This window comes from Olea europaea, chromosome 18 (assembly GCF_002742605.1).
Source record: "Olea europaea var. sylvestris chromosome 18, O_europaea_v1, whole genome shotgun sequence".
NCBI lineage: Eukaryota > Viridiplantae > Streptophyta > Magnoliopsida > Lamiales > Oleaceae > Olea > Olea europaea.
The window spans coordinates 27,646,723-27,790,901 of record NC_036254.1 but is presented as its reverse complement, the minus strand read 5'-3'; the positions used below and the strand labels follow the sequence as shown (position 1 = coordinate 27,790,901).

Genomic DNA, 144,179 nt, shown 5'->3' with positions numbered 1-144,179 from the left:
ACTATTTCCCTGTGGGGCCAAATAATCATCATAATAATTAACTGCACTTTATGTGATATCAATTATATCACCAAATAAGTCCTTAATCTTAAGTTATAATAGCATGTCAAAACCTCAAATGACATCTATAAACCATATATATATATATATATATATATATATATATAGTCAAAGGTATGTTCAATGTTCAGTGCAATTATAATTAATATAACTAATTAATGAATTTCAACTAATTTATATGGCACAATGACTGCTTTGAAATTGATTCCATTAAAGAATTACATGACCATGTTGAAGTAACACAATTAAGGCAGAACCCAAGCAATTACATTACACTATATTACAATTATTTCTCCATATAGAAACAGAAGGTCAAACGACATCAATTCAAATTTTTACTTCAAGACATGATGTGAAAAGGAATGAATAAATATTGCACATAATCCATATGCATTTCAAGTACCCATTAATTTTACAAATCCATTAGAAAACTAATTATTTAACATCATGATTGCCAATTAAGAAATCAATTATTTATAAAACAGGGCACCTTTGAACTTCAAATAATAGTTCAAATAATATAGGTTAAAACACATACCAACTTGGTAAAATATTAATCCGCCTCCATAAATTATTAGTACTGTAGCAAGTAAATGGATTAGCGCTAATTAAAAAAATACGAAACTGCACATCTACTCCGTAGTTATAGCAACAGATTCTTTATGCATGTCACTGAAAATACATACACAAAAATTCTAATATTTTAATAGAGGCAATCATTGCTGCCATTTGAACACAATTGATCAATAGCTTGCAAATATTTAATTATGAATTTAAACATGCTATGGCATTCTGCTTCAGGTAAAAGGCACCGTCGCCATCATCCAGTGATGGCTTTGTCTTGGAAAGTAGAAATTAATTGTATTCACAACACATATACGTAGCAATAGCATACATATTAATATGCAACGGATTTAATACTTATTCAAATAGAAAAATCTGAATAACAAGCATAGAGGATGGCTTTGATACCACATATAAGAAATTAAAATGTGTACCTCCAGCCATGTTTGCAATAGAAACGAGCCTTTAAGGCACCAAAAGGTCTTCCAGCCAATATCCACTTTATAACCCTTCAACTTGATGGAAATAAACTCAGAACTTTCAATTTTTAGAGAGAAAATTCTGCAGGGATTTTGTACAGGTTTGGCTAGGAACCCTTTGTCATATATATAGACAATCACCAAACAACTTCCATCCATCATGGAATTGGGTAGTTTTTTCTTGTAATAACTTCCCTCCTTTAACCAAATGGGAAGTTATCTTGGCAGTCAATTAATCCACAATTTAAATTTAAAATGTATTTAATTTTACATTGATCATGTAGGCTACAAACGGTTTACAAAAGCACCATTTGAAGAACGCTAAGATGAAGCCTAGAACATTTGGAATCTGTATGGACAAAGTAAAATAGATATTACCAGCAAAAATTAACGAACATGACGTGTAATAGATGTGCTTTAACGGGATTAGGAAATGCCAAACCCCGTCTAGAAAGGGTGTGTGCAAACTTACAGCAATGTTATAATCCTTGAGTAGTAGACCGTAGAAGAACCATATAACGGCACTAATTGTGAGAAGAAAATGAAAGAAGAAATGGCATGTATTTAACGCTCTTGGTTTGTATAACTTGCTTCTGAAAAGAAATTAAGTAAATTATTGAATTTATTATAACGTATTGGAAATATGGAAAAAAAAAAAATGCTTACTACAATGCATAATGGGGGCAACAATACACACAAAGAGAATACTAGACAAATCCATCCAACAATATGGCACATTTCGAAGCTTTTATCCCAAGTTGATTGGTGAGAATGATTAGACCAAACCCACAAACTATGATAGCACAATTAAGTTTATCGTTTGTATCTATATTTACAAAAAAGTACGAGCAAATAATTAGGTATATAAACTTATTATCTCCTTAACCATTTAAATTTTTAGACAAGATGGTTCAACAAAACATCACTAATTATATATTCCCTTACCTTCTTTGGTGCATAGAAAATGTAGAAGCAAATGTGTGCAGTTTCAATGAAACATCCGACACAATTACGGTGATAAGAAATATGGTGTTATCGGACTCGAGAAATGGACAGTACATCCACGACATGGAAATAAAGAGAGCAACTGCGTGAGGAACTGATTAGAATCGTTCACTTGATTATTTCTTATAAATTTAATAGAAAGTTGGACTGCAGTGATGAATAATTAAGATCGTGTGGTTAATAATTTAAATCGAATAACATTTTAAATCAGACATGTTTTTGACTTAAGTAAAAATAAAAATAAAAATAACACTTACAACTGGGATAGGACCATGAAGGATATGATATTTTACCTATAAAAACATGGGAAAACTCGTTATAATACTTAGAAGAAAATGTAAATTTGAATAGATTAACTTGTAACGATCATATATATAACATTGTATTGTATGTGCATATGTTAATAAAAGACTTAACATACTATTGCATGTAGTTGATTTTGTTGTCATACATGTTATTGATTGAATATGATGATTGCCAAAACCATTAAAAATAAGTATAGCAGTCCATTTCCTAGTACACAAAGTAGTGTCACTAATGTCATTTCAAGGAGGATTTTGAGCAACACAATGGTGTGAAGAAAAAGAAATTAAGGAAAGCAATTAATTAGTACACTTTTTCATAGAAAATGTAAAAAGTTATTAAAATATTGTCCAGTTCAGCAAATGTAAAAAGTGTGTTAAAAGCGTTTGGTTCTTTAATTTTATACGAATCAATCCCAAAATATTCTCCAATTCAGCAATAAACCAATCCATAAAGTGCAAGTGATCAATTATTTTATGCCACTTGGAGACAAGTATAGAGCGAGGCCCATTCTTTTACTCTTAATTTGAAGATTAAGGCCAGTATTATTGTGATGAAAGAATTAAATTAGTCAAACAGTTTCAATGACAGGGATTATATACACTGCACGAGTTGGCAATTTTTGATTGGCAACTTTTTGTTTTACATTTTTTTAACTGCAAACGAAATTTCGCCAAGTGCATATGTATCAATGATCCTATTCCTGTAGCAGGCTTGGTGATGAAAAATGAAGATATGCTTGAGTATGCTTATCTCGTCTTTTTGGTTTATGTCGTATCTGGATGAGTTTTGTTTCCAAACGGTAAGTGCTGACGTGAGTTTGTTAATCATTGCATTAGGTATTTTATTTATTTAAAGATAGTACATGCTTGGTACGAATTAAAATTTAAGATTTAATCTAAGTAAAAATTATCAATTAAGTTTAATCACAAATTTTATGGGATTAATAACTTTTCAATCACACATTTCACAAACTTTTATTAAAATATACTAAACATCTGATTTTATTCCTATCAAACAAGTGATATGTTTTTTCACTTATAAGTCGAATTTATTCTATAAAGGTCTATCATGTGTATTATTGTTAAAAATTTGTGGCAATATCCAGGGTTGGGCGAACCAAACCGCTAAAAATCAACATACCTAGTTGGGGTTGATTTTTAAGTTCAATTGGGTGGTTGAAAAATCAAATTTGAGATCTTGTTGGGTTAGGTTTTGAGTTATGAATTAAAACTCAATTTAACCTAACCCCTAAGATGCAAAAACAACACAATAGTGGAGAAAAGAGAATGATTTAGAATATACAAACATCTCAATTTTATTATTATTATTATTATTATTATTATTATTATTATTATTATTATTATTATTATTGACTGATACAAATACTATGTACAAATACAAAATAATTTGACTATATATTAAAAATTAGGGACGTGATCATGAAATAAATAAATTCTTTAAAATTATAAAAAGAAAAAGCTCCATAGTTTCAGACATATTTATAAATTAATTTTTAGAAAGAATTCCTTATATTTGTTAAAAATAATGGAGATTTTTAGTAATTTCAAACTTATAAATTGTTTAAATTCAACAAAAAGTAACAAGATCCAACGTGAATTAGGCCCAAGCCCAAATCAATTAAGAGGACCCAAACCAAATTGACCTAAGTTTGATCGATTTGGGTTGGATTGGTTCAAACTAATAATTGAGTTTGAATGGTTTGATTTTAGATCAAATTGATCATATTGGATTGGGCTTGGATTGAATAAAAAATCAACCAAACTCAACCTACGTCGAGCCCTAGTAACAACTCATAAACTTACATAAGTCCTGTTTGACTTCATATTCTTTCAAAAAAATACATTTTTAAATAATGATTTGACATCATTTCAATCACGCGTTTTTAATAAAATAATATTATACGCAAATTCAAATTTTCTTTTTATTTTTTAATCACACGTTTTCCATCAATACACTATTCAAAAATATTTTCTTATGAAAATAATGTGACTCAAACAAGAGCATATTTTGTGTAGTTTTGATAAATAACGATACTTGGCTAGGGTCAGTGACAATGATGGAGGTGACAGAATGGTGTGGTAGGCAGTGATTGGATGTTGTGTTTTTTCTTTAAACTGTCCAATTATACATTGACACGTGCCCTATGAATCTGTCATTGAGCCTGTCACGTAATAAGATGGAGTTTTGATAAACTTAACCATCTAATTATTTAGTTTTTCCAACTGTCATATACTCACATCTAAATTCAGGCCGATTTCAACTCTAATCGGACCCATACCACTATCTATTTCTTCAAATTCAAGATCTTTTCTAATGTCGTGCAGCATGTGGTAACTGATAACCGTGTTACTTTACTTTACACTAGCGTCTTCGTTCAATTTTTTTTAGTATGTGGGTCACTAGTCACTACGTACCCTTTTGAAGTTCATATAAACTAAGTGGGAACTCAAATAGATTTAATTGAAAACTCGTGGAAAATATTATGCTTCTATTTAGTGGGGAGTAAAATCAATTTTTAAATAAATTTTGATAAAAAAAAACTACGAAATGTTTGGTTGAAAAGTTGTGTGTCCATAGAATGTATAGTTAAAATTAATTGTTGGCATTAACTTAAATAAAAATTTTGATTTGAATCAACACTAAACAAGGGCTATATGTCTAAACTTTACTTGTGACTAAATTGAGAACTACAAGCGAACGAACTATTTTCTAGTATTTATGTAAGAAGATTTTCCATTTTTGTCTTTATGATAAAATTAATTAACAAGGAATTAAAAGTGAAAACGATGTATACATAACTAAATAAATTCATTATTTTAAAAAGTATAAAATGTGATTGATCGGATATGACAAACATAATTGGATCTAAGCAAAACCTATACATAAAAAAATTTAAAGCGTGGTCAGGCAAGAATTCAATCTTCGAGCATAGACTCGCCTTGTCGCACTTTGTATGACACTGCATAAATGGAGGTAATTGTTAGTTAATTAAGCACAACCATCCCTTAATTGTTCTTAAGATTTCATGCTTTGTAGAAGAAAAAAAAATTTGTGTACAAATTAATAAGAAGGGCATAGAGTGGATTCCATATGCATATCGTTTTGTCCATGAAAATTTCCTAATTATTTCTACTTCTTCCAAACTAATCCAAATGATTATATATATTTATTTCCACTCATAGTGGCTCCAAAAAGATGCGCTATCCCAGATGTTTTGAAGCTTGTAGCGAGCAGGTTGTTGGGACAGATTGGTTAGTATTTTTTTGAATAAATCGAGAGAAAAAGAGAGTATAAAAAGAAAAATAAAATAAAATTCAGGCATTGCATGTTCTCAACATTTGTGTTAAGTGATGGCCAATGTTCATAAATTTAAAAAACGAGAGTTGAGAGAAGAAAAAATGTGTTTATAGTAGCAATCTTTATAACAAAGAATGTTCAAATCCGTATAAAGATATCAAAATTCATCTTGATATGGGGGTTAGATTGTTCAAAATTGGTTAATGTAATTTGGCCTAATATTAATGGATAATAGCCACTTGATTCAAAAAATTAAATCCTATACTTCATAATGAAGTTGGTACAAATTAAGTTATTTACCATATCTACCCCAAATAGCACTTTAACACCTAAAACACTTATCTAACCAATTAGACTATCGGTGAGAGACATCGGTTTTGAAGAAAACAAACAAACTTTGCGCATGAACAAATGTGTTGAATATATAATTATAGTTAAATAATATTTTCTTATAACATTCAATCTTTTAAATGAGGAATTCGACAAGATAAATTTGTGTAGCAAAATTTTTTTTCGAGACCAGAAGAACAAGCCTTGCATGGTAAATAAAAAAATGGGATGTCAAATTGTAACTCCTGCAAATTTGTTAATCTAATTCAGCAAATCTTCTGCTTGGGCCTTCGAATAATTTTGCAAAGTGTGCTTTTAAGCAGTGGGTAGGAAATTTTAATATTGAGAAGATAATAATAATATTGCGTTGGTTAGTGCATCTCTAATCATCATAATAATCACTATTTAGGCTAAACTAGATTGTACTATACAAGCTATTAACTTTTAGGCTCTTTTTCTTTTTCATAATACCTGGCCGTGAAATGAAATATACAAAGTATCACTTTAACATAGGATTTTTGAATGTGAAGCAACGATTAAAATATCTCCATTTTAACCTTTGTTTCCTTATTTATCATTTAAAATTAAAACTCAAAAATAAAAGTCGGAGAGGGAGTCCCGTTCCCTATCGGCTCCTTAATTCTTTGACGGAACATGGACGAGATATTTTGCCATCCTTATTATTTAACTACAAGTTGAAATTGATAATAAATGAGTTAGCTCCAACTTTGCAGTTCGTGTACAAGCCTGCGTTCTCGACCTTTTAAAATTAATATTTGCAATTTGACCTTGAGGATCGCAATTGGTTCCATGGTGAAGTGGTTAGCACTCTGGACTTTGAATCCATCGACTTGGGTTCTCCTGGTGGGACCCTTTTTTTTTTTTGGTCGGACCAGTCCGAAGTGAGCCCAATATTGCATCAAACAATAGCCAAACTAACATGAACTGACCCCAAAAAAAAAGAAAATTTGGAAGTATACATAATAGGGAACAATATTTACAAATACCCTTAATGTTGTGAAATTAGACATTGATAAGTATAAAATAAATTAGAGAATGACATAAAAATTGGGAGAAGATATCTAATTTCACCTGTTTTAAAAGTTTCCTTTTACAAGTTTTATTTATAGGCTAAAATCACCCATAAGTTACAACATAAAATCTTAACTTATGTAACTTACAAGAATTGTAAACATGGATTAAATTCATAGGGTAAATAATATTTGGAACATTATATAATTTGGAACACCTGAAATAAAGGTTGAGGGTCATGGGTACCATTCAATGCTTGTAATATTGGATTTAGTAAGGAGGTTATATGCATCCACACACTAGAATATGTATAACACTCTTCTTGGATGTCTATTCATAAAGAATATAGCTCATTAGGATTTTAAAAGGAAAAACCATGGAAAAAATCCTAGCAATCAATGTATTTTTGGAAAATAGTCAATAAAAAGATGAATTTTATAAAAATTTGGCAAAAGTTTTGATGTGTCCTGCTACTTGAATCGGGTCGAACACGTTCTACTCCTCGAGTGGATGAGTTTGGTATATTTGGAAGTCAAAAACTATTTTTTGGATGAATGAAAAACTAGTGATTGAAGTAGGGTTGATAAACATGGTTTTTGAAATTATGAAACGAAAATTCAAAAACATAAACGGCAGCTCGAGTGGCCACCTCGAGCACAACGAGCGGTCGATGAACCTGTGCAACTTTTCGTGAACAAATTAACTTTTGGATTGTGTCTTTCCGGTTGCAACCATTCAACTTCCATAAATTAGATCCGTCTATAATAGTTTCATTTACTCCAATTATATGTAATCATTGCATACATTAACATCAAATCTATAGCAAAATTTCTACATCAAATTTGTCCTTCATTCTCATACAAAAAATGGGTATAAAACATTGTTCGGTTTGACGTTTCTTGTGATTCAAAGTGCTGATATCACAAGAATTAATTGTTGTATCTTTGAAGACAATTGTCAATCCACCGTCGACAGCAGTGTAGGGCAAATTCACCTTAACAACAAAGAGTTCAACTCCTGTTTCGATCTTTTGCACTCCATTCTTTTGATTTAGTATTCTTTCGTGTTTTATTTCAATTCCGGGAAAGGTTTATATTATTATTATTTCGAGTAATAAAGAAATCACCTTATCACTATTTTATAACATGTACATGTTGCAATTGACTGTCATGTAAATATAGTAACAGTTAAACCTCTAAATGTGCCCAAATTATTTTGGCTTTAAGGGAATAATAAAAGTCGAGTCGTCTATCCCAATGATTGCAGCTATGATTACTTGAAAATTGTTCAATAAGTATTATATGACTTGTCGTCACTTAGTAATAAAGTCAAGATTTTTTATAAAATTAAGCGCTTCATGTCTTTTACTTTCTATTAGCAAAATTTGTATCAATTTACTCTAAAAAATATGATATTCGGAAAGAAAGTAAAGTGGAGTTTTCGTTTTGTGGACCCCTTTGAAATATTATATAAGAGTAGGTGAGCTTACAAGATCGCATTTGGTTTACTAGAATCACTTTTTAAGTTATTAATTCTATTTTTGGTATAAAGTCAAGATTTTTGATATATGACTATCAACGAGTGTGTGATCATCCAAAATACAACACGATTCAGCTGTTTCACTTCTTTTCTTTTCATCTCTCGAAAAGCTAATTTAATTGAAGGGTAGTTTTTCCTAGTTTCTTCAATTTTTTACGCTATTTAGAACTAATGGAAGCTTACTCATTTATGGTTTCAGGTTGGCTTGTTGATAATCCTAGTGCAGGCTGTGGACGTTAAGATTGTAAGTGTTATGCTCTAGATCCAATCGATTTAAGTTGTAAATGCTTTTAATATGTTTAATGCATTTGATTTTGGCGAGATCTATTATTTATTTAAATTAATTTTGTGATAAATAATATTAAATAATAGAATCCGAAGATCCAATCTTAGGTGATCTGTTAATCACAAGGAGTTGTGATTGTGATATACAAATTACATATAATTGGATCTTGAATAAACCGTGGTCGTAAGTAATAACGAGATACGGATATCGTTAATACAATTAGACCATCACGTGTGGCATTTCTTACTTGTGAAGTAAGTAGTTGATCTCACGAGTTAAAGTGTGGTGACACTTAAATGAACACGTGGATGTTTTGTTATAGAATAAAACATTGGAGACCCGCTAAGAGATTCCACATGGATAACTATGTAAGTGTCATTGAATAATCTCTAACGTTCGGTAGTGGAATTGGTCCTTTGACTTGAGGTCGTCATGGTACCTTATATGAGGACAGTCATACTTTGACGGTGTTGGATGTTGCTCTGAAAAAGGCCGCTAATACGACATCGTTCAGGTACATCAAGAATCGTATAAAGGTTGTGATTGATCAATAAAGGATTCGTCACTCTTAGATAGTAGGAGATTATGATCTGCGTTTCATTCAATTAAGTCGATGATGAAATCCTTGACCAAGGTGTACTCATAAGTCGAAAATGAGTTTTCGATTTATATTGACTTAATAGTGAAGTGAAAGATATGATCGATGATCGAGACTGACACAATTCCATATCTCGTAATTGATCGGATCATATTGACGAAGGGATTATAGTTTCACGGTAAACAAACGAATTTGATTTTGTCATACCACGTGACATTTTCCGTCATATGTATTGCCCTGACACATTGCTAGATGTCAATCAGGGATGGCGAGTGTGAATTGACGATAAATTAAAAGGGTGTTTTAATTTATCAATTTTGATTAGATCAAAATAATATTTCACGTCGTTAGGCATCGTGGTCGGGAACCTAATGGGTCGCACATAAAAGAGAATTGGAAGATTGCAAATTGCTAATTGATTAATTTAACAATCGTTGGATAAATTAATTAATTGGATTTGTTATTTATATTCCCAAATTAATTAATTGGATTAATTAATTCACGGACTGTGTTTAATTAATTGGATTAATTAACTATTGGACCGGATCGGACCGAGTCCGTTTGGGTTTATATAAATACATAGTTAGGGTTTGAGGTCCACAAGATTTTCATTATTCTTGCTGGCACAAGAGAAAAACCCTAGCAGTTGCAGTCTATTCTCTGTGTAGATTTCATTGGAGGCTGGATAATTGGACAGCTGTGGGAGGCAGATTCAAGCTGCTGGAAAGGAATAACGTGAAGGAGTTTGCAAATTAAAAGAAAATGTATATTTCTTATCACAGTTTTTATCTAAATACAAAGTTGAATTCTGAATGGGAATTGAAATTTATTAAATTATGCTGTGCATGTTTAAGTAAATTCCCAAACAGAGATCATACTTCACAATAGATGCGACAATTTAGTTCACAGAATATCCTGTAGTGTATATAGGATGTATCAGATTGTTCTCTTGTTTTCTATTCTGAATAAGTTTAGGGAAACAATCCTAGTTTGTTCCTCATATTGTCTTAATACTGACATCGTGTGTGAAATTATAAAATTATTGCAGTTGATAATTGATAATTTATGTTTTCTTATGACTTATAGTTACTTTCTTTGTATTCTGTGCCGCTTCCTCTGAGTTTATTGATGTGTGAAACAGATAAAAGCAGCTGTCTATCGTCTGAGCAAAAGTAGCAGATGCAACTATATATAGAAATGTTTGAGCGAAAATATGGGATAGAACAATATACAGAAATGTTGGTTACACCAAGTCATGATCTGATAGATATATTGTTGAAAATATGTTGTTCAAAATCAATAAACTCGTGCGTGGAATAGAATGAACAAAATCGGAACATAAAACTAAAATCGGAGGCCCAAGATGAATGCCATGTGACCGCATAGCAATATGGCCATGTGGTCGCATGGTCACAACCCGAAACTGGAGAGGCCAATTTGAAGAACTCCATGCGACCTTCCATGCGGTCGCATGGTACAACGAATTAACCGTTGGACAGTTTTTTGGCAATTTTCGGTTGGTTTGTTGGCGGCTTTTCACTTCTTTTTGGCACCACTTCATGAAGCTATGTTCCATAGCTATAAATTGGTGGCTTGTGATCATTAGAATAATAAGAAAAACACTTGAAAACATTGTGATCAATATATTCATTCCACAAAGAAGAAATCAAAGTCTTCTTCATCCATATTCATATTCCCTTTGTGTTCTTCAAGTTTTGAAGAATTTATATAAGTGCTTAAGTATTAATTCTCTACAAGGCTTGATTACTCCTACAAACCATTTGCTGCAAAACCCTTTAAGCACCAAAATTATATACGAGAGGGGGCAAATATCATTTGAGGACAGCGATATAATGTCGTGTTTGAGCTTTCATATTTATTTAGATTTTTTTCCCATTATTTTCATCTTCTTGAATTTCCATTTCTCGATTTCTTCTTCAAACCCCGGTGTGAATTAACATACATGTATCATAATCCTTTATTGAACAAGTCTTTACACTGGAAGACACTAAGCCCCTGATTGACAATCACTATTTGGAAAAAACAATGTTTTAAATAGTGATTTTTAGGAAAATATATGGTTAAAAAGTAGTTAAATTTTTTTGAGTTTAGTTGCAAAATATTTTCGTGTGTGGAATTGTGATTGAAAATGAGTATATAGAAAAAAGATTTTTCAATAATGGCTTTCAAATAGGGGCTAAATGTGGTTGTTATGGTCTAATTTATTATAGGTATACCACATTCTCTATGGGATTATCGTTTATTCGTATAAGGTTCAAATTGAGGAAATGGTCTCAGAAGGACAAAATTTGAGTGAGAACATGGAGAAGTGCATCATTTTTCAAAATTTTGTAGACAAATTTTTTTTCTTATTCCTATTACATCATTGTTCCCTTCTCCCTCAACCTTATTTTGCAATTCCCTATCTAGCTTTGTGTTTCCGATCCTATGCAATATATGATAGTACGAAAGCGTACAAAAGGATATATAATAAAGCTATAGGTACAGGTCAACTTAACATAACTATTACAGGAATTCAAAACAAATTTGACGTGGTAGTGTAAAATAAGAAAAACATAAAAAAAAAATGAAAAAAAATGAATAATTGGGATAACAAAAGAGGGAATCCATTTCCCCAAAATGCCAAAATGGAGAAACCCACTACTTCGTAGTCCACATCTTGGGTCGACATCCTACTGACTGGCCCAATAAACCTGGATCAGTTTTTTAAGTTTTTTTCCCATGCATTTGAGCTATTTGGTTGCTAGAAACTTTGTAAGTTTCTTTAATTTCTTTTCACTAAAATTTCAGAGGTGCAAGCGAAAGCATCGATTCTACAACATCCCAGACCAGAAATCTTGACAAAATGATGAAAAGGCTATAGATTATTTTTATCTATTTGGTTACAATTTTGTTGTAAAACATCAAAAGAATGGTCTTTTTTATTGTCTAAAAAACCATATATTTGGTTGCCGTTTTCTCTAAAACATCAAAAGAAGGCTATCTTTTTCTATAATAAAAAGATTTTATAACATTTTCTTACTATATTTTTTGCAATCTTAGTTTGTTGTTATGTAAATCTTTCAATATTTAGTATAAAGTGGTCATGGATCCTGTGAGTCAGTTTAATTATCATTTCATTTAGAAATGTAAAATTATTGTTGGCTGCAGGTAGAGTAGTTAATAATATGTCTCATTGTCATATCACTACTATATTAAAAGAGGGGATGGGGTGTGTACCGTTCATTTGTGCACGCTTGTTTTCACACTTCGTTTTTGTGCACTGTTGATGATATGATTTTTCTATAGTGCTAGTCACAGTTGTTGAAAATTCACTAGAAGCCACAATTGTTGACTGGCTTTCTGTTCAACTTTAATTAATTGTGGCTTGCTTTCTTCTCAACTTTAATTGAACGTACTCTCAATTACAATATTAAATAGTCATAGCCTATAATCATTGAGTTATTTCACAGAGATCTGGTTTTCAATCGATTCCTCCTCCTTCTTCGCATGAGTCTTCACTTCCCCTTTCTCAGCTCTTGTATTTCGAATGATTTCCAGAAATAAAACATCAATTCTAGTTTTCCAAGATTCAGCCTCATAGGAAACTTGGCTCGATGCCTCAAAGGAACATTTCCTGTTTGTTGTTGTGCTTGTGACGTGATTCAAGAATCAAGCTTGAAGACGACGAGTTCGAGATAAGACCCATTGAGAATCGAAGGCGGACCGATGACGCGATCAAGTGCAAAGCAAGTGAAACAAGCGATGGAATTGCTCGTTCAAGAAACCATTGATGGAACGATGTTTGGGACGTAAAACGAGGTAACTTTCATGTTCGGATCAAGAGCCGAATCAAATTGGATCAACTCAATACAAGCTGACGAAAACGAAGGCAAACTGGTCTACCATGCGACCGCATAGTAGAATGGGGCTTGCGATCGCATACGGTGTGGCAGGGCCAATGCGGTCATAGTTCAAGTGAACTATGTGATTGCATAGGTTTACACTATGCGGTCGCATAGTGTTATTTTGAGGACAAAATTTCATTTTCCGTGTTTTTTCCATATTTTGTTAGAATTTTATTTCTAGTCAAATTCTTATGATATTAGACGGTTATTTTCGAGATTCTACTAGATTATTAGTATTTTATTCCTTTTTTACTTCTATTCTAGGATTTAGTATAAATAAAAGTTTATTTCTTCATTGTAAAAAAATGGACATTATTTGGCGAATTAATTGAAAGGCTGATTGCTTTCATTCCTTGTTCTTAATTGAACTCTCTGAACTTATCAAGAACTATTCTTGTGACGTTCTACAAATCGAGTACGGGTCTTGGATTGTGTAATCAAGGGGTCCTTCAAACAATGTTCTTGCTAGGTTTGTTGGTTCATTAATTTAAGGTTCAATCTTCAAACCTTTTATTTGGCTTTTTTGGGGTTTTGGAACAATCTAGTTGTGGGTTTCGTAACCAACACTGCTATGAGGTTCGCATTAGTTGGTATCAGAGCACAGGCTCTGATTAACAGGTTATATCTTTTGTTTTTCTTTGTTGAGTCTAGTTTTCTAGTTTTTCGTGTTTTTTTTGTTAATTTTCTTTCTTCGTTCTTCGGTTCTTGTTAATTTGAGTCTTAGTTCTCATTTTTCTTGTTCATCTTATCTTTCTTCTTTGTTTGAGTCATCGTTAAATCGTTGGTAATTTAATTCGTTGTTTTAGTTAAAAAAAGGAGCTCGTTACTGTTCACGTCAAAAAAAAAATCGACAAAAAAAAAGAAAAAAGAAAATATTGTTCATTCCATACAGGAAAAAAATTGTTATTGTTTCATTCCATACAGGAAAAAAATTGTTATTGTTCTTTTATTGGTACTCTACTACCAACAAGTTATTTCTTTTAAAATTCCTTTCGAGTCACATTAGTTTCTCCTCAGTCAATCATGTTTGAGTCAATTCCATTAAATTTTCTTTTAGTCCTTTTTGTTTCACAATCCTTGGTTCACATTCGGTTGGGAATTCCACGGGTTTAAAATTCTTCGAGTTCACTTTGTTCTTTGAAGTACTTGGAAGAAAGTACTGAGTGGTAAAAGACGGAGTTGTGGGATTAATAGAGGGAAAAAGACATATTGTGTGATTTTCGAGTGAATATTGTTGAGGCAGATAAAATTCTAGTTTTAGGATGTCTAAACGAGAAGATTCCAATTCAAGTCGACACAAAAATCATAATAGTACAATGAATGATTTGATATAGCAATTTGAAAGTGCGTTTGGAGATGTAAGGGATAGGTTAGATTAGCACGAAGCTTGGAGGATAAAATAAGAAGCTGGGATGACTAGGTTGGATACATTGATGGCCAATCTTAGTAGGGGACAACCAGTAGAGGTGTTGAATGCTAGGGGACCGGGTAGGCGAAAACCTAGAAGGGTAAGACATGAGGAATATGATAGTGATATGAATAAGTATGAGGCTAATGACGTTGATTTGAGGCGGATAAGGAATGGAAGCGATATGTTTGAAAGATGGGGCAAGAATAATAATGGAGATGAGATGGATGGAAACATGGGTAATATCAAGATGACCATTCTATAATTTAAAGGAGAAGTGATCCGAAGGCATATTTGGAGCGGGAGAGAAAGGTTGAGTTGATTTTCTAGTGTTATAACTACTCGGAGGAGAATAAGGTGAAGTTAGCGGTTTTAGAATTCATTGATTATGCAATAACTTGGTGAGATCAGGTGGTTACTTCACAACGTAGGTGTGTGGGAAGGCCGATTAGTACTTGGGAGGAGTTGAAGACTTGGATGAGAAAACGATTTGCTCCTAGCCACTATTGTAGGGAGATCCATCAGAAATTGCAAAGCTTGTATCGAGGGTCGAAGAGTGTGGAGGATTACCACAAGGAGATGAGATACTCATGATTAGGGCAAATACGGTTGAGGATCGGGAAGCTACCATGACACGGTTCTTGAATGGGTTAAAAAAGGAAATTGCTAATGTAGTGGAGTTGCAGCATTATGTGGAGTTAGAAGATATGTTGCATGTAGCCATGAAGGTGGAGAGACGATTGAAGATAAAGGGAATAGCTAGGCAACTGTTAGGTACTTCGGGTTCTAATTCATCTTGGAAACCGAGGTGGGATAATAACAAGGGTGATAGGGCTGTACCTAAAGGTAGGAATGATTGGCAAAAGGAGAAAGATGAAGGTGTTAGCAGAGCAATACCAAAAACGGAGTCACAACCATCAAGGAGACGAGACATCTAGTGTTTTAGATGCTTGGGGTCGAGGCACATCGTTTTTCAATGCCTGAACAAAAGGGCAATGGTGTTGTGAGACAATGAAGAGGTGGTGAGCAAAGTGAAGGTGAATATGATGACATGCTGGCGTTGGAGGAGGTTAGTGAAGAAGAAAAGTTTGAAGGTGCTGTTGGGGATCTTTTAGTTGCGAGGCGAGCTCTTACTACTCACATCAAGGCGGATGACTCAAAGCTACAATGAGAGAACATCTTCCATACTCGATGCCATGTCAACGATACGGTATTTAGTGTAATTATTGATGGTGGAAGTTGCATAAATGTTGCTAGCATAGCACTTGTAGAGATATTAAATTTAACACTGTTGGGGCACCTTAGGCCATATAAATTGCAATGATTAAACGAAAGTGGAGAAGTTAGGGTTAATCGAATGGTGTTAATTAATCTCTCAATTAGAAGTTATTGGGATGAGGTAGTGTGTTATGTAGTACCAAAGCAAGCGAGATATATTTTGTTGGGGAGACTTTGGCAATATATTAGGAAAACAATACACGATGGGTACAAGAATCGTTACAGTTTCTTCAAGGACGGGAGGACCATTAACCTTGTGCCATTAACACTGGCGCAAGTATATGAGGACCAAATCAAGTTGAAGAGTGAGGAAGAGAGAAGGGTAAAAGAGCTAGAGAAGAAGACAGAAAACAGTGAGATTGTGAGTAAGAGAGAAAATAGTGAGGTGGCTACTAGAGAGAAAAAGAGAGAGGAGCTACAAAAGAGAAAAGAAAGAGAGTCTTTCGAGAAAAAAGAGAAGTTACAAGCGAATTTCTTTGCAAAAATGAGTGATTTGAAGAGAGCCATGGTTGAAAGAAAAGAAATGATTTTGTTGCTGTATAAAGAAACACTCCTCAAATTTGAGGAAACTAACCCACCCCTCCCTAGTTTGGGTAAGTCTTTATTGTAGGAATTCGATGACATATTTTCGGAGGACATGACTAGTGGGTTACCACCCATTCGAGGTATTGAACACCAGATTGACTTTATACTTGAAGCTGTCATTCCAAATCGACCAGCTTACTGAAGCAACCCCTAGGAGACAAAGGAACTTTAGAGGCATGTAGAGGAGTTGATGAGCAAGGTTTATGTACGAGAGCATGAGTCCATGTGCAGTACCAGTATTGCTTGTGCCAAAGAAAGATGGGTCATGGAGAATGTGCTTGGATTGCAGAGCCATCAATAACATAACGGTAAAGTATCATCACCCAATCTCTCGATTAGATGACATGTTGGATGAATTGTATGGTGCATGTATTTTTAGCAAAATTGATCTTAGATGGCAGTTTTAATGCAGGAAAGGAGACCAATAGCCTATTTCAGTGAAAAGCTGAGTGGAGCTGCATTGAATTACCCAACATATGACAAATAGTTGTACTCTCTTGTTCGGGAGTTGGAGACATGGCAACACTACTCGTGGCCAAAGGAGTTTGTTGTTCACATCGATCATGAATTATTGAAACACTTGCGGAGTCAAGGAAAGTTGAACAAAAGGCATGCTAGATGGATGGAGTTCATTGAGACATTTTTGTATGTCATCGAGCACAAGCAAGATAAAGAAAATGTAGTAGTAGATGCGTTATCTCGAAGGTATGCCTTAATAACTTCTTTAAATGCTAGATTGCTTTGTTTTGAACATATTAAGAGCATGTATGAAACCGATTTAGATTTTTTCGATATTTACAAATCTTGTGAAAAGGTGGCTGTTGATAAGTTCTTTAGGCATGAGGGTTATTTATTTCGAGAAAATAAGTTATGTGTTCCTAATTGTTCAATAGGAGATTTGTTAGTGAGAGAAGCACATAGTGGTGGACTGATGTGACATTTTGGGGTACACAAGACTTTGGAAATGTTAGGGGAACATTTCTATTGGCCTAAGATGAAGGTTAATGTTCGGAGAATTTGTAGTCGATGCATAACGTGTAAAAGGGCTAAGTCTAAAGTTTTACTTCAAGGATTATACACACCATTACCTACACCTAGTGAACCATGGGTTGACATTTCAATGGATTTTGTTTTGGGTTTACCTAGGACTAAGAAATGAAGGGATTCAATTTTTGTGGTGGTAGATAGGTTCAGTAAAATGGTGCACTTTATACCATGTCACAAAACCGATGATGCCGATTTGTTCTTTAAAGAGGTTGTGCGTTTGCATGGGGTTCCAAAGAGTATAGTTTCAGATAGGGACGTGAAGTTCTTAAGTTATTTTTGGAGAGTTTTGTGGGGGTAAGTTAAGAACGAAATTGTTATTTCCACAACTTGTCACCCACAAATCGATGGGCAGACTGAGGTAGTCAATAGGACTATGATTCAACTCTTGCCCACAGTGATCAATAAGAACTTGAAAAATTGGGAGGAGTGTTTACCTTTTGTCGAGTTTGCTTATAATCGTGCTATTCATTCTACTACTTCATTTTCACATTTTGAAGTTGTTTATGGTTTTAATCCGCTAATCCCTTTGGATTTAATTCCGTTATCTGTAAATGAGCGTAGCAGTATAGATGGACAAAGAAAAGCAGAGTTGGTAAAATCACTCCACAAAAAGGTAAAATTGCAAATTGGAAACAAAAAACAGGCTCATTGTATCGCAGACAAACAATGGCAGAAAGCATGTGACATTCGACCCAAGAGATTGGGTTTGGGTGTATTTCAGAAAAGAACACTTTTTCAGAACAAAGGAAGTCAAAGTTGCAACCACGGGGGGATGGTCCATTTCAAGTCATTGAAAGGATCAACGACAATTCATATAAGTTTGACCTACCAGGTGAGTATAATGTTTCAGCAACTTTTAATGTGTTTGATCTCTCTCTCTCTTTGATGCAGGTGTAGATTCGAGGATGAATCCTTTTGAAGAGAGAGAGGATGATATGATCTAAGAATCAAGTTTGAAGACGGCAGTTCGAGAGGAGATCCGTTGAAAATTGAAGGCGGACCGATGACGTAATCAAGGGCAAAACAAGTGAAACAAGCGATGGGATTGCTCGTTCAAGAAACCAATGTGGAACGATGTTCAGACGCAAAACGAGGTAACTTTCATGTTCGGTTCAAGAGCCGAATCAAATTGGATCAACTCAATACAAGCCGACGAAAACAGAGGCAAATTGGTCTACCATGCGACCGCATAGTAGGATAGGGCTTGCGGTCGCATACGGTGTGGCAGGGCCAATGTGGTCATAGTTTAAGTGAACTATGCGACTGCATAGGCTTACACTATGCGAGGACAAAATTTCCTTTTCCGCATTTTTTCCATATTTTGTTAGAATTTTATTCCTAGTCAAATTCTAATGATATTGGACGGTTATTTTCGAGATTCTACTAGATTATTAGTATTTTATTCCTTTTTTACTTCTATTCTAGGATTTAGTACAAATAGAAGTTTATTTCTTCATTGTAAAAAAAGAGACATTATTTGGCGAATTAATTGAAAGGCTGATTGCTTTCATTCCTTGTTCTTAATTGAACTCTCTGAACTTATCAAGAACTCTTCTTGTGGCGTTCTACAAATCGAGTGCAGGTCTTGGATTATGTAATCAAGGGGTCCTTCAAGCAATGTTCTTGCTGGGTTTGTTGGTTCATTAATTTAAGGTTCAATCTCCAAACCTTTTATTTGACTTTTCTGGGGTTTTAGAACAATCTAGTTGTGGGTTCGTAGTCAACGCTGCTACAGGATTTGCATCAGCTTGCAATGACTAATGTAATCCATTTGCATCCTGCATCTGCCCCATCAAGGTAAGGTTTACCAAGATGGTATTTCGGTAGCCCTGGTCAAACTTTAGCGATAAACCTTGGCAAAGTTTTGTTCCAGAGTTAGTGATTATGCAGGCGATTGAAATATTTTCTTCCTCCATTATTTTTAGCTTTAAGATTGTGTCAACATGTCATTCTGATGGAAAGACTTGTGCATAACCATTGGAATACTGAGGCCTAATTCTAGGATTTGTATTCAATAGATTCATTTTTTCAGGGAGCTATATTTAACAATGAAAAAATGTTATTTTTATTGTCATTGTTTTGAAGAACTGCCAGTTAAATTTCTGTCCGTTGAATGTATATTGAGCACCAAAGCTTGTCCAGGCTCAGTTTCTTCCAACTATTATCACCACAACCCGACAACAACGACCCAAGACAATAACCAAGCTTCCACTTCCAGTTGCCAATGAGATAGTTCACTTAGGAGACCACAAATGTGCACCATATCTCATGTATTATCAGTACTATAGGTAGAAAATCAAAAGAAGGCTTAAGAGTAGAAGAAAATACAGTTGACCGAATCACACAGAGAGAGGCAAGGACGGGTTCTTCACAAAGAGAAAAGGAGACCCATTTTATTAAGTAAAAATGGCCCAAGTATGGTAAGTATAGCTAGGTTAATTATTGAGTCAAAGTAAGGCCCAATAAGTAAGTAAATGAGCTCACAAGTAATCAGCGGATGGGGTCACGAGTAACACTAAAATATTTAGATTGTTTCGCATGACCCAATTAACCTTTGGATCGTATCGTCTCGATTGTGGTGTTATATTATAGTTCAGTCATTTGGCTAAGCCGACTGAATATTAAAATCGAATAACATCATAGCTCGAGGGAGGTCGTTTGACAACAAATTTCCTAACACAGTCAAATTTATTTGTCACCAAATTAAGTTTTCGATTTTCAATTTCATGTCATTTGACGATTTAATTCTGAATTTCCTCTTTCACTTTGTTTAGTATTAAACTTATGAAAATTAATGTATTGTGCCTTTTTTCTCTAATTTTTATATGATTGTAACTTAATTTTATATCCGTCATTTTTCCTTTACTTAGCACAGCTCTGAGTTTTATTAATCTCATGATTCATGATAGATTGTTCATTTAAACTATTCAGAATCTGTGAAAAATATCTCATGATGACTCCATGTGATGATGGAATATGAGAAATGCTCGGATATAGATTACTATAACTATATCTAAAAGTTTACATAAATGGATTAATTTTGTGTTAGTGTAAACATTTTATGTCAAAGTGAGAATAATAAAAAAAAAATATCAAATTACCAGCGATGTTTCTCACTACGTTACTCTTTAGTTATGGCTGTTGATAAGTGTATTTTATACACTTATTTGGGGCCCTAAAATAGCAAAATTTGATAGTTCTTCTGACAAATTATATTTTAAATTATTTTGTTTTATGTTTAACAGGTAAATTTTATGAATGAAAAGGGAATTGAAGGAAAGAAGCAAAAAAGGTGAAAATGGCAAAATCCAAAATATGAGGGCTAAATTAGCCATTGGATGCAAATTTTGGAGATCAAAATATCATACTTTGGAACGTGAAGGACTTGAATTGAATCAAGTAATACATGGGTTGCAACAAATTAATTGGGCTGCTAGGTTTTATCTTTTTATATCTATAGATATATATGCTACATCCGACAGAGGGAAAAAAAAAAAAAGAGAGAAGCATCCCATTAATCTTTAAATGCACTCACAGAAGGAGAGAAGGAATCGAGATTCTACTGGGAGAAATTGGTGTGCTACAATTGAATTTGATATATATACATACCACAGAAAGCACCAGCTAGAGGCATAGAATTGGAGTCCCTTTTTCTCTTTAGTCAAACATCGCGGCTGCATACTAAAATTGGGAGGTTAGAATTTAATATTCAAGGCAGCCAATATACACGTGCAGAGAAGAGAAAAATTTGGCCAGCTAGCTGCTATAATATAATTAAATACACACAATAATTGGAGCAGCTCTGGGGCTAGAATTGAATTGCGGAATTAACAACGAAAGGGGGCAACTTTGGACACACATGGACGTTGGGCGGTGGTGCTGGGGTTGAAAACCAAGGAATTAATATATACAAGCAGAGATTGTAGAATTGTTTTCAAAGCTTACGCAATAATTTGTGCAAGTAATTACGTTTCATCGATTTATTGGTGATGTCCTTCCACCTTCATTTGTTTAATTTCGACATTATGCTAGGCTAAATTTTTATTGTTAGGATGTGATGAACTCTTGTTATGAATTTTTAGTTATAATTAGATTGACGTTAAATTTGTTTGAATTCTTGGATGTTTATTACGGTTTAGTTTGCTTTTCAATTACTTGACCATTAATTGAATTGTTTGTGAATTTTGTTATCATCGAGAGAGGTAATATGATCATTAGCACATAGTAATAAATATTGTGAGGCTCGATAGAGGATCGAGATATACCTGTTTGCTTCACATAGTTTTTATAAATGTTCTAACTCGTTTAATGCTTTCTTGCACGTTTTTATTTTTCATAGAGATATAGGAAAATCACGTGTAGGATAAGATTTAATTGCTATCGAGAGAGCCTTTTAAATAAAATAGGAACATTAACCAACAAGCACGATTTCAAATTTTCAGTTTAAATTGTCGAACTAAAATGGAATAGCAAGGGGGATTCCACATCTTAGCAATACTTCTCGCAAATTTGATAAACTTTTACTTTGCTTTCTATTTAATTGACATATTTAATAGTGTTCGTTACAATTTGACCTTGCTATTCAATTAAGGGAATTATTAGCTTTAACTCGATCAAACATATAGTTCGTGAGTTCGACACTTTACACACCACTTTATTACTTGTTCACGATCATGTTCACTTGTGGGTAATCAAACGATCAATTCTTTGGCGCCGTTGCTGGGGACTATTGTTTTTGACTACTTTTAGTTAATTTTAACTTTAATTTGAAATTTTTTCTATTTTTAGTTTATTTCATTAATTTAGAAAATTTTTACGATGATTCTTGTTTTCTTTTTCAAGACTTTGTATGCGAAGTTCAAGAACTAGTAATCTTGCTCAATTTGACCCAGAAATCGAACGAACATTCAACTTTCGAAGAAGACAACAACTTGAAACACACCAAAAACAAAAAGAGGAAGACATGGCAAACGAAAATCCGAATCAAATAGCCATCGGAGCTAATAGCACAACCGACGTAGCTGCAACCAATGAAAATGCAAGGCTCATGGGAGAGTATATGGTTCTACCAATAGTGGAAAGCCAGTCCAGTATCGTATATCCGGCGTTTGGTCAAGCAAACTTCCACCTGAGAACAGATGTCATCAACATGTTCCAAAATGCGCTACAATTTTTTGGGAAAGCTACAGAGAATCCCAATGCTCATATATCAAGATTTCTGGACATGTGTGCAACAATTGAGTATCCGGGAGTTTAAAATGAAGCAATTAGACTAAGGCTCTTCCTTACACATTGAGGGACTTAGCAAGGGAATGGTTAGACACTTGCCCACCACAGAGCATCACAACATGGAACCAATTGATTCAGAAATTTCTTAGCAAATATTTTCCACCGAAAATTATTGCAAAACTAAGGGATGAGATCACTGCTTTTTAGCAAATTGACTCTGAATGCTATTCAGAGGCTTGGGAACAATACAAGGGTTTACTTCGCCAATGCCCACAACACGGATTGCAAAAGTGACTTCAAGTGCAATACTTCTACATTAGTTTGAACTCGATTAGCAGGGCTAATGTAGACTCTGTGTGCGATGGTTCTATCACAAAAATAACCGCGGACCAGGTCTACCAAATCATGGAGGATTTGGCATTTACCAGTGCACTTTGGCCTACTGAAAAAATGAGTGGAAAGAAAGCTGCTGGGGATATTCGAAGTTGATTTAGTAACAGCACTTTCAGCGCAACTGGCATCATTAGTACAAAAGGTAGATCAGATGAGTGCAGCCCAGACAGTGGAACAGAAATGCAAACATTGTGGAGGGAACCACGAGAGTGTTGATTGTAACGTAGGATCTCATTTTGCTCAAACAGTAGAAGGTGTGAACTACACTCAGAATTTTCAAAGGTAACAACACAATCCATATCCTAACACATATTACTCAGGCTGGAGAAATCACCCAAGTTTTCAATGGAGTAATAATCAAGGAGCTCCAGATCGCGCCACAGCAGACCGCACTACCCGAATTTCAGCAGAATGAGAAAAAGTCTTCACTAGAAGATCTTGTGACTAAGTTAGCAGAAATATCCACTCAACACATGTAGAGAACGGATAAGATCTTGCAAGTTTAGGGTGCTGCCATAAAAAAAAATTGGAGAATCAAGTGGGACAAATAGCCAATGCACTTTCAGAGAGACTACCGGGAACATTACCTAGTGACATTGAAACAAATCCCAAGGAGCACTACAAGGCTATAACTACTCGTAGTGGGGTACAACTACCTGAAATAAATGTGAAAAGGCCGGTTGAAACACAAGAGAAGGTACCTACTAGGGTTGAGAAGCCTTTGGAAGAATCTACACTGAACAAAGAACAAGAAGAAGTACCAGAGGATCCAAAGGTTAAGGAACCCGCTCCTACCAAAAAAATGGTTCAACCACTCCCATTCTCACATAGGCTACAGAACCATAAGCTGGACAAGCAATTTTCAAAGTTTCTTGAGGTATTCAAAAAGCTGCAGATCAATATACCATTTGTGGATGCACTTGCACAAATGCCTAGCTATGCGAAATTTATGAAAGAAATACTCACAAATAAAAAAAAGCTCGAGGATTTGGGACAGTGATGCTGAATGAAGAATGCAGTGCCATCTTATAGAATAAGCTACCACCTAAACTAAAGGACTCAAAGAGTTTTACTATCCCTTGCACTATTGGTAATATGAAATTTGATAAAGTTTTCTATGATTTAGGTGCTAGTATTAACCTCATTCAGGAAATTAAACTTAGGGGAGGCGAAGGCAACATCGATCTCATTGCAGTTGACAGATAGGTCCATAAAATTTTCTAGGGAAATTATTGAAGACATATTGGTCAAGGTCAATAAATTTATTTATCCTACGGATTTCGTCATTCTAGATATGGCTGAAGAGGATAAAGACGTGCCATTGATATTGGGAAGACCGTTCCTTGCAACGTGTAGAGAGTTAATAGATGTTCAGAAGGGACAACTGATGTTGCGATTAAATGATGAGCAGGTAACATTCAACGTTTTCAGCGCTATCAAATATCCTATAGAATCAGATAGCTGTTTACGCATTGATATGGTGGATTTAATTGTGGAAGAGACTTTCATTCTTGAGCATCCTCAAGACCACTTGGAGAATATTCTTGAACACTCACGAGGTAAAAAATCAACAGTTGAAGAGATAAGTCAGATCGCATACATTATGGAACCTGCTCCACCCATCAGGAGAAGACAAGACAGTTTGAGGAACTTGGTTCAAGACCAAGTAAACCACTACCTTCTGTTCAGAAAGCACCAATTCTTAAGCTCAAGCAAATGCAAACACATCTGAGGTATGCATATTTAGGAGAGTTGTCTATACTCCCTGTGACTATTGCAAACGAGATGACAGAGTTAGAAGAGTAGATATTGTAACGCCCCAAATTCTAGCGACCCGAAATGTTATGAAACATGAATTTTATTAAAGTGCTTGAAGCAAATAAATTTTAATATAACAAGAAATTCAGTAAAATTGAAACAACATTTAATAAAGTTATAAAATTTAATAAAAATATGCGGAACGTTTTGGAATCATATCAATAAAAATAGTTCTCACAAATAATAAGATTAGGACTAATTGAAAATTATGACGTTACTCACAATTGAGTCTAAATTTAAAAACAAAATAATCAAATGTTATTAAATATTCTAGTGTTCCTAAAAATTAAAGTACTTCATAATGAAGATTCATTGGTCCAATTGCATATCCATCCACTGCCGTCCAGCATACTAATTTTTACCTGAAAATTGTAAATAAAGAAGGATGTGTATAACAAATTATACTCAATGAGATGCTTGCTACTCCACATTCAAATCAAACGTGAAATTATGTATAAATTCTCTTACCAACATAACATGAGAATTATCACACCATGACAAATTATAATTCAAGCAAGTGCTGCAAAATAATGTGAAGGCAAAATTGTGCCTTAAAATGTATCATGATTTTTCCCGAAGAAGCCCTGAACTGAAGTAATTAAATCCATACATAATAACGTATTTGAAAGCTATGGAAAAACCACTAATAGCACTGAGCACATCACCTTACGTAATGAATCTTGTATTATAATATGCACTTGGAAAGCAAATTGTGAGAATTTGTTTGCTGAGATTTTTCTCTTGGTTGCTTGTGAAATTGAATAAAATATAGTAGACTGCTTTGGGTATAAAGCGTTAGTAATATAGAGGAAAATTTAGAGAGGAAGAGAATAAAGTATGGTAGAATGCTTTAGGTATAATGCCATATATATAGTAGACTAAAATACGGGGCAGAGACCGAAGAGTAGTCAAGCTAAGATTGGAATTCTAAAATTTCCGTCCACTTTTTCTAGAAATTGGTTTGGACTCCTAGACTCCTATATAATTTGATTGGAGATTGACTATTTGTTTTGATAAGTTCCAAATCCAATACAATTTTAATAAGGAGACCCAATGACTGCATATCCTGTCAACACGTGGAAAAGTAAGGCGAATTGGTCTCCTAATTGCATATATTATACTTGTTTTATTCTAACACAACACACAACTTAAACAAATAACTAATTTATCTCCTACCTTTGATTAAATCAAAATAAATGACTGAAAGTTTCCATGCCAATCTATACGACTTAACTAGTTTAATTAATTAGAGTCCTAATTATTCTAATACTAAAATTATTAGGAAACTTTATCATAATCCGAATCCTACATGATTAAGAACAATAGTTTCTATCCTAATTAAAGTAGATTAGCATTAAAAAGGAATTTAATAGTTTCTGGAAAATTATTATGATTACATTTTAATCAATTATCTTTAAATTTCATAATTATCAATACTTAACATATATTATTCCTAGTGGCCGAGAATTGTAAACTGTATGCATAGTAATTAAATTAGAATTTTATTTATACCTTGATTCTTCCATTGGTTCCATCTTAATTCAACTTATCCAAAATATCATTTTCTTAATCCTAATATATATAATTAATTATTATCTATCAAAGGAGTCCAATATTGATATAGTAATTTAGTCCATGTTGTAACTAATATTATTAACTAAGTAGTTTTCTTAATTGGCTATAACTCGAGTTTAACTTGACCAAATTAATTTTTTCTTGAGTCCATTATTCACCATTTATTACGAGCTTCAAAATGAGCCCAATATTGATAGGGTAATTCTTACTCCTTCAACAGTTAACTATTTGGCCCATTTAATAAAAGAATATTTTTGATATTTATTTTCACTTCGATCCCTCAACTATAAAGATATCCACATAGATCCAAATTAACTATAGAGGTAGCCAATTAACTTGCTTAAGGACTTAACTAAACATTGCATTCCTATTAAATGGCAAATAAATTATATGAAAAACTAAAAAAATTTCGGGATTTTACAACCTACCCTCCTTAACATAATTTCGTCCTCAAAATACCTTATGTTAGTTGAAATGTTCGGGATACTTGATTTTCATCTCATCTTCCTTTTCCCAAGTTGCTTCTTGCACTCCATGATTACGCCATAGGACCTTGATTAAAGGAATTTTCCTGTTCCTCAGTTCATGAATCTTTCTCTCTAATACCCTCAATGGCATTTCTTCATAGGTTAAATCATGTTGTACATCTAAATTTTGATGGTTGATCACTTGACTAGGATCGATCTTGTAAGTATTTTCGCAACATTGATACATGAAAAACATTATGTACTGCTGAGAGTTCTAGTGGTAGTGCCGATCTGTATGCAAAATCTCCAATTCTCTTTGATATATCAAATGGTCCAATGAATCTGGGTCTCAATTTTTCCTTCTTTCCAAACCTAAGTACTCCCTTCATTGGAGCTACTTTTAAAAATACTTTGTCACCGATTTGGATTTCGAGATCTTTTCTCCTTCTATCAGCATAGCTTTTCTGCCTATCCTGAGCAGCCTTAATTCTATCTCGAATCTTATCCACATCTTGTACTGTTTGATCAACGATCTCGAGTCCTAGGATCCTTCTTTTTCCAACCTCATCCCAATAGATGGGTAATCTGCACTTCCTACCATATAATGCCTCATAAGGTGCCATGCCTATAGTTGCTTGAAAACTATTGTTATAGGCAGACTCTACTAAAGGCAAGTGTGTTTCCCAGCTGCCACCGAGATCTAGTACACACGCTCTTAACATATCTTTGAGTGTCTGAATTGTCCTTTCAGATTGTCCATCAGTCTGTGGGTGATATGCAGTACTAAATTTCAATTTTGTCCCCATAGTGTTTTGTAGACTTTTCCAAAATTTTGATGTGAACCTCGGGTCTCTATCTGAAATAATAGAAACGGGGACCCCATGTAACCTGAATATTTCTTTAACATAAACTTGTGCATATTGTTCCATAGTGAATGTCATCTTAACTAGAAGTAAGTGGGCCGACTTTGTAAGACAATCCACTATTACCCAGATAGCACTGTTTCCTTTAGCTGATCTCGGAAATCCTACCACGAAATCCATGGTAATGTGTTCCCATTTTCACTCCGGTATATCTAGTGGTCTAAGCAACCCTAAAGGTCTTTGATGTTCTACTTTCACTTGTTGACAAACCATACATTTACTTACAAAAATTCCTATTCCTCTTTTCATGTTTCTCCACCAAAATGTATTTCGAAGGTTCGATACATTTTCGTACCGCCTGGATGTGCTGTATAAGGGGTGAAGTGTGCTTCTTCAAGAATTTCTTTCCTTATACCCTCATCTTTAGGAACACATAATCTGCCATTATACATAAGTACCTTATCCTTAGTTATTGCAAATCCCTTTCGCTTATCTATCCCAACTTCAGCCATAATTTTACACAAAAATGGGTCATTCTTTTGGGCTTCTCTAATCCGTTCTCTAAGAGTGGGTTGAACCATTAGAGCTACAACAATTGCTTTCTGTACTGAAGGTACAACAACCTCCAGCCTCAATTTATCAAATTATTTAATTAACTAGTCTTGAGTGGTTGGAATTGTCAACTTACCAGCTACTTTTCTACTAAGAGCATCAGCAACTACATTGGCTTTACCTGGGTGGTAAAGAATGGTGCAATCATAGTCTTTGACCAATTCTAGCCATCTTCTTTATCTCATATTTAACATCTTTTGAGTAAAGAAGTATTTGAGACTCTTGTGATCCCTCTATATTTCACATTTTCCACCATAGAGGTAGTGACGCCATATCTTTAGAGCGTGGACTATTGCTGCAAGTTCTAAGTCATGTGTTGGATAATTCTGCTCATATGGTTTTAATTGTCTAGAGGCATAGGCGATGACTTTTCCATGTTGCATCAACACACATCCCAATCCTTGTTTAGAAGCATCACTGTATATAACAAAACCTTCTGAACCGTCTGGTATTGTCAATAATGGTGCTGAAACCAATCTTTGTTTCAATTCTTGAAAACTACTTTCGAACTTATCCGACCATTGGAACTTTACTCCCTTTCTAGTTAATTGTGTCAATGGACCAGCTATCTTAGAAAATCCTTCAATAAATCTTCGGTAATAGCTAGCTAGACCCAAGAAACTACGAACTTCACCTACATTTGTTGGCCTAGACCAATTTTTTATGGCTTCAACTTTAGCTGGGTCTACCTCAATTCCTTGAGCAGTAACCACATGACCAAGGAAGTCAATACGATCCAGCCAGAATTCACATTTTTTGAATTTGGCGTACAACTTCTCCTTTTGAAGAGTATTCAGTACCACTCTCAACTGTCCTTCATGTTGTTGCTTATCCTTTGAGTATACCAATATACCATCAATGAAGACTATAAAGAATCGATCTAGATATGGATGAAAAACTCGGTTCATCAAGTCTATAAACACAGCTGGTGCGTTGGTTAAACCAAATGGCATCACCGTAAACTCATAGTGCCCATACTGTGTTCTAAACGCTGTTTTAGGAATATCATAGTCCTTTATCTTGAGTTGGTAATAACCTGATCTCAAATCTATTTTTGAGAACACCTTTGCACCCTTCAATTGATCAAAAAGATCCTCTATCCTTGGGAGTGGATATTTGTTCTTTATAGTCAAATGATTAATTTCTCTATAATCAATACACATTCTCGTTGACCCATCTTTCTTTTTAACAAACAATACCGGCGCTCCCCATGGGGATACACTAGGCTGGATGAAACCCTTATCCAATAATTCCTGTAGTTGTATCTTCAACTCCTGTAATTCTTTTGGTGCCATCTTGTAAGGAGTCTTAGATATTGGTGCTGCCCCAGGGGTTAAGTTAATAGTGAACTCTACTGGTCTATTTGGTGGTATATCGGGTAAATCTTCAGGAAAAACATCCACGAACTCATTAACCACCGGTACATCTTCTATTTTTCGTTCAGTTTGAGGCTTACTAATAATATTTAATAAAAATCCTTAACATGTATTCTTTCTCAACATCTTTTCTACTTTCATTGCAGACACCAATTGGGATAGAGTCCCGATTCTTGTTCCAAAGAATCAAAATTCTTCTTCTCCAGGTTTTTGAAATAAAACTTCCTTCTTACGGCATAAGATGGTTGCATAATTTCTACCCAACCCGTCCATACCCAAAATTACATCAAAGTCTTTCATTCTCAAAAGGTACAAATCAGCCTATAATACTTTTCCTTCGATCTCTAACTTAACATCTTTAACCATTTGATTGGTATTAATCACTTCACCTGATGGTGTACTAACTTCTAAAATGTTATTCATTTTTACGAATTCATTCGCAATCTTATCCATGAATATTGTAGAAATAAATGAATGAGTGGATCCAGAATCCATAAGGACAATAGCAGGTACGTTAGATATTGGTAACATACTTGTTATTACGTCTATGTTCTGATCCTCCTTTTCTCCTGTCAAAGCAAATACTCTGGCCTTTCCCTTCTTAAGCTGATCACATTCTCTCTTCTTCTCTGGACATTCTCTAAGGAAATGACCACTCTTACCACAACTGTAGCATACTCCCTTTCCCTGAAGACATTCACCCAAGTGTCGCTTGTTGCGATTGGAGCATTGAGGAAAAGTTTTATTTGAGTCTAACCCAACCTTTCTTTTCTTATTCTGATTCCTGCCTTTCTCCTTATCATGACCTTGCCACTTTCTCTTTATAGAAGACTCGGTGCTAGGTTGGGTTTTCTTTTCCAGTCATAAACCATTAGAGATTGCCTGTGCTCGACGTACAACCTTCGCATAAGTAGTATACTGCTGGGCTACCATGATTCCCTTAATCTCTGGCCTTAACCCCATTTCAAACCTCTTAGCCTTTGTCAGCTCAGTGTTTACCATATGCGGTGCATACCTAGAAAGTTGTTCAAATTTTCTTTCATACTTCCCAAGTGGCAAATTTCCTTGCGTTAGCGGGAGAAATTCTACCTCCTTTTGATCCTTCAGTGACTGGGGAAAATATTTACCCATCAACGACTCCTTGAACTGGTTCCAAGTGAGGTTACGTTGTTGTTCTATAGTTCTAGTATGCATTTCTGACTCCCACCAATGTCCAGCATCATCAGTCAACATAAACTTCGCACAAGAAGCCTTTTGAGCATCGTTGCAGTTCATGTGCTCGAAGATCCCTTCAAGTCTTCTTAGCCACTCCTCAGTCGCAAAAGAGTCACCTTTACCGTCAAAGGATGGGGGTTTAAAACGACAAAACTGTTCAACAATCGAGCTCATGGTATTGGCAACTCCTGTTGCATTATGAGGTGCTGCTTGAGCCTACTGCCTGCCCAAGTCTTGCACTGCCCTTAGTAAATTCCTGAACATTGTAGCTTGATCTTGTTGTCGTCGTGCCATTTCCTTGAAGTAAAAGTAATTTATCTTAAGAGCTGCTCAACCATACTACACTCTTCCTAACGGTCTTTCTATATTTAGTCATGTCTTTCGTGTATGTCATGCTGAGGCCAAGTGTTATGCATTAAGGTTTTAGTCATATGAAAATTATTTTACTAATCAATCCTACACAAAATAATCATATGCTTAATTAATATTCTCCTTTGAAATAAAATGACATGCATGGAAAAACTCATGAGATTATGCAATTAATTAGTATGCACTGAAATATAAATGGCAATATCAATAAAAATATTCTTCATCTTGCATACCTTAAAAATATTGGACAGTGGTAGATTGATGAGTATTGGATTCCACGGATCTCGTAACTTATAAATTTTTGTAAAATTGTTTTTTTTTCTTGGTATAAAAGTTTCTCAAATGAAAGAATTTTCTAAAAATTTGAAGTGGGTTCAAAAAATTGTTTTTCATCTTATTGATTCGAATAACGAGCAACTAAAAAGGCTTCCAGGTGAGGAGGGGCGTCACACAAGTGGACCGCTTAAATCCCAAGCTTGCTTTAGACAGTTTAGGTCTTTTTGACAAAACCTCTTAGTTTTACGAATACTCAAACCAAGAAAACTCACACAATGAATTCCCAAAAAAAAAAAAATTAAATATATATAGTTTTTTTTCTTGAAATTAAAATTTTGAAAAAAAAATCAACAGGAAAGTAAACCTTTGCTCTGATACCAAGCTGTAACGCCCCAAATTCTAGCAACCCGAAACGTTACGAAACATGAATTTTATTAAAGTGCTTGAAGCAAATAAATTTTAATATAACAAGAAATTCAGTAAAATTGAAACAACATTTAATAAAGTTATTAAATTTAATAAAAATATGTGCAACATTTTGGAATCATATCAATAAAAATAGTTCTAACAAATAATAAGATTAGGACTAATTGAAAATTATGACGTTACTCACAATTGAGTCTAAATTTAAAAACAAAATAATCAAATGTTATTAAATATTCTAGTGTTCCTAAAAATTAAAGTACTGCATGACGAAGATCCATTGGTCCAATTGCATATCCATTCACCGCCATCCAGCATACTAATTTTTATCTGAAAATTGTAAATAAAGAGGGATGAGTATAACGAATTATACTCAATGAAATGCTTGCTACTCCATATTCAAATCAAACGTGAAATTATGTATAAATTCTCTTACCAACATAACATGAGAATTGTCACAGCATGACAAATGATAATTCAAGCAAGCGCTGCAAAATAATGTGAAGGCTAAATTGTGCCTTAAAATGTATCATGATTTCTCCCGAAGGAGCCCTGAACTGAAGTAATTAAATCCATACATAACAACGTATTTGAAAGATGTGGAAAAACCACTAATAGCACTGAGCACCTCACCTTACGTAATGAATCTTGTATTATAATATGCACTTGGAAAGCAAATTGTGGGAACTTGTTTGCTGAGATTTTTCTCTTGGTTGCTTGTGAAATTGAATAAAATGTAGTAGACTGCTTTGGGTATAAAGCCTTAGTAATATAGAGGAAACTTTAGTGAGAAAGAGAATAAAGTATGGTAGAATGCTTTAGGTATAATGTCATATATATAGTAGACTAAAATACGGGGTAGGGACCGTAGGGTAGTCAGGCTAAGATTGGAATTCTAAAATTTCCGTCCACTTTTCCTAGAAATTGGTTTGGACTCCTAGACTCTTATATAATTTGATTGGAGATTGACTATTTGTTTTGATAAGTTCCAAATCCAATACAATTTTAATAAGGAGACCCAATGACTGCATATCCTGTCAACACGTGGAAAAGTAAGGCGAATTGGTCTCCTAATTGCATATATTATACTTGTTTTATTCTAACACAACACACAACTTAAACAAATAACTAATTTATCTCCTAGCTTTGATTAAATCAAAATAAATGACTGAAAGTTTCCATGCCAATCTATACGACTTGACTAGTTTAATTAATTAGAGTCCTAATTATTCTAATACTAAAATTATTGGGAAACTTTATCATAATCCGAATCCTACATGATTAAGAACAATAGTTTCTATCCTAATTAAAGTAGATTAGCATTAAAAAGGAATTTAATAGTTTCTGGAAAATTATTATGATTACGTTTTAATCAATTATCTTTAAATTTCATAATTATCAATACTTATCATATATTATTCCTAGTGGCCGAGAATTGTAAACTGTATGCATAGTAATTAAATTAGAATTTCATTTATACCTTGATTCTTCCATTGATTCCATCTTAATTCAACTTATCCAAAATATCATTTTCTTAATCCTAATATATATAATTAATTATTATCTATCAAAGGAGTCCAATATTTATATAGTAATTTAGTCCATATTGTAACTAATATTATTAACTAAGTAGTTTTCTTAATTGGCTATAACTCGAGTTTAACTTGACCAAATTAATTTTTTCTTGAGTCCATAATTCGCCATTTATTACGAGCTTAAAAATGAGCCCAATATTGATAGGATAATTCTAACTCCTTCAATAGTTAACTATTTGGCCCATTTAATAAAAGTATAATTTTGATATTTATTTTCACTTAGATCCCTCAACTATAAAGATATCCACATAGATCCAAATTAACTATAGAGTTAGCCAATTAACTTGCGTAACGACTTAACTAAACATTGCATTCCTATTAAATGGAAAATAAATTATATGAAAAACTAAAAAAATTTCGGGATTTTACAGAGATTACTAAGGGTCTTGAGGGAACACAAAACAGCCATTGGGTGATCTATAGCAGACATTAGAGGAATCAGTTCGTCGATATGTATGCACAAAATCTTGATGGAAGAAGAGTTTAAGCCAACAGCGGAAAATCAACACAGATTGAACCCCACCATGAAGGACGTTGTGTGAGCAGAGATATTGAAACTCCTTGATGCAGGCATCATTTATCCGATTTCTGATAGCAAGTGGGTTAGTCCAATCCATGTTGTTCCAAAGAAAGAGGTATTACAGTGGTAAAGAGTGAGAATAATGAGTTGATACCGACAAGACCAATCGTGGGATAGAGAATATTATAGACTACAGAAAACTGAACAATGCAACTAGAAAGGATCACTTTCCTTTGCCCTTTATCGATCAGATGTTGGAGAGACTAGCTGGAAATTCACACTACTGTTTCTTGGATGGGTACTCAGGTTACAATCAGATTGCAGTAGCTCCAGAAGATCAGGATAAGACTATATTTACATGCCCTTATGGTACTTTTGCATACAGATGGATGCCATTCGGGTTGTGTAATGCCCCTGCCACTTTTCAACGATGCATGATGGCAATTTTTTCAGATATGGTGGAGAAAATTATTGAAGTCTTCATGGAAGACTTTTCAGTGTTTGGTTTATTATTTGAAAATTGCCTCTCAAATTTAGGAATGGTCTTATAGCATTGTGAGGAAACGAATTTGGTGCTAAATTGGGAGAAGTGTCACTTTATGGTACATGAAGGAATAGTACTTGGGCACAAGATTTCAACAAATGGTATCAAAGTGGATAAAGCAAAGATTCGGGTGATAGAGAAGCTTCCTCCACCAACTTCAGTTAAGGGAGTACGTAGCTTCCTCGGTCATACAGGGTTCTACAGGAGGTTTATTAAGGACTTCTCTAAAATCACAAAGCCGCTCTGTAACTTGCTTGAAAAGGACACACCATTCAACTTTTCTAAAGAGTTTTTGACAAGCTTCAACACTCTGAAGGAAAAGTTAATTTCTGCATCGGTTATAGCTACACCAGATTGGGACCTTCCATTCGAGTTGATGTGCGATGCTATTGATAATGCAGTGGAGGCAGTATTGGGTCAAAGAAAAAATAAAATTCTCCATGTTATCTACTACGCAAGTAAGACTTTGACAGAGGCACGACTGAATTATGCAACCACAGAAAAGCAGCTATTGGCCATTGTGTTTGCCTTCGATAAATTCAGATTATATCTTATGAGACATAAGGTTATTTCTACACAGATCATGCGGCCCTGAAATATTTAATGTCTAAGAAGGATGTGAAGCCCAGGTTGATTCGGTGGATACTTCTCCTTTAAGAGTTTGATTTGGAGATTTGAGATAAAAAGGGGTGTGAAATGTGGTAGCAGACCATCTTTCTAGACTCGAACAAGCAGAACAGAAAGACGAAGGTGATATAAAGGATTTTTTCCCAGATGAGCGTATCTTTGCAGTTGACAGTGGGCCATGGAATGCAGACATGTTAAACTACTTGGCTTGTAATGTGCTTCCTCCTGAGTTTACACACTACCAAAGGAAGAAGTTCTTTTCAGAGATGAAGTATTATCATTGGGAAGATCCCATCTTATATAGGAGGGGTGCTGATCAAATCATTCGATGGCGGGTACCAAATGAAGAGGTTTCTAAAATTCTAGGGCGTTACCACTCTTCTGCTTATGCTGGGCATTTTGGGTATTCTAAGACAGCAGCAAAGGTTTTACAATTAGGGTTTTATTGGCCTTCACTATTTAAGGATGCACATGAATATGTAAAACACTATGATCAATGCCAACGTACAGGGACAATCTCCAAAAAGAATGAGATGCTTTTAAATTTGATTCTAGAAGTGGAGCTCTTTGATGTTTAGGGGATCGATTTTATGGAACCATTTCCTTCTTCTTATAAAAATCAGTATGTGTTGGTGGCAGTTGACTATGTATCGAAATGGGTAGAAGCAGTAGCAGCACCAACTAATGATGCTCGAGTGGTTGTGAATTTTTTGAAGAAGAACATATTATTGTGCTTTAGTACTCCTCGAACTATCATCAACGATAGCGGTAAACATTTCTGCAACAGGCTTTTCGAATCAATATTAGCAAAATATGGGGGTGAAACATCGAGTTGCTATACCTTATCACCCCCAAACAAGTGGCCAGGTAGAAGTGTTAAATAGGGAGCTAAAGACAATTCTCGAGAAGATAGTGAATAGCTCAAGAACTGATTGGTCACGAAAACTTGATGATGCATTGTGGGCATATAGAACTGCCTACAAAACACCAATAGGCATGTCACCATATCGCCTTGTATTTGGAAAAGCCTGTCACCTTCCAGTGGAATTGAAGCATCGACCATACTGGGCAGTAAAGCAGTTAAACATGGACCTGACAGTAGCTAAAGATAAGAGGATGCTACAGTTGAATGAGTTGGATGAATTTCGGATGGATGCCTATGAGAATGCAAAACTTTACAAGGAAAGGACAAAGAAACTGCATGATAAGTACATCCAGAGGCGTAAGTTCACTCCAGGTAAAAAAGTACTGTTGTTCAATTCTAGGTTGAAACTTTTTCCAGGGAAATTGCATTCTAGATGGTTTGGACCATTCACAGTTATTCAAGTCTTTCCACATGGGGTAGTTGAAGCGACTTATGAGACAAAAAGAACCTTCAAAGTAAATGGGTAGCGGTTGAAAGCATATTAGGGTGGTGACTTTGATAAAGAGAAGTCACTCATCCAACTTCATGATCGATTTGATAGTTTAGCTAAAGACTATACATTAAGTGCTGATTGCGAGACAACCTAACTTCTAACCCTTTTATTTATTCTGCTTTCTGCATCACATAACATATATATTTATCTTGATTACTAGGTTGCATTAGATTTAGGCGTGTTTTAATTTGTAGGGTATCACCATCCTTAATACTCCCCTTAGGCCATTTAATTTATTGTTGGTATTTTGAGCGTTTGGGCTAAGTAACACATGTTTTAGGTTATTTGAATTTTATTGTTTGATTTGAATTGCTATATGCAGGAACATGACGTTGCGGAACACTCAAACCAACATAAACCAAGGGAAAAGCATACTAGAAAATTTATCTAGTCGTCACACATAGGGCCTCATATATTCAACAAAAAATTTGTAGAGTACCTTCTTCCTTTTCTTCCCTACCCCTTTATGTGCTTATTTATACTTTATGACATTGAGGACAATGTCGATTTTAAGTTTGGGGGTAAAAAAAAAATTAATTTTTGTTTTTCGTATGTTTTTTTTTTATGTTTTTGTGTGTTTGTTTTAGCTAGAAAAAAAGAAAAAATTAAAAATAAAAAAAAAATCTTTTTTATTCAGTTGTGTGCTTGTGTGGATTAGATAGTCTAGGTCAACAATGATGATTAAATTTGAGATTTAGTTTTGGTTTACCGGATTTCTATGGGCTCGTTGCATCACTCTCCATCTTCTCCTCCATTCATGCCCGAGGTAGAATTCCTTCAATCTGTAGAGATGAGATTAAACCCATGAGTTGAAAAACTCAATAGGTGTCAGGTGCATTCGTGATCAAGCTATATATTTCAAAATATTAACTTTATAACTTTTCAAACATGCCGTACCCGGAGGCACCATTTGATATGAAGGGGTATGCCGTACCTGAGGGCACCATTTGACATACGAACATTTCTTCAACATAGAGGGGTATGTCGTACCGGAGTACCATTTGACATACAACCATTAACATAGAGGGATATGCCGTACCGGAGTACCATTTGACATACAAATATTAACATGAATCGAAACTTATAACTTAACACGATTAAACACATTGCACCTCTACCTACCTTGATTGATGCTTTTGAAACTTTGAAAACTTGGATTGAAAACTTCGATGAAACTTGGACGTTGAAAGAAATGCACTCCTTGGATGTTTGAAAACCGTTGAGAATTGATGCTTGAAGACACTCCTTGATAGCACCCAAAACTTCTATGAAAAATGCTTGAAAACACTTCTTAAACTTCTAGGAAAAATAGTTTTCCTCCCTCTCTTTTTCTCTCTTGGAAACTCTTTCTTTAGTATGTAAAAGCTCTTTCTTTTGGTGTGAGAAAAAAATGAGTGAAATAAGGTCTCTATTTATAGGTAAATATCCCATAACTTAAAGCAAATGAAGGGTCAAATTTCATTTAAGAGAGAAAACATGGGTGCCATTTAAGTTTGAGGTTCAATGCTTCAATTTAGTGGGGTTTTTATTACCAAAAATGTGGGTGGCCCTTTGAGAAAATAATTGATGAAAATAAATATTTAAATTCTATAGAAAAATGAGAATTTTTCATTTCAGGCAGTTTCGGTCGACCGGTTGTAGTCCGGTTGACATTGCACAGCTTTCAGTGTTTCTATCATAACTTCTTCTCCTGATATCTGATTGAGGTAATTCAAAGTGCGTTAGAAAGCTAACTCAAAGAGCTACAACTTTTATTTAAATATCATTTTCCAAATTGAGCGTTTCCTATGTCGAAAATGGGTCTCAAATGAGACTAAAAATCTGAAGTATACTTTAGTCATCTAATATTCATGTATTAGTGCCACTAAGGTGTCTAGAATTATTTGGGGTTCTACATCCCCCACACCTTAATTAAAATTTCGTCCTCAAAATTTACCTTCTGATTGGGCAAATAGTGTTGGATACTTGTCTTTGGCTTCTTCTTCTTTTTCCCAAGTGACTTCTTCTACCCCGTGATGATTCCACTGTATCTTAACCAGCTGAATCTCTTTATTCCTTAGTTTATGCACTTTTCGATTCAATATCTTGATTGGTAGTTCCTCGTATGAAAAATCTTTTTGTACCTCCAAGGTTTGATAACTCACTACATGATTAGGATCATGTACATACTTCTTTATCATTGATATATGGAACACATTGTGCACTGCCAATAATTCAGGTGGCAAAGCTAATCGGTAAGCCACATTTCCGACTCTATCAAGTATCTCGAAAGGTCCGATATACCGGGGTTGTAGCTTGCCTTTCTTTCCAAATCTAAGTACACCTTTCGTCGGAGCTACTTTCAGAAACACTTTATCCCCAACTTGAAATTCTAAATCCTTCCGCCTTGTATTTGCATAGCTCTTTTATCGATCCTGTGCTGCCTTTATTCTTGCACGGATCTTATCGATTACCTCGACCGTCCTTTCAACTATTTCTCGTCCTAAAATTCTATTCTCTCCTACTTCATCCCAATGAACAGGGGATCTACATCTTCTACCATAGAGAGCTTTGTATGGTGCCATTCCAATAGTTGCTTGGAAACTGTTATTATAAGCGAACTCTACTAGAGGTAAGTATGACTCCCAATTACCTCCTAGATCCAAAACACATGTTCTCAGCATGTTTTCCAAAGTTTGGATGGTCCTTTCAGACTGACCATCGGACTGAGGGTGATATGCTGTACTAAAGTTCAGCTTCGTTCCCATAGCTCCTTGTAGACTTTTCCAAAATTTGGACGTGAACCTTGGGTCTCTGTCAGACACAATGGATACAGGTACACCGCGTAATCTCACAACCTCTTTAATGTACAACTGTGCCAATTGGTCTAAACTGAATGTCATTTTCACTGGAAGAAAATGAGCTCACTTATTTAGTCGATCCACTACTACCCATATAACATTATTTCCTCTTGTTGACTTCGGGAATCCAACCACAAAGTCCATCGTGATATTTTCCCATTTCCATCCAGGTATATCTAGTGGATTTAACAATCCAGCTGGTTTTTGGTGTTCTGCCTTAACCTGTTGACATACCATGCACTTCTGCACGTACAGCCCTATACTTCTTTTCATATTTCTCCACCAAAATGTATCTCGAAGATCTCGATACATTTTCATACCACTGGGATGTGCGGTGTACGGGGTGGAATAAGCTTCTTTCAATATCTCCTTTCTCAAGGTTTCATCCTTAGGTACGCAAATTCTTCCTCTAAATATCAGTGCCTGATCCTCAGCTATTCTAAAGTCCTTTTTCTTATCGATACCAACTTCATTCTTAATCTTCTGCAAAAATGAGTCTTTATTTTGTGCTTCTATAATTCGATCTCTAAGAGTAGGTCGAATTATTAAAGCTGCTAGACGAGCAGTGACTTGTCCTGGTGTGGTAACCACTTCGATCTGCAACTTTTCCAAGTCCTTGACTAACTCCACTTGAGAGGTGGGTAGTGACGTCAATTGTCCCATTGATTTTCTACTTAGAGCATCGGCCACAACATTAGCCTTACCCGGATGGTAGTGAATAGTGCAGTCGTAGTCGTTCACCAATTCCAACCATCGTCTTTGTCGCATATTCAATTCCTTCTGTGTGAAGAAATACTTGAGACTTTTATGATCTGTGTAGATATCACACTTCTGTCCATACAAGTAGTGTCACCATATCTTCAAAGCGTATACTACCGCTGCAAGTTCTAAATCATGCGTCGGGTAGTTCTGCTCATGTTTCTTCAATTGTCTTGAAGCATAGGCTATCACTTTTCTATTTTGCATTAGTACACATCCCAATCCTCACTTGGATGCGTCGCTGTATATAACAAACCCTTCCGTACCTTCAGGTATTGTTAATACAAGTGCTGATATCAGCTTCTGCTTAAGTTCTTGGAAACTTTGTTCGTATTTTTCTGTCCATTGGAATTTTACTCCCTTCCTTGTAAGCTGCGTCATTGGTCCAGCTATTTTGGAGAATCCTTCTATGAATCTCCTATAATATCCAACCAATCCTAGAAAACTCCATACTTCGCCAGCATTTGTTGGTGTTTTCCAGTTGGTTACTGCTTCTACTTTTGCCGGATCTACTTCAATCCCTTGGACAGTAACTACATGTCCAAGAAATCTAACTCGTTCAAGCCAAAACTCGCACTTCTTGAATTTGGCATACAACTTCTCCTTGCGTAATACCTCTAAGGCTATTCTCAAGTGCTCTTCATGTTGCTCCTTACTCTAGGAATATATCAGAATGTCATCGATGAAAACTATTGCAAACTTATCCAAGTATTGATGAAACACTCAATTCATCTGGTCCATGAACACTATAGGTGCATTGGTTAGCCCAAACGGCATCATCGTAAACTCGTAGTGTCCATATTGAGTTCTAAAAGCTGTCTTAGGTATATCCTTTGTCTCTACTTTCAGTTGATGGTATCTCGATCGTAAGTCGATCTTGGAAAATACCTTAGCTCCTTTCAGTTGATCTAATAGATCTTCGATCCTCGGAAGTGGGTACTTATTCTTGATGGTTAATCGATTTATCTCTCTATAATTGATACACATCCTCATGCTTTCATCTTTCTTCTTTACAAACAACACCGGCACACCCCATGGAGATACGCTTGGTCGTATAAAGCCCATATCTAGGAGTTCTTGCAACTGCTTCTTTAATTCTTGTAGTTCCTTTGGGGCCATTCGGTAGGAAGCCTTAGATACTGGTGCCGCCCCGGGAATTAGGTCTATGGTGAATTTCACTTGTCTATCGGGTAGAATACAAGATAGATCTTCTGGAAACACATCTACGAATTCCCGTACTACTAGTACATCTTCAACCCTTATCGTCTCTTGTTTCCCTTCTGAGATACTTACTAGATATCCTTGACATGTTTCTTTTCTCAACATCTTCTCAGTTTGTAAAGCCGATACTAGTCGAATAAGGAGTTTCGTCTTCATTCCAAGGAACGAAAATGATTCCTCTCCTAGTTTCTGAAATGATACTTCCATTTCCTTACATCGGATGGTGGCGTAATTACAACCTAACCAATCCATGCCTAGTATTACATCAAAATCCTTCATTTCTATCATGTATAGGTTCGCTTCCATTAGTTTTCCCTCAACTTCGATACTTACTGACTTGGCTATTCTATCAGTATTCAAAGGGTTTCCCGAAGGAATACTAACTTCTAATGTACCTTTCGACTTATCACAGGTAATACTAGATTTAGCCATAAAAGTTGTTGAAGCAAAGGAGTGTGTAGCTCCTGAATCAAACAATACATAAGCACGGATCTTCTTTGGTGGAGCTTCATCTTCGGAGGAGTCTTCCGCCTCAGGTCCGGACTCTATGTCCATCTCAACCTGTGGCTCAGGATCATTCTCTAAATCATCCTTGGGTTCTTCTTCGGGATCTTCTTCCTCAGCCAAAGGTTCCTCGTCAGGCTCCTCATGGATTACATCATCCCACAAATCAATCAGGGCATGGCAATACCTCTCAAACTCGAACAGGTTTGGGTTGCCTTCTAACATTTCATCTCTAACTGTGACTCCCATATTTCCCCATTGAGGTGGGAGGGAGTGTATGAGGTTATTTATGGCCTCAATATGTGTGATCTCCATACCAGCATTAACCGCCGTCATGCATCTCTCATAGATGTCATACACATGTTCGCTAAGCGGTCAGGTCGGATCAGTTACATAGTTTTCATAGGAATGAATAGCAATTCTACAGTTCAATGCTTCTCTATATGCCCTAGCCGTTCTACAAGCCATATCTGTTGCATTTTTACATACATCATTCTTTTTCTTTGCTTAAAGAAAACATGCAAATATTTAAACTTTCATATCATGTAATTCCCTTTAAGCCCTTAGCTTTTGCCCAAATCCATTACATATCTTTAAATAACACATCTCTAAATCATATCAAAGCATCATAACATAAACATAATCATTAACTTTAAACATGAACATACCCGGGCCATAGGATGAGATTGATGGATGGATGCACGATGCCATGGAATACCTTAAACTTTTCATTTTTCTTTTGTTTTTTTTTAAAAAAAAAAACATACTTGGTCTACAAAACCGGCTAAACCTTGCTCTGATACCACGCTGTAACGCCCCAACCCCTAGTGGACCGGAACGCTACTTACTTTACTTAGCTTAACCGGTGGTTTAGGAACAAGTGTATACGTTTTAGTGGAAGCTTACATCTTCGGATAATAATTTAAATAACAATACTTCAAATACTTTAAACAAAAACACTGAATCATTTTTCAAAACAACAAAATGTAATTTATTTGAAGAAAACATAGCTTGTTCTCGCATTCTGCGTTATTCAAAACTTTAAAGAAATAACATTGGAAAATATTTCATAAAAATAAATCCAAATCACTTATTCACCGGATTTCCATGGGCTCGTTGCATCACTCTCCATCTTCTCATCCATCTATGCCGGAGATAGAATTCCTTCAATCTGTAGAGATGAGATTAAACCCGTGAGTTGAAAAACTCAATAGGTGTCATAGGTGCATTCATGATCAAGTTATACATTTCAAAACATTAACTTTATAACTTTTCATACATACCGTACCCGGAGGCACCATTTGACATTAAGGGGTATGCCGTACCCGAGAGCACCATTTGACATACGAACATTTCTTCAACATAGAGGGGTATGCCGTACCGGAGTACCATTTGACATACAGCCATTAACATAGAGGGATATGCCGTACCGGAGTACCATTTGACATACAAACATTAACATGAATCGAAACTTATAACTTAACACGATTAAACACATTGCACCTCTACTTACCTTGATTGATGCTTTTGAAACTTTGAAAACGTGGATTGAAAACTTCGATGAAACTTGGACGTTGAAAGAAATGCACTCCTTGGATGTTTGAAAATTGTTGAGAATTGATGCTTGAAGACACTCCTTGATAGCACCCAAAACTTCTATGAAAAATGCTTGAAAACACTTCTTAAACTTCTAGGAAAAATAGTTTTCCTCCCTCTTTTTTTCTCTCTTGGAAACTCTTTCTTTAGTATGTAAAAGCTCTTACTTTTGGTATGAAAAAAAATGAGTGAAATGAGGTATCTATTTATAGGTAAATATCCTATAACTTAAAGCAAATAAAGGGTCAAATTTCATTTAAGAGAGAAAACATGGGTGTCATTTAAGTTTGAGGTTAAATGCTTCAATTTAGTGGGATTTTTATTTCCAAAGATGTGGGTGACCATTTGAGAAAACAATTGATGAAAATAAATATTTAAATTCTAGAAAAAAACGAGATTTTTCATCAGGCAGTTTCGGTCGACCGATTGACACTGCACAGCTTTCAGTGTTTCTATCATAACTTCTTCTCCCGATATTTGATTGAGGTAATTCAAAGTGCGTTGGAAAGCTAACTCAAAGAGCTAAAACTTTTATTTAGATATCATTTTCCAAATTGAATGTTTCCTATGTCGAAAATGGGTCTCAAATAAGACTAAAAATCTAAAGTATACTTTAGTCATCCAATATCCATGTCTTAATGCCACTAAGGTGTCTAGAATTATTTGGGGTTCTACACTTAACCTTGCAAAACTTGATATTATACGCGCACTAGAATTGAGTTTGACATTGTGATGAAATAAGTTGTTTCATATTCTTGATAGGTTGATTTAGTTGGAAATAGATGCTTTACCCAAACCATACTAAATTAATTATCTTTAGACCAAATTTAGCACAGTTTGAGGTGATTTTACTATTGTAGGAAGATACGGATATGACCAATGATTCCTTATGTGAATTTTTTTTTTTGTGTGGATTGTCTGAGATGAACATGATAAAATTGGGTGAAAGTCTTGAGTTGGAGGTCAGTTTTCTTGAATAGGTGAATGATAAGGGACATTACACTAATCAATGCATATATTTTAAAATTTAAAACTTCTTTTGAAGTCTTTATGGCTCGAGCAATTAAGCCTGCAAAGGTATCTTCAAACCTAATGCCCTAAAGTCATCTAATTTGGGAGTCATTGACCTAAAGCTCCCTACAATCAAAGATGAAGTTGCCCTTAAGTCATCTAATTTGGGAGTCATCTCTTCGAAGCTTTTATGACTGGGGTTATTAAGCCTGTAAGGGTGTTTAAAAATCTGGTGCCCTAAAGTCGTCTGATTTGGGAGTCACCGGCCTAAAGCCTGCTACATGAGTCATCTAGAAAGCTTAAGGAAGAGTGCAATAGAAAAAAGAACAAAAAATAAAAAATAAAATTCACTAAATGCCTTATTAAGTCCTAACACTTGTTCGAGGCAATTTGACTTTCGATGAAGGATAATTAGCCTAGTTGAGTCTTGACGGTCGAAGCAATCAAATAATTGGGAAATCCTTATTCATTGATGTGTTGACTTGCAACTAGTAACGTCCACCTGAATAAGAGAGAGTGAGGATAGTAATGAAAAATTCAACCTTAAATTACATGCTGGGAAAAGAGTGAAAAAGAATAAGTTTGAGGGTGTGTAAATTTTACGAGAGATATAAGGATAAATTTGACCATAGAGGGCCGGGAATGTGAACAACTTGTGAGATCATTAATGTCTACTTAACTCTCTCCACACACACGTTAGTTTTGCATTGGAAAAGTGGATATTAGTTTGGTATTGTGACTTTGAAGTGGTTTGTAAATTTAATACGATAATCTCCATTCCTGCTGTAAAAAGCTAGATTGTCAAACCAAGTATTTCTGCATGCTTGTGTATTTGTTACTATTTAGGTTATAGTTTTGTTTGAGAACAAACAAATGTTTAAGTTTGGGGGTGTTTGATAAGTGTATTTTATACACTTATTTGAGGCCCTAAAATAGCAAAATTTGATAGTTCTTCCACAAATTATATTCTAAATTATTGTCTTTTATGTTTAATAGGTAAATTTTATGAATGAAAAGGGAATTGAAGGAAAGAAGTAAAAACAGGTGAAAATGGCAAAATCCAAAATATGAGCGCTAAATTAGCCATTAGATGCAAATTTTGGAGATCAAAATGTCATACTTTGGAACGTGAAGGACTTGAATTGAATCAAGTAATACATTACATACCTGTATACTTCACATGGTTTTTATAAATGTTCTAACTCGTTTAATGCTTTCTTGCGCGTTTTTATTTTTCATAGAGATATAAGAAAATTATGTGTAGGATTAGATTTAATTGCTATCGAGAGAAACTTTTAAATAAAATAGGAATAATGACCAACAAGCATGATTTCAAATTGTCAGTTTAAATTATCGAACTAAAATGAAGTGGCAAAGAGGATTCTACATCTTAGCAATACTTCTCGCAAATTTGATAAACTTTTACTTTGCTTTCTATTTAATTGATAGATTTAATAGTCTTAGTTACAACTCGACTTGCTATTCGATTAAGGGAATTATTAGCTTTAACTCGATCAAACACATAGTTCTCGTGTGTTCGACACTCTACACATCACTTTATTACTTGTTCACAATCCCGTTCACTTGCGGGTAATCAAACGACTAGCTGTCTACACCAGCATAAGTACTAAGACTTAGATATTCTCTCCTAGAGTTAAGTTGCTGACTGTACTAAGTGCAAACAATTCTTCATTTTTCCCAATCCACTGTTCAACTCTTGCTGGAAAAAATGGTTATGAAATGGGTCAAATTTGAGCCCAAATTTCAGTGGGACCCACCTTTTAATTAATACGAGACCTAGCATATTCACGTTCTACTCCACGAGATGATTAACGTAATATATTTATCTATCGAAAACCATTTAAAATTGAATGAAATATTAAGTGTTAAAGTAACCCACATAAACTAATGATTATGGAAGAATTTGATTTTCCAAACACTTATCCCATATAGGAAAGTTAGGAAACTTTGGTGTGGTTTATAAGGTGGAAGTTTGGAATCGGGTTTGGGCCCCAAGGGGTACCAATAGTCTTTGGAAGGGAGAAGATCTATATCCTATTGGGTTCGGTCATAAACCCACATGCGCGCGCTGTCGCCGCCGTCCGTCCGACCGGCCGGCTGGCTAGGCTCGGCAAGGCACGGGCACGGGCAAGAGTCTGGTCCGGTTTGGTGCGGGTGCGGGTGGACCTTTACACTATATTAACTTTTTGGACAAAATTTATTTAAAATTTTGGGCCAAATTGTAAATAATCAAATTCTTGGGTACAATATGAAATTTAAGTTTTGGCTTATTCCGGGTGTTTTATTTTGTTTTAACAGTCGACTATTTACCGACCAAACAGTCGACTGTTAGCCGACTGTTAACCGACTTAATAGACACGACTTTTAAGAACAGCATGTTCGGATTTTTAAGGCTTGTCTGAAAGGTGATGACTGTTCGAATGGCCACGGACAAGTCTATAAATAGCCAGCCTCTCTACCAGAAAATTTACACCATTTTCATTGCAAACTTTCTGTGCTCTGAATCTCATTTCCTTCTCTCTCGTTCTAATATTGTCTCGAAGTAAAACACACTTCGTTGAGTTCGTTGGAACTCCTGCAGATTGCAGTGCTGCTTTCGTAGGAGACGAAAATTCTTTCTATCCTGGGAAACGATTGCTGGACGCCTTTAGCACCATTGAAGGCAGCAAATTCGTTTTAAGGAAACATCGTGAAATCGGTGGGCTCGAATTACAATTTTGAATCCTGTTGATCAATTCTTACATTCAGGTGATTCTGTTGGATTGTTTTCGAAGGAGTAACTTCAAACTCCAGAAACAACAATCTTAAAACGAATTTTTTTCTATTATTATTTTGTTTCTGTTTCTACTCCTTCTTACCGTTGATCTCTCTGATTATGTTTAAGAAATGGCAACTTCTGGTACCACACTCCCGAATACGACCGGGGAAAAACCAGAAAAGTTTAATAGGTCAGATTTCAAGCGTTGGCAATAAAAAATGCTTTTTCATCTGACGACGTTAAATCTGGCTAAATTTCTCCAAGAAGACGCGCCTTCATATACCGAGCAAGACAGTGATGCTGAAAAATTGGCTGCGATTGATGCATAGAAGTATTCTGATTTCTTATGCAGAAATTATGTACTTAATGGACTTGATAACACATTATATAATGTGTACTGCAATGCTAAGTCCGCAAAAGAACTGTGGGAATCTTTGGACACAAAGTACAAAACCGAAGATGCCGGCACGAAGAAATTCATTGTCGGTCGTTTTTTGGATTATAAAATGGTTGACAACAAGACTGTCATATCCCAAGTTCAAGAACTTCAGATCATACTTAGCGACATCCATGCCGAAGAAATGAAACTAAGTGAATCATTCCAAGTCGCTGCACTAATTGAGAAATTACCACCTTCATGGAAGGATTTTAAGAATTACCTAAAGCACAAGCGGAAGGAAATGAAACTTGAAGATATAATTGTCCGATTGAGAATAGAAGAAGACAATCGCAAAACTGAAAAAATGAATGGTGCATCTAATTCGATAGAATCAAAAGCCAACATTGTAGAAAGAGGCTTCAAGACTAGCAAAAAGAGGAAGCACAATGGGGAAGGACAAATTGGTTCTTCAAAAACTGCTAAAAAGTTTAAAGGCAACTGTTACAATTGTGGCAAGGCATGACATCGATCCAAGAATTGTCGAAAGCCAAAAAATGTAAAGGAAAAAACTAACCAGGCCAATGTAACAGAACATGAGAACCTCACTGATAAGGTAAAAGACATGAATCTTTCTGCGGTCGTCTCTGAATGCAACTTAATTGGAAACACTAAGGAGTGGTGGGTAGATACTGGAGCTACTCGTCACATATGCTCAAACCGCGGGATGTTCTCTACCTACAAAGCAATGGATCATGATGAATATCTCTACATGGAAAACTCGTCATCTTCCAAGGTAGAAGGACATGGGAAACTAGTGCTGAAAATGACAAGTTGAAAAGAGTTCACTCTGAATGATGTTCTTCATGTGCCCGATATTAGGAAAAACTTGGTATCTGGTTCTCTACTAAGTAAGAACGGGTTTAAACTAGTATTTGTCTCGGACAAATTTGTATTCTCAAAGAATGAATGTTTGTAGGAAAAGACTACCTGTATGAGGGCTCTTTAAATTGAATGTAATGACTGTTGTACCTCCAATTATGAATAAGAATACATCTTCTTCTTACTTGCTTGAGTCATTTAACATTTGGCATAAACGATTAGGACATACAAATTATAACACTTTGCGTAGACTAATCAAATTAGATTTATTACCAAAGTGTGATTTAAATCCTAATCACAAATGCGATATATGTGTAGAAGCCAAAATGTCACGTCTACCCTTTCATTCTGTTGAAAGAAGTACCGAACCCCTAGATTTAATTCACACCGACATATGTGATTTAAAATTTGTTCAAATTAGGGGAGGTAATAAGTACTTTATCACTTTTATCGATGATTGTACTTGATATTCCTATGTGTATTTGCTCAAAAGCAAAGGCGAAGCAATTGAAGTGTTTAAACACTACAAGTTAAAAGTTGAAAATCAACTTAGCAAAAAGATTAAGGTCATAAGAAGTGATAGAGGTGGTGAATATGATTCACCATTTGAGAAATTCTGTTCGGAACACGGAATTATTCATAAAACTACCGCACCTTATTCTCCTCAATCTAATGGTAATTGCTGAACGCAAGAATCGAACATTGAAGGAGATGATGAATGCTATGTTAATAAGTTCTGAATTACCGCAGAACTTGTGGGGGGAAGCCTTGCTTTCTACAAACTATATTCTTAACAAATTACCACATCGAAAAACGCAAAAGATACTTTATGAAGTATGGAAATGTCACAAACCTAATTCTGTCAGATTATTTTCAAAGGAATAACTTCAAACTCCAGAAACAACTCTTTCATTTGGCAATTTCGAACACTAATGATTTAGTAGCTAGAGATATATTCATTAATTGAAATGAAATTATGAGGACATAAAAACCACTGGGGTTACCTCGGGGAAGGCAATGGAGGAGGGTGCTATCTTCTAATTTCCTGCACTATAGTTTATCACAGGGAAGCAATTTGTTTGAAACTAGTTAAATGCTCGAATCTTTTTTACCCCTCGAGAATTGTATTCCCACAACCGTTACTGTGTTTTCTTTACTGTCACTATCAAGGTGACTTGATGCTAATTAGTAGGCAGTGAACTGGGATGAAACGTGTTTTTAAGTTGAGTTTGGTGTAAAAGAAATTGCATTTGCTTAATCTTACCTTGGAAATTATTTGAAAAATCTGAATTTCATAGGAAAAATATTACTTTTTCGTTATTTCTGGTCAAATAATAGAAATTCTTCAAATGTGAGAATGAGCAAAAATTTGTGATCTGAATCTCACTTTTAATTGATTTCCTAATTTTGCTTAAATGGCATGGAATTTCTGATATTACCTTCAACAAGATGAAATATCATTTTCAATAGTTGATTTGAAGGAAAAGGTGGAAACAAAGGGGTTCTAATGGTGGCGATTTACCTCTAAACAAGTTGAGTAGTTTCTTGACTTTAGAATTAGTCATACTATCTAAACAGGTAAGGTAGCCTAATTATGGTTTGTGATTTTGCTTCCGACTTGCAAAACAAATTCGTTTGAAGGAGTGCATGATCTGACACTCAAGTTAGTCGGACTTTTTACCTAGGAGAGAGGAAAATAAACATTATTGTGTAAAAGCAGTGTATAGAGAGTTTACAATGATTATGAGGTCACATATAATAGAACTTGTGAGTTCATGTCCTATTGTTATTGGGATACTTTTGTCCAATAAGCTTAAAAGCCTTTCATACGCTTTGTTAGAATTCTTGCAATTGGCTCCCAGGTGGATGTTGCACATGATTTTTTATTCTTAAATAGGCTAGGACTTTATAATCAACATATATCCCCTGCCTCCCCACTTATGAGGTTCTCACAGTTCTCTTCACAGCTCAATTTATTTATTTATAACCATGGAACCAGCACTCCAACTTTCATAGTCATTTTTGTCTCCACTCTTTCTGCTTTCTAAATTAGCTGATAACTAAAGATTCACTGCAGAAATTTCAACATCGGTGAATTAAAAGTCCATGTACATTTATTTTCTATCTTTCCTTCATATGTCCACAGAAACATTTGAAGTCGCTCTTTCAACTCTACAACTCAAGTTCGGTTAGCTTCAACATTTGATCTTTGGAGACAATCAAGTTTTATGTTGATGGATTCCTAATTGCACTCTTTAGCATTTAATTCTCTGGCCACTTAAATGGCGTAATTCTTCATGTTTGGCTAATGTTACATTTTTGCTTCACAACAATTATTCTATGTTTGTTGGCTTTTTGGTCGTCTATCATGGAAGTGATTTTGTTTCCACTAATCCCAAAAGAAATTCCAGTTTTGTAGTTTTCATAAAAGGAAAAAAAATAATAATAATAAAAAAATAAGGAATCCATTTGCCCTAACTCTAATGTCTTTGTTCATCGTCTCCCTCTCGACTGTGGGGATTCCTTCGATTTCGGTTGTGTACCTTTTTCAATGCTTCCACCATCATCGCTCTTCTTCAATTTTATGAATTGATGAAGATTTTTGTGAGTAGTTTAGATTGGGAGTCAAACCTAGAGATGCAAATAGTTGCCTGTGTTTTCACAAAATATTCAAGACTATAGTTCTTTATTCTCAGCCACACGTGATTCCTGTCATGCACCTTTTTATTTCCATGAGCGCATGTGCATATATTATGTTATATATACAATAATAAACATATGCAAGCACACAGGCTCGGGCACCTGATGTCTTTAATTGATTCTTTTGCATAATATTAAAGTCATTTTTTTCTTACATTCTCTTCATTTTTTCCTGATTCTCTTCTTTTTTACTTTGCTCCTGTGTGTGTTTTCACTTGCATGAGTTTTATCGCAGGGAGAAGACTTACCATAGATAATCCAAGAGAAAACAATATCAAAGCTATCTATTAGTTTTTGTCTATAAAAACCATTACCAGAGTTACGTAATATTCTGTGTAAAATTCAATGTGAAAAAACGGCGTTGGCATGATAATGCACATGATAAATTGACAGTAACGAATTTAGGTGGAAGTTCCTCTGATAAGTTCATCACTCCCTTTAGTTCTTTTAAGTGTCATCTGAGATATAACATTTGGGCTACTTGGATTGCTTACATTTGTTAAAACACATACATGCAAGCAAAACTTTGATAACTGATAGTTTACTACATTAATATATACTGTATACTTGCGAGTAAAACTTTGATTCAAGTAGCTTTACGTTGCTACGGTTGGTTCTATTCTATAATCAACTACCTGGGGCAAGTAGCTCTTGTTGGTTTAGAGCAAGCAAGGAAAGGTAAAAATAGATTAGATTGATCAAGATAGGTAGCTAGGTAGTTAGTTGTTCCAATCCAACTCATAGGTAGCGCTGATAAACAAGAATGGAAGTCAAAGTTGTATTGAAAAGTTTCAGTTACAATTAGCGAACCGTGGAGAGACAATAACCTGGATTATTTGTAGTCTTACATTAGTGCAACCAATTTTATATTATATATATTTTTTCTCATTATAGTTGAGCTATTGGACAAACTTAAAATTTTGTGCAATTCGACTTGAATTAGTAATACAATTGAGCTATAGAACAAATAGAAACTTTTTTGCAATTCGACTAGAATTAGTAATACATCTTTCTTAATAATGATAGTCAAGATAAGCACATCGCAAACATATGCATATATACTATGAGCATCTACTACACTACAAAAAGCTTAGCAGGCTTGTAGATTATTGTGTGCAGCTGTCAGTAGCTCAACATTAACAGGTTATTGTTGTGTATTTATGAAAGATCAAAGAAATCAATCATAAATCCTTATTGAACGAGAAAAATGAGAAATAGAGTCTTTAACTTTTGACTATATTGAATGCTAGGTTTTTGTTTTTTGTTTAATATGTTTGAATACTTCTATAAGTTTTTTCATTTTTGGACTCTCAATCTTAATATAAAAGAATACCTCCTTCAACGTATTGTTTGTGAGCTTTTCTTTTCTTTTCTTTTTTCCTTACCATTTTTTTTTCTCTTGTCCTCCTTTTTTGTTCTTTTTGTTCTTTTTTCTTTTTTAATTTCTTTGGGTATTTTCACTTGCAGGAAATTTTATTTTGTTTAATAATTTTGAAAAAAGGGATTTCTTTAGTTGATTGTTGTATTTTTAATGATGGAACAGAGTCCATATGGGAATATATTTGACTCTGCACATCTCTCATCAGCTTGCTTTTGAGTACCCTTTTCTAAGCCTAGCATTTGGAGAAGAAGGTCAATCTCTTCCTTCATTCATCAGCATGGTTGCAATTATCTCTACATTGTTAAGATTTTCTTTACTTTGTTTAGTGTTTTTTCATTCACGTGATATCATTCTTTGTTTCAACGGCTATGTGACATTATTAATTTCTTTCCATACTATTGAGAACTGAGAACAATTCTACACATAGCTCTATTTGTAAACCATAAAGTGACTATCAGAACCAATTGAACATCACCACACTAGACGTATAGATGCAAACTTCCCCATTTTTCCACACCGTATTCCATTTTGGTATCTTTAAGCTATTCGACACGTTAGCATTACCTTAAAAATAACACAGCCCATGCAAGACTAGTTTGGTTGTAAAAGCTTTAATTTGTCAATGGACTTATTATGTTTCACGAAGTGCTGTCATACCTTGCTCAATACGTTTCTTTTCCATCTCCACTTGGTATAATAAGAAATTTTGTGGCAGGAAAGGAAATTATGGAAGATGAAAATCATGATTTCTTACTAGAATATGATAATGAGAATGTAGTGGACGATTTGAATATATTGGACAATAAAATGTAAAAGGAGATGTTGCAAGTGTGCCTGAGGTGGGTATGATATTTAATGATGAGAAATAAATGTTTGACTTCTACAAAAGATATACTTACGCCATAGGCTTTCTAGTGAGGAAAAGGAATTCAAAAAAATGGGACGATGGATGTATTTACTTCATTCTTGCAGGGAAGATACGTGTGGACACATTTGTTTCATGCTACTTTATTTTTGGGCACTCATTTCATTTTTCTATATCATATTGTTGCAGATCTATGTGTATGCTATGCTACGACATGGAGACCTCTACGCCATCCTGTTTGAGAAATGAAGATTGACTTCATTGTGGCTTGAAAATTCAGTTTTTACATTGAACTTTAGGATGGAATTTCGGTGTAAAAATGTTTGACAGACTTTTTTGTGTAAAGTTGGGTGTTTAGAATTCGAGTTGAAGAAGCAGCCTTTATTTGGTTGCTATAGGTAGCCTTCTTTTGAAGTTTGTATTGGAAGGTATAATTATTGCAATCTCAAGTTGCTTGTTTATGAATGTTCAATTAGTGGCCCTGTACTTAGTATTCATTCAACAACAGATTCCACTGCTTTTATTGATGCATATAAGTTAGAGGAGTTGCATCCAAAGACACTAACGGTTTGTCTTAATTCTAACATTTTAGTTGTTTCTCAAATACAATTACACATAGAAAATTCATTCAACAACAGATTCCACTGCTTTTATTGATGCATACAAGTTAGAGGAGTTGCATCCAAAGACAATAACGGTTTGTCTTAATTCTAACATTTTAGTTGTTTCTCAAATACAATTACACATAGAAAATTCAAATTAACATCATAGTAGTGTTTCAACCACAAACATTACTCAAATTACTAGTTCAATTCGACCCCTTTTCTTGTTGTCACATTTGCCAATTACTTTCCCTTATTGAAAGTCATGTGCAAGGATATGTCAACATCTCGTTTCTCGCTAATTCTAGCCAGCTCGTCAAACAGTATTGGCAACTTTTTGTCTTCCTCGTTGGGCACACGATTCAATGCATGATTAATGAAACTCAACTCTCCGCCTAAAGCTTCATCTTTCACCAAATCAAAGTATCGACGATCATCACTACTACATGTGAAGAACAATAACCTTTTGTTATTGGTATCTCATTCGACCTCAAAATATTTTCGATATCCATGGTCTAGATTAGGGCATCCACATTTCAGTTGGCATTGTCCAAAGTAGTGTGTGTTGCTTCTACAACCGTGACAGACTCCAAAATTTCTTCCTCTCATTCTGGTCGATGACTTCAAAAAAACAATGTGAATCAATCTTAATCAATAAACTCGTAAATTTGAAATTCAAGACCAAAATCAGGTGGAAAATTTTTATTAATAAACTACTAATAAAGAATAAGAATTTAAATCACTCCTACTGTAGGACTTCACAAATCTCAAACACTCATAAACACAACTCAAGATTGGACATCGAAAATCAAAGTTGAATTCCATGAATTAATAAGGAAATAATTTTGATAAGACATGAAATGTTGTGATTTACGTCCATTAATTTTTGCACTTTTATGATTAATTAACACCTAAATGTGCTAAGTACCCTTATATTGTGATTTAGGTTGCATTTAGATGATCATGACATAAAATAGAAGAAAAAAGTGAAAAAGTGCTTTAATGGAAGGAATTGAAAGCTTAGGGACCAAGTTGCAAACAACCCCTTGATGAGACGAGCAATGGAATGAAGATTAAAGATGTTGCGGGTTCAATTGGACACAACTAGAAGTTCAAAGGTTGAAATTGCAAGAAAAACGATTTAAAAGAATCAAAAATTGAATTTGAGACCAAAATACAACTTTTGGAAGAAATTTTGCTTGAGTGACAACCCAGTTATAAAATTCAGGCGACCATCCAACATCAAAATTGAATTATCGAAACCAAAAGGCATGCCTTGGTGACTGCTTGAGTTTTGCTTGTGCAAAAGCCTAGGTCAATAGCAGCGAGAAAAATCTGGTTTCCTTTTCTGATTGAAATTCTTATGGAAACAAATTTTAAGAAGTCTTTTAAAACCCTAGAGACGTCCAAAAGGAGGATACCACTCATTATACCAGATTCATAAAGATTTTTCTCTCTTTTTGCTTAAGGATTATTGGTGTATTACTAAACTTCATCTCTTGGTCGAAGGATATTGAAACCTAGGAATTATTCAACTATGAGATTTAAATAAATTTCATTGTTTTCATTCATATTTTATGTATTGATTATTTTTATATGCTTGATTTTATGGTTGTTGTATTTGAATTCTAAAAGACCTATTAGATGTTCTTATATTTCGATCGACTGCTTGTTTAAAAAACAAATACGTAATGGTTTGATATCTTTGACATATGAAGCAACTAGAGTTTGATTAATCGTTTCTTTAGAGGTTATTAAATTTTAGGAAGGATAGTTGACTAGATTAAACATGGCCGCTTTGTGTTCAAACATTAGGGGCAATACAAATAGACTCTAACCTGTGCAGCATGGAAGGCAGTTTAACAATTTGGGTTCAAGCTTTTATCTTAGTGGGGATCTATTGACGACAATGGTGAATGCCGCATCCGATTTTGAGTTTGTGTTGGAGCTCAGGGCAAAGGACAGAAGTGAGAGATTGGGAAGGGGAAGGAAATGTCAGGCTTTTATTTTCATGGGCACCGATCGACGGCAATGGTATGTTTAGTAGCCGATTTTCAGTTTGGGTCGGAGCTTAGGGCAAAGAATGGAGATTGATATTGGGAAAGAGAGAAGGAAATCAGGTCGGGAAACGGAAAGAAAGGAAAAGGAAATGTTCTCTGTTATTCGAATCTTTTCTTTTATTGTATTTCCATTTTGTTTTCACTTCTTTTACCTTGATGAATACCAGCTCAACTTTTTTAAATTAATGTACATTTTCTGTCAAATGTTTCTGTACCCATAGCGGGATTGTTGAAGGATATATCTATTTTTCCAGCTTGTGCTACACAGTTTTGCCCTTAACAATAATTCTGCTATAGCTATATATACCTCTGCATCATGAGAATTAGAGATAACTTCCTTTCTCTTTTCCTTTAATTTTTAATTTTTATAGCAATCTTTTATGGAATGCAGTACCTTTCCACATCCATAGCATTTCTTTCCCCTTGCCCTAGACCTACATCTTGACTTCCTTATATTTTTGTTCTTATTTCTACTATGATTATTATCATTACTCCGATATTTCCAAGAAACAAATCTTCCCCTTACATTTTAGACTTTCGCCTTTTGCAGACACGAGATTATTTTGCAAGATATCAAGATTTTTTGTTCTTAGTGAATTTATCACTACATCAGTTGCAAAGGAATCTCTGTCATACTCTATAACATTTTTAAAATCTTTAAAGGCACCAGGTATAAAATTTAACATAATAATTGCTTGATGTTCTTCCAAAACTTTTCCACACTAGCCAAATCCTGATTCAATTTAGGAAAGCTTCAAGATCCAGAGAAAGATACATGTTAAAGCTAAAAAAATCTTTTCAGCAAATATATATCATTTGGGAGAGATCTAGTGTGAGACAAAGTTTCAAGTTTTTCAAAGGGTAGGGAGGGTTTAACAATCATTTACTTTTCTCATACGCATTGTCTACAAATTGCAAATTATGGCACTGTGAGCTAATTTATCAGTTTCTTTTGCTTGAATACTAGTCATGATTTCAGTGAACGAACCATCTATAGCCTTAGACGTTCTCTCATCATTTGTTGCCATATTGAAAAATCCCGTCTCATATCAAAGGTTCAACATCAAACATTTTAGTCCCCATATTTAACAATATTGTCTCAAATATTCACACAAAATACTTCCATTCTACCAACGAATTATCTAGAATAGTTCGTAAATCTAAATTGCGTAATTATTCTCGAACAGTGCCTGGACCTTTATAAACCGCAGCATTCTTGAATATCAATTTCGGTTCAAAAATCTTTACTTGAAATGATGAATTCTCAGAACTTTTGAATGGTTGAATCATCTTGCTTTCTAAATTTCGAAATCTGCATTTTCTTGTTCTCTTATGGTTTCAATCTTGATCACACTGGAAAAGGATTATTATCTACAATTTAAATGGATAATCTTTTGAGTTTTCATGCAATATATGTGGTTTCTAAACACTTTTCTATTGTTGAGTCATTTTTCATACGAATTTCTATGATTTTCTTTCTTCATCTTTTTCCATAACTTCAATTAGCATGTTGCAAAAAATTATTTAAGAGTTGTAGGGAGTTGGAAAGATATGGATTTGAATTCGATTCAAAACATTCCCTCCTATCAACTTTTGAAATTTTACGGGTTGGGTCACCCCATATGGGTGACCCATGACCCGTATTTTCCAACATCCATTAGAGATTTCTCAATTGCAAAATGTATCGAAGCACATTGATAAGCAATACAGCAAGTTTTACAGTTATCTAGATGCCTAATATACGAGGCAACCTATGTTACAGTTATATAGTGCGCAGGGATTCAGTGAAATTATTGATCTCAGGTCAAGTTTTCAGTGAGCAAATGAGATGAAGTGGTGAGAGTCTAATTAAATCAAAGTAAGGAGGAACAGCTTCAAGAAATATCATACTCTAGTAATCACGTATTTATTGTTGGAATAATTCCATATGTGGGTTTCACATTCAATTGTAAATTTTATGGGTTAGATGTATGGCTCATAATGATATTTGTGTTTGGGCCAAATTTATAAGTGATCAATTGGGCCTTTTACGACTTACGAGTTGTAATTAATATGATGTGGTAATTTTAAGTATGTAGGCTGAAAATAAACCCTAATTAGAATTCTAGTCGCAACGGGACGGCTCAATTATTTCCTATATAACTGCTAGGCCCCCTCTTCTCTCCATTATTATTTTATTGAGCTTGCCCCATTGATAGCTAATACTTTGTGAGGAACAAGAAGGGGAAGATCTAGCTGCTATTATAATTACAACTATTATTCATATCAACAATGACTTCCGCATGTATGAATTCATTTTATTAATATATTATATGGTGATTCTTGATCCTTGGCATGATTATAATTAAAATTAACAATTGGTATCAGACCCTTCATGCTAAGATTAGAATCCATTAGTATTCTTTCTCTGACTGAATAATTCAAAAAATTTTGCTACCCATCAATTAAAGTTTTTGTAATTCTTAAGCTTTCAAAGTTTTGAAATAATATATATATATATATATATATATATATATAATAGACGTCAAAATCCCTGGAATTGCCTCTTGAATATCCCAAAAAATCAATATCCGGCTCCCTGTTTCTCTGCCTTTGGTTTTGCCTTTTGCAACAACATTGTCAATCAATTATATGCATCAATTTTGTGCCAATTTTTTATTTTTTATTTTTTTTACATACTTTCCCCACGAACCAGTGACTAATCACGTAGATCTGTGTATGGGATTTGAAACCTTGAACTAATGATTTTAAAATTCAATTTCAATTAGCAAACGATTTTAATTTGGAGTGCAGTTTTGTTTATGATTTGGACTTTGAGATGATTATGAGATGTTGTCACCAAATCCCACTTCTGTAATTTATCTTGGAGGAAATGGTGGCAGATAGCCACCAAAAACAGACAATTTTTCAAAATGACCGTTGACTGCTGTTTAAAAAAAAATTGAAAAATTTGTGAAAACCTTAAAAACAATAAAAACCCAATATTGGTCCTAACAAATCACTTTCAAACTGACGTCTGGAGAAAGAAGGGGAAGAAATAACAAGGAAATCGATGACTTTTTCTTGGAAGGAGACCGACCGGCCACCATTAGAGGCGAAGAATGTAAGTTTTGCTTATTTTTCCCCTAAAATCTTTGAACCTAGATGTTGAAGGTTTATTTTGTTGGAAATAGTGGTAGAAATCTTTGTAGATTATATAAAATTACTAGAAATTGCCTTTTTTAAGGTTTTTTTTTTGGTCGGAGATCGGCACTGATTGGAGAAGAAGACGGCTTGGGCCATCTGTTTTCTGCCTAGGCCTTCTATTTTATTTTTTTCCATGTGAATTAAAAAAATGAAATACACAACAATAATTTATTATTTAAATAATTATTTAATTATTACTTAAATAATAATAATTTAATTATTATTTAAATGATAAATGAAAAATGTAAATAATGAATAAATGTTAATAATCAAATACGTAATTAAAATTTAATTGAAACAAATTTCTAATATTTGAAATAAATAATCAAATATTTACGTTTGCTTGTTCAATAAATAATTTAAATAATCAATCAATATAAGTAATTAAATCAAATAATTTAAATGAATAATTGAAACAAATAAATGAAAAATAATTGGAATAAATAATTAATTGAATCGCACAGGATTAAACTACCAGATCGACGATTGGAGAATTATGATGTTTGAATTGAACGGCCAAGATTAGATAGGGTTGGCTATAAAAAGTAGGGAATTGAGGTTAGAATTATTTTTCACTTTTGCCTTGAAATTGGACTTCTGAGTTGCTTGCATTCTCTCTCCGCTCCATCGTCTTCATTTTGTGATTTTTGTTTTCGACTTTTGAGGGATACTTGTGCTTTTATCAAGCGAGTATGTGTAAGTATCTAAAATTTTTTGTAACTTTTGTCACTAGTATGGCGTCTAGTTCGTCTGGGGAGGTAGATGTAAGGAGGATAGGTGCTGAGATGGGAGTGGAACTTACGAGTACTGTTGACCTGGCTATTGCCATCATGGCTAGCTGAAGTTGTTTGCCCATAGTTGGGGGACGGGGTTGGGGGCTGAAAAAATTCAATCTATTGCAGATGCGCCATTTTTAATGATTGTGAGAGAAAAATACTACATCCCATACGATATCGAACTACTAGGCCCTTCTGTTGATGAGCGAGCCTGTTATCCAAGGTCGGGTTGTGTAGTCATCGGTGAATTCCTTCTGAAGGAAAGACTCCGACTTCCTTTGCACCCATTTTTTAGGGCCGTTATGAGGTTGTACGAGTTAGCGCCTACTCAGCTCGGATGTTGATCCCTTCTATACCAATTCTTGGGTGCTTGCCATGTATATGAATGTGAGGTCTCTATGTGGATAATTCTGTATTGATCAGCAACAAATAGTATTCTGTAGGCCCTTGGGGCCAATCTTTAAGAATATCCTATGCTAGTGGTGATGAGAGTATATTTACGTCACACTTTTCTTAGATACTTTAATGTTATTTACTAAATATAGAGTGACAATCATGATGATAAAAAATAAAAAGGAAAAAAAATACCAAGAAAGATTATATTATATAAGCTATAATTACATTATATTATCCTCAGCCCACATAAAGTAACTAATATTTAATTTAATTTTTGTTGTCAAATGATTTTATCATCTAACAATAAAAAGGTAATGCGTGTTTGGTATAATGCATTAGATTACATCAGATAACATTAAAGAAAAATAAATTAAAATTTTATGCACAATAGTGTTCAATATGGTCTAATAAATTGTTCCAAATATAAAATGTTGCGCCTGATTACTTACGTTAAACATATCCTCTATCGTATTATTTCTCTTCTTTCAACAATACTCAGTTCGTAATAATTTTTTTCTCAATATTTTTTAAGATGAGAAGGAACGTCTATAATTTCTACGTGTCAAAATCTCTATATACTGATTGCATGAATTAAATAACATGAGCTTATTCTTAGTATTCATTTAAAAAAGTTTTTCTCATTTTTTAATACATAATTAAGCAAGAAAAGAAAACAAACAAGCACAAATTATTCAGATTAATATACAGAACAAGATACATAATCAAATAAAATAAAAATGAAAAAAAGAATAGGAAGGAGCATGAGCTTCAATTTACATTTTAACTTCAACTCATTGGGCAAATTCTGATGCACATTTGCGTCTTCAATTCCATCATTAATTGGCTGTGAAACAACTGAGAGTTTCTCGGAATTTAACAGTGCACTGATATTAACAATGTCAATAATTTGCTCAGTTAATTCTTGAACTTTGTGTTCTTCAAAAATTATAATTTTATTTGGTATTTCCGGAAGCTTTTTCTTTTCGCCCTTTTCTGCATTTTTGTATATTACATAACACGATCCGTCCCGAATCACCCTAATGGATCCGACACGTGTTGTGCGCCGATGAGGGATACCAACTAAATTTCGGACCAACCACTAAGGTAACTATAATTTACTTTGACTGTGACATAATTTTATAAAAATTTGACAGATCTTCCTCTAAAGTATGGACTAAAATTACCTGAAAACTTATCAACTTTCTCAAACCAATACATATAATTTAAAACAGGGTACATCAGCCCTTCCAAACACAATTATTTAAAATAAAGTGTGTTGGAATGAAATTTACACTTCTTTACAAACCCAAGAACTTCAAATGCTTTGCTTATACAATATTCTAGAGTGAGCCCATGATATAAACTGACAAAAGATGCATCTACCCCAAAAATTATGAGCTGTATAAACTGACAAAAAGAAACATACAAATAACAATTGAGTGGCTCAATTTGATAATTCAATAGGCTCCGATACGGCTCAACACATGATGAGAAAAAGGGAGATGAAATATATAAGTTTGTAATTCAATGATTGGATAATTTTGTAAACAAATTTACTTTTTCCATTTATGTTAACTTTCTAAAAACTAGTTTATAATAAAAATATCATTCACAGTACTTTAAGCTAAATTTTTATTCTTTAAACTAAATAAGCTAAATTATGTATTCTGAAATCTGATAAGCTATATAATAATGAAAAATCACACAAAAAATGTATTGAGAATAACTATACTCATGTATCGATTTGCACCGATAGATATGACAAAGCTATTCAATTCTGAAATTCTGTAATTCTGGTCATACGCGAGCAGAGCTATCTGGTCATACACCATGGAAACACATTCACAGTAGTGCAGAGCAGGTAAAATCACCATAATTGGTCATACAATATGGAAACACATTCACACCAGTGCAGAGCGAGTAAAATCACCTAGGTACTTTCTAATGGTTTTTAGAAAATAACTTTAAATATGTTGCACGATTTAATACTGAATAATATGCCAAGGAAATGATTTAACTGAATTGAATTTAACTTTAAAAACAACTATTTATAAATCAACTTTATTCTGAAAATCGTGCTATCAAATCAACTATATGAATTAATAAATTTTCTGATTTAATATAATTTTTATAAATACTAATTTTTGAAAAATAAGTTTGTATCCACTCACACAATACGAGCTACAGACTAGGCCGATCGGTAAGCTTTTTCAATTTATACGTCACCACCTGAAATACGTTACAAAATAACTAATTTAACCACTATTAAAATCAAGAAACCTTTATTAACCTAAATTTTCCAAGACCTACGAAATTTTCCTAAATTTCCTTTAATACCTTCACAATTATGCCACATATCCAAATTTACTTTCGTCCCACAAAATAATTATACTTTCCTGTAAGGCAAAAGGTCACACAATATTAAACCAAGAAGCAAGAAATTGAAATCGATCAAAAGTAAACTGTGTAGAAAATTAAAGAATCAACACAAGATTTCTTTCGGCCTAAGCCCCGGAGGTTCGGCGACCACATCTAACGCCTACATCCCCCATTGAGCATCCAACAAGTTAGATTATGCTCGGTTGCACTATAATAGCCAAAAATGGCAACGAAGGGTTACAAAAGTTCAACAAATACACTGAGATGAAGTAAAGATACTTATCTCTCAAGATCGAATCAAAACCTTCGAAGAATCACGAAGAAACTTCACTGCATCCCTCTCAAAACATCACAATAGAAGAGGACACAAACCATTACAGATAATCACTCAGAATATCTAAACGAAATCACTAAGACTTTCACATTTAAGGCAAAGACTTTCACATTTAAGGCCTCAAATCAGAGATTTAAGCCACAGAATCAAGCAGAACGAACCCTAACCAGACGAGGGGTTTTTCCTCTCTCTCTCTCTCTCTCAAAGACCAAGAGTAAAACGCGTAATGGAATCAATGCAAGTGCCAAGTGAAACGACACATTATAATGGAAGGTTCCAGAATCAATCCAACAGCCAAGGTTCAACCACGTGTCGCCATCCAGACGAAAGTGCCAATTTTATAGAGTTGCATTTCCACAAAACACGACTTCACAGTGTAATAAAATTCTGGAAGCAAAACACCATGGTTCGAATCTCACATTCTCCACCTTGCTACCAGAATTTTGGAACTATAGTGTGGCCAGGAGCAAATCCTTAACTCATTATCATTTGCTCTATTTACCTGTACAAAAATTACAAAGTATCAATAGATAAAAGTTTCAAACAGTTTAAGAATTTATTTAATGGAATTACTTTTGTACCCATATCTGATTGATTAAAATGAGTAGAAACTTTATCAATCTTAATTTCACCTTTTAAGACTATATCTCTTATAAAATGATACTTAACATCAATATGTTTTGATCTGTCATGAAACATGGGATTTTTGCTTAGGTGAATGTCACTCTGATTATCAGAAAATACCACAGTGAGATTATCATTAAAACCCATTTCTGTCAATAAACCATTTAACCAAATCCCCTCCTTAACAGCATCAGTTGCTGCTATGTATTCTGCCTCAGTAGAGGACAGTTGAGACTTCCAACTAATGGCAGTACCACATAGTATATAAAAATAGGATGAGGTTGACTTTCTATTATCTTTATTTCCAGCAAAGTCAGAGTCAGTATAGCCTTTCAAACATATCCCATTTTTATCTAATTTAAACACTAAACCTAAGTTTGATGATCCCTTTAGGTACCTCAATAACCATTTCAAAGCATCCCAATGTTCTTCACCAGGATTACTCATGAATCTACTTAAAATGCTAATACTAAATGCAAGATCAGGTCTGGTGCATATCATCAAATACATCACAGAGCCAATTATATTAGCATACGAAATTGTTTACATTCTCGCATATTCATCTTCAGATTTAGGACAAAATTCAGAAGATGATCTAAAATGACTAGCAAGAGGCAGTGTTACAAGCTTACAATCATGCATGTTGAACTTTTTCAAGATTTTAGACACATAGTCACATTAATTTAAAAATAGCATATTTTTATCCTTGTTTCTCCAAATCTGCATGCCCAATATTCTTTTACCAGCACCAAGGTCTTTCATATCAAACTCAAAACTTAACTTTGATTTAATATCATCAATTTTTAATCTACCAGAACTAGCCAACAACATATCATCCACATACAGGATCAGATATAATGAGTTTTCAACTCCACTACCTTTGCAGTACAAGCAAGTATCATATTGACGTCTTTTAAATCCAAGTTTCAAGACAAAAGTGTTAAATCTTTTGTACCACTGCCTAGGTGCCTGGTTTAGGCCATACAATGATTTCTTTAACAAACAAACAGTGTTTTCAGGATCCCCTTCCTCAAAACCAATTGGTTGTTTCATGTATATTATTTCATCTAATTCTCCATACAGGAAAGCAGTTTTAACATCTAGTTGATCAAGTTCCCATTTAAATTGTGTAACAAGTGCAAGTAAACATCTGATAGTAACATATTCAGCAACAGGAGAAAAAATTTCAGTATATTCCACACCTTCTTTTTGTGTGAAGCCCTTTACTACAAGTCTAGCTTTATATCTTATGTTTTTATCATCATCTTCTCCAAATTTTATTTTATAAATCCACTTGCAATCAATTAATTTTTGTCCTTTGGGCTTATCAACTAGAATCCATGTCTTATTTTTAAGGAGTGAAAACATTTCATCTTCCATGGCCATTTTCCAATTTTTTCTTTCTTTACATTCCATAGCTTCTTCAAAAGTGTTTGGCTCATTTTCAGTTAGGTCTTGGTAGGTAAATAAGGATACAAAAGTGTCACTATCAAACCTAGTGAAAGGTCTGATTTGCCTTCTCTCCCTATCTCTTGTGAGTTGATACTCATCAAGGGGAAGAGTTGCAGAATCAGCCTCTTCAACATGTTCAGTTTCATCTTCAGTTTCAGGTAAAATAACATGTTCTTCATTTTCATTTCCTTCTGCAGTAGTTATAGAAATATTCTGGTTAATACAGGAATGCTCCACCTCAATTTGAACATCTTTTTCAGTCAAGTTATTTTCTTTTCCTTTAAGACATGGCATCAAGGATTCATTAAAGACTACATTCTTTCTAATTATTACTCTATAACCTTTTTCAGATTTAACCCATAATCTGTACCCTTTAACATGTTCATCATAACCCAAGAAAACACACTTTAATGATCTTGGTTCTAGTTTACCAACATTTTGATGAGCATAGGCAGCACAACCAAATATTTTCAGATAAGAGTAATTTACAAGACTATTAGACCACACATTTTCAAGAATAGCAAAGTTTAGTGCACTAGTAGGACTTCTATTAATCAGATGAGCTGCAGTTTTAACTGCTTCACGCCCAAAACATTTTAGGTAGTCCAGAGCTTAATAGGATGCATCTAACTTTATTTAACATAGTTATATTCATTCTTTCAGCCATTCCATTTTGTTGTGGTGTGTGTGGAACAGTTTTGTGTTTCATGATGCCATATTCTTTACAAAGATTATCAAATTCAGAATTGCAAAATTTCAAGTCATTATCAATTCTTAAATATTTTATTTTAAGATCAATCTGATTTTCAACTTGAATTTTCCAGTTCTTAAAAGCAAGAAATGTCTCATCTTTAGACTTTAGTAGATGAATCCAAATTTTTCTTGAGAAATCATCAACTATTAGTAAAAAATATTTAAAATTAGTTAAAGTAGAGACAGAAGCAGGACCCCACAGATCAGCATGCAAATATTCAAGTCTTTGTTTGGACTTATGAATTCCACTTTGACAAGGAAGTTTGGCTTGCTTTCCCAAAATACAGTGTTCACAGGAATCAAAATCACCAAGATTATGTTTTCCAAAAACACCTTTTGAATGCAAAATTTTTAAACCCTTTTTACCAATATGACCAATCCTATCATGCCACAGTTTTGCCAAAGTAAATTTTTCAGATACAACAGAAGCAGTTAAACCAAGCAAAGGTTTTGCATTCAGACAATAAAGGCCATGTCTCTTAGGGGCTGAAGTGACCAAGTCATTTCCCCTAAGAATTTTTATATGTTCTTGATCCATGATTATGTTAAATTCCTTGTCATCTAACATTCCTAAGGACACTAAGTTTCTTTTCAAATCTGGGACATGTCTTGTGTTTTCTAGAGACAAAACATTACCATTTTCTAGTAATAATTTGACAGTCCCAATTCCACTCACTTTACATGCAAAGTTGTTTCCCATTATAACCCGTCCCCCTTTGGTTCTTTCTAAATTTATAAAACAGTTTTTGTTGGGGCACGTATGAAAAGAACATCCTGAGTCAAGTATCCATTCATTACTTAGGCAATTTTCAGCACTTACTAACACAAAACCATTTTCTGTTTTAGTTTTATCATATGCCAGTGCATTACTTCCATCAATGCCCTTTTCTTTTGAATCATTTTTCTTTTTTAAAATAATCTTTTGCAAAATGACCAAGCTTACCACAATAATAGCATTTTTTACTTTTTGCATTATTTTTTGTCTTACTTTTGTCAACCCATCTTTTATTAGTTTTAGAAAACTTAAAATTTTGTATAGATTTTTCAAAAGATTTTCCTTTAATTAAGAAACTAGTTCCAGTATGACTATTACTTGACTCAGTCTTAATTTCTAAAGCTTTATTCCTTAAAGCATTGGTTATATCATCAACAGTGAGTTCTTCCCTACCATATTCAAGGGCAACTTTAATGTCCTTATACTTGTCACTTATGGAGTTTAACAGAACTACGGCCAATTGATCTTTTGAAATGGCCAAGTCTTGGGTAAGTTTTGTGAACCTACTAAGGTTCTCTTCTATGTCAATTGCAGGATCCATTTTAAAGGAGAAAAAATGTTTTAGAAGAAAACATTTGTTTGGAGTGGTTTTGGTCTCATACTTAGCCTTAAGTTTGGCCCAAAGATCAGAGGCAGTAGTAGTTTCACCTAGCTCTCTGATCACATTATCAGAGAAATACAGAAATATGGTACTCCAAGCAATTTCCTCAAGTTCAGATTTCTTATTAGCCATAGTGCATGCAAGTTATTACAAAACAGAATTTTAGCAAAAAATCAGAACAATTGTAAACAGAAACCTTAAATTGCCAACTTTGAAATCACAGTAAATCACAAAGTAATACAGGATTTCACCAATCAAGAAATATCAACAGAGAGAGCAGGCTTAATCAATCTATAGAAAACCAATTAATAAGATCAGATTATAAGGTTTCACGGATCTCTCCAGCTAGATTTTCCCAAGTTACACAACCGTACTTGATTTATCTCAGATTCCAGTGGCCTCGCAGGAGCCACTGGACAAAGATTAGTCTCAAGGGGGTTTCAATGGTGTACTGAAAAATCAGGGAAAGTTCAAGAAACACAAATTTCTCAAATGTAATATGCAGTTAGTTGAAAAAGATCCCACCCATCGAGTTCAATGACTCGAGGCAGTTCAAATCTGCTTTTCAGCAGTTCCAAAAATTCAAGATCTATCGAAGATCCACCTTTCTCTCCAAGATCCGGGTATCTTGCTCCTCGGTAAGGCTCTGATACCACTGTAAGGCAAAAGGTCACACAATATTAAACCAAGAAGCAAGAAATTGAAATCGACCAAAAGTAAACTGTGCAAAAAATTAAAGAATCAACACAAGATTTCTTTCGGCCTAAGCCCCGGAGGTTCGGCGACTACATCTAACGCCTACATCCCTCGTTGAGCATCCAACAAGTTAGATTACGCTCGGTTGCACTATAATAGCCAAAAATGGCAACGAATGGTTACAAGAGTTCAACAAATACACTGAGATGAAGCAAAGATACTAATCTCTCAAGATCGACTCAAAACCTTTGAAGAATCACGAAGAAACTTCACTACATCCCTCTCAAAACATCACAACGGAAGAGGACACAAACCATTACAGATAATCACTCAGGATATCTAAACGAAATCACTAAGACTTTCACATTTAAGGCCTCAAATAAGAGATTTGAGCCACAGAATCAAGCAGAATAAACCCTAACCAAACGAGGGGTTTCTCTCTCTCTCTCTCTCAAAGACCAAAAGTAAAACGTGTAATGGAGTCAATGTAAGTGCCAAGTGAAACAACGCATTATAATGGAAAGTTCCAGAATCAATCCAATAGCCAAGGTTCAACCAAGTGTCGCCATCTAGACGAAAGTGCCAATTTAATAGAGTTGCATTTCCACAAAACACGACTTCACAGTGTAATAAAATTCTGGAAGCAAAATACCATGGTTCGAATCTCACATTTCCAATCTAATGTAAACTAGTAACCATAATTCCACCCATTTAAACTTTCATCATGTTTCTCAACTTCATGCTTTCATACGAGTATTCCATAGATATAATCATTTCCATGAAATATCCTTACTTAAGAATTCAATTAAAAATTCTAGGGTTTGCCAAATAAATAAATAAATAAATAATAAAATAAAATAAAATTGATATTTCTTACCTTAATTCGAATGGAGACTAACCAATCAAAAAGCTTGAGCTAGAGATCATAATCCTTTCTCTAAATCTGAAATTTCGAACCAAATCTGCCGGTTTCCAGATTTCTCCTATTTGTGTGTTGCAATGAGAAATGGTTTATTTGTATATAATAAGTGGCCACTATTCCCAAATTGCACATAAAGTCCTCCATGCTCCATTTATAATAACATTTAGTCCTTCTAGCTCCTATTAATATAAAAGTAAATCCTAAACTTTAAATTTTATCCCCCTTAAACCTTACAATTATTTTTCAAAATAAATTAAACCACAATAAATAATTTATTTTATTTTAGTCCCTATTTGTCTTTGATGAGTCAATCTTTGAATTTTGACTAAACAAAGATGGGTTGTAACATAGAGCACCATTTGAAGAACCCCGAAGCCGAAGCCTGGAACATTTGGAATCTGTACGACAGCAGAATTAATATTATTAGCAAAAATTAACGAAGGTGTCGTGTAAGAGACATGCATTAATAGGGAAATGCTGAAACCGTCAAGACATGAGCTTCGATAGAAATTATTATTATTATTATTATTTTATTTTATATTTTTTTTACCATCCTAATCAACCGGCTTTATTGAGAAATATTACTTTTTTTAGGGCAAGAAGTTGAGATCTTTGTTCTATCTCCTTTTCCTTCGGAGAAGAAAGAAATGAGGGTATCAACTTACAGCAATGATAAAATCCTTAAGTAACAGGCCGTAGAAGAACCACATGACAGCGCTAATTGTGAGAAAAAACGACAGAAGAAAAGGCATATATTCTATGTTCTTTGTTCGTATAACTCGTCTCTGCAAAGAAAATATATAAAAATGAAACGACAAAAACGACTTGATGCTAAAAATTATTTGATTTTCTACTTCTTTAAGCTTATCACAATACCTAAAGGGGCAGTAAATACACACAAGGAAAATACTAGACAAATCCATCCAACAACATCGGTACGTTTCGAAGCTTTCACCACAAGTTGATTCGTGAGAAAGATAAGACGAAACGCTCAAACTATCACCACAAAAATTAACTTTATAGTTTATACCTGAATTTCTAAAAATTTCGAGAACTCAGCTCATCAACAGTCTCATATAAATTTAACTTCATTATTTTAATATAGTGGAGAAAACAATACTCACCTTGTGTTTAAACTTTTAGGGTCTGGAGAGGTGGTTCAATAAGATGTCATTTACCTTCTTTGGTGCATAGAAGAGGTCGAAGGAAATGTATGCAGTTTCAATGAAACATCCGACAGAATTTATGGTAATATGAAGTGTGGTATTATCAGACTTGAGAAATGCATAGTACATCCACAGCATGGAACTGAAGAGAGCAATTACACAAGGAACTGATTACACAAGGAACTGATTCAGTTCCTTGTGTAATTGCTCTCTTCAGTTCCATGCTGTGGATGTACTATGCATTTCTCAAGTCTGATAATACCACACTTCATATTACCATAAATTCTGTCGGATGTTTCATTGAAACTGCATACATTTCCTTCGACCTCTTCTATGCACCAAAGAAGGTAAATGACATCTTATTGAACCACCTCTCCAGACCCTAAAAGTTTTAACACAAGGTGAGTATTGTTTTCTCCACTATATTAAAATAATGAAGTTAAATTTATACATAATGAAGTTTAAACGCATTTTATTAATAAAATGAAAGAAGAGTACAACTTAGAAGGTAGTATAAGACGTTGCTAGCCAATATAATAAATAAAATGGAGATGACATCAATTATTGAACAAGTTTCAAAGTAAATACTATGTGAAGTTGCATGTAATCGACTTTGTTGTCATGCATGCATGTTAATGATTGAATCTGATGATTGCCAAATCCATCAACAATAATTTAATAATCCATTCCTACTACAAAAATTGAAGTAGTGATACTTTCTTTGGGCCAACACAAGAAGAAGAAAATATGAAATACAATTAGTTGGTGCTTTCTTTTTCATAGAAAATAAGTAATTAAGGTTAAAAGAATACTAGGTCTTACCAAGTAGACCAAATGCAAGAACCCAGTCTCCAGAGAAACCTGCCATCTTTCTTCACCAAATTTTGACACTTAAAAACAAATATTATTAGCTATCTGAATTCTGATGGACAATGACGAACGATTATGGTACCTATTTATACAGAAAGAATATGGGACACTTGTGCATTAATGTAAAGGTTGGCCAAGAATTTTTTAAAATTAAAAAATTAGTAGTGATACTTTCTTTTGGCCACAAGAAGAAGAAAATATGAAATACAATTAGTTAGTGCTTTCCTTTTCATAGAAAATAAGTAATTAAGGTTAGAAGCATACTAGGTCTTAACAAGTAGACCAAATGCAAGAACCCAATCTCCAGAGAAACCTGCCATCTTTCTTCACCAAATTTTGACACTTAAAAAACAAGTATTATTAGCTATCTGAATTCTGATGGAAAATAAGGAAGGATTATGGTACCTATTTATACAGAAAGAATATGGGACACTTGCGCATTAATGTAAAGGTTGGCCAAGAATTTTTCAAAATTAAAAAAATAATAGATAATTTCTAATAAAGATGGGAGCCCTTTGTCAAGTATTATATTGATTGATTCAAGCCCAATCTGTTAAGTATAGAATTCAACTTAGAATAAAGATGAAAATATTAACTAGCATATAAGAATTTGGCTACTTTATTAAATAAAGTTGACTTTTAAAATGAAATTTCAAATTTTAATATGAGCTGGTAAACGTTCAAAAGTCCACTGTTTAAATCTCTATACCACTTATTTCACAAAATTTTGCATGTGTCAAGTTTTGATGGAAAAAATGAATATCGACTATCGTGACGGGACAGGTAACATAGTACACTATAATAGATGGTGTAATCAATTCTATAACCAAACATTATTTTTCACCATCTATTATAATGTGTCATGTCACTCAAGCGTAGTGCTTAGGAAATCAGTCATATATAGTCCTTTTAACAGTTTAAGCTTTTAGATTACGTGATTCAACACAATTTCATGCTTTGTAACAAGTTGATCACAAATCTTATTTCAGATTGTAGAGAGTTGGCCCTTAACCTTTCATTATAGTTGAACAATAAGCCTCCAATGATGAAAATTATCTAAATCTATGTTAGAGTACTGTAGCGTATTACTCATATGTCTAATTTTATGAAGCTAAATTTCACTTGGGGATCTAGGTCCGTTCTTAAAAACCTGAAGTGAACCATGATTTTATAAGAATTACGGAATTATTTAACGAAGTTTGGAATGATTTTTATGACTAGAGTGATTGAACAATGATATAATGAAGGGTTGATACCAAGGTTGAGGACCCCTTTTGCAAATTTCTCTCTGCGTTATTTCATTCATGAATCATGAGGGTCAAATTGTCATTTCACTAGTCAGATCCAATCCTCCTGGCTTTAAAGCTTAAATCTCGTTCATAAATTTCTGATGAGTGTTTGATTCTTTTATTTTGTATGAGAACCTATCCCACATCGTTCTCCAATTCAGCAATAAATTAATTCATAAAGGTTCATATGACCAATTATTTAATGCCACTTGGTGACAATTATAGAGTGGGTCCCGTTCTTTTGCTCGTAATTTGAAGATTGTTCAACAAAAGTGCGATGAAAAAAATGAAGATATGCTTTAGTAGGCTTATCTTGTCTTTGTGGTTTATGTCATGTTTGAAAGAGTTTTGTTTCCAAAAATTTTTTCCCTCAATATTGTGATGCATAGTATAACCATGTTGAGGGATAAGCTTATTACTTAACCTCATTATTTTTAGAGACAAATATTAAATAGCAGATGTGCATTAGGGTCTTCATTCAATTTCTATTTTTTATTTTTTTATTAAGTGGGTTGTCAACTTACAATTTCTATAAAATCTAAGTGGGTTTACAATTAAAAATTTCGTAACAATTAAGTCCCTTTTTAAAATTGATTATTTGAAAAACACTTCCCCCACATTCATTTTCAATGATAACATTCTCCTAAAAATAATAATAATAATAAATAAATAAATAAATAAATAAATAATAATAATATAAAATAAAAAATTCACTTGTCAAATAATAACTTTAATTCAAATAGTAAGCATTTCATTAAAGATTATCAAGAAAACATTAACTGTTTAAACTTTATTCGTGAATATATTGAGAGTTGCATGATAACTAAATATTTTCTTGTTTTCATGTTACGAGAATTTCTGAGTTTTTATGTCTACGTGTAATTATTGTTAAATCAAGGATATGAAAGTTAAAAAAGATGTTTAACTGTAAAATTCTGGTCATTGTTAATTAATAAACCTCCACCATTCGTTAATAGTTCATCATTATTTCATGTTTCGTAGAAAAAAAAAATAAAAGAATAATGTTATGTAGCCTTACTGGGATTACAACCCCAATTTAGGTGGCGTTAGATGATAGGTTAAAGAAAGGTGAAATTAAGTGACTTATTTAATTTCACCAATCATGTAATGTTACATTAACACCACCTAGACTGGAAATGTAAGCCTAATAGAGCTAAATAGCATTATTAAAAAAAAAAAAATGTATCCAAATTAATAAGAAGGGCATACAGTGAATTCCATATGGATTTTTTTTTTTTTTTTGTCCATGAAAAGTTCCTAATCTTTTATAATTATTCCCACTCTTAATTAAAAATATTATGCATATATTTTCCCTAATTTTGGCTCCAAAGATGCGTAAGCCAAGATGTTTTTAGGTTTGTAGTGCGTATTTGGACACGTTGCTTATGATATTTCATTGAGGCAAGTGAAAATGGAAGTTTAATGAAAAAACCTATCCAAGGATTGCAGGTATGCTCGACACTTGTATCACATTTACGATTATGTGATGGTACGCACTTCAATCGTCAATGGCAGTAACATTATAAAGAATGAAAAGCAAAAGAAGATAAAAAGAGAAAAGGTGTTACCTAGAACCAATTTACATAGTGAAGAAAGTTGAAATCCATAAAGAGAATTTAAATTTTATAATTCAAAAATGAAGAAATGTTCTGTGACCTTGGGCTAAAGTTGTTCAAACTTGTTGACATATTGAGGTCTAATATGAAGTGATTAATAGCCACTTGATTCAAAAATTAAGCATCATGGAAGGGTAGTTATTTGGGGGTGGGAGCGTGCTCTCTTTAATTTAGATAAAAGAGGGTTCCAGTATCATTATATAAAATTCTTCACCTTTCGAATATTGAACGGTATTGTAAACAATATTTTAAGATCAATAAAATGTCGATCAAATTAACAAGAGTAATTAAAGCACTTAATATGCTGGTTATTTTTTTGTGTAAAATTGATAAGAAATTTAATCATTGACGTACTTCAAAAAGATAATGAATGGTTTGATCATACCAATGTTTGAATCTAAATTCTAATTTGAACTTTAGACGGATCGAATTGTTTGTTTAAGCTCACTCAATTTTGATACCATATAAGAGGAATAATTCAAATCCATATCCCAAACCATTTAAACTAACATACTTAATTAATGACCCACCTACCACCCTTCACTCTGTAAAACTTTAAATCTTGATCATAGGTTGCACAAAGAATTCCCAGAATCCCTACCCTTTGCTTATAAGAATATTGCAATTCACTTTAAAAATAAATAAATAAATTGCAATTCACTTTATGCCAAAAAGATTCCTTTTAAATAAAAATTCTAAAGGTTAGTGGGTAACTGGTGTGGAGTTGGTGTTGAACAAAAAGCATAATACTTATATTCAAAAGTATTATGTCCAAGAGCGGACCTGGGGGGTTTTGTAGGGGCAATTAACCCTCTAGATTTTGGGAGGGGGGGAATTTTGCTTAGCTTTTTTTTTTTCTTTTTTTTAGTAGAAGATACCCTATAAATTTTATTTTTGACCCCCTAACCCAAATCATCTGGGTCCGCCCGTGATTATGTCAACAACACAAGTTGCATATATCTAGTTTTAACCAATCCATTGATGTGAATTTCACTATTTAAAAAAGATTATTCCTTTTTTGTCTTATATATATATATAAAAGTTATTTTCAATTTTGATCAATAAAATTATTTTAAACTTACTTATTCACTTATAAGTAAACTTTATAGTTAGCCAAAAAGCTTAGGGTGTCTTAATCAATTCGAATGGGAGTCCATTATTGCGTTGGAAAGTTAAAGTTATCAAATTTACTAATGCCTTAATCTTCAAATTTACTTATGCAAATTTGATGACTGGAGGTATTGCCACCACAAATGAAGATAGCTTCCCCAAGTAATATTCTTCCTTTTGCTTTAACATGGTGTCTTATCATGATTGACATCCCAATTTTTAAGAACACACAATTAACCATTTGTCTTGTACTAATATTAATATCAATATCGACTCCATATTTTATTATTAAATCGTTTAAATACCATACCGTAAACTTTCACAATTAGGGTATTTTTCCTTCAATGATTGTAATACCAAGTATTTAATTAAAAAAAAAAAAAAGTCTTATCGATTATGGTGTGGATGACAATTATGATCAATGTAAATGGCTATTTCGACAAGTCTTTCATCATACTATTTGATGGGTTACATTTTATTGTTATTGGAAATAGCTTATTTATTTTAAAAATAGCTTTTTACTTGAAAAAAACGACTTTGATTTACCTTTATTCCTTAGTGTTTAAATGTTCCCCCTTTTTATTTGTGTAAAAGATTCATCAATCTACCCATAATGAATATAGTTCCTTACATGTTTGGTAAGGATGCTCATATAGGAACATTGTAATGTTCTATTTTTTACGCAACAAATCCCATATTACCCCCAGAATGCGCAGGCTGGTAGAACTGGTTATGTATGAAAGCTATGCACCAAGATAAAGATCGCTCAGAGATGTTGCAAAAGTCAAAATTAGTAATTAAGACCATGTTCGGTTTTTATAAAAAATATATTTTTAATAGATTTTAATAAAAGTTTATGAAATATGTGATTGATTCCGTTAAATGTGCATTGAACACATCACTGTTCTCATTTCCTGGATCTAGACATTTAATAAGACATACAATAATATCAATATAAAGTGTTTAACTTTTTATATATAGATTGAATATGATATGGTATTTTTTTTCACGTATGGAATTGTATCTCACTATACTCGATCCATCAAGCATACAATCTGCAACATTTTCTATGATAATGGAGACTTGGATTACTAACTCAAATTATATTCGCGAATAATTATTTAAGATGTCATTTACAATATACTACTGCAAGGGTACCAAACTTACTCTCTCACTTGTCAGTTTGAGTAAATGTGATGCATCAAAAATAGCTATCCTTCCAAGATGCTTATCTCTACAAGATTATATGCTCATGCAATCATTCTAGAATAATGATATTCATCGTTCTACGTGATATCTGTGACAATTTGTTATTTGTTGCATTAATCAACTTGTATTTGGTTTCTCCATCCAAATCCATGATGTATAAACATTTCAGTTTCATTTTAATCTTTTATCATCTCCATAATCTACTATAGTATTGAAATGTGGGTATTAAGTCTTTAATCCAACACAATACCAATAAATGCATAAGTAGAATAAAATTAAGGCACACACATAGCATGTCAACATGCAGACAAACTTTTGGCACGAGTTGAACTTAGATATACCTAGCATTCACGAAGGCAAAATTAAGGTAGGCCGAAACCTCGAACTACAAGGAACCTGTTGGGATGTAAGCTATTGTCTCATCACTTAAAGCACTTGGCATCCAACAGAGCCTCGCCCTCAAAAGGCTCGGCATCTTCAATCATTTGGCTAACACGCTCCTTTTGAGCTTCATCATTGATATCCACCTTGGTCCACTCGAAAAGCTCCATGTCATAACATTCATCGAGAACAAACTGAGGAATTTCTTTCCCACGGAAAAGCCACAATCCCTTCACCTTGAAAGGGGGTTCAGAACCAATCACTAACATTTTCCCAAATGCATATTTGCGTGCCAGATCCATTCGCTGCGGGAATCTACTCACCTTGTTCAAAGTCACAAATGAGACGGTGTTTTCATCATTGTACTTGTAGTTGCAGAACCACAGAGAGTATCCCTCGGGATCGTACATGTCCCAAAATCCTGGAAAGTTGAGGAAACCATAGCATTATAATGCCTAAACTTCATCACTGACAACCACATATATTAAGTTGATACGAATTAAGTTGTTTATTGCGTTAGGCTCCTCTCAGTTTGTGATTATCTACCACAAACAACACTTTAACAACTAACACCCAATGAACTAGTAGGATTATTATTGTAAACAGTATGTTGGTTTCCAAAAATAAAAATTCGCAAGTGAAGGAATGTGTTGAATAGATAGATACAAATATATAAAATTTTCTTTAAAATATTAATGGGTCCAAGAAGATAAATTTCTTGCCATAATTGTTTTTCATATAAGAGGCAGTGATGCTAGCGAGGCTGGGTTGGGCGGCTCTCTCCATGTCCAAAAGGAATTTGTGGGAGGTGGGATCGAATTAAAATATTTCTATTTCTTTCTCAATTTTCTCATTTATTTACTTATTTTTAAATAATTTCTAAATTTTAAAAAATAAAATAGAATCGGGAAAGCGCAAGGCCGAAATTGGATATGACATTTTTCATCCCTAAATTGAAAATCCTAGCACTTCAGGGCTTTTACAATTGGTAATGTAAAATTGTTGGATGGCTGGAATTGCAAATAATTTAGTGTATAATTGATAAAGCTTAAATTTTGTTGTAAAATGTTTTAATAATAAGCAGCTATTAAATTGTGAGTCCTGAAGTATATTAATAAAAAGTTATATCTGACCAACTAAAAAAAATTTGAACTTGGTAAAAGAAACTACGGCCGACCAACTTTTAAGGATTTTCATTTTGAAAGATGAATATAGGATTGGTTGAAATGTTAATATTATATTTTAAATCAATAAAATTAACTTGTAGGTCAAGACGTTAAGGGTATTTATACTGACAACAAAGTTTTTAATGATTGCACCACTTATTAATTGTATTAAAGGTTTTCAACTTTTGCTTAATGTTAAACTTGTGTCCTAAACATTTTCGTCACAATCTTATCATCATCTTTTATATCCAAAATGTGTTGAATTATTCGATAAGCATTTCTATGATATATATAAGCCATTTAGAGAGCTCTATATTAATCGCATCACCCTAGTTTTTTTACGTGTTGGTATGACGGTAACCAGGCATCGACTTTCATCCATGATCTCATTTTAAAACCTTGTATTTGTACATTTAGCTTAAATGACTATATAGGATGATTCTTAATTGGTTGGACTACATATAATTGATTTATCGAAGATATCAATGCTTTAGTCAGGTACAATTAGAAGATAAAGGAACAAAGTTACAAGAGGAAAGGGCTGAAATGAAGTAAAATCAAAGTTTGAGTACTAAAGTGCAAATACTGAAAAGTTGTGTCAAACCTTACGGTGGAGATTCAAGAGTGTTGAGAATCAATCGGATAAGGAAAGAAGTCAAATAAATGAAATATAATCAAATTATTATCACATATCAATTTTTAGGTAAAAAGTTATGTTTCAGATTTTCAGTCTCTATTTGATATCCTTTTTTGACATAGTAAACGTATGAATTAGAAACATTCTACTTGAAGCAAAAGTGTAGCTCTTTGATTTAGTTTTTCAATGCACTTTAAATCTCTTCAATTGAATCAGAAGAGAAAGCTATGACCAAAATACTCAAGACTGTCCAACGGAGAAAAATGACAGAATAGTTCAAAAAACACATGCGGTCACATAGTGCTATGCAGGAAAAAATGGAGTTCAACATTGAATTATATGGTCACATAGTGTAAAAATTCGATTGAAGCTCAGGTTTTCTTATATGATTAAAACTCAACTTTTGCAATGTTTTGGACGACATCTTTGACCTGGATACGAGCAAGGATTGGAATGAAACTTCAAGAGATATTAAGATTTCATCGTAGTCATTTAAGAATTCAAGATTTCTTACCAATTATTTAAATTCTGAGTGATGTTTATTAACTTTAGAATGTGTTCTTGTAATTTCATTATGCTTGGATAGGTTTAAATAGCTAAAATGAGATGAACCCTTGTTGTGAAGTTTTTGATTTAAATAAATGAATTAACATCAATTTGCTTGAATATTTCGGTGTTTATCATTGTTTAGTTTGCTTTTCAATTAACTAGACATTAATTGAATTATATGTGGGTTTTATTATCATCGAGAGAGATAGTATGATCAAGGATAGAGATATACCTCTATTTTTCACATGATTTTTATAGATATTATAGCTCGCTTAATGCTTTCTTGCACGTTCGTATATTTTATATAGATATAAATTTAATTGCTATCGAGACAAGTTTTTAATTAAAATAGAAACATCAACAACATGCATGATTTCGAATTGTCAATTTAAATAGTTGAAATTAAAAATGGATTAGCAAGGAAGATTCTATATCTTAGCAATACATCTCACGAATTTGATAATCTTTTACTTTGCTTTCAAGTTAGTTGATAATTTAGACTTCGATTTGCTACAACTCTTTATTGCTATTTGATTAAAGGTATTAATAGCTTTAATTTGATCAAACACATAGTTTTCATGGGTTTGACACTCTAGACACTACTATATTACTTGCTCCGATACCGGGCAGTTGCGAGTTTTCAAAGGGTCACTCTTATAAGAAGAGATGAGAGTAAGAGAGATGATTGAATACTTAGATATGATATTTGGATTAAGAGGATAATATTGAATAATCGTGCAATTGATATAGATACTATACTTCGAGTCCAGATAGATATATTGCTTGAGAACCTAGTGTCTTTGAGATTACGGATCGGGACAATAGGCAGTGTATACATTTCTTCATATAGAATAGATATACTGCTTGAGGCTCAAACAATTATTAAGGATAGTTGATCATAGAGTGTGTAAGAGTCCGACAATGAAGCCCTCTCAAATAGAGATTTTTTCTTTTGCTTTTTTCATTCTGTCAAAAATCGATTTTACAGAATCAATTATCAAAGAAAAGAAATTTCGATATATGGGTGGTGTTAGGAGGTCTCTTAGTAGCCTTGGGACTGTGGATCGGCACGATGAGCATGATATATATAGCCTAGCCCTTGCCTAATTTGTATAAATACCCAATCTAGTATCTTTACTCTCGATAGACAACAATAGATACAACTGTGATTAGGAGTGGGTATGGGTTGAGTTGATTTTTTTTTTCCAACCCAACATAGTCAGTTTAATCTAAAATCAAACCAATTCAACCCAATTAATGATTTAAATCCAACCCAACCCAAACCGATCAAGATTGGGTCGATTTGGGTTGGGTTGGGTTGGTTGGTTTGGGCTTCGGTCTAATTAAAGTTGTATTCGATTATTTTTTTTATCGAATTTGGATAAATTTTTAAAGTTTGAAATTACTTGAAAACCTCTATTTTTTTAATACCTATACAAGGAACTCTTTTTGAAAAATAATGTATAAATAAATTTAAAATTTATGAAGCAATTTCTTGTTTTCAATTTTTTGGGATTTATTCATTTCATCATATTGTTCTTAATTTTTACTTTATTGTCAAATAATATTTCATTTGTACAAAGCGTTCATGTGGATCTATCTATATAAATAAAATAGACATTTATAAATTATAAATCCTCGTATCTTTACTATTTTGTTTATTTAGGATTTTTTTTCCGTCTTATATATTAATTTTTTTAATTCATTGGGTTGGATTGGGTTGGGTTGAGTTTTAAATCATAACCCAAGACTCAATCCAACCTAACCTCAAATTTAGATTTTCAACCGAACCCAACCTAACTGAACTTAAAAAACCAACTTAAATCGATTAGTTTGGTTTGGGTTGAACGGTTTAGGTTGGGTTTTGCCTAGCCCTAACTGTGATCTCCTAAGTTTCAATGGACGACTATGGATCCACAGGCACTAGAAGGCATGTCTGTTATTTGCCATATTGATAGCTTCAGTTGTACACCTTTGTGGTGTTTGAGCCCGAAGATTAAAAGACGATTAATCTCGGATAGTGAAGAAGGCTTGAACTTCGATAATGAGATCATTGTAAATTATGCACATGAATATGATCACGCATAATGTTATTTGTTGAGAATTTGCTCATATAATTTTGTATCGTAGGCGTGACAGTGCATGTGATGGAGGTTGGTGTCAACTCTCTAATGATCGATAAATTTGTATTTGTTTAACTGTGGTTTAGTGGGTATATCATCAGAAAAATGAAAAATATGACTGTTATCCATTACATCAAGCCTTCATTTTTGAATTTCTATCTTTTATATGGGACCCATAACGGTTCTATTTTTTATTCTCATTCTACAAATAATGTGGCTCAAACGGGCTCTTAACTAATTCTATGAAATTATTTAGTTTTTGAAGAAAAATTATTATTAACTATAATGTTAATTCCTGTATATCTAAATGAAATGATTTTGAAGTCATTTTAAGTACGAAATCAAAGCGAGTTGATACATCTTATTTAATTTTTAAAAAAAATATTTTGATCGTAATATTTATTAAATACATAAAAATTATTTTTAAATTTGGAGCATTACAACAACTGTGAAGATACTTCTATATATGCGGACAAACGATGAGTAATCAATCTTAGTTTGTTTATTGCCAACAGCTTCTAAAGCTATAGAAAGCTTAATGAACCATTGTCTTTTGAACCAAATAAAAATTTGTTCAGCTTACATACCTTACTCTTCCCATTTTGTCAGAATCCAGGAGAAGCTTCATAAATACATCTTTTTAAGTCGAGTTGATGGATACACCAATTTTAAACAATTGCAGTGGCTACTAAAACTCTTGCGTTGACCATCTATACAAGTTCCTGGTGTTTTATTATACTCGAGCATTTATTTAAATTTTCATGGCATCTCTCCATTTTGGGTGTTGTACAGCTGTTCAAGAGAGATGAAAGTTGTGAAGGCTCGATGCGAGGAAGAAAAACTATTATAAAACAGAATATTGCTTAGTGGATTAGAACTGCCTTGAATGATTGCTGATTGTCACCAATCACACGAGGGAGTTGGGTGTCAATATCCAATGTGAAAATCTTGCAAATAGCATTGGTGAAATATTATTTATTTAGACCCTGTTTGATAACAATTATTGTAATTAAAAAGAGTCTTGAATAGTGATTTTTAGAAAAATGAATGGTTAAAAAGTAGAGAATTTTTTTTAAACTAGTCGCTATCACATGCTTTGCACGAATTTTGTATTTATCGTATTTTTATTAGTGTATGAATTTTAGTTTTTTTGGAAAGTTTTTGAAGCAATATCTAAAAATATTTCCATGATATAAGAAAATAATTGTAAATTATTTTTAAAATTGTATAGCAGTATGTTATCTAAAAAAAATATGCTTGTATATTTCATACTTGAATAAGAAAAATACAAACTATTTTGCTTGTATTCTTTGATAGTGTTGATATGATTGAATTGAATGTGAAGATTATATTTCTAAATTTTGTGTAATTCAATATTGTAAAATTGAAAAAAAAAAAAACCTCTTCGCACAGTGCAACGAGAGTTGAACCAAGTGCGAAGTAAAAATAAAAAATAAAAAAAGGTGCGGAAAGAAAAAAAAATTCCGCACAGTGCGAAGAGAGTTGAAATATGTGCAGAGAGTTGGCAAACTCTTCGCACAGTGCGAAGTAAATAAAAAAAAAAAAAAAAAACTTCGCACAGCGCAAAGAGAGTTGAACCATTTGCGGAGAGTTGGCAAACTCTTCGCCCAGTACGGAGTAAAAAAAACTCCTCGCACAATGCGAAGAAATGACAAACTAACTCTCCGCACAGTATGGAGAGCAAAAACCGCACAGTAGGAAAAAAAAAAAAAAAAAAACTCTCCACACTGTGCGAAGAGAGTTAATCTCTTCGCACAGTGTGGAGAGTTGGTCCACACCATGACAAAACTCTCAGTACAGTGCGGAGAGAAAAAAACTCTCCGCACAGTGCGTAGAAAGTTGAACCATGAGCAGAGTAAAAAAAAAGTATGGAGAGAAAAAAAATCTCTCCGCACAGTGTGGAGAGAATTGAACCATGTGTGGAGAGTTGGCAAACTCTTCGCACAGTACGGAGGAAAAAAAATTATCTGCACAGTGCTGAGAGATGACAAACAAGCTCCTCGTACAGTACAGAGACAAAAAAAACTCTCCGCATAATGTGAAGAGTTGTTTTCAAATTCTTTAATTACAAGTCAAATTTCAAGATTGTAAATTTTTCGTATATACAACAAAACAAAGTCGAAAAACATAACTCAAAATCAATTATGTCTTCTTTAAATTTCAGTCACAGCTTAATTTATGAGCATGCAAATCATATTTGCGGTATTGGAAAAGAGTTTTCTTGTGATTCATAAAATGAAACAATATGTGAGTTGTGCAAAGAAGGGGATATTGATAGTACCATGTCATTGCTTTCACAAATGGAGGCTGTAGGGTACCACCCAAATTCAATATTTTACACTTGCTTGATAACAGCTCTTGGACATTAGAAGCGGATACAATTTTCAATGAAATTATACTTTCAGGTTGTAGGCCAAAAATTAAAGTGTTGAATGCATTGCTCAAAATTTGTTTGAGAAACGGCCTCTTGGAACTTGCAGATAAAGTCCCGAGAGTTTTTATTTTTCTTTTCACACTGTGCGGAGAGATAGTTTGTCATCTCTCCGCACTTTGCAGAATCTCTTTTTTTTTTTTGCTCATATGCGGAGATTTTTTTTGTCTCATGGAGTTTATATATACTAAAATTATTATTATTATTTTATGTTGTTGGCATGATGCGTGTGTGGAAAAATATTTCTCAATCTCCATAAACAAAATTCTTCACAAAATGCAAAAAATAAAAATGCATAGTAAATCTTCTTATTACGCTAATAAAATTACAATAAATTTTTTTTTTACAAATAATATAAAAAAATCAGTTTTATTTTCAACAAAAAAACACATTTAAAAATTAGCAATTTCATAACCACTTTTTTTTTTAATTCTCGAAAATACAATTATAAAAAAAGGAAACAATATTGAATTACAATATTTAATACTTAAAAAATTCAATATTAAATAAATTTTATACATTTATAACAAATTATAAATTTATATATGCAGCTTACCGTGTATACAGCTTACTGTATATGCTGCCTACCGTATTTGCAGCTTACCGTATTTGCAGCCTACTGTATTTACAAACAACTTATTGTATTTGTACTTTATCGTATATGCTGTCTACCGTATTTACAACTTACCGTATTTCCAACTTACCATATGTGCAGCCTACCGTGTTTGCAAACAACTTACCGTATTTTCACCTTGCCACATTTGGAGCTTATCGTATATGCTGCCTACCGTATTTGCAGCTTGCTGTATTTTTATATACCAATTTTTGCACTTATAAATACCGAAAATGCAGAACACCGTACATTCACTTACCAAATCGAATTTCAAAAAAAATTTCAGATTTTTATTTTTTCAACATAAGTATAAAATAAATATTAAATATATATGAAGCACAAAATATAAATGCATATGAATATGGTGCTCAATCTTCAATTTTTCAATATTAAATTACACAAAATTTAGAAATGTAATCTTTACATTCAACTCAATCATATCAACATTATCAAAGAATACAAACAAAATAATTTGTATAATCTCGTATATTTCTTATTCAAAAATGAAATATACAAATATATTTTTTCTAGATGACACAATATTATTATGAAATTGTAAAAATAATTTGCAATTAATTTCTTATATCATGAAAATATTTCTAGATATTGATTCAAAAAATTTCCAAAAAATTAAAATTCATACACTAATAAAAATACGATAAATGCAAAATTTGTGCAACGCACGTGACAATCACTGTACGAAGAGGTTTTTTTTTTAAACTTCGCATTGTACGGAGAGTTTGCCAACTCTCCGCACTGTGTGAAGTTTTTTTTTTTTTTTTACTCCACACTATACGGAGAGTTCGCACAGAATGCCATCTCTACGCACTGTGTGGAGATATTTTTTTTTATTTCTTACTGTACGGAGAGTTTGTCAACTCTCCGCACATGGTTTGCCATCTCTCTACATTATGCGGGGATCTTTTTCTTCATTTTTTACTCCGCACATGGTTTGTCATCTCTCTGAGCTGTGCAGAAAGTTTATTTTTATTTTTTTTGAAGCTCATGTATAAAGAGTTTGGTTTTTTTTTTTTTTTTTTTTTTTTGGCTCATGGCAATTTATATTTACTAAAATTATTTTTTTTAATGCTAGTGACATGATATGTGGAAGAACATTTGTTTGACATAGTGGGATGATGTGTGGAAAAACATTTATTTGACATAAGCAAAATGAAAAATAAAAAATGACATCATGCATAGTAAAATTAGATTCATTTAGCCCATGTTTGATCCCCATTAAATTAAATTAAATTACATTCCATTTTTCTCTCTCCTATTTTCAACCACAAAATCTTCCATAAAATAATATTACACGTAAATCGAAAATTTTTCCTTCTTTTTCAACCACTCATTTTTCTAAAAAATACTATTCCCCCCATTTTCATTTTCAAATAATGGGCATCAAACAGGGGCTTACTATTGCATGAATAGTAGACCCTCTTTCCCTTTTTATTAAAAGTTAGAAATGTGTAAAATATTTTATTATGTGAATGTGTGATTGAAAATGATCATATAGTAAACAATAACATAAATTAATGTGTGTCAAGCAGACACTTAAATTTGTGATTTCTCCTTGATTATCAAATGGTACTAGCAAAATTGGCAACTGACTAAATTATTTTGATTACAAAAAGGAAATTAATCGTACTAGAAAATTATATCAAGAGAAGCAAAAAAACTTTTGACTCCCAATCTTATGTACTACATATCCCTCTTGTCCATAAGGATATCTAATAAAGATGGAACAAGAGAAATATTGATCAAGTAGTTGTTAATTCTAGCCTTTCACCAGAAATATTTTGGCAACTTGGCTTGAAAATATAAAAGCACATGAAATATTGAGAAGGTGTTGATGCTTGCGTCTCACAACTCCATTTTGTTGCGTAGTAGAAATACAACTTAAGTATGCACAATTCTTTGTTCAGGGTAGAAGTTTTACATGTCAAACTAATGACCATTGTTTGTCCTAATGATTTTAATATTCTTTTACAACCAGTTTGACATTAATTCAACCTTGTGTTGACTCTTTAACCATGTTTAGACAAAATCCTCAAGTGTACTAATAGTGTGGTGAATTGAGTTATCATCGTACGAAGAATAACTATTAATCATAGAGTACTAGTTTCTACCAAATTTGATCCACTTGACACAAAAGAGTTGGTTGTTTTGTAATTATTCTATCTTGGTTGTTTTGTAATTATTCTATCCTGTGCTACATACTGTAAAAAGACTGTTTCTATTAAATAATAAGATGGATGCATTGGATTTTCGAATCTTCATATATATTGATTTTTATTTCCAATTCTCAATTTATGTAAGTTAGCGTTATTCAAGTGTTTTTTCCAAGATATATTAAATCTATCCTTACCATGACGTGACCTTATTTCTAGTTCAAATTCATATGCAAAGCAAACCTTCAATTGCACGATTATCACACACAATTGCACACATCCTAAATATTATTCCTAATACTTGTTGTCCTCATGTCAAATATGCAGTGATTTACTTACTATGAATTTTCCAACACTAGAAATAAGTAATAAATCATCTAATTGATAGCTAATCAATCAAACTAGCATAATATTCATGCATATTTAATCACAAACACAAGAAATAATAAAATACAAAAAGTCTTGAACTAGAAATATAATTCAAAAGGTTTTCTCATTTATCCAATACACGAGAGAAATTTAGCCTAACATAATTGTATCTAAATTACACAAGAAGTTAAGAAAAGACATCACCCAATTCAAAGAATAGATGTAGAAGTTTGAGAAATCAATTTATTGTACTTTTTCCTACAATTTAAGTCTTGAATCTTCAATTCCTTGCGTTAATTCTCTCTAAAACTCTTGTTTTGCTTCAGTTCAATGATAGAATAATTATTATTTACCTGGACCTTGATTAGGTCATACAAGATGCTAAATATGTCATTCCAGACATAGCCATACCATGAAAAAGAAAATAAAAGGTCTTCCCAGAAATCAAATAGGCGCGCACATCTAAATAGCTTTTTGACTTCAATCAGGCGTATGTGGAGTTAGAGGTGCACTAGAAATTTGTACTAGGTGCACACTTAGTTATGTCCCGAGCATCCATCAATATTTTTATTATAACTTTTTTTCCCGATATCTGATTGAGGCAACAAAGTGCATTGAAAGCTAACTCAGTGCAACAATTCTCCTAAAAATATCATTTTTTCTATTTGAATGTCTACTATGTCAAAAAGGGCCTCTATTTTAAGCTGAAAATTGATGTGATAATACTTCGACTATATTTCATTATTTTGACTTCTTTTTCTCATCCAATTGAGCACTAGCACATCTCGAATCTTCATCTTGAGGTTCAACACAACTTTTGAGTATTTGCACTATAGTATTCGAATTTCGGATCTCTCATAAGCTAGTCATTTTCTATTCTTTTCTCTAGTTTTGCCCTTTTCGTCGATTTGTACCTTTCAAACATAATACACATAGTATTAAACTATAATTCATCAAAATAATTAATAAACACTTTAACTTAAAGGCTCAAATAAGTGTACGAAATACACTTATCAAACCATTAGCCCATTATCTTTTTCATGTCTATATTACGGACTGGTTATAAAGACATTGATTATAATAGACAATGCTAAATGTTATCAATCTTACAAACAAATTATTCAAAATGAGCTCACTCTCAATTAATTAATTTGAACATATTTTCTCATTCATTAGTGCATAATTAAGCAAGAAACGAAAATAAACAGCATACATATTTAGATTATATAAACAGAACAATAAACAAAATTAAAAGAAAACACAAACTAAGTCAATTGGAGAATATTACCGAAATTTATATTAAACTTCAATCTCGTTACGCAAATTCTGGTGCTCGTTAGCCTCTTCAACTCCCCACTAATTGGCCGTGAAACCACTGGATTTTTCTCTGAATTTAACAGGGCACTGTTTTCACAATGTCAATAATTTGCTCAGTTAATTCTGGAATTTTGTGTTCTTCCAAAATTATAATTTGCTTCGGTATTTCAGGAAACTTTTGCTTATCATTCGTTGCAGTACTGTCTGCATTTTTGTATATTATGTTGTCCTCGCAAATTGGACCCTCCACGTGGTCAATCGATAGCTACTCCACGTATTCTTTCCTGCACACAATCAACGCACGATCAGAGTGGGCGGGTAATTACTTCTCTCGAATTAAGTTGACATAAAGTTGTTACGTCACATCAATTAGGCTCATGGAGACGTCAAATCAATTAAACCTTAGGGGCAGAAACGATATTGACATAGATCTCTTTCTGAAATTGACGGCAGATCATCTAACAGAGAACCTCGAAATGTACTGCACCTCTGCTTCAGGGGCGATGGCACTTCGGTTGGTTCAATAGATTGTCTGTGCCTCGCAGTGCGTTAGCAGATCGACAACATTGGTGGTGGAGTCACTTTGGAACCACTTCGGATGAGTGTTGAACACCTCGTGTAACGCTGTGATAGACTTTCCGAAATGGTTCAGATAGGGGGCGTAACAGTGGTCCCCCTAAGTTCAGGTATGAATATTTATATCATGGGTGGACTTTTTTTCCTGATCGGGTATGTCCGCCTCAGGATAGGGACCGTAATTTGTGAGAACTTATGGGTTGATTTTCTGTATTCACCGAAGCGTTAACTTTAGGCGGGCGCGCTAAAGATTCATTACCGCTCCGGGTTGAGTGCACATCTTTCCTGCCGATGTGGGGCACAGAAGGAGTTGATGTTAAAATGATGGCAACTAATTCTTGGATCTATTCCCACCGTGTTTTCATGCTTCCAAGCGAAGACATCTAAGTTCCTTTTCAAGAAGGTCACCATTTCTTTTTTTGCTTCGGGGGACAGTGCCTTCTCATTTCGCAAGACCTGACTAGGATCCTCTGGGTTGGCAAACTTTTTCCATTGGGGTTACATTTGGCTCGGAGTCGATTATCCGGGGATCTAACTCATCAAGAGGGTGCCCTTCTTCAGAGGCCTCTTCCATGTCGACGTCTTCCTCTTGTTCGGAGGTATGCCCTTGTTCAGGGGTGTCGAGCATTTCCACATCCAAAGTGGCCTCACCAACCACTTCAGTTATGATCACATTGACAATTCGGGCTTCGATTTTCGCAGAGAGTTTAAGTAACATGCCTTGGAGCCCATCTGATCGCCTCAGACCATAGCAATCTCATGTTCATTTGGGAATTTCATACACAAGTAGTGGATGGAGATGACAGCCCAAAGATCTTTCAAGGCGGGTTTGCCCAATACTCCATGGTAGGCTGATCTGTGGTCTACCACCAAGAATTTCATGAAGTGTTAGGCCACTAGGGGAGCTGAACTCATCTCGACGGGCAGAGTAATCCGCCCTCGTGGGACGATGCTATCTCCAGTAAATCCGAATAGTGGATCAGTCGTGGGGATCAACCCATGTTCAATTTGCATCTTGTCGAAGGTGGAGCCGAACAGTATATTCACCGAACTGTCATTGTCGACGAGCATGCGTTTGAGTCCGTTTCTTGCCACTACGGCTCTCACAACCAGTGCGTTACAATGGGGGTGGTGAACTCCTTGTGCATCTTCCTGGGAGAAGGTGATTGGGGTCATCCTATTGGCTTCTTGGGATTCGTTAACAATGTAAGTGAGCATTGGTAGGTCCTTTACTTTCCTTGTGTAATTCCTTTGGGCGTTCCTGGTGTTGCCACCGACGTGAGGTCCCCCAATGATCGTGTTGATCTCCTTGATGGTTTGGCCTCCAGAAAATGGGGCCTGATCTCTCTGTATGGACTCTCCTCAGTCCCTTGATTCTTTTCCCCGGGGTGACTACTCTCTATGCCTTCTTTCTCTCCTGTTCGGGGAGGTGGATCTGCGAAGATACTCATTCCTCCTAAAGGGATGTGGGTTGCTCCGATTTGGGCATCAATGAGCGTCTCTGCACTCGCTGGTGTCATGCCCATAGAGTTGGTAGAAAGTGCAAAACCTTGCCCCTTCCAAGGGCCTGTTTGACCTCTTCTTCTTCTTCTTTTTATACTATCAGTCCCTCCAGATGGCCCTACTCCGCCAGGGAAATTCTCATATGTCAACACCGGTACTGCATTTAGCGTGGCAGAAGCCAGTGCCTGTCCAGAGGTGGGAGCTATTATATGACCTGCTTGAGTTCATTGCTGAGTGACAAGGTGCGCTGCGAGTCCTCGACCTACCTGCCTTTGAGGTAGAGGGAGTCCCTGCGCTGCACGGTTTCTGTGATCAATAATCTCTTCACTGACGATTTCAACTCTCATCATTTCTACTAGCTCGTCATAAGTGGAGGGATTCTTGTTGCGCACATCTCTCCAAAACAAAGTGTTCATGTTGAGGCCGCCTTTCAGAGCTGAAAGTGCTTCTCTGTCAGTGACCTACTCGGAGTACGTGATTTCGTCTGTAAACCTGGCGAGATAGCTTTTCAGCGTCTCTCCAGGGGCCCGTCTCATATCTTGCAGGCGTTACACTGGGGCCTCTCCTTCTCTGCGTGAAAGGTATTGGTTCAAAAATGTCTTCTTCAAATCTGACCAACTCCTGATGCTTAGGGTAGAAAGTCTGTTGTACCACATAAGCAGCTCCACCCAAGGTTAGGTGGAAGGCTTTGCATTTCAAAGTAGGCGAGGCTCTCCTGAGGCTCATCTGTGTCATGTATTTGGTGAGGTACTTTTCCGGGCCCCCCTTTCTTTCATATTTGGGGATCTTAGGGGGCATGAAATTCGCAGGCATTGGGAAACTTTGGATTTTCCTTGAGAAAGGAAGGTTATCATCATCATCGTCAATTTCATAGGATCGACAAGACCCATCTGACCCTTCATCATCTTGAATGTTCTGGGGAGGTGGAGGTGCTTCTCCTCAACTGTCCCAATCAACTAAGTCCCTTCTCTCCTTCCTATTTCTAGGAGGAGGAGGAGGTGTTTGTTCTTGCCGAACTGATCTTCGCACTGAGCGGACCCTATTACTAGGGTCCTGTCCTATTCGATCGAAGACGCTGACTGACCTTTGTGCTTCATATTCTTGACAAAAATTATCCCCCAGTTGTGGTTTTGCTGGCTGGCTCCCTTGCACATAGGATGTGGCTTTCGTACCCACTTCTCTTTCGAGGGGGCGTTCTCTGTGTTGGCTCACATGGCCTCGGGAATGAGATGCGGGGGCTTCCTGAACTGTGTAAGATCCTTTGGACATTTGAGAGCCCTGGTGACCTCAGGCTTGTACGAGAAGTTCATGCATCACCATATTCTGGGCTGCGATGTCTCTCATGCCCGTAGCTATTTGAGCCATTCCTTCGGTGAGCATGGCTGTTCTTTCACCTCGGTGATGCCGGTGATGGGGTCTCTGGTGAGTGACATTATTACGGAGCACCTTTTCTTCAGATGCCTCTCTCATAGGGTTCTCGTCTTCATGGCTGTAACTCATCTTATCTCCTTTTTCAAGGGTGATAAGAACTTGGATTATAACTCGACTTTGCTCTTTTTCAAGAACGTGTCTTTTTCAGGGCAAGTCACTAGTTTTCTGGTGGTTTCTCTGGTAGAGAATGCAGAACTTTGGACGGGAAGTTTCCTTCAAACAGCGTCAATCTGTTGACCTTGCAAATTGGACCCTCCACGTGGCCAACCGATAGCTACTCCACGTTTTCCTCCCTGCACACAGTCAACGCATTGTCAGATGCACACGGTCAGAACCAGCGGGGATGGTGGCGGTCGCATACACTCTGACGGTCAAGTTAGCCTCAGGTGATCGGAACAATACCAAGGTTGTGCAAAATAATGGGGAGGAGAATATATATTTGCTTGTTATGGAAAGCTATATTGTAAGAGTTTCCTTTTCTTTGCCTCTTGTCAAACCTTGGTATTTTTGGGTGAGGAGAACCGTTTGATGTGGGACGCATGTATGCATCTGACGGTGTGAGGCGTCTGCTCATAGGTGTCAATCAACCGCGTCTATAGAGTGGGCGAGTAATTACTTCTTCCGAGTTGAGTTGACATAAAGTTGTTACATCACATCAACTAGACTCATGGAGACGTCAAATCAATTAAACATTGGGGGCAAAAAGGATCTTGACATAGATCTCTTTCTGAAATTAGCGGCGGATCCTCTGACAGAGAACCTCGGAATGTACTGTGCCTCGACTTCAGGGGCGAGTGAGCTTTGGTCGGTTCAATAGATTGTCTGTGCCTCGCAGTGCGTTAGCAGATCGACAACATTGGTGGTGGAGTCACTTCGAAACCACTTCAGATAGGTGTTGAACACTTCGTGTAACGCGATGGCAGACTTTCCGAAATAGTTTAGATAGGGGCATAACATATTACATAAAGCACCATTTGAAGAACGCCGAGATGAAGCCTGATGAAGCCTAGAACATTTGGAATCTGTATGGACAAAGTAAATTAGATATTACTAGCAAAAATTAACGAACATGTCATGTAGGAGATGTGCTTTAACGGAAAGAGGAAACGCCAAACCCCCTCTAGAAAGTGTGTGACTAAAATATGGAGTGGGAGTACAAACTTGTAGCAATGTTATAATCCTTGAGTAGTAGACCGTATAAGAACCATATAACAGCACTAATTGTGAGAAAAAATGAAAGAAGAAATGGCATGTATTTGACGCTCTTGGTTTGTATAACTTGCTTCTGAAAAGAAATTAAGTAAATTATTGAATTTATTATAACGTATTGGAAATATGGAAAAAAAATGCTTACCACAATGCCTAATGGGGCAACAATACACACAATGAGAATACTAGACAAATCCATCCAACAATATGGCATATTTCGAAGCTTTCACCACAAGTTGATTGGTGAGAATGATTAGACCTAACCCACAAACGAGTAAATAATTAGGTATATAAACTTATTATCTCCTTAACCGTTTAAATTTTTAGACAAGATGGTTCAACAACATGTCGCTAATTATATATTCCCTTACCTTCTTTGCTGCATAGAAAATGTAGAAGCAAATGCGTGCAATTTCAATGAAACATCCAACAGAATTACAGTGATAAGAAATATGGTGTTATCGGACTTGAGAAATGGATAGTACATCCACGACATGGAAATAAAGAGAGCAACTACGTGAGGAACTGATTGGAATCCTTCAATTGATTATTTCTTATAAATTTGATAGAAAGTTGGACTGCAGTGATGAATGATTAAGATCATGTAGTTAATAATCTAAATTGAATAGCATTTTAAATCAGACATGTTTTTAACTTAAGAAAAAATAAAAATAAAAATAACACTTACAACGGGGATATGACCATGAAGGATATGACATTTTACCTATAAAAACATGGGAAAACTCGTTATAATGCTTAGAAGAAAATGTAAATTTGAATAGATTAACTTGTAACGATCATATATATAACATTGTATTGTATGTGCATATGTTAATAAAAGACGTAACATACTATTGCATGTAGTTGATTTTGTTGTCATACATGTTAATGATTGAATATGATGATTGCCAAAACCATTAAAAATAAATATAGCAGTCCATTTCCTAGTACACAAGGTAGTGTCACTAATGTCGTTTCAAGGAGGATTTTGACCAACGCAATGGTGTGAAGAAAAAGAAATTAAGGAAAACAATTAATTAGTACACTTTTTCATAGAAAATGTAAAAGTTATTAGAATATTGTCCAATTCAGCAAATGTAAAAAGTTTCTTGAAAGCGTTTGGTTCTTTAATTTTATACAGGAATCAATCCCAAAATATTCTCTAATTCAGCAATAAACCGATCCATAAAGTGCAAGTGACCAATTATTTTATGCCACTTGGCGACAAGTATACAGCGGGCCCCTTTTTTTAATCTTAATTTGAAGATTTGGTGAAAGAATTAAATTAGCCAAACAGTTTCAATAACAGGGATTATATACACTGCACGAGTTGGCAATTTTTGATTGGCAACTTTTTATTTTACATTTATTTAACTGCAAATGATATTTCGCCAAGTGTATATGTGTAAAAAGGCATGTCAATGATCCTATTCGGAATAGTAGGTTTGGTGATGAGAAATGAAGACATGCTTTAGCATGCTTGTCTCGTCTTTGTGGTTTATGTCGTATCTGGATGAGTTCTGCCTCCAAACAGTAAGTGCTGACGTGAGTTTGTTAATCATTGTATTCTCATGTTAGTTATTTTATTTATTTAAAGATAGTATATGTTTGGAACGAATTAAAATTTAAAATTTAATTTAAGTAAAAATTATCAATTAATTTTAATCACATATTTTATGAAATTGACAATTTTTCAATCACACATTTCACAAACCTTTATCAAAATCTACTAAATATCTTATTTTAATTCCTATCAAACAAGTGATATATTTTTTCACTTACAAGCCTGATTTATTCAATAAAGGTCTATCGCGTGCATAATTGTTAAAAATTTGTGGCAATATCTAGGGTTGGGCTAACCAAACCGCTAAAAACCGACATACCTAGTTGGGGTTGATTTTTAAGTTCAATTGGGTGGTTGAAAAATCAAATTTGAGATCCTGTTGGGTTCGGTTTTGAGTTATGAATTAAAACTCAATTCAACCTAGCCTCTAAGATGCAAAAACAACACAATAGTGGAGAAAAGAGAAGGATTTAGAATATACAAACGTCTCAATTATATATATATATAATTTTTTTTTTTTTAACTTAGGTTGATTGATATAAATACTATGTACAAAAACAAAATAATTTGACTATATATTAAAAATTAGGGACGTGATAATGAAATAAATAAATTCTTTAAAATTATAAAAAGAAAAAGCTCCATAGTTTGAGACATATTTATCAATTAATTTTTAGAAAGAATTCCTTATATTTGTTAAAAATAACAAAGATTTTTAAGTGATTTCAAACTTATAAATTGTTTAAATTCAACAAAAAGTAACATGATCCAACGTGAATTAGGCCCAAGCCCAAATCGATTAACCTAACCCAAATCAAATTGACCCAAGTTTGATCGATTTGGGTTGGATTTAGTTCAAACTAATAATTGAGTTTGAATGGTTTGATTTTAGATCAAATTGACCATATTGGATTGGGCTTGGATTGAATAAAAAATCAACCAAACTCAACCTACGTCCAGCTCTAGTAACAACTCATAAACTTACATAAGTCCTATTTGACTCTATATTCTTTCAAAAAAATACATTCTTAAATAATGATTTGACATCATTTCAATCATGCGTTTTTTTAATAAAATAATATTATACGCAAATTCAAATTTTTTTTTTATTTTTTAATCACACGTTTTCCATCAATACACTATTCAAAAATGTTTTCTTATGAAAAATAATGTGACTCAAACAAGGGCATATTTTGTGTAGTTTTGATGAATAACGATACTTGGCTAGGGCCAGTGACAATGATGGAGGTGACAGGATGGTGTGGCAGGCAGTGATTGGGTGTTGTGTTTTTTCTTTAAACTATCCAATTATACATTGACACGTGCCCTATAAATCTGTCATTGAGTCAATCACGTAATAAGATGGAGTTTTGATAAACTTAACCATCTAATTATTTAGTTTTTCCAGCTGTCATGTACTCACACCTAAATTCAGGCCGATTTCAACTCTAATCGGACCCATACCACTATCTATTTCTTCAAATTCAAGATCTTTTCTAATGTCGTGAAGCATGTGGTAACTGATAACCGTGTTACTTTACTCTACACTAGCGTCTTCGGTCAATTTTTTTTAGCATGTGGGTCACTAGTCACTACGTACCCTTTTGAAGTTCATATAAACTTAGTGGGAACTCAAATAGATTTAATTGAAAACTCATGGAAAATATTATGCTTGTATTTAGTGGGGAGTAAAATCAAATTTTAAATAAATTTTGATAAAAATTTATGAAATGTTTGGTTGAAAAGTTGTACGTCCATAGAATGTATAGTTAAAATTAATTGTTGGCATTAACTTAAATAAAAATTTTGATTTGAATCAACACTAAACAAGGGCTATATGTCTAAACTTTACTTGTGACTAAATTGAGAACTACAAGCGAACGAACTATTTTCTAGTATTTATGTAAGAAGATTTTCCATTTTTGTCTTTATGATAAAATTAATTAACAAGGAATTAAAAGTGAAAACGATGTATACATAACTAAATAAATTCATTAATTTAAAAAGTATAAAATGTGATTGATCGGATATGACAAACATAAGTGGATCTAAGCAAAACCTATACATAAAAAAAATTTAAAGCGTGGTCAGGCAAGAATTCAATCTTCGAGCATAGACTCGCTTTGTCGCACTTTGTATGACACTGCATAAATGGAGGTAATTGTTAGTTAATTGAGCACAACCATCCCTTAATTGGTCTTAAGATTTCATGCTTTGTAGAAGAAAAAAAAAATTGTGCACAAATTAATAAGAAGGGCATAGAGTGGATTCCATATGTATATCGTTTTGTCCATGAAAATTTCCTAATTATTTCTACTGCTTCCAAACTAATCCATATGTATATATTTCCACTCATTGTGGCTCCAAAAAGATGTGTTATCCCAGATGTTTTGAGGCTTGTAGCGAGCAGGTTGTTGGGACAGATTGGTTAGTATTTTTTGAATAAAGCAAGAGAAACAGAGAGTATAAAAATAAAATAAAAAATTAAAATTAAGGCACTGCATGTTCTCAACATTTGTGTTAAGTGATGGTCAATGTTCATAAATTGAAAAAACGAGAGTTAAGAGAGAAAAAAAAAATGTTTATTAGTAGCAATCTGTGTAACAAAGAATGTTCAAATCCGTATAAAGATATCAAAATTCATCTTGATATGGGGGTTAGATTGTTCAAATTTTGTTAATGTAATTTGGCCTAATATTAATGGATAATAGCCACTTGATTCAAAAAATTAAATCCTATACTTCATAATTAAGTTGGTACAAATTAAGTTATTTACTATATCTAATCTACCCCAAATAGCACTTAAACACCTAGAACACTTATCTAACCGATTGGACTATTGGTTTTGAAGAAAACGAAAAAATTTTGCGCATGAACAAACATGTTGAATATATAATTATAGTTAAATAATATTTTCTTATAACATTCGATCTTTTAAATGAGGAATTCGACAAGATAAATTTGTGTTGCAAAATTTTTTTTCGAGACCAGAAGCACAAGCCTTCCATGGTAAACAAAAAAATGGGATGTCAAAAGTTTATACGTGCATTTTTCTGAAGCCTTTTACGTGGAACATATTGTAACTCATGCAGATTTGTTAATCTAAATCAGCAAATCTTCTGCTTGGGCCTGTTATAGCCTTGAACCGCCGTGATTGAATTTTCGAATAATTTTGCAAAGTGTGATTTTAAGCGGTATGTAGGAAATTTTAATATTGAGAAGTTAATATTGCTTTTGTTAGTGCATCTCTAATCATCATAATAATCACTATTTAGCATACTAAACCTTTGTTGAAATCAGGTTAAGATTTCGCGTTCATAACTATATAATTTGACGGAACATGGATGAGACATTTTGTCATCCCTACTATTTAACTACAAGTTGAATTTGATCATAAATGAGTTAGCTCCAACTTTGCAGTTCGTGTACAAGCCTGCGTTCTCGACCTTTTAAAATTAATATTTGCAATTTGACGTTGAGGATCGCAATTGGTTCCATGGTGAATTGGTTAGCACTCTGGACTTTGAATCCATCGACTTGGGTTCTCCTGGTGGGACCATTTTTTTTTTTTTTTTTTGACGGACCAGTCCGAAGTGAGCCCAATATTGCATCAAACAATAACCAAACTAACATGAACTGACCCAAAAAAAATAGAAATTTTGGAAGTATACATAATAGGGAACAATATTTACAAATACCCTTAATGTTGTGAAATAAGACATTGATAAGTATAAAATAAGTTAGAGAATGACATAAAAATTGGGAGAAGATTTCTCATTTCACCTTACAAATACCCTTAATGTTGTGAAATAAGACATTGATAAGTATAAAATAAGTTAGAGAATGACATAAAAATTGGGAGAAGATTTCTCATTTCACCTGTTTTTAACGTTGCCTTTTACAAGTTTTATTTATAGGCTAAAATCACCCATAAGTTACAACATAAAATTGTAACTTATGTAACTAAACATGGATTAAATTCATAGGGTAAATAAAATTTAGAACATTATATAATTTGTAACACCTGAAATTAAGGTTGAAGGTCGTCGGTACCATTCAACGCCTGTAATAAGGGGATTTAGTAAGGAGATTATATGCATCCACACAATAAAAAATTTATAACACTGTCCTTGGATGTCTATTCTTAAAGAATATAGCTCATTAGGATTTTAGTAGGAAAAACCATGGAAAAAAATCCTAGCAATCAATGTATTGTTCAAAAATAGTTAATAAAAATATTTTTTTTATTTTATCAAACTTTGGCCAAATATTTTGATGGGTCCTACTACTCTAATTGGGTCGAACACGTCCTACTCCTCGAGTTGATGAGTTTGGTATATTTGGAAGTCAAAAACGATTTTTGAATGAAGGAAAAATTAGCGATTGAAGTAGAGTAATGTGTTAGTTTGATGCTTTTCGAGTAGTATTTTATAAAACGACATTATGAATTGACGTTCGATTATTCGCATGTTACAATTTGAAACGATTATCTAAGATTTCATGATCAAAATTGATGTCACAAATTGTATACTCGATGATTCGGGTATAGTTAGACACAATTCATGATGTGATCAAAATATATCGTTCACAATTAGTACATAAAGTCGGACACTTTATGTTGATAATGTTGCATTGTTCTTATTGAGATTTATATAGATTTGGGAATAAAAACAATAATATGTTTTTCATACACATTGAATGGGATCGCATAGATGACTCATTTGTGATCACTTGGAACGAGACTCTACTCGACTATCAAATAAGTCACCTAAATCCTGAGCAAGTAATGTACCTTTGATTGCTAATTCAAATTCTTGGAGGTACTAATGAGTGAAGCCTTAATTAGAAGATTGATCTTGATGCTTTGGAAATCGAGCCAAAATAATTATAGATCATATACTTGCGATAGTGGAATCCATTAATCATCGATATGAGATGAGATGATCGTCACTCTAAGGTATTTCCTACATGCAATTGAACCTAAGCTCAGTAGTATGATGATGAGATCGTTGGATTCTATATTGTGATTTGATCACAACGAATTCGTCTTATGAAAATGGAACTTAGAGGGTAATATATGTTGAATGGCAAAATAGTCATTTTGTCATCTTCAACATATTGACGGTCAAATGGGGGGTGACTGGTGGAACGATAATCGAAAGATATTGTTATCAGATAATAATTTGCTTCTATACTGTCACTTGACTCGAGAGTGCAATCTTGATTTTTTGGTAGAATGGGCCGTGATTAATAGATATATCTCAATGGTCATCTATTGGAGCTTGAGTACTGTGAGTCCGATTACTGGTTAGGTCCCTCTCTTGACTACAATAAAGGTGTGTGACTTAATTTGTCTAATATAATAAAGTTCAAGAAAGTTTGTGCAATTATAAAACCCTAATTGAATATTATAAATATGCCTTTTATGGGCACATTTTCATATGGTTTTAGGGCTAGCCACATTTTTATTTCTTAAAGAGGGAGGCACCTAAAGGAGTACAAGGGGGAAGATTTAAGAGATGAAGCAATTGGATAGACCATTAAAAGCTCCTTTAAGATTTTCATATCACCTTTATGTGTAAGGATTTAAAAAATCCAATGACTTCAAAGTGATCTAAGATCCTTTATTCTTTTTGGGTTTAATCTTTAAAAGAAAATTAATTTCCCATTGTGATGATTAAATCCAATAACCAACATAATGATGAGGAGAGTGGGACTTATTATACCTCAACTTCACAAATGGGTTATTTTTACTGGGATCCTAAGGAAGTATTTTTGTACTTGAGAAATTGTAGAATTGATGTAAGTGAGAAAGTATAAGTATTTCCTTCGTACAAAATGATTAATTGATCCCTCGACTAATTGTGAATGTTTATAATACTGTAACCCTATGATTAACCCTGTTGCTGGATTTTGTATGTATTCTCAAGTCGACATGGAAATCATATCTTAAGTTTTTCTTTATTAGTTTAGATGAAGGAAAAATGATTTTTAGTAGATAACATAATGTCAATGTCCTAATCTCCTTCACTTCAAAGCTTCATTTTTCTATTTGAGATATAATATGGATTAAAAAAGGACTAAAATATACATTCAATGTCTATATTACACCATAGGATTGATGTTAGGTTATATGTCAACTCACAATGGTCCACTGATTTCACATGCTTTCTGTAAGAAGGTGATTATTGTTTTTCCACCCCTAAAAGTTGGCATACTGTAATATTTTAATCTTCAACTATGGTGTCTCGGCCTGCAGCAAGGCAGAGTAACATGATGGGGAACATTATGTCTTGTTTTAAACTGCATCTCTCGCCTTGTGTGAACATTTCACCACTTGCATTTGGCCTAAAACCCATCAATTTTAATTTCCTTGAACCCACGTTTTGGATGCAAGGTAAGAGGTAGTATGTTCTTCGACAACTCATGGCACAAATATAATGTTGATAGGTATGCTTCCAACAAATATTTTTAATGTGCAGAATATATCGAAACATATGATATAAACATCAATTTCAGAATTCAGTACTATATATTGAAATGCATTAAATTTCAAAGCTTCCATCAGATGATACTTTGATACCCCCATGAACATCAATCACTTATTTTGAAAGGCTTCAAGAACATTGAATTGGAAATTAATCTGCAACAATGTCTGATTACCTAAGCAGACAAATTATTGCCTGTTTAATCAATGATCCATTTGCGTTGTAGATGTAGTGTGAATATAATGTTCAAATTTGGCAACTGAAGATTATTTGTGTTAGGCTTTGAGTTGGCAATTCTGTGAACAAAGGGATCAAATTGTATAGGGTCAAATTGTTGGTGTTTAAAGTTCAGAGATCAATGTGTATATGTTTAAAAGTTAGGGACTTTTATTGCAATTGTGTAAAAGTATGTTAGGGTTTGAGTTTGGGAAAAAAGAAAGAAGAGTCACTAAAGTTTCGCTAGCTGCTCGCCAGAAAATTGTTCGAGCGTAAAAAACAGAGACCTCGTTGCCAGGTCATCACCACTACCTTGCTCAATCGAAATACTGTCACTAGCTTTTTGCTCGAGCGACAGTATTATCTGGAGAACCCCTATTTTGTTATTTTCTAGACTTTGACCAAGCTCACACTACCCAAAACATGTCATATATATACTAGTGCGCCGTATTGTTACGTTCTTTCAGAGATTGAACTTGAAGAACACATCCTAAATCTCTTTACTTTGATTCAATCCCACTATCTTGTTGGTGCACTCATTCAAAAACATCAAATTCACATACATCAAACGCCAAAACATGTCCTTCCAGAGCATCAACCAAGGGTTGAAGATCAAGGTTTCTGATCATAAGAGAACTGGCAGTTCTCGAGAATCCACAAAAGATAGATGAAATCAAGAGCCGGGAGTTGTGCACGAGCACGTATTCCATGAGGACTTAGGAGAATTACAGTCAGGAGGTCAGAAAAACTAGTATTGGTTGAGTCTGGCGGACTGTAAATTAAGTTTTCGTTTATAGTGGATTCATATTGGCTTAGACCTGGAGTTTTTAATTCTGCGTGGGGTTTTCTCCGTCCTCAAACAATCATGTTCGTTAAATTTCAGCAATTTATTATTGTGCGGTAGTTTAACATAAGGTAGTAATGCATGTGAATGAATTTGGACTAAATTGATAATTGTGACTTGTTGCAATTATTGATTGGTTGTTTAAATTCCGCATAAACACCTATTCACCCTCCTATAGGTGTTATTTGGGTCAAACTACGTCATTTCAAATGGTATCAGAGCCAAACCTCGAGTCCTAACCCAGATTGTGGTCTAGATGAGTCAATCATCATCTGTGCCTCCGTATTTTGACGAAAGCAATTATGCCTATTGGGTGGATTGTTTCCACGTTGGTTCCAATCTTGTATCATGGATGAGTAAGAAACAAAACTCTGTCTCTTTGTTGACGGTCGAGGCTGAATACATTGCAGCCGATAGCTGTTTTACTCAATTGTTTTGGATGAATTAAATGTTGAGTGACTATGAGATAAATCAAGATACTATGACTGTGTTCTGTGATAATACTAGTACTATCAACATCTCGAAAAACCCGATTCAGCATTTTAGGACCAAACATATTGATATTCATCATCACTTCATTCGAGAACTTGTTGAGTCCAATGTGGTATCTCTTGAACATATTTCTACAGAAAATCAATTTACTGATCTGTTCACTAAACCCTTAAATGGTCTACGATTCGAGTCACTTTGGAAGGTTCTTGGTATCTGTGTAACTCCTTGATCATCTTTGTAGAGACATCTATGCACTTCTCATTTTGTTTGTCAGTTTTTGCATTCATTTCATTGCATAGTTATTTCAATTTGCATTTGCCCCCTTCATGCATTTTTATTTTTATCATAGAAGATAAAATTTTTGACACTGCAGTATTGTAGATGTTTCACTTAAACTTGCATCTTGCGACTAGATATACATTCAATAAATGATTAGCTTCACTCTCCTATCACTTGAATTGAGTTTGTGTGGAGTGCTTGGTATATGTCTTTTCATATTCTACCTTAACAGCACATACCATATCCATGTAAATGAGCTTTGACCGCATGTGTGAGATTTGGGATGGTTGTCATCTGTTGATGATATGACCTTGAGCATGAATTGATCTTTGACTAAGTGACCTAAATTCTAGTGATTCCTCCTAACAACAAAAAGAAGATAAAAATTTCGATTATTGGGTCACATCTTATACCTGTCCCCGTAGTCTAGTTAACTCGACCAATTAAGTTTGAGGTTTTTTCATGACCTTGTGTCCTAAGGGCAACTAGTTTGGGAGTCACCGACCCAACGCTCGCTACAGGGATCTTCTTAGTAGCTTAATGGAGATGGACTTGCATATAAGATTAAAAAAATGGGTTTCTTATAGACAGGGGAAGAATGAAAATTTTGCAACACATATTCATTTGATTTATAGGTTCTAATGGCGCTGGATTTGACTTTCATAGTTTGGGGGACAAACTCTTTCGGCAGTAATTTAGCACGTCTCTTCTCACAAATTTAAGGTTTTAAGTCTTGCCTGCATGGGATTAGTGGCACTCTACATCTATGAATCACGTATACAATTTACTCTTGCCACACTTGATCTCTGTGTGTGGGGCAACATGTCTAGTTATTGAGCATGTCATCTGCGTGATCTAATGCATTTTTTGATGGACATACATGTTGACATACGTGCCATTTTTATTCCAAAAAAAATGAAAAAAATGGTACTGAAATTTAAAATTGTTGAAATGATGCTAACATTCTTTTTCTTTACAAAGTGGTGCTAAAATTCTGTATGTTCGAAAATTGGTGCTATGTTAGTCCTTTGTTTTTCACTTACTTGATGCTGGTCCCTCGCTCGAGCATTAATAGCAAATTGGCTTTCAATTGCTTAACGCTCAAGCGACATTCTATCTACTTAAACACTCACAGAACGTTCAAAACATTTTTTTTTTCAAATTTCTTCCATTTCCTCACATTTCTCTTCCCGCCCACTCTCAATTTTTTGCCTTATTTGTGTCACTGGTCGATTGTGCATCCATTCTCCACATTTTGCCAACACTTCATAACGCATTTTTCACATAATTGTGTGCTTATGGTGTGCATTTCTTGATTGTTATATCCTTCATATCTCTCATTCATCTCTTTTGGATTTTTTTTACTCGCGTGTTTTGCTCGCTTGTGCTATTGATTCTGCTCAAATTTTTTTTTTTACACTCTTGACAGGGTTTGGGCTAGGTTAGATGTTGAAATGTCGAATTGTGGGTTGGCATATTTGATGTGGCTTTGAATGGCTTGTTTTTTCACTTGTTTGTTTTGCATTTCGCACACATGCAACGCATTCGACAATATGTTTCTACTGCGAGTTTTATCAACGTTTGCCACACCATTGCACAAGTTGTTAGAGCTTAATGTCGTGATTGTGTCTTAGTGGTTTAGTCACTTTTTTGTCTCAGTTTCATTAGTTTTGCTGTTGATGCAATGTTTCGCTGCTAAGTTGCTTTGCCATGCTTTCATAGCCCTATGTCTTAGAACTTTATCATTTGCGTGCCTTGCGCCTTTTTTACATCGTTTTACGTGTTTCTACATTTTTTACATAGTTTTGCGTGCTTTACCCTGTTTTGCATGATTTTGTATGCTAGACACGTTTTTGCTTCGTTTTGTGCGATTTGTCTGGTGTCCCATTCTTTCTTACATGTCATTTGTGCCTGATCATTTGCCACTAATATTTATATCAAATTCCACCTAAGCGTGCTCGGACTACCACTCAGCTTGCTAGTGTGTTGTCTTCATATAGCCGATCTAGGTTTATTTCTTCCACGGCTCAGGATGTTTTCGGGTCTCAGTTTTCCTTACGTTCAGTCTTAGTTGAACGTGAGATCATGCTTTTTATCTTCCACCTAACCTGGCAGCCATATTCATTTCCCATGGGTGGGAGCCTTTGTTGATTGGGTTGAACCCCGCACCTAGTCTCCTGGTCCAGGAGTTCTATACGAATATTGACGATGTTAGCTGGTCGTACTTTAGGATTTTCCTTTGGGTCAGACGATTAAGATCACCCCTGACATCATCTCGAGAACTATTCATATTGCTCGTGTCATTCATCTAGTTTTTCGTACCTTTCTGTGGATTCTATCCCAATTGATTCCCTAGTTCGGTCGACTCTTTTTAACATTCCATTAGGAGGTGGCCCGCATGCGATTCCCACAGGATCGCTTCCTACTGATCGACAAATTTTGTTGCGTATTGTGTGCACGAATCTGTGGCCAGTTTCTCATACTTTTTCACTGCCTATGGAAAAGGGGAGATTTCTCTATGCTCTCCTACATGGTGATTCCATTGACCTGCCCACTTTTATCTGTCACCATATCCTGCATACATTCAAGATTCCTGGTCATCGGATTGGCCATGTCTTTGCCTATCTGATTCACCATTTGATGACGTCACTTGGGCCATTGTTTCCTGATGGGGTCTTTCGTCGAGCCTTTCATCCCATTGGTCATATTACTTTCTCCTAGAGCCAGTCCTATGTTCCTTCTTTTGCTCCTGTTGAGCTAGTTGGGCCTATTGACCCAACAGTGCCTGCTGATCCTATCGGTGACCTTCTCTCTGTTGATCCCTCTAACATGCCTCCGTCTTATTATGATACTCCACCGTCCACTAGTGATACTCCTCCTTCTTTCACTTCGGTTCCCCCATTGACCCTTTAGTTGCTCTTATGGGTTAGATGTCGATCTTGATTGAGTGGCAGGCCCGCATGATCACAGAGATTACACAGCTGTGGGCTGCCTCAGAGCGCCATGCAGCAAAGTTTGCTACATTGAGAGGAACGATTGCTTATGTGCAGCGCAGGATCCAGTGGATGCACGAGCACTGGGACTATGATGCTGATTATGATAATTCTGTTGAGGAGGATGACGGAAATGATGTTGCTTCTTAGGGATCCTCTCGTTATTTGTGATAAAAAGGAGAAGTAGTTTTATGTATAGTTTTCGAGCATTATTATTATGTATGATGTTGTTTTTGCTAGATTAAGATTTTTTTTTTTTAATGTTTAGCAATATTGATGTTTGCTTTTGGTGTTTTGATGTACATTGATATTACGTTTTAATCTAGCTTATTCGTATGGTAGATGATTGTTTGTCTTTACCTCTTTTATTTATATTATAGTTTCTTGTGCTTTTACACTAAATATGTGAGTTGTGATTTCAGGAAACAGATCTAATGAAGACGAAGCAACAGTCATTGTTTTGGGTAGTCATAGTAGTCATTGATGTAACATATGTTTTATCACAGAATGCCAAAGGGGAGAGTTTTTTAGGTTTTGAGTTGGAAATTTTTTGAACAAAAGGATCAAATTGTATAGGGTCAAATTGTCAATGTTTAAAGTTCAGGGGTCAATGTGTATATGTTTAAAAGTTAGGGACTTTATTGCAATTGTGTGAAAGTATGTTAGGATTTGAGTTTGGGAAAAAGGAAAGAAAAGTCGTCGAAATTTCGCTAGCTAATCACCAGGAAATTGCTTGAGCGTAAAAAACAGAGACCTCGTCGCTAGCTCATTGCCAGTGCCTTGCTCAAGCGAAACACTTTCGCTAGCTTTTCGCTCGAGCGATAGTATTATCTAGAGAAACCCTATTTTGTTATTTTCAAGACTTTAGCCCGGCCCACGCTACCCAAAACATGTCATATATATACTAGTGTACCGTAGTCTTACGTTCTTTCAGAGATTGAACTTAAATCTCTTTACTTTGAGTCAACCTCACTATCTTGTTGGCGCACTCATTCAAAAACATCAAACACCAAAACGTGTCCTTCCAAAAATCTACCAAGGGTTGAAGATCAAGGAAGGAGATTAGAGTTGGTAGGTATACAGACCACATGGGGACTATGTTGAGGGAGATGAGAATGAGAGTCAAGGAGAACAACTCATTGCCACTCAAGATTGCGACTCAATTCTATTGTTCCCTATGTTTTTATTTTGGACTGCATTATTCTTCTCATTTTTTGGAAATTAACTAGGCTTTTTTTATTGCCTATGATATTGTTTTAGACCATATCTACTCATTTTGAAACTAGAACTGACTTATAACTATTGCGTTGTGATTTTGAATATATCTTGAATCTTGTTGGTACGTTGTGTTTGATTTGGGCTTTTAATTATTGCGATGATTAAAATTAATTTAAATTAAATTGCAAATCATGGCATTGTGAGCTAATTTATCAGTTTCTTTTGCTTGAATACTAGTCATGATTTCAAGGAACGAACCATCTATAGCTTTGGACAGATGTTCTCTCATCAGTTGTCATATTGAAAAATCCTCTCCCCCATCAAAGATCTCAACATCAAGTGTTCTAGTTCCCATATTGAACACCAGTATTGTCTCAGATATTAACACAGAATACATACAGGTTTCTTGCACACAATTCCCCTATTCCTTTCATTCTACCGACGAATTATCTAGAATAGTTCATAAATCTGATTTGGCTAATTGTTGTTGAACAGCACCTAGACTATAATAAATCGCAGCATTCTTGAACGTAAAGTTTGGGTCAAGAGTCCTTACTTGAAATGATGAATTCCTAGAACTTTTTAATGGTTGAATCACTTTGCTTTCTGAACTTTGAAATTTGTATTTTTCTTATTCTCCAATGGTTTCAATTATGCTCACAATGGAAGGGGATTATTTTCCACAATCTAAAAAGCCTAATTTTGTCAGTTTTTATGCCATATATGTGGTTCTAGGCACTTTTTTTTTAGTCATTTTCCAAACAAAATTCTATTAGGGTGTGTTTGATTGCATTTATCTTCTATGAAAATATTAGTTTTCGCCCAAATTCCTACTTTAAGTGTTTGATTGCTATTTTTCCATTGAAAATATTTTCAAACTTTTGAAAATATGCCTAATTTTCCTTGTTTTCAATGAAAAAAATTTCTCTAGGGGGAGTAGGTTTTTGTTTTCGTTTCAAATATTTTCCATACCAATCAAACACACTCTTAATTTCTTTCCTACTCTTTTTCAATAACTTAAATTAAGAGGTGGCAATGAGTTATTTGAGAGTTGTGGGAAGTCAGGGAAGATACGAATTTTGATTCCATTTAAAACATTCCCTCCTATTCACTTTTGAAATCTTGCAGGTTGGGTGACCCCCACATGGGCAACCCACGACCGTATTTTCCAACATCCATTACAGATTTCTCGATTGCAAAATGTATTGAAGCTGGGGACACTGATTTGCAAAATACAGCAAGTTTTACACTTATCTTGAGGTCTAATACACGACGCAACCTATGTTACAGTAATATAGTGCGCAGAGACTGAAATTATTGATCTCAGGTCAAGTTTTTCAGTGAGCAAGTGTAGATCCATGATGGTCTAATCGGCCATGTTCTTGTTTTTTATACATATTTTCTTTTTCTTGTAGCCCAAATTAAGGCCGGGCCACAGCAATGGATTCAAAACTTCGTTTTTTAACTAGATAGTTCATAACTCGAACACACTGATTCATATCTCAGTAAGCTCGATAATCATATTAAATCCGTTATAGCAGATGGCTGGAAATGAATTATCAGGTTGCAAAATTGCACTTTTTTTCCATCTTTCTTTTTCTAGTAAGATTTCAGTATCATCCTTCGTGAAACTTTAATCCCCATGTTCGTCATACAGGTTATTTCTTTTGAAGGATAAAATTCATGTGATACAAATCACTTTCAGTGATCATTAGACTAATCATGTTGCATTGCCATAGATGATTGTGAATGAGGTTAGTAATGGTTGAAAAAAGAATTCAATTTTTGAAACTCTCAACCAATTAGTGATGCTTTAGTAGGCCGATTCCTCTTGCTCTTTGACTTGACATTCCGCTCAATATAAGAATCGGACAACCGATTGATTGTATATTAATGCATTCGACCAGTGACGAAAGTTTAAATCATGGTATATAAGAAGGTAGATAATCGTGCTGATAACATGTTATGGAATAAGACAATTGTCACAAAAGAATAAAAATAAGCTAGAGAAAGACAGAACAGGGGAGAAGATTTCAATTTTTTTTTTTTTATTATAGTAATTTTTTATTAATATTTAATTTTAAAAATTAAATATATCTAAATATTTACTTAAAACTGTTGAAGTTAATATTTTGTTTATTAATAAGTAACTTTTACAATTATAAGTTTTTGTACTACTTTTAAATAACTTGAAGTGATTTTTTACTTATAAGTAACTTTTTATATTCTAAATAGTGCATTATTTTATTAATATTTAATTTAGAAAACTAAATATATCTAAATATTTATGCTCAAAAATTTTTAAGTTAATTTTTTTTACTTATAAGAAACTTTTGTAATTATAAGAGAATGATGGATTAATATTTTTTTACCTATAAGTAACTTTTACATTCTAGATAGTGCAATCATTTTGTTAATATTTAATTTAAAAAACTAAATATATCTAAATATTTATACTTAAAAAATTTGAAGTTAATATTTTTTTACTTATAAGTAACTTTTATAATTATAAGTTTGTTTTACTTTTAAATAACTTGAAGTGGTCTATTTAGTTATAAGCAACTTTTTACATTTTAGAAATAAAGAATAACTTTTATAGAAAAAATATTTTAAAAATATTATCACTAATGAAATGAATAGTAAAACTCACATTCTCTCTTTTAAGATATGTCCCTCATTATCTTAAAAGGGAGAATATGAGGTTTACTGTTCATTTTTGTCATATAAATTTTCACACGAAATCGGTTTGGCAACAGTAAATTATTTTATTCAATGACGGTATAGCATTATTTTCACACTTCATTTCACCATTTTCACACGCGTTTCAATGTGATGTCACCTCAACTACAATATTTCTTCATTTTCACATACTACTTCACTTGATTAAATGCAATACCATAAATTATATTATAAAGAAACGAAATTGAATATATAGATTATTTAAAAAAATTTGCGGATAAAAATAGAAAATATAAAGTTTTTAAATTAAATTAAAACGGTTTAAAGGAAAAAAAATTATTTAATTCAAATTTAACGAATGTCTTTATATCATAAGGAACTTATAAAAATTATTTCATTTAAACCAAATTAAACAAATAAAATAAATGAAAGTTACAAAAATTAAATAAATAATACATAAATATTATTTAATTAATTAAAATTGAAAAAAATTAAATTTATAAAAAATCCCTTCTTATCTTAAAAGAGAGAATGTGAGGTTTACTATTCATTTTTGTCACATAGGTTTTCACATGAAACCGGTTTGAGAACGGTAAATTATTCTATTCAATGACGCTGTAGCATTATTTTCATACATCATTTCACAATTTTCACACGCCGTTTCACCGTAATATCACCTCAGCTACGATATTTCTCCATTTTCACATACTATTTCACTTGATTAGAGGCAATACCATAAGAGATTATTTAAAAAAATATTCAGATAAAAATAGAAAAAATTTATTATAAAATTTTTAAATTAAATTAAAACGATTGAAAGAAAAAATAAATATTATTTAATTCAAATTTAACGAATGTCTTTATATCATAAGAAATGTATAAAGATTATTTCATTAAACCAAATTAAACAAATAAAATAAAAGAAAGTTACAAAAATTAAATAAATAATACATAAATATTATTTAATTAATTAAAATTGAAAAAATTAAATTAAAAAAAATCTCTTCGTGGACGGAGAGAATCTCTACTTTCAAAATGAGAGTTTTCTCCATTTGACTTTTCAAAAGGAGTGAACTTTCCTTTTGCACAGAGTGCATGGAGTGATTCCACTCCGTGCATAGAGTGGTGATAATATTTTTTTAATTTTATTTATAATAATTTTTTATTAATCAATATTTAATTTCAAAAAAAAATTCCTCTATATCTTAAAAAAAAATGTGAGGTTTACCGTTCATTTTATTAGTGATAATATTTTTTACATAAAGTTATTCTTTATTTCTAAAATGTAAAAAGTTACTTATAATTAAAAAGATCACTTTAAGTTATTTAAAAGTAAAACGAACTTATAATTGTAAAAGTTACTTATAAGTAAAAAAATGTTAACTTCAAATTTTTTAAGTATTCATATTTAGATATATTTAGTTTTTTAAATTAAATATTAATAAAAAGATTGTACTATCTAGAATGTAAAAAATTACTTATAGATAAAAAAAAATTGAAGAATTTTTTAAATGAATGTCATTATTTAACCTCAATATCAGGAAATACATTTAATCAAAAAATTGGTAATAAATTATTTCATAAACTACCAGGACCATTAGGATTAGAAATTACAGAAAAATGGAATAATTTAGCATCAGTAAAAGAAGAACCAGAAAAATAATGGAGTATAGGACAAAGAATGCAACATGTAATAAGATGTTTAGAAGATAAATGTGTAGAGTTACAAATTCAAAAACAACTTAAAAAGACAGACTATAAATTCTGTAAAGACATTTTTACCCCCACAAACTTATGGAGTCTCTAGTTCAAGAAAAAATAAGTATAGTAATAAAGAAAGAAAAAATAGAAGACCTTTTAAGAAAAGATATTTTCTTAAAAAATCTAATAAAAGAAAATCATATTTAGATGAAAAAAGACATGTTAGGAAATTTAAACCAGAAATAACTTATAAAAATAGGCTTAATTGTTATGTCTGTAATAGTAATGAACATTTATTTAAGACTTGTCCAAAAAGAATAAATAATTATGATAAGAAGAGTACATTAATAAAATGTACTAATGAAGATTTAATACAATTAGATGAATATATTTTAGACAAAGAATCTATTTATAGTATTATATCAATAGAAGACAAAGATTTAGAAGAAAATAAAGAATCTAATTATGAAATAATAGATGAATTCTCTAATATAAGATTACAAGAAGAATCAGAATTAAATTTAATGAATAATATAATTATAGAATGTTTACATAATTGGCAAAAATATAAAGGAGCAGATAATATAGTTTGTTATTTATGTAATCGGTACCCAGTCAGAAAACTTAGAGCCAAATGTTTAAAATGTTATAAAGAAGTATGCATAAAATGTTTAGAAGAAAGGAATCTTATTGAAAAAGAAGAAGTTAATTAAGAAATTTTAAAAGAAAGAATTGAAATTTCAGAAATAAAAATTCTCAGAAAAAGAATAGAAAGTCTAGAAGAAATGCAGAAATTTATAATAAATAAAATAGAAATGTTAGAATATAATAAGGGAAAAACAATAGAAATAGAAGAACAAAGTCAAAATATAGAATATAAAGAAAAAGAATATGTTCAGGTAATATGTAATCCAGAAAAACTTAAAAGTATTAAGGTAAAATGTTATATAAGAATAGGACAATATGAAATAAAATGTTTAGGTTTAATAGATTCAGGATGTAGTAATTGTATAATTAATAAGAAATTAATACCAAAACAATATATAACATATTCAGAAAAACCAATAGAAGCACAACAAATGGATGGAGAACTTTATACTTATACAGAATTATTATAATCAAATAGTAAGATTAGTTTTGAAACAAATTGTGTTCTTCTTTTACTGATGCTAAATTATTCCATTTTTCTGTAATTTCTAATCCTAATGGTCCTGGTAGTTTATGAAATAATTTATTACCAATTTCTTGATTAAATGTATTTCCTGATATTGAGGTTAAATAATGGTATTCATTTAAAAAATTCTTAACATATCTTCCTTTAGTCAATTTATATATATAGACACACACACAAATGATTTACTTTAGTCAGCAATTTGATGTATCTATATGTTCATGTACGTGAGTATATAACTGGCTATTTATAGTAATGGTGTCAATTTGTGGGATTTTATGTGACTTATATAAAAAATGGAGGGGACTAGGAACTTGTGTGCGCAAGTAAGTGTGTTGCATGCAGCTTTTAGTCTAGTTAACGAACATATTTATAAATTTCATAATTAAACATTTACATTTAATATTTGTTATGTTGACATATATTTTTGTGTACCATATCCATTGTAGAGTTATATACTGCAGCTGAACTATGGATAGAAATTGGATACATAATCCCGATAGAACTAGCACTGAATATTTGTCAGGTATTGAGGAATTTATTAGATTTGCAAGAAACCATGTCAATCATCGAGGTCATTCCGAGTGCCCGTGCCAAAAGTGTAATAATTGCTCTTGGAGGCCAGTGAATGAAATTCGACAACATTGAGATCACATTATTGGAGGACCATTTCTCCCAAGTGAGAAGAAGGACCTTATCGATGAGATCACAGTAAGTATATGTGTGCATGTGTTTATGTTTTTGGAAAATTAATAGCCAAAGAAAACTACATGAATAAATTAAAAGCACATTAGTCATTTTATTTTGTGAATTCGTTTAGTTTTACTTTATGACTAGTTTTCTAGAATTGGGTAGTTTCTTATAAGTATGGTTTCTTTTTATTTTAATAATATTTTTAATGTAAATTTCAGACGAACTTCGAGATAGATTTGAAAGACTCAAGATTGACAAATTATATTAATAGACTATATAATGAGAGGTATAGGGAGTTCAAGGTTGAGTTGAGTGCATACTATAATTTGCGCAAGACACATGAGAATACATTACCCAATCCCCCTTTAGAGACGCTTGATAGAGGTGTAGATCAATAAGTAGAATTGTGTCATCATTTCAACTCCGATAAGTTCAAGGTATTTCTTGTGTAACTCCCTACCACTTCACAGCTTTATTCCTAATTTTGTAATGTAATGTGTGTGTGTGTGTGTGTTCTGTTCTTTGCAGAAGGCATCATCAGCAAATATAGTAATTGATCGAAGAAGAAGTATAATCATTGTGCTGGTTCACGTCCTTTCTCATACATAGCGGATGAGATGGCTGAAGTAGTGAACTTATATGTTATCAACATGTACTTAATTAATTATAAGAATTTGAATATAGTATTTGAAACGTGGATTTTTTATTATTAGGATGGTTCGAAGTTTCCCGAAATCGACACATTTGAGTTCGCTTATGTAGGAAAGAACAAGTGTTGAACTTATAATGTAGTTAAAGCTCAACATGGAAGAAAGACTCAGCACTATAACTTTCTTTTCTTTATCCATGTTTTATTTACCAAGTTAGACACAAAAGAATATATTGCAAAGTTAGATCAATAGAGGCTAGAAAAATTATCATTATTTTAAATAGTATGACAATTTTTGTATGATTTTGTTGTGGCTATTTTGGAAGTTGACACTGGCATGGTCAAAATGTTTTAGAGAATCAATTATATCTCTTAGGTCATATATATCCCTTGTGTGCAGTTGTGATATATCTCTTGCAAAATTTCATTTTATGAGTTGTTTTATATATCTTGTGAATTGTATTTGTAGGATGAGATGCTGGTCAAAGAGTATGAATATCTTGTACAGAAGGCAAAGGAGTAGCAACTTCCCGAAGATATCCCTTTGAAGGAAATACCAGTATAGATGATCCTGATGTCGGAATTAATATCATGATGTCTGTTCTAGGTACGAAGCTTGGACATCAAATTCATGGGTTGGGAGATGGTCGCCTTCGAGACATTCGCACATCTTCTTCTAATGTACACAATTCAGAGAAAGAGTTAGAAACAGAACGCGCTGCTCGAAAGGCAGCTAATGCAACTCTAGTGAAGATGGAGCAAAGGATGCAATATAAGATGAAGGTTGTCAAGAAATAATTCAATTCTACATTGCAGCCGTGGTATCATTCTATTCACCGGCTATGCGCTAAAGTTCCTGGCTTTGTTGTGCCCTCATTTACACCATTGTCAATAGAGAATAATGCTGATGAGGAAGATGATGCTATTGAGGACGAAGAAAATAACTTTGGCGATGATCAATCGCATAACTAATTCATGAGGATGAAGAGTTATTTTGTTAGGTGCATAATAATAGATATAGAGAACGTTTGCTATACTCGTTACTCTTTTTAAGTTTAGATTTAATCATACTTGGTGAATGAATTTTATTTGTGTTTTGATAAAATGTTTTGGATTCAATTTTATATTGATTGACACCACAAGTCTTAATTAATTTATTGTCGTTTTGTATTTTTATACTATTTTGAATGCGTTAAAAAAATTACTATAATATAAATAAAATATAAAATATAAAAAATATAATTTAATTTCTCCCTGCGAGTTGTTTCATAATAGCCTACACATATGCTTTTCCTACAAAAATTTGTTTATAGAGAAAAAATGGGTTTAGCCCGCAAAATAATTTGTTATCCTGTCCTCACAAATTCTTAATTGTTGGAAAAAATGTATCTTAGCCTACAAATATTCTTTCCACACAAAAAAATATTTATAGGAGAATAAATGATTTAGTCCACAACATAATTTGTGGGGAAAAGCGAAACATTTTCATGGGCGAATGTAATTTTAGCAAACGAATAATTTTGTCGGCGGAACCTTTACGCGATGAATTTTGTTTATCTCCAAAGGGCTCGTAGGAAAAAACTTTAGCCCACAAATTTCAAAAATTTGTCGCTTTTTACCTATTCCCTCGATGTTTGCCCTACAAATGTGCCTACAAATTTATTTCGTCTACAAATATTTTTCCCACAAATACGAACCTTTTCCTACAAAAAATTTTTTAGGGAAAGCATAAAATTCTTGTAGTGATTATTGAATTTCATATACTTTCAAGTCTCTTTTTAATTTCAAAATATGTATATATTTTTATTTTGATTATGTTACAATAAATTTTGTAACATTGTGCAATAGATTTTGTAAATTATTTTACCCAGAATAGTCTCTGTGAGATGGTAATTCGGACTATTTAAATCTAGCTTACTACTTGTTCATTTAAAATCGTACACTACGATTTTTACTGAATAATAATATTCCTTATTATATTTTGAGAAAATACATAAAAGTGAAGTTGGACAAAACAAAATTTTGAAATTTTAAAAATAACATAAATGTAGCGTCTTACTCAAGTAGTTGACCGTCCCATCAACATTAGTTATTTTCAATAGCTTCCACTATTGGCTATTTTATCGTCGATCTAACTAATATTTGATGTTGAAACTTGTTGGAGAAGTAACTTGACATCTAATAGTCCTTTTTTTTTTTTTTTTTTTTTTTTATACCCAGGTCTCCCAACTTCGCCAGACTAATTCCTGGACCTCAAGTCTCCGGCCCCTCATTAGCTTGAGGAAGTTAATCGCGGGTTGTGCCCTTATTGGCTCCCAGGTTCTTGCATGACTTATACTCCTTTCCCTAAGAGAGCTCTCATCACTGCCTTCCAGCACCTTGCCTTCGAGATAAATCCCCCTTCCAAGATGCTGCCTTCCAGGAATCGAACTCTCCACGCTAGGTTTGTGAGCCCACCAATGCAATTGTTCCACCAACTCGGATGTGCCCCGGGGGCTTGGCATCTAATAGTCTTTCAATGCATATGCTTCTTCCTTTTCCTTCACGAAATTGGGTCCTGTCTTTAATCAAAAGTCAAAACAAAAAATGGTTAATTTTTGTCAAAAGAATATGAAAAACTTCTATATCGCTCTTGAAAATTTATCTCGTAAATTTATTATTACTTTGGCATTTTCACATCTTGTCTTTGCAAATTGGATCTGAAGATGAATTTTTCCCAAAGTTCTTATAACCGTACTATCAATACAAACATCCTCTCTTGGGACCATCCTCTGTTTGAATGGACGACTTTGGGAGTACGACTACTTTCGATAGAAGACTTGTTCAATAGAGTTATCAACTAGAACTAATTGGTTGCCATCAACGACTATCTTAAAGAGACATTGATTGTATTGATCACTTCTAAATTTTCTATTACTCATAAAATGTTTGCTTTATAGAATTAATTAATTATAAAAAGTTTATAAAGTTTATAAGTCATCTCTTTACAATCCCGCTTTATGAAATGGTTTGGAACAAATTTTAATGGATATTAGATTTTCATTTTAACAATTGCTTACAACCAAAAATAATCACTTTGCGATAACTTTTTGGTGAAGAATGCTTTGGAAGAAATTGGGCCCAATAGCTTTTCACTATAAGTATATCAATAAACTCAATGGAGAAAAAAATATTATTTCCCTTTTCCATTTCAATTTTCAGCATTTTCCCACAAACGTTCCCTAATATATGGCCTCTATGCGATCTCAATCCCTATTCCATTTTTCTTGAAATTGACATCCCCAATCTATAATTTTATTGTGTAAATAGTGTTTTTTAGTCATATTTTTATCTATTTAATTATGAAAATGTAAATTATTATATTTACAAAACAACTATATCCTTAGTTAGTTAAATGAGAATAAGAGAAAAGATACAAAAGTATTAAAAAATAAGAAGAGATAAAGAATATCTTTCCTAATCAATCACAAGCCTATTCGTCCACACCACCCCATCCTATACCATCGCGTCGTTCTAGCCTTACCACCACTCACCACTCAGTGTTGCATGCATCATCATATCGCTGGCGGGGCACTACCAAAACCAAAAATCAACCCCGAATTTTTGTATTACTTCATAAACTCAAGATCAGTAACTTGAAACTCACATGGATTAAATATTGAAATTATTACCAACATATAAGTGTTTGAAGCTATTAAATGTTGAAATTTTCAAATGGGACTCCAACTTCTAATAGAAATAACATTTTTGTGAACTTTGTTATTTATGTTTGGCAAAAAATATAAGAGTTCATTTATCCAGATAATGAGAAAAAACAAGTTTATCATCCACTTTCGATACAATATGAGAAAGATCTTTTCATGATAACTATTGCTCATATTTATTACTAATCAAGGAATTACAAAATCAAATACCACTTGTCAATTGATTCAATCTAACCTCCAAAATGAAAATCAAAAAGCAAGAAATTTATGTCGAGAACACAACAACTTTGAAGTCAATACAAAGACCAATGATGAAATTAAAAATCACAAAGTATAATAAATCATTAACGGATGCGATATATTTTCATTTGATTCATTAAGACGTATGGTTCATGGTGGTTCTTACTTTGTAGTAGTGAACTTCCACCGTTGCTCTCCATTTTTTAAATCTTTGTTTTAGTTTCAGACCCTTGTGTTTAGAAGCCGTTAAATAAACTTTTAGTATAATACTTGAGCATTGCATGTCCCCATTTACCAGCCAAAAATAACAAAAAAATTACTCTTTGTCACTAAAATAATAGATAGAGGATGTCAGTGCCATGAAAGAAAAAATAGGTACTGAGTTATCATAGAGGCCATACATTAGATACCATTTGTGCAACAACCCTATTAGTAATAAGCTTAAAAGTTTAAACAATGACGAAATTCAAATAAAATGTAAAATAAGAATTGCTTCTTTGCCATGGCAACCATGAATCAGTCATAGCCCAGCTCCTGACAACGTCATACTATAATCATGGAACATGCCAATTACTGACAAAGAAATTTCGTTTTGTGGGATTTCTATATATTGAGGGAGTGAGATAGAATATAATTGACATTAAGAAAAATCTTGACAGAAAAATGAGTAGGGTGACGCCGCCAAAGAGCTCGGAGGGTGAGGATGGCGCCGCCGATGGTGCGGCGGTGATCCGGACATACCAGACCTGGGAAGGCAGCAATGTAATTTCGCCACTCACTTGTTTGTTCATTCCTCTCTTTTCTTTGAAAGAATTGGGAAAATAACTTTTTATTTTGTAGTGGTGGCTGTCTAATAAATTTTTCATCGTGTCTTTGAAAGAATTGGGAAAATAACTTTTTATTTTGTAGCGGTGGCTGTCTAATAAAATTTTCATCGTTGTTCTTAAAAATTAATAATTAATGAGATATGGAGGAGATTCAAATTGATTAGTATGTTCATATTGATCTGTGTTTAAAAAATTTTTACTTTTTTTTTTCAGGATTATATTATGCAAATAGCTCTTTGATCAAATTATCCTATTAATTATTGTATTGGGAAAATTGACCTATTTGGAATAGTTTCTGCTTCTGCTTCTTTTTCTTTTTGTAGAAGAGTAAAGCACCTTAGAAATTGTCCGAACAAGCCAAAAGCAACTTATTAGTCTTAAAAGTCAATCTTTTCGTTTTTCAAAAGTCATGCCAAATGGACCCTCAACCAATTGGTTCTTATTTTTTGAGTAGAATCCGATCCATTATGGGCGGAGCCATGTATAGTCCAGTGTTGGTCCAAGCCCATGGTCAATCCAATCTTTTTTTTTTTTTTATTTATAGAGGTATGTTTTTCATTTATTTATAGTCCAATCCATATACTAATTTACCCCAACTCCAAGTGCACGGCGACATTTTCTGACTCTTTCCTTCAGCAAAAAATTAAAATTTTTCTTTGAATTTGCTCTCGTTTTAAAATATTTTCAAAGTTCATTTCTTTCCTAAAATCCAAATGTTCTTGGGTCCTCAAATTTGCAGCAAAAATTTTCTTGATCATGTGATTTTTTTGTTTAATATTAAGGATTTTGATTATGTGAATGTTGAATATTGGTAATATTTGTGATGGATTCTTGAAATTTTGATTTTTGTCAATAAGTTAAACAATTAGTAATGATTTTATGGTGTTCTACCAATTTGTAAAAATTAGTAGTTCTTTTCTTATCAATTAGTACTTAATTGTCACTTTTAGTTTATTTTAGTGTGAAGTGTCAATGTAGAAATTCTTTAAAAGAAAATGTTGATGCGAAGATATCGAATAAAATGAATTTTGACGTTACACGACTTGCTATAGATCCTAGAATAAGGAAGAAGATAATTATCTTATTAGTGTTGTCGTTATGTTATTTTTAGCATTGTCATAATATCATTAAATCCATAATCGAAAAGTTCGACTTTGATTAAATTTTGCCTGCATTGAACAAAATTTCTAGCTCCGCCCCTGAATCCCATGATTAAAAAAAAAAAAAAAAAAAAGTTTAGTTTTTAACAATCATAGAGACTTGTGGTTTATATCAATGATTGAGGTTGAAGGAAAAATAAAATAAAATAAAAAAAACAATGGATTTTTGAAGTTAACAGGAAATTTACGTGCAGATAAGACATTTGCTGAGATTTCCCTTACGCGTGATTGTTTGGAGGGATAAGCTTTGCTGCTAACCGCTTAAGAGCTTCGTTTGATTCTGCTACTGTATTACTAGAATGGGGTAAATTCCGTTTCATGTACTCTTCAAAGAATTCATGGTTCGTCTTTAACTTGTGCAGAAATTTTGTCTTGGGGGAAGGTTCGTTTTTGGGCCTGATGCTTTGTCTGTCTTTTTGACGATATTTCTCATAGTTGCCCCTGTTGCGGTTTTCTGCATCTTTGTTGCCAGAAAGCTGTTGGATGTTTTTCCTGGTAAATTCGGGAATCTCAGTTGTGGTTGTAGTTATTGTTTTCACACTATGTGTAAGTCCTCGTGTATTCCTTTTTGTGAAATTTATATTCATTTTCATATATGTAGTAAACCAGGATGTGAAATCTACTTTCATATTCTTCTGAAGACGTATTAAGTTGAATTTTTAGTTCTTGATACAATTAACAATTTGAAAGTACGTAATACTATGTCATTTTTGACTTATCGCTTTGATATGGACATACCATTGGTTTGGCTCTTTAGCGAACACATGGTTGTGTTCTGAGGAAACTTATATAAGATATCAGTTAATTTGATCAAAAATACAGGTCAATGCCGATGTATAGTAAACTCAGTAGCATAGTTGGAAATGTGTTGTATTGAGGAACATCTACTAATTGTTTATTATGGAAATGGTCACAAGCAAATTTCTAATGTCTCTAATTTCCCCACCATTTTAGTTGTTTGTCTATGCTTTTTCAAAGTTACAAACTGGTCAAACATTAATTTTTTTTTCCCTCGCATTCCATAGACCCCCAACTTTTATTTACGACTTATCCACTTTGATAGGCTTGAACTTTCTCTTCCTCTTTCCACCTTTGGTACTTTCTGTTTGTATAGTCTTGAAGGAGATGACTGTTGCTAACTGTTCTGTGTGTATGGCTGAAAATAGAGTTTGTAATCAAATCAAGCCCAAGTTGTTTGGGTTATTCCAGTGTTGGGTTCTGCATTCTGTTTATTATTTGGATAAACAAGATGGCTATAGTTTACATGTGGTTACTGTGTTGCTGCAGGATTTAGTCCTTCTTCTACTGACTTCCGGACGAGATCCTGGTATTATTCCTCGCAATGATTGCCCACCAGAAATAGAAAGTTATGGAGGTAGCATGGAACTTGGGCCTGGTCAAACACCACGTTTGCCTCGTACGAAAGATGTAGTGATCAATGGAATAACTGTGAAGATCGAATACTGTGACACTTGTAAGCTATATTGACCTCCACGGTGTTCACACTGTTCAATTTGCAATAATTGTGTCGAAAGGTTTGACCATCACTGCCCGTGGGTTGGACAGTGTATTGGATTGGTAAGTATACTTGCTCTAATTGTATCACTTGATGTTCCCACTTAACCTAATTCTACACAAAAAAGTCAGCCCCTTCCCCCAAACTACCAGCTATAGAGCATATATGTTGAACTTGAAAGAAAGCCAAACTTGATTTTGAGTAACTTTTATTCCCAATATATTTAAATATATCTCTTAATTGTCATCAATTACTTATTTTGATTATAAGGTAGGAGTTACTTTCAATATAAGCCAGTTACTTATGTTCAACTTTGACGAATAAAAAAATTATTGATTAAAGTAGACTTATAAGTTAGTTTTCAATGCTCAGCGAAACAAGCACTATATCTCTTCTTTTTAGATCTTGTTAATTTGAGCTTGTTTCTCTTTCATTATGGGAGAAATTATAGAGTTTTGAATAGTATTTTTCGGAAAATGTGTGGTTAAAATATAAAGTAACTTTATTGATTTGTATGTAAAATATTTTATCGTATGAATGTGTGGCGGAGAATGTTACTGGAGCGAACAATTTAATTTATAAATGGATGACAAACAGGGAATCAAGTAACATTGCACTTGTGGTTACAACTTTACTGAGTGATCATGATGATATGATTCTTGCAAAAGAGTGACCGACTTTTTAGTTTTATGACTTCTTTGTTATAAGTTTCTTACTTGTGAATTAGCAATAAAGAAAATGTAGTTATAACTTAATACTGAATTATTTAATGATTATGGGTGCAGAGAAACTACCGGTTCTACTTCATGTTCGTCTTCTCAACAACTATTCTTTGCTTATATGTTCACGGATTTTGCTGGTTCTGTATTAAAAGGACAATGGATATGGAGAAGACCTCAATATGGAAAGCAATGATTAAGACCCCGGCCCTCATTGCACTTATCGTTTATACTTTTTTATCACTTTGGTTTGTTGGTGGCCTGTCGGTTTTCCATCTTTATCTCATTGCCACAAACCAGGTAACATAAGGTTATATGCACTTTTTTCTTTCGTGTAGTACATAACTGTTCAAATCTCTTAACACGTTGATTTTTTTATAGTAAACAAGATGAGAATTTATCGACGTTGTTAGCTCATAAAATATCAAAATTTATTTAAACATCTTGTATTATGGCGTGTGTTTTGCCAAGCCTTACACATAGCAAGCTTAGCCCAAAATATATCTAAGCTTAAAGAGCCGAGCAGGATGTACAGAACCCCAGCTCACAAACCTCTTACAGAGGTCTCATACATGGATGGAGTCGAAATTTTTTTTGTCATTTTTTCTTACATTGGGTCCCATAGTGGAACCAACCCTTTGTGAGACTTTTGATTTTTTTCCTGTAAGAATTGTTCGAGCATAAATGATACTTTATGTGACTTTGTTTGCCATACATGTTTTAGCCTTTTTGGAAGTCACTTTCTTTTTGTGACTTTTTTTTCAAAAACTTTGGCCTCTTTTGGTTTTCATTTTAGTTTTGAGTTTTGAATTTATTTTCAATTATCCGTTTTGAGAGCTTGTTTTAAGATTGCAGAAAATATGTTCAGTTTGTCATTATAAATAACCGTTTATCAAATAAATAAAAAACTGAAAAACACTTTTGATTTGGAATTTTAGAAAATTATTTTATTACATTTTATTCAATGGATTTGATTATTCAGTAAAAGAACACTTTTATATTAATATTTTACCAAATGATATATATTTTAAGTGTTTTGCCATTAGGAGGAGGAATTGGATTACTTTTATTTCCCGTGTTTTGATGTCAAAAATATATTTTGAGTTTTATGTTATTAATTTTGATCTTATTTTTGAAAACACATTTTCAAAAATACCAAAACTAAAGTGGCTTCTTTTTTCTTTTTTTTTTCCTTTTTTTTTTTATGTTTTATAAAATTGAAAACTGGAAACAGGTTGAGAACAACAAATCAAAAGCTTCCTTACTTTTTACTTTTTTTTTTTTTAGGCTAGCCAGTCATGCTCAGTTTTTTATTTGCATTGCAGTCAACATACGAGAACTTTAGATACCGAAATGATAGATTGACCAACCCCTATGGTAAAGGAGTGGTTGGAAACTTCATGGAGATTTTCTGCACTAGTATTCCACCATCAAAGAACAAATTCCGAGCAAAGATACATAAAGAATCTGCGATACCGCCTAAGTCAGTAGGTGGCAGTTTTCAAGATCCCGACTCGGGAATGGCAAAGGACGATGTAGAAACTGGGAGAAAGCCTGTGTGGAATGAGCCTATGAGCGGTAAAAGCCAATATCAAGGACAACTTAGACTTGACGATGATATGGACTAAAATAGTGAACTCAATGTTTTAACTTCAGGCCTAAGCAGAAGTACTGGGTGTAGTTGGAGAAGAAGAAGTGGGAGCTGGGATAGCCATCCTGATTAGCTTGAAACGCCAATTGAGAATTTGAGATCGAATCAGATTCATCATGCCAATAGTGACGATGACTTTGTCACAAAAAGTTGAGCAATAGCAGTCGAGTGATGCTGTAAATTAGAGTGAAGAAAATAATCTGATAAATTTAAAGAGATAAGTGAAAAAGGTTAATTGTTTTATGTACAAGAATGTTTGGTAGAGATTTTAAGTGCTTATAGATAGTGGTTTCTATGAAATATGTTAATTATAAGTAGTTATTAAATTGTGAGTCATACAAAGTGTATGGATAAAATGTATTTTTGATGAGTTTAAATTAAAACTTAAGTTGTCCAAACTCACACCAAAGTCTTGAGACATGCCCCTTGTGTATGAGTTTAAATTAAAACTTAAGAAAATTGCGGCAAGAATTTCTAACCTTTGAGTTTTTTGTTTGTAGATTTTACTCTAACCTTCAGTCTGTGTCAACGAAGGTTTCAAACCTTAGAAAAATTAGCAGACGAAATCTAAATGGATGGAATTGACCAAAAATTTTGATTTTATTCAAATATAAGATGGGCAAAATGGTAACTTTACAAATTTAACCTAAAATATTTAAAAAGAAAAGAAAAGAATAGAATAGATCTAACAAAAAAATAATAAAAATCATCTTCTGCCCGGCCCTTATGCAATTCACCCATCCACCACCACATTGCATCACCTTCACCACAATACTGCCGTCGCCTCCATACCAGCAGCACCTCTTTAATCCAATGTACCTGGTAGGGGGAAATACCCTCCTAAATTTTGCATTGTTAGTGTAGATTTCTTCCATGTCCCTCCCATTCTTCCTCTCCCAAAATTGCAAAATTGAATGATACTTTTCCTTTCTGAGCCACCCTAGAATTTGGAATAACAAATCGATTCTCCTCCATATTATTGCAAATTTAGGGAGAAAGTCTCATTCCCCTAAATTCGCAAAATCAAGAGAAAACCCTCCTCTCCCTCCCAATTTTGTCGTAATTAGGGGAAGTAGCCCCTCCCCCTCCCCGCATCCCTTCCTAAATTCATAAAATCAGGGCGGATAAATTTTCATTGATTTTGCAAATAACATTGGGAATTCAGGGAATGAAATTCTCTCCCTAAATTCACAAATCAGGTGGTGGAAGTTGGGTGGCTGCGGTTTTGTATGGGTGGTGTTAGTGGCTAAATATAAAAGAGGAATGTTTTGTTTGAAATGAGAACTGTGTACGGTGGAGGCAACCTCGATTGGGAGTGGTAGTGGTGGTTCCTACCGAGTTTGCTGAAGAGGAAGTGAATTTTATTAATTTTTTTAAAAATAATTGTCAAATATTGATAGCAGCAACACCTTACGAGAAATAATATATCCGTGTGGGTCATTGCTGGATTAGCAGGCGGGTAATCACCAGAGCCGAAGGAGAGGAAGCTGGCAGGTGGCAACGGCTGCGGTGATTATTTTCCGTGGGGGTCGAAAATGGTGTAGGTCAGGTGTGGGGGCGAGACAACAGTACCTTTTTTATTTCTATTCTTTTCTTCTTCTTTTTTTTTTTTTTCGGTCATGTTTGATAATGATTTTGAAAATTGATTTTTCGATCATTAGGAAAAAAGTGAGGGTCACGTGTGAGAGAGAATAAGTTAAACATTACGATTAAAATAGTAAAATGACGATCAAAAATTTAATTATTTTGGATGAAAAATCACTCTCAAACAGGACCTTAATGATTTTAGGTTTATAAAGTTACTATTTTGCTTTTTTTTATATTTAGATAAAATCAAATTTCTGGTCAACGGTCAAATTGATGTTTGGACCACGGTAGCTAATTTCTCAAAGATTTGGAATTTTTTGTTAATATAAATTGAAGGTTATAGTAAAATAAAAAAAAAAAATTAATAGTTAGAGATCGCTGCTACTGCAATTTTTTCACAAAAAAAAAAAAAAAGGAACAAATATTTACTTTTTCATGGGGGGGGTATACTGCATGCAGTAGGTTTATTAGTTAAATTTGTTAAGCTGACTTTATGACTTTTATTTCAATTAAAATGAGGAAGAAGAGCACATCTTCACGACGAAGGAAAGCACCTATCCAATCCTATGTCAAGTCAGTGGCAATCTTCTTCCATTCCTGTATCTTTTGACAGATTTGCTTCGCTTTTGAAGAAAGTATAACTTTTTTCTCACTTTCTTTTGGAACCAGAAATAATTAATTATAATTTAATTCAGTAAGTGAATGTGCATCTCACCTAGTTAAAGACAACTCAACTTAGATGTCAGGAAACCCATAATTTAAACCGAAAGATTGTAAAGCTAATGCAATTAAATTCAATAAAGATTGAGAAATTAAATCAATGGCTGCATGTTTTGATGTCATGACTACGCAAAAGTAAAGTTCTCTTTTAAGTTATTTTGTCAAACTTAATTTTCATAATTACTTCTCCATGAAGTAAATCTTGACTTGTTTTTTAAGAAAAGTAATCACAATATCCATAGAAAACATTGTGCAGCAACGAAAACAAATTTTGAGTAGACGAAAATTAAGTCGAAAATATGACCAAGATTTTACAGATATTGTGTGTGTGTATTCTTTCCAGGCTAAAGTTTTTCTTTCTTTTCTTTCTTTCCTTTTTTTTTTTTTTTTCCTGTTTTGAAAATAATAGAATATTTTATTTGGCAAAAGATGAGACATCTGTCAAACATTTAACGAGACTCGTGATGACACGAAGTATAATTCAAGAACATGAAATTTTGTTTCCATTCTTTATTCTTTTTTTTTTATCCATTGGAAATTTAATTGGAAGTTCTATAGGGAGTTGGTAGTATGATTTAAAGAGGTATTGAAGGAGTCCAAGACGGATAACGAGAATGTTTTGCGATTTTGCAGTTTTTTCTCTCCAAATCCAAATCAAATACTCCATTATTTGTTAGACCTATTATATTTGAATTTCACCGTACATTAAACTCTTCATTGTATTATATTTTTAGTGTTCAAACATTTAACGAGACTCGTGATGACACGAAGTATAATTCAAGAACATGAAATTTTGTTTCCATTCTTTATTCTTTTTTTTTATCCATTGGAAATTTAATTGGAAGTTCTATAGGGAGTTGGTAGTATGATTTAAAGAGGTATTGAAGGAGTCCAAGGCGGATAACGAGAATGTTTTGCGATTTTGCAGTTTTTTCTCTCCAAATCCAAATCAAATACTCCATTATTTGTTAGACCTATTATATTTGAATTTCACCGTACATTAAACTCTTCATTGTATTATATTTTTAGTGCGTTAGTGATTCTTTGATAATAAACATATGATGTACAATACATATTGAAATTGACAAATTGTCCAACTTATTAGTTTCGTCCAGAGAGTTCCTTTTTAATCCTTCATTACTGATTATTAGTAAATTTTCCTTCTCCATTTGTGATTTTTTCGCAAATTGGGTTTTCACGTAAATTTTATATTCTTGTTATTATTATTTTAATATTGCCCATTATCTCAACTTTAATGTTCATAATAATTGGCTCAATTTTTAACAAGTGGTATTAGTGCTATGTCAGCAGTTTCTAGGAGAGCCAGTTCGATTTTGTATTACAACGAGGTCTGATCAACTTAGATCGGGGTTTGATTTTCGACATGGCAACTATGAAGTTTGATATACCTTTTTTGGATCGTAACACCATATTTTTGTTATGACAAATTATTGTTTGGACGTTGGAGGAGAAGCAACATAAGGATCGAGTTGTGATAAAGGGGCAGAGAAGGTTCCAATTATGTATCTTGCAGGCTTCTATGATCAGGTTTGATGAAACATCACTAAATTGAAAAATAGATATTAGACTTCATGAGAGGTTTAGTGAGGTTGATTTGGTTACTTATGTTTTGATAAGTGTTGACTCGGATGGAGTTGAAATTTTGTTGCTCATGGTGATAATTTGAGCAAATTTGGTACCAAATGTGATTCTGTCGATGAGCAGTTTTTGGATTCAGTTGACATTTCTTGAGTTTTCTCTTAAGGACTTTTGTGGAAGAAGTGGGGAATTTTGCTAGAAAATTTTTGTTGAAGAGTTAAGTTCTATTCCTTGCAATGAAATTCATCTCTAGACGGAGAATACTTATTGAAAATTGAAGTTTTGTTCCATACAGTGAAATTAGTGTCAATGTGAAGATTTGTTAAAATTTAGGTGTGGCCTAAATTCTATTGAAAATTTAATAGGGAGTTCTTTTGGGAGTTGGTAGTATGATTTAAAGTAGTTTTGAAGGAGTTCAAGACGAATAAAGAGAGGGTTTCGCTATTTTGGCAATTTTTTCTCTCATATTCCAACTCAAATATTCCATTATTTGTTAGATCTATTATATTATATTCTCCTGGTTTGTTAAAAAAAATTTAATTAAAAATATGTGGTGTACAACACATAATGAGATTAACCAATTATCCATCTTATTAGTTTTGTCTGAAGAGATCCTTTGTAATTCTTCATTATTGATTATTAATGAATTCTCCTTCTCTACTCGTGGTTTTTTTCTCAAATTGATTTTTCACGTAAATTTTGTATTCTCGCCATTGTTATTTTCTTATTGCCCATCATCTCATTTTTAACATTAATAACAATTGGCTCAAATTCTAAAACTTTCATTGCTCATTGTTCTTGAGAAGGCCTTGATACCCTCCTAATTTTTCCTTTGTTCAATTAGTTGTTATATTAGGAAAACACGCCACCACAAGCACTGGCAGCTTTAATTAGAAAAGAAATAGCAAATGTCACCTCCAGAGCCCTACTATCATTACTATAAAAAGCCTCTCTAAGGAAACCCCTCTTGCATGTTTCAAATCTCTCTCTCTCTCTCTCTCTCTCAAACACACAAGTCACACGTAGAGGGATCAATTGTACTGTCCAGCTAGAATGTCTGCAAGAGACAAGCTGAATTTTTTTAAAGATGGCGTGAGTACTAAATTGCCTCCGGGATTTCGGTTTGAGCCGACTGATGAAGAGATAGTTTTCCAGTACTTGGCCCGTAAAATATTTTCATATCCTTTGCCAGCTTCTGTCATTCCAGAAATCAGCATTTGCAAATTTGATCCGTGGGAATTGCCAGGTTTGTCATTTTAGTCTCGTGCGTGATGGCTTATTTGGTATGTTAGACCTTAATAAATAAATCTGTTACTGTAATGCTGAGTTGTTTCTAGTGAGTGTATAACAGCTAATGACAAAGTTTACCATATATGTAGGTGATTCGGACCAGGACAAGTACTTGTTCAGCGTCAAGGAAAATGGAAACCCAATGAGTCGAGCGACTAGCTGTGGTTACTGGGAGGCGATTGGGATAGACAAACAGATAATGTGTTCGAATTGGATGCCAATAGTGGGAATTAAGAAGACGTTCGTATTCTATAAGGGAAAGAACTCGCAAACTAATTCAAGAACTGATTGGCTCATGCACGAATATCACATTGCCCGTGTGGGAAACACACAGGGGGCAAATTCTCAGGTAATTTTTACTGGCTTATTCCGTATTCTTTCCCACTCTTGCACGCGATCCATCGATACCCAATATTGCATATGGTAACATTTTAGGTTTATTTTGGGTTCAAGAGAGTACAGATGACACTCTATGCATACACATGTATTAGGTGTTGCTTTAATATTTCTCACATTCAAGATTCGTGATAGACCACTATTTCATTGAAAATGAAGAGATAACGTAACATAGTTAATTTTAGGAGGGAGGCTCGGCCTTACTTCGAGGTAAAGGTGCTTACCCGATAGGGAATACATTGTAAAATTTAAAAAAACTACATTTTATTCGCAAATAGGCTTAATCCTTAACATTATCTAGTCATGCTATCTATTAGCCAATTCTAGTTTGGAGGTTCTTATTACTTTTAATCAATGCTTATCAATCTTTTTCAGGATTCCTTTACCCAAATTGGAAATTGGGTTTTGTGTCATATATTTCTTTACAAAAGAAGCAACCATGCTGATGGCATTGGTAGCAGTTTACAAGATTTCACCAAGGTTGAAACATCGTCTGAGGATTCGGATTCTTCTTCTTCCTCATCCTCTTCTTCATATTATGATTCTAGTGTTCTTACTGATGTCTCTTCAAATTCATCCTCTGATGACTAAAATGCTTAATGTACTTTCAGAATCTCAGATAGAGGTAATATTCTTCTGTTTGATGAAAAATATATCAAAAGCTTGGTTTGCATTAAAGTCAACTTGTATACAATTTTCTTATCATATTCCCTTTGACTTTAAATGTACTGGTAATAGATAAGTATCAGAACGCAATTCTTGTAATGAATCTGTTACCTTTTCTATGAAAAAAGACTTAATTTTGCGAAGAAATAATTGTGACAAGGTGGGAGATGCAGCTAGCGAAAATACTACAAATTTGCATCGCACCATCTTTATTAGATTGAAAAGTAGCCGTAAAGTAATTTTCCTCTTTCTTTTCTTCCCTTTCTTTTTCGTGTTTGTATGTGGTTGGGGAGGGGGGTGTCGGATTTGTTACAGAAATTAATCTGTTTGGCAAAAAAGCAACTGAGAGAAATATACTGTAAATTAAGAATGGATTATAATTTATTGTGTTCATTTGATGGGATTCGATAGGTTTTATGGTATAACCAATTGAAGATATGCAAGAAATTCTAACCCAAACAACATGAAATTGTGGCACCGCAATTAGTTTGACAAATTATTTAAGATTTTGAATGTTCAAATGAAAGGAACACACAGGTTATCTGCAATTTGCTTCTTCTCCAAGAAGATGTGGCTATATTTCTTTCCTTTTCCATTAAAAAAATGGAAAAACTTAGCCTGCTTTTTGTCACATTAATTAGACTGGATATTAAATCGACTGATGATACTACTCTTGTCGATTGACAAAACTGCAGACGAAAAAGAGGGAAATTAAAACAGATTAACAAAAGAAAAAATGTGTACCGGAATCCATTATAACTTAAAGGATTCCAAGTTATGGCATGTGGATTAAGCTTCAGTAATGCAAATTTCTCATTGATATCAGATTAGTGAGTACTACTTTATGTTTACATCTGTGTACGTTACCCGCTACTAAACGGTACTGAATACTACGATAAATAAAAATTCCCCTTTTCTCGTTTAACATTACTTAGTACTCAATTCTTGCTCAAGAGTGGTACGTTTCACTAACTTAATGTATATAGAATGAAAATCGCTAATGTTGGACTTTGAGTTTTCGAGTACTAATGGTAATTAAAAAAAAATCACAATTATCGAGTTTGAAGTTGATATCAAGATTCATCTATCAGGGGAGGTGGAACCTCCATCTAGCTAGGGTTGATGGGGTGCGACGGAGTGGATAATATAATTTTCATTTTTTTATTTCATCTTTTCATTTTTCTCTTTTTTCCATATTTCTATTTCCCTTTATATTTTGTTTGAGTGAATGCTTGAAATTTCTTCATGTGTGTTTCCTGATATTATCCAATTCTTGTACACTTCACTAATTTTATTTTGACACACAAAAAAATAAAAAATAAAAAATTATTTGCAGTTGGGTCACAAAAAATAGCAGACCTTTAAGATTTTAAATAAATTGAATAGAGTAACATTGAAATCATAATCGTCAATGGTGAACTTCAAATTTCAAGTAAAAAATGAGAACTACGAACGTCAAGTTCATCAATCGAGGGTGACACGACCAGCTAGAATTGATGAAGTGGGACGAGTGGAGAATATATTGGTATTTTCTTTTTATTTCTTCTTTCATTGTTTTCCTAGTTCTCTTTGTATTTTTGCTTAGGTGGATGCTTTAATTCGATGAACTTACATAGACTCAACCATCATTTCAGCAATTATGTGTGTGTGTGTGTGTGTGTGTGTGTGAACCTTGCATTTACTTTGCTTGATGCTTTTGATTGTGACCATTGTTTTGTGATTTCCGACTAAAATGACTTGGTTAAGTAAAATCTCTACTTTCCTAACTAATATGTATTCTAGTCGGTGAAGACTTTTTTGGCTAGCTTTTGGCGACCAGTTTCAACCAACACTTTCTGGTCAATGAATGATTTTACCAGCTAATATTGGACTTTTATCGACCTTGTTTTTGGTCGGTAAAACTCATATTTCTTGTAGTGAGTGTTAGAATCTTAATTCTCATACTTCAAGTTTTACTTGGAATTAGGTTATATTGGTGTTTCTATCATTATATAAAAATAGCTAGTTATATTGATCTTCTTCAATACTATTATATTATGTTAACACATACTCATTTTGGCCTCTTTGGCTCTCTCTCAATGCTCATTTTCTCCATCAATATACGCAATAATTAATGGGGTGTGGCGCTTCAAGTTATGATGCCAATGGCGTCGCTTCCCCAGCCAGGCTCCGCCCCTTCTTCCTCTACAAGTTGGAGGCTTTTGCATTACGCAGGCATTCCCAGGCTCCGTTGACGGACCCTATTTCGACTTGTGATAATTCCAAGAAAGTATTGCTTATGCATGATAGTATAGGGGATGGATTAAGTGCTTCTAAGTTCTTTGATGCTCGAAAAAGCACGTCGGAAGAGGCTCCGGCCAAGGAAAAGACTAACAAGATTGGGGATGAATTGACGGATGGAGAGTTTGAGGATGTAGAAGAGGAAGATTATGATGAGAGAATGCTAAGGAATGACGGTCCAGGTTCACCCAGTTTCCGGGTATATATCAGAGATGACAACAACTATGGTAACTTTTAAAATCTCTTCTAACGTCGTTTTGAAAATCCAAACTTTTTGATAACTTCAACATTTTTTCATGATTTTAATAAAAAAAAAGAAAAAAATTTCTTAATTTTAATTGGTTTTTAAATAAATTTGGAAAATATCCAACATTTTTTCTCCTTCCTACGGGACAATTCTGGCTCTGCCGCTACATATCACATTTTTTGCTTCTTGTTTTGTGCCGAAAAAGATACAATATATTGATTCTTAATTGGGTCGTTATTACCTAATGCAGTTACTAGTGATTCCTTCGAAGATGTGGTTTCATCAAAGGTAAAGTTTATCATCCCCACCCACCGATTATGACATGTTTAATATGTTAGATATAATAATAATAGACAAATTAAAAGAAAAAAGTCGTAATCTTATCTATTTTGTAGGAGTCGGGCGAAAGTAATGACGAGTCTCTAAGCAACGAGAAGATAGTGAAGAAAGGAAGGAAAGTAAGGAGTTTTAAAAAAGTGTTGCCAAAGGGAGGACAAATAGTAGTCAAGAATCTATTGAATGTTAAATCCTGCTATAATTCATCCAACTCTGCAAATCATCGCGCTCATCTTCTTCATCAGAGGGAAACTGCTTGATCGATCATACCTGATGTTTAGTAAAAATTGTTTGCTTCATTTTATTTATTCCTTTCTTTATTCGTAGTGCCTTTAATTCTTCTCCAAGGGTAAGTTGAGTTTGGAAAGAAATATTTGAAGTATGGAAGGTTGAATAGTACTCAATTATAGGGAAATTTCACCTGACGTATTATACTTTAGATTTGTGGGTATTTTAACTGGAATCGAATCTTTTGAACGAGAAAAAACTAAGAATTGGAGCCGAAAATCGATCGAATCTCGGTTCTTGATTTGAAAATGTGATACCCGACTTTGGAACCAAACTTGTCTGTTTTTATATAAGTTTTTAACATTTTAGAATCTAGTATTTTCATATTGTTAATTTTCAATTTTTAATTTTTGGTCTATTCTTTGGGTATGTTTACACTATGTTAGATATTAGATACTATTTGGTGCCATAGTTATAATGGATTGAAAAAAGTATCAAATATGTATTTGATGATATATTTTATTTTTTTATATTTTTGTTACTCTAGGTTCGAGTTTGAATTTGTGTTTGATTCTAGTAGTTATGGATTCAAATAATTTTAATTATGAAATACTTGAAATTTATTGCAAGTTTCAGGTATTGAAATACCCAGATCGATCACCTGGTGTCCAAGCTCGATACTTTGGTTTAATTTTAATCAAATAACAAATATTCAATTTTGTTCAATTGAGTAGCTATATTTAGCTTCTGTTTGATCCTCATTTTAGAGTAAAATGCATTATGAAATAATATTTTTTTGGAAAGTGTGTAATTAAAAAATAAGGAAGATTTTTTGAAATACGTGTATAATTATTTTATGAAAAATGAAAACATCATTGTTAAAAATAAAATTTGGAAAAAATGCATTGTTTAATTTGATTTTATTCAAGCTAAATCTAACAGGAGGTTTTAGTCAAATTTTAAAAGGAGGTAAAACTCACAAAATCACAAGTTCTTTTATTTATTATATTTTTTTGAATAATTATATAAAAAATATACTAGCAAAAAATTGGGCTCAAAATAAATGTATTATACTCGACTTGAAAATAAAAATACTAAAAAATAAATGATATAAAACAATAAAAAGAACCACTTTGATCTTACTCATAATAAATAACTAAATAACTGTCAAATTAATAGAGGTGGATTGAGTTATCTTGAATGAAATCAAATTAAAGCTTATTGTCCGAATTATTAAAGTCCAATTTCCTAGTTGAAATCATATCAAATATAGTCATTTCAAATGGAACTAATCTTTCGCCCCGTTAGCATCTAACGAACATGTAGGGTGCCAATCCTTGATTGATAGCCATGTCATCAAATTATGTTAGTCAGATAAACGGAGGTGGATAGAATTACGTTGAACTAAATCAAATTCAAGTAGTGTTACACGATTGAAATGCTGATAAATCAATATATGTAAATCAGCCATAAAATGTAAATGTGCCTACTTATTCGTTTCCTTTAGAAAACTCATTTATAGCATGATCTCTCAAGTCAACAAATATAAATTAAATAATTATTTGACTTCTCAAGACTATTTAACCTGATTTTACTTACTGGAATCTTAGCAGAACAAGTTAGATAAGGAAAAAGGTATACCAAAAATGAACGTGGTTTGATGAACCATGAAAGACATAATTGTATTGAATTTTTTGAAAAATATTTGCTAGAAAAAATGATAAAAATCATATTCGTGACAAATTAAGTGAGACAAGGTAAGGTATTGATGTAGTCATGTTTTGACATCTAGGCAGCAGACCATCTGAAAGGGATCAATAGTTGATCAATAATTGGTATGCAAATTGAGCAAGCTCGAGGGATAACTATTTTTTTTTCCATATTTGTCAAAATCCTTGGTGTTTTATAAGTTTGTTGAGACCATGTACATCTAATTGAAAATTAGTTAAAAACTAAAGCATTTTATCGTGTAAATGTTAAAGACCCCAAATGTAATTTTTAGGGATATTTGCAATAGCTGTCACAAATCTTTTACTTTTTTGCAGATTTTACCTCAATCTTTACTTTGAGCCAACCACAATTCCAAACCTTTCATTTTGTTGCACCACAAGGACAAATTGATGGGATTGACTGTTAGTTGAGCTAGAAAATAAAAAAATGACTGAATTAAAAAGGGTAAAATGGTAATTTTACATTTTCCTAACATTGAATAATTAACAAAAGTAAATTAAAAAAACCAAAAAAAAAAATCTCTTCTTCTTTTTCCACCCGACCACCACCACAAACAAATCAAAATAAAAAAATCATGGGTCCGTGCCAGCCACTAGAATGGAACCCAATTGTAAAGCTTTCAATTATGCAAATGTCCATGTATTAGGTGAAGTTTTCTATTCTGCAATTTTGTCCCAAAATGTAAAGAAGGATTTACATTCAATTGAAATCCCAAATGTCCCAAAATGGAACCCAAACCAGAAAAAGCTCAAACCATAATAGAACCAATATGAAGAATCTTCTCCACTCCCAAAGATTTGAGATGTTCTTCACTACAAATAAGAGAGGATCTTCAAAATCTCTGCTAAATTGCTCAAATTAAAACCAACAAGAGGCACAATATGTTGGGTAATGTCTCAAAAGTCAAAAGTTGGAAGACTTCTATTGCAATTAATAAAAGGTAGTTATGTATGGAAGACTTCTAATTAAAGTTGAGAGCAAAATCCTTGTAGAATTTGATCTCCAATTTACAATCGATTTTGGAGTTTTACACATGAAGAAATCCTTGTTGAGTTAAAGAAGTTTTGTTTGAGTTTAAATTAAACTCTTCTACTTGATTATTGATCCTATAAATAGTGAACGTATTTCATTATTTTGGGAGTGGCCAGAGAGTTGATCTGAGAGGAATATATTTTGAGCCTATAATCTTGAGACTTTTCGTACATTAGGTAAAAAGTAGGTGTAGTAAAATTAGAGTTTATATATTTTCTTTGTAATACTTGAGAATTGAGTTGGTGAGTGAAATTCTATATGATTGTAACAATTTTCATATAGTGAAAAGTTTTGATGGTCTGTTTGATTTATGCATTATATTCTTTATTTTTCTTGTTTGCTAGTATTCTTCTTATTAACAAAAAATCCCACGGGTAAATAGAAATAAAGGGAATAGGCGTGAAATTTTCCAACAAGTGGTATCAGAGTTTCAGGTGGTTCGGAGTATTGGAACAACAGAAAAATAAGTCGTCGTTAAACTATGACGTGGAGAAATTTGATGAAGGAATCAATTTTGGCATGTGACAAGCACAAGTTAGAGATTTATTGATTCAAGCTGGACTGCACAAGGCTTTGAAAGGAAAACCAACCAAGAGCTCTGGCAAGGAAGCTGAATCCAGTATGAGCGATGAGAATTGGGAAGAATTGGATTTGAAGGCTGCAAGCATGATACGTCTTTGTTTGGCTAAAAACGTTCTTGCAAATATTCATGGAATATCTTGTGCAAAGGAACTATGGGAAAAGTTAGAAGAACTATATCAAACGAAGAGTCTCTCAAATCGGTTGTACCTAAAGGAGCAAATTCATTGGTTGCGCATGGAGGCAGTTACAAAAATCTCAGACCATCTGAGTGTTCTCAATGAGATTGTTTCAAAACTAAAGGCTATTGGAGTGAAGATAGATGATGAGGATAAGGCACTACGACTCATATGGTCTCTTCCATCTACCTATAAACCTATTAAGCCAATATTGTTGTATGGGAAGGAAACAGTGAGTTTCGCTAAAGTGACAAGCAACTTGATCTCAAAAGAAAGAAGAATAGGAGGACAAAATATTTCATCTGACAATGCCGTGCTTGAGACTGAAAAGGGGGGAAGTGCAACTCCAGGAGAAAGAAAGTAACTTGTTGGAACTGCGGTCAGACTGGTCACGTGAAGAGAAATTGTCCAAAAGGTGTAGCAAAGTCGACTAACTGCTTGGGGTTAGACAATGCATCTATCTTGGAGGAGGAGGACGCAGATATGGTGCTGTAAAGTAAGATGGGAACATCTGAAAAGTCTGTTTTTGCACACTTATTTATGTTACAAACATGATTTAATAACGAACAAAATGATTGAATTGTGACTTAATCTCGTACATTTGTGAATTGTAGGGAACAACGAAGAAAATGGTGAAATTCAGGAGAAAAACGCGAAAAGGACTAAAATGACGCAAAGTGAAAGTTCAGGGACCAAAGTGAAAATATCAAAAAGTTGAACCGATGAACAAATCGAGAAATTGATTGAGCCAATTTCCAATTGACGATATCGTGGGATGATGAAATGAAAAGAATGAAGAGAAGATGCCAAGAAGTGAAGGATGCAAGTGGGAAAACCAAAACGCACATCTGCCATAGTTGGTAGTACTATGCGATCGCATAGTGCTACCATCTATGCGGTCGCATAGTAGCATATCTAAAACAAAAAGGTACCAAAAATTTACTCTATGCGACCGCGACCGCATAGAGCAACATTAAGGTGAAATCGTTGATTCCTTCTTCCGCCAATACTATTATGGAAACAATATTTTTAGGGTCCTATAAATACAAAAACTCAACCAGAACATAGGGGACGCCGTTTTTGCATGTTTTTGAGAGATCTTGAAGGAGAAACGAAGGATAGAACTAGAGAACAACATCGCGCCAAGTGAAGATTGGATTGAAGATGATATTTTTATGTTTTATTCTTTTTAGCATGTTAGGCTAGATTTATCATTGTTAGGAGATCGATGAACCTTGTAATACTCTGTTTAATTGTTGATTTGGATTTTTGACGTATTTGAACAAAAGTTCCGGATTTGATTGATTTATTACGTTTTTATTTTCATATGATTATTGTGCACGTAATTATATGATTGTGGTGGCCTGTTTTATGCATTTGAAAGAAGGAAAATAGGTTTGACATAGTATAAATCATCATAGGCTCCAATAGGGGATAGAAATATACCTCTATGCCTTGAATGAATCATTGGATATTCGAGAATTTATAATGCATTTCGGTATGTTAGTTTTCGTCATAGAAATATAGTCGAATCATATATTGGGATAGGTTTGGCATTGCTCGAGAGAGATTGCTAAATTAAAATAGGAGTATTGATTCATCTTTTGTGGAACTGTGTGTCAAAATTGCATAATTGACAATTGAACGGGTATTGCTTGGGGATTCTTGATCCTAGTGCGTTAGTACATCCATTAATTCCATAAAATTCTAGTTAAATTGCATTCAAGTTATTTTGCACTTAGTATAATTCTTCATTCATAATTGCATCAACGGTTACATTTCGTTAGTTAAAGTACAAAACCTCAATTTGATTTTCGGGTTTCGGTTAAGGTCGTAATAGGTTAATTCGAACTAATTCAATCCTTGTGGGATTGATACTTGGACTCATATTCCATTTTACTACTTATTAACAAACCGTACACTTGCGGTGGATTTTGAATCAGAACAAATAATTTCGTGAACAAGTTTTTTGCGTCGTTGCCGGGGATTGAAATTTAGTTTTAATTTTATCTTTTATGACACTAATTCGAACTTATCTAGATTTGTAGTAGTTAGCTTACTAGGTTTAGTTTAAAATTACGTCAATTTAATTTTATGTTAATTTTGTTATCTCAGGGCTTGTATGCAAAGAGCACCTGATCAAGACTTGGTTCCTATAGATCCAGAGATCGAACGCACATTCTGTCACAGGCAAAGAAAAGCAAGAGCGGCACAACAAATGGCTAACGAGCAAAATCGATCGGTAATTTCACTCAACGAAGGCATGGCAGTTAAAGATGATGGGAATGCAGTACTCAAGGACTTCATGGCTCCGTTGGTGGTCCAAAGTCAATCTAGCATTGTGAATCCTCCATTTGGGCAACCGAACTTCCAGCTGAAAATAAATGTGATTCAACTATTTTAGAATGGTCATCAATACCACGGGATGGCTAGTGAGAACCCACATACACACATATCTCGATTTCTGGATATGCACCAACACTTTAGGTACCAGGGTATCTCAGAGGATGCTATAAGACTGCCGTTGTTTCCACACACCTTGCGGGATAAGGCACTTGAATGGCTGGATTCGCTTCTCGTCGCAAGCATCACCACTTGGAACGAGCTAGCCCACAAATTTTGCACCAAGGTCTTCTTGCCAACTAAGGTAGCCAAAATGTGGCATGATATCTCTATATTCAACCAATGTGAGTCCGACTCATTTGAAGAGGCATGGAATCGTTTAAAAAATATGTTAAGGAAGTGCCTGCAATATGGCTTTGACAAGAAGACATAGATCCGATTTTTCTACACTGGACTACTTCCATCCTTCAAGAGCATGGTGGATTCATCATCTGACAGGTCTATCTCCATAAGAACAATTGACGGAGCATGAGAGCTATTTGAGAGAATGGCTACAACTTCAGCCATGTGGTCTACAAATCGAGTGGTTCAAAAGAGATCGTCGGGGTTTATGAAGTAGATACTTATTCAGTACTGTCTGCAAAGATAGACTCTTTGTTTCATAAGGTTGAAAGCATTTCACAGACCGCCACTGCTAAACAAGTCAAGAAGACAAGTTGTGAAGAATGTGGAGCAGACCACAATACTGTTAATTGTCCAAATCTCGCACAGGGGGTCGAACATGTAGATTTTGTGCAATGGGGTCAACGCCAACAGAACAACCCACATTCAGAAACCTTCAATCAGGGCTGGAGAAAACACCCAAACTTTTCATGGAGTAATCAGAATCAAAACAGACCACAAGGTCAATATCAGCAGCAGGATAAAAAACCACCATTGGAAGAGATGTTTGAAAAGTTCAGGGTCACAACTAATCAGTATATGGAAGCCAACAACCAGTTTATACGAAAGACAGATGCAACTCTTTAAGACCAAAGTGCAGCGATAAAAAATTTGGAGACACAAATGGGACAGATGGCAATCTCCATGATGGGTAGAGCACCAGGAAATCTACCCAGCAACACTGAAATCAACCCTAAAGAGCATGCAAAGGCTGTAACAACCAGAAGTGAAGTACAACTACCAGAGATACATGTAAAAAGATCGGTAGCTAGCAAGGAATCAACACCGACCTCAGATGATGAAATTGTAGAACATACTGAACAAACAACAGGGGATGTGATCAAGAAGAATTCCAATAAATCACGGGGTACAGCTACCATTCTTATCAACCTTCATGAGCCTCCTATTCCATTCCCGCAGAGGTTGAAAAAGCACAAATTGGATCAGCAATATAGTAAATTTCTTGAAATCTTCAAGAAACTACAAATCAACATCCAATTTGTTGAAATACTTGTTCAGATGCCGAATTATGCAAAATTCTTGAAGGATATCCTCTTCAACAAGTGAAAGATAGAAGAACACAAAACAATGATGCTAACTGAGGAATGCAGTGCCAGAATCCAAAGAAAGCTGCCTCCAAAACTAAAGGATCCAAGAAGTTTTACTGTACCTTGCACTATTGGGAATTGTCATTTTGATAAAGCGTTGTGTGACTTAGGTACAAGTATTAGTTTAATGCCTCTCTCTATTTTCAGAAAACTCAGTTTGGGAGAAGTTAAAGCCACAACAGTTACATTACAGTTAGCAGATCGATCTCTTACACATCCAAGAGAGATCATTGAAGACGTATTGGTAAAAGTGGAGAAGTTCATATTTTCCAACCGATTTTCTTATCTTAGATATAGAGAAAGATAAGGATGTTCCACTTATATTGGGGCGACCTTTCTTAGCTACTGGAAGATCGATTGTTGATGTTCAGAAAGAGCAGCTTATATTGAGGCTTGGCGAAGAGCAAATCTCGTTCAACGTGTTCAAGGCAATAAAATTCCCTACTGTGTCAGACAGTTGTTTCCAGATCGATGTAATTGACAGGACAATTCAAAATACATTTCGGCTACATCATCCTTCCGATGCATACGAGGTGTGCATTGCACATTCTCAATCCACTCATACTGATTTGAGTGAGATTGAAACATGTGCACGATCTTTGGAAACTAATCCACGATACATGCATAGACGTTACTTCGAAGAGCTGGGAACTAGGACTACAAAGTCAGTGCCATCTATTCAGCAACCTCTCGAATTGGGACTCAAGCAACTGCTACCACACCTTCGATATGCTTACCTGGGAGAATCTTCTACACTTCCGGTTATTATTTCAAGTACTGTTAGTGAGGTGGAGGAAGAGAAACTATTTCGGGTGCTAAGGAAGAATAAAACAGTCATTGGATGGTCGATTGCAGATATCAAAGGGGTCAGACCATCGCTATGCATGCACAAAATACTCATGGAGGAAAAATTCAAACCAAACATTGATGGTCAGCGGAGATTGAATCCACACATGAAGAAAGTGGTTAGGGTTGAGGTATTGAAGTTGCTCAACGCATGCATCATCTATCCAATATCAGATAGTGCATGGATCAGTGCAGTACAAGTTGTTCCCAAGAAAGGGGGTATTACAGTGATAGAAAACTAGAAAAATGAGTTGATTCCTACACGACAGTAACTGGATAGAGAGTTTGCATTGATTATCGCAAACTAAACACTGCTACTCGAAAGGATCACTTTTCACTATCGTTCATTGATCAGATGCTGGAGAGACTAGCAGGGCATTCGCATTACTATTTTCTAGATGGGTATTCCGGGTATAATCAGATTCCAGTAGCACCTGACGATCAGGAGAAGACAACTTTCACTTGCCCCTACGGTACCTTTGCATACCGTAGGATGTCGTTTGGTTTATACAACGCTCTTGCAACTTTTTCACGCTGCATGATGGCTATCTTCTCAGATATGATTGAGAAATTCATCGAGGTATTAATGGATGACTTCTCAGTGTTCGGGTCTTCGTTTGACGAGTGCTTGGAACATTTGAGTCTTGTGCTACAGCTATGTACGGAGACTAACTTGGTATTGAATTTGGAGAAATGCCACTTTATGGTACAAGAAGGCATCGTGCTAGGACACAAAATCTCAGCAAAGGGTATTGAAGTAGACAGAGCAAAGATTCAGGTGATCGAGAAATTACCACCACCTACATTAGTGAAAGGTGTTCGTAGTTTCCTCGGGCATGCCGATTTCTACAGAAGGTTCATCAAGGATTTCTCAAAGATTACTAAACCATTGTACTGTTTGTTGATGAAGGAATCCACATTTGAGTTCACGGATGAGTGTCTGCTGGCTTTTAATACCTTGAAGGAGAAGTTGATTTCAGCACCCGTGATCATCACACCAGATTGGAATCTGCCATTTGAATTAGTGTGCGATGCCAGTGATTTTGCTATTGGGGCCGTCTTAGGACAACGAAGAAATAAGATATTTCACGTGATTTACTATACAAGTAAGACCTTGAACGACGTTCAACTAAATTATGCCACTACAAAGAAAGAGCCCCTTGCCGTTGTCTATGCCTTTAACAAATTTCGATCATATCTTGTGGGGTCAAAGGTCATAGTTTACACAGATCACGCTGCCATCAAGTACTTAATGGAAAAGAAGGATACAAAGCCACGTCTCATTCGTTGGATAATGTCGCTTCAAGAGTTTGACTTGAAAATCAGGGATAAGAAGGGCAGTGAAAACATGGTGGCAAACCACTTATCTCGACTCGAGGCCATAGAACAGACAGAGACAATGGAAATCAACGAAGTCTTCCCAGATGAACAGATTTTTGGTATGGGGGAGGCACCCTGGTATGCGGACATAGTTAACTACTTAGCCAGGTCTATCATGCCGCCTGATTACTCCAGTCACCAAAAGAAGAAATTTTTCTCTGAATTGAAATATTATTTTTCGGAGGATCCCATTCTATACAAGCGGGGGCTGATCAAATTGTTCATCGTTGCGTACCTGAGGAAGAAGTGTCTTTGATATTAGAACATTGTCATTCATCTACATATGCAGGGCATTTTGGTGCTTCGAAAACAGCGGTGAAGATCCTTCAATCAGGTTTTTATTGGCCTACACTATTTAAGGATGCTTTTGAATTCGTGAAAAGGTGTGACCGATGTCAACGCACCGGTAATATATCCAGGAGAAATGAAATGCCTTTGAACAGTATCTTGGAGGTAGAACTATTCGTCATCTCGGGGATCGACTTCATGGGGCCATTTCTCCCATCCTTCTCTAATCAGTACATATTAGTGGCTATGGATTATGTATCGAAGTGGGTAGAGGCCATTGCATTGCCTACCAATGATGGAAAGGTGGTGATTGAGTTTCTAAAGAAACATATTTTTACCCGCTTTGGAACACCGAGGGCTATAATCAGTGATGGGGGCAAACATTTTTGCAATCGTCAGTTTGAATAATTATTGGCTAAATATGGCATTAAACATTGTGTAGCCATTGCATATCATCCCCAAACCAGCGGACATGTCGAAGTGTCCAATAGACAATTGAAGTGAATACTCGAAGTCACAGTAAGCTCGTCGCGAAAGGATTGGTCTAAGAAACTGGACGACGCCTTGTGGGCCTATAGGACTGCATTCAAGACCCCTCTAGGAATGTCACCATATTGACCGATTTTCGGGAAAGCATGCCACTTACCTCTTGAGATAGAACATCATGCTTACTGGGTAATGAAGAAATTGAATTTGGATTTGAAGGCTGCGGGTGAAAAACGTCTCCTACAACTTAATGAGCTGGATGAGCTCACAATGGAAGCCTACGAGAATTCAAGAATCTACA

The 144,179-nt window shown here is 33.9% G+C and overlaps 4 protein-coding genes and 2 pseudogenes across 4 annotated transcripts; 4 read left to right on the top strand and 2 right to left on the bottom strand.

Annotated features, from left to right (window-relative positions):
- The first annotated feature begins 16,911 nt into the window (after positions 1-16,911).
- Positions 16,912-17,633, top strand: LOC111366955. Its single transcript, XM_022987635.1, has 2 exons — positions 16,912-17,004; positions 17,184-17,633. Exons 1-2 carry the CDS (start codon positions 16,912-16,914, stop codon positions 17,631-17,633), a joined length of 543 nt encoding a protein of 180 aa, XP_022843403.1.
- A 12,764-nt stretch (positions 17,634-30,397) lies between these two features.
- Positions 30,398-31,465, bottom strand: LOC111366954. Its single transcript, XM_022987634.1, has 2 exons — positions 30,977-31,465; positions 30,398-30,928 (listed from the first exon to the last, which is right to left on the bottom strand). Exons 1-2 carry the CDS (start codon positions 31,463-31,465, stop codon positions 30,398-30,400), a joined length of 1,020 nt encoding a protein of 339 aa, XP_022843402.1.
- A 29,532-nt stretch (positions 31,466-60,997) lies between these two features.
- LOC111366953 lies at positions 60,998-94,025 on the bottom strand (annotated as a pseudogene).
- Positions 94,026-121,234: 27,209 nt separating this feature from the next.
- Positions 121,235-124,478, top strand: LOC111366560 (annotated as a pseudogene).
- A 4,509-nt stretch (positions 124,479-128,987) lies between these two features.
- Positions 128,988-130,385, top strand: LOC111366559 (NAC domain-containing protein 83-like). Its single transcript, XM_022987293.1, has 3 exons — positions 128,988-129,267; positions 129,401-129,660; positions 130,083-130,385. Exons 1-3 carry the CDS (start codon positions 129,075-129,077, stop codon positions 130,296-130,298), a joined length of 669 nt encoding a protein of 222 aa, XP_022843061.1. The 5' UTR covers positions 128,988-129,074; the 3' UTR covers positions 130,299-130,385.
- Positions 130,386-132,415: 2,030 nt separating this feature from the next.
- Positions 132,416-133,917, top strand: LOC111366558. The gene is made up of 3 exons (XM_022987292.1): positions 132,416-132,880; positions 133,151-133,188; positions 133,296-133,917. Exons 1-3 carry the CDS (start codon positions 132,487-132,489, stop codon positions 133,494-133,496), a joined length of 633 nt encoding a protein of 210 aa, XP_022843060.1. The 5' UTR covers positions 132,416-132,486; the 3' UTR covers positions 133,497-133,917.
- The last annotated feature ends 10,262 nt before the right edge of the window (positions 133,918-144,179 follow it).

What these genes read in the sequence shown, in the direction of transcription:
- LOC111366955 (XM_022987635.1), top strand. Translation starts at nt 16,912, where the DNA reads ATGAGTCCATGTGCAGTACCAGTATTGCTTGTGCCAAAGAAAGATGGG. An exon ending in GAGCCATCAATAACATAACG is followed by an intron (nt 17,005 to 17,183) that starts GTAAAGTATCAT and finishes TATGACAAATAG; the next exon opens with TTGTACTCTCTTGTTCGGGA.
- LOC111366954 (XM_022987634.1), bottom strand. Translation starts at nt 31,465, where the DNA reads ATGAGCTCGATTGTTGAACAGTTTTGTCGTTTTAAACCCCCATCCTTT. An exon ending in AGTATACTACTTATGCGAAG is followed by an intron (nt 30,929 to 30,976) that starts GTTGTACGTCGA and finishes TGACTGGAAAAG; the next exon opens with AAAACCCAACCTAGCACCGA.
- LOC111366559 (XM_022987293.1), top strand. Translation starts at nt 129,075, where the DNA reads ATGTCTGCAAGAGACAAGCTGAATTTTTTTAAAGATGGCGTGAGTACT. An exon ending in TGATCCGTGGGAATTGCCAG is followed by an intron (nt 129,268 to 129,400) that starts GTTTGTCATTTT and finishes CCATATATGTAG; the next exon opens with GTGATTCGGACCAGGACAAG. An exon ending in CACAGGGGGCAAATTCTCAG is followed by an intron (nt 129,661 to 130,082) that starts GTAATTTTTACT and finishes AATCTTTTTCAG; the next exon opens with GATTCCTTTACCCAAATTGG.
- LOC111366558 (XM_022987292.1), top strand. Translation starts at nt 132,487, where the DNA reads ATGGGGTGTGGCGCTTCAAGTTATGATGCCAATGGCGTCGCTTCCCCA. An exon ending in CAGAGATGACAACAACTATG is followed by an intron (nt 132,881 to 133,150) that starts GTAACTTTTAAA and finishes TACCTAATGCAG; the next exon opens with TTACTAGTGATTCCTTCGAA. An exon ending in AAGATGTGGTTTCATCAAAG is followed by an intron (nt 133,189 to 133,295) that starts GTAAAGTTTATC and finishes TCTATTTTGTAG; the next exon opens with GAGTCGGGCGAAAGTAATGA.